The sequence below is a fragment of the Artibeus jamaicensis genome, unplaced genomic scaffold, assembly GCF_021234435.1.
Source record: "Artibeus jamaicensis isolate MK-2021 breed Jamaican fruit bat unplaced genomic scaffold, CSHL_Jam_final scaffold_1964, whole genome shotgun sequence".
NCBI lineage: Eukaryota > Metazoa > Chordata > Mammalia > Chiroptera > Phyllostomidae > Artibeus > Artibeus jamaicensis.
Window position 1 is genome coordinate 20,412,595 of NW_026522030.1, and position 144,179 is coordinate 20,556,773.

The 144,179-nt window shown below is 42.2% G+C and overlaps 1 protein-coding gene and 1 non-coding gene across 6 annotated transcripts; both read right to left on the minus strand.

Annotated features, from left to right (window-relative positions):
* Positions 1-34,674: 34,674 nt before the first annotated feature.
* On the minus strand, positions 34,675-113,259 carry MELK (maternal embryonic leucine zipper kinase). 5 transcript variants are annotated; one of them, XM_037144532.2, is made up of 18 exons: positions 113,116-113,259; positions 106,107-106,205; positions 103,942-104,027; positions 101,845-101,961; positions 96,116-96,259; positions 94,750-94,818; positions 92,809-92,901; positions 88,417-88,515; positions 71,991-72,059; positions 70,430-70,528; positions 62,349-62,435; positions 54,457-54,588; positions 50,813-50,935; positions 46,537-46,768; positions 43,647-43,728; positions 42,601-42,769; positions 39,277-39,380; positions 34,675-35,181 (listed from the first exon to the last, which is right to left on the minus strand). In XM_037144532.2, exons 2-18 carry the CDS (start codon positions 106,162-106,164, stop codon positions 35,004-35,006), a joined length of 1,941 nt encoding a protein of 646 aa, XP_037000427.2. In that variant the 5' UTR covers positions 106,165-106,205; positions 113,116-113,259; the 3' UTR covers positions 34,675-35,003. The 5 variants fall into 5 exon arrangements, with proteins under 5 accessions (XP_037000427.2, XP_037000428.2, XP_037000429.2 ...); XM_037144533.2 differs by having other exon boundaries at positions 113,172-113,250; XM_037144534.2 differs by lacking the exon at positions 113,116-113,259 and adding an exon at positions 112,957-113,087.
* Positions 113,260-136,558: 23,299 nt separating this feature from the next.
* Positions 136,559-136,662, minus strand: LOC119048788 (small nucleolar RNA U13). The gene has a single exon (XR_005082392.2). It is a non-coding gene; the product is annotated as a small nucleolar RNA U13 (small nucleolar RNA).
* Between the last annotated feature and the right edge of the window lie 7,517 nt (positions 136,663-144,179).

The window sequence follows — 144,179 nt, forward strand, 5'->3', positions numbered from 1 at the left end:
AACAGTTAAGACTTCCCCAAGATCCTACAGTAATGGTGGGGCCGGAAACACCACCCAGTCCTGGACAGGCAGGGTCTCTGTGGTAACCACTGAACCATCCAGCCTTCCCCGGAGAAGGCAATTCCCTTGTTCACGGGTAGGGTGACCAGCCATCCTGGTCCGCTCTCGTCTGAGGGGGTCTCTCAGAACATGGGACTGCAGTGAAAAAATCTGGAGAGTTCCCTGACAGACCAGGATGAACAATCACCCTGCCACCAAGTTCAAGAGCCCTCCGTTTTCCCTGCTCCTGTCCCTCCGCTCCCTCCACACAGCCTCCACCTCCTCCAGGCTCTGCCCCTGAACAGCCCCCTAGGCTTGTCAGGGCTCCTGGGGCTGAGTCCCTCTCTGGATCAGGGGCCCCTCCACTCCTCAGTGCCGGGAAGCTGTCTGTGTCCCGCCTTCCCTAAGTGCGGGCCACTGAGGAACACTGGGCCCAGGTTTCACTGGACCTGCTGGGCTGGTGCAGGTCCAGGTTGCCCTTTGGCCAGGTTCTCGAGGCTTCATTGAAATTATGTGCCAGGCTCTGGCTCCATAAATCCCGTTTCGTGCTGCTACGTGGATTTGACAAGGAGTATGATGTTTTCAGGACCCAGGAAGCTGCTAATAGGAGCGGGTTCCGACGCAAACCAGAAGGCTCCTTCCCTGTGAGAAGGCTTCCAGCTCCCCAGACTGAGGTGGCAGGAATCCAGCCAAGGCCCAAGTTTGTTCAGAAGACCAAGTTGCCATTGGGTCGTGCTTCCTGGGGTGGGGTGGGGGACCCCTCCTGAGGCTCTTGTTCCCATGCGTATTCCTGGTCTCTCACCCAAACTTGACTCATCAACCCCCAGGTAAGGAGCCCAGATATCTGAGCCTGAAATAAACTCCTGCGGTTCGTGCTCACACTTGCTGCAGGATATGAAGCACAGCAGGAGACTTTTTCATAAAATCTCGCAGCTCCTGACACATGTCACCTCACTCCAGACCTTCCTGAAGCCGGGCCCTCATTCAGGTGAGTCCAGGCTCCTCATACCCCAGCTACCGGGACTTTTGACTCCTGGGCCTATTGCTGCTGTTTCACAGTTGGACAGGAAGCATTGAATAGAGCTCAGTGCCCACTCCGGGGGGCAATGGCAGCAGCCTCTGGGAACCCACAGTTCAAGAACTCAGGAGCAGAGGGGTCGCTGCTTTACGCACTGCGCATGAGCATCCTTGGTGGCCCCTCCCTCCCGCTTCACCTGGAGCTGGGCTCCCACTCTGTCTGCCCCAGTCACACCCGCCTCAGGCTGCCACCCTCTCCCCTCTCCTCACCTGCTAGGCTCCCAGGGCTCCCTCAAGGGCATCGTGGACCGTCTGGTGGCCCGGGTAAATCTTACATGAGAATGAGCACAGTGATAATGTCGCCCACCCCGACCACCCTCCTTAAATGCAGGGATGAGACCAGGGGGATTTGTTCTCCACTACATCCTCTGTACTCAGTACAGAGCCTGGCACGGTGTAGGAACCTAATAAATAATTGAATAAACGGCTGTGTAAATAAATCCCCACGTGACCCCAGGAAACAAGAGCTATTATTATCCCCTGTTTCACAGCTAAGGAACTGAGGCAGAGATGAAGGAAGTTACACCGCCCAGCTGCTAACTGTCAGAGCAGAACTGGATCTCATTCTGCAGGCCCCAGACGCCCCACGATCTCATCCACCGTGTTGCCCTCAGCTCCAGGAGCAGGCGGGAGCAGGCAGGCCTGTGTACAGTTTGGCAACTGGTTTGCCCTCTGTCCCAAGACCAGCAATCTTTGCATTTGTAAATTCTCTCTCCTGTTCTTGGCCCTGGACTTTCCTTTCCGCTTCTCTTTCTTCTCTCCCCTCTCTCCCTCCTCAGATCTCCCCTGCCTGCTGTCTGCAGACAGATCGTTGCCAGGACCAGTGAGCCCTTAGAGAGAACTTCTCCACGTAAAGGCTGAGTTATGCTGGAGACAGGAAAACCCAGCACCATTGCCTGGAAGACCCACCGGCCCAGGTGGCTCGGGGAAACAGGTAAATAAACACTGAAAAGAATTAGTGCCTTTTTTTTTCTTTGAAAACCTATCTTTAATGTGAAGGGAAAATAAGGACAGTTCCTCAAGACGAAAAAAAGTGTATTTGGAAAATTTGGAGAAACAGACATAATAACAATCATTGGAAACTGGCTTCTACCCTTTATAGCAAATCCTGATGAGATGCGTCCTAAAGTGTAAACAGATTTGAACGATAAACTTATTGAACCATATACAATTATTTCTGGAGAGAAATGGATGAGCGGTTGGTTAGACAAATGGAAGAGGTGTGAATGATTCTTAACACTCTGATCTGGCAAAATGGTCCTTGGAAATTAATGGAACAAAAAATTATACCGAGGAAAAGAAGCATCATCAGGAGAAAGCACTAAACATAGGAACCATGAAATGAAAATGCATTCTTATGAATAAGAGGATTAATGAAATGAATTTAAGAAAAGGTCAAGTTGGGGAGAATATCTGATGGGCTGCAGCTCCACAAATCCCCTAAATTTACTGTAGCATTTAAAGCACAGGACTTTGGAAGTACAAAGTCCCTGAGAATTATCCATTCCACGCTCTTTTTCTATTGATGAGGAACCTCAGGTCCAGAGAGGGTGAGTGACGTGCCCAAAGCCACACAGTAATGTGGGTACCAGTCTTTATATTGCATTAATGTCACATGTAGATCAAGGGAAGTCGTGCTTCAATCTACTCTAAGCTGTGTTTAGTGGCAGATGCTACCCATCAGAGGGTCCTGACAGGTAGGGGACAGTCCCAAGGAGATAGCTCAAGAGTCTCCATGCAGAGAACACACTTTCTAGGGTCAGAGAGGCCTGAACTCAGATCCGCATAGTACCACTTGCCAGCTGTGACCTTGCAAGTGAGCCTCAGTCTCCTCATCAGTAACATGGACCCAATATCGCCTACTTTGCAGAATAAGATGCCATATCCCAGGAAAAGCACCTAGTATGTGGTAGGAACCTAGATAAAAAATGCTAATGTTGTAGACATGACCAGAATTCATTGCCTTAAAATTCTGAAATTATGCCAAAAGAAAAAAATGCATGGCAATAAAAGGAAAAACAAAACATCATGACAGAAGTAGAGGTCTGATGGAAAGAAATCAGGAATGGGTGTGGCCCCAAAGATTGTTATCTTTTCTCACAGAAGTCAGCTGGCCCAGAAACAATACAGGTACCACCTGGGGAAGAGCTGGCACCTGTTTCCCAGCGTGGTTCTCGAATTGCTGTTGAGGACGAGGACTGCCCTTCCCCAGGTGGTGCCCTTGAGGGCCCCTCTACAGAACACTGCCCCCAAAACGAGTCCACTCTGCAGGGGAGTGCAGTTCTTCGTCAGCCCGGCTCTCCCCACCCACCACTTGTCAGGGCGAGTGTGGTTCAGGGAAAAAGGACAAGGAGGGTCCGAGGAGGAGGCTCCACTTCCCACCACAGAGGGGTGCCAGGGAGGCACTCTCCTCCCGGGGCTGTCTCTGGAGCAGTGCTGCAGAAGCCCTCCGCCTATGGATTTTGTGGAAGTCACATCTGAAAACACCCCTGTGATTCCTGAGATCTGCAGAGCCGGGAGGTGATGCTACTCAGCAGGACCCCTGATCCATCCTACGTGTGAGGGAAAAGAGGAGAATGGCCTGGTTAAGGACTGATGCTTCTTCTCTCCCTATGAGAAGCCTAAGTGTGTTTAGCTAGAATTATTTTCACAAAATAATACTAGAGGAGCTTGGCACAGACTTGACCTAGGAAGTCCCCATCAGCAGACAAGACAGGCTCAGGCACTCCAAACTAACACCATACAGCCACAGCGCTCCAAATCCTTCCGATTCAGCTCCCTGTTTTAACTAAATAGCAGTGACATCCAAGTTCAATGTCTGCCATGTTCATAAAGCCTCCCCATTCCCTCTATCGAATCAACTCCCTCCTTCGACTCCATGTTGACCACTGCATTTCTGGAATTTAGACAAGACCGCATGTCATGTGGCGGCCACTGAGGTCAGCCACCACCTTTTCCTTTATTCCCAAAGCCCTTAGCTGTACCTAGCTGGGTGCCTGGCACATGGCCACTGCTCAGAGCATTGTTGGAATTATATTAAATGAAGTAATTATGGGGCTGGGCCAAATGGACTCAGAGGCCAAATCTTCCAACAGTGGTTTTATTGTTTTTATAGCCTGTATTCTTTGAAGGGAAATCCAAGGTAGTTTATACCAAAGAACTTAGAGTAAAGGGTCATAGACTGTGTTCATGGGCTTGGCAGTGGCTGGATAGCGGCATCCCAGCCCTCCCTGGGAGGGCTGCCTACGGGAGATGAAAGAGGCTGTTCTTTGGTGAATGATGGACTCAAGGTCAAACTCAAGCTCTACTACTCACTACCTTGGGCTTCATTTCCTTCCTGTGTAACAAGAAGACAATAGTATTCGCCTTGCAGGATGGTAGTGAGATTTCAATGTAATCATGTGCAAAGCACCTGGCTCATAACAGGCCCAGAAGCACAATAGTTCCATTCTCCTGTCATGACTTAGAGAGAGATGAGGTGGAACAGGGCTCGGGCTTCAGGGTCTGGCTGACTTGGACGAGGTGTGAAAGCTCCCTTCTCCACACGCACTTGTGTGACTTGGAGCAAGTTAGTTAATATATGCAAGGTCTGTTTCCTCATCTGTAGAATGAGAATAATAAATAGCACCTACTTCACTGGGTTTGAGGGAAGATTAAATGAGATTAGTGAAATGCCAAAAATTGCCTAGAATTTACTCAACTCTAAACAAGTAGTCACTATTATTTTGCTCTTCTTTAAGTTGGTATGAGGCATCTGGAAGGCCCAAAGTCAGGGTCAGGCTTTGTGAGGACTCTGTGGATTCAGGAGTCCTGGCTAAGAGGACCTGCCAAGACCACGGGGCAGAGGACATGGCAGAAAGCCTCTGATCTGGTCAGCCCACGGGCACCATTAGTTGGACTCTGCAGATGCCTCAGAGGTTCACAGCCCCAGGGGGTAGAGAGGTTTCCCAGGGGCAGACACCCACGGCAGATAGCTTTAGGGCAATACATTTCCTGGCTCTCCACTTCCATATGAATTCCTTCCTAAATCTGATCTGCCTGTGCTGAAAGCATCATTCCAGTTTGCTAGTCTCATCTTTTCTTCTACTTCTTTCCCCTTCTTCCACTGTACAAACACTTCTGTGTCTCATCACCCCGAATCTTAGTGTGGGACATGTCCTGCTGAGTCAAAACTTCTGGGGCACCCCATAAAGGGGCAGTTCCAACGATGGCATTCTCAGGGTCACCTTAGATCAAGGCACTCTAACCACTGCTCCCCAAATGCAGGGCTACGACATACAGCTGTGCAGGGTGTTCACCACATCATTCCAGGGGTTGCCACTGACCTCACTCACAGCCTGTGAGCCCGGCCTCCCTGGAGTCTCGCAGTGCGTGGCTGTAGGAGGTGGGCCTGGCTCTATCCATCTCATTCAGAGAAACGTCGCCAATCAAATTTAACTATCTAATAATTATTTATCAACATTTTCAGTGTGTGCGTGTTATTTTTATCAAATTTGTATTACTAACAGTTGAAGTGATAACTCAATCCGGAAGAATTTTTTTTAATTCTTAGAGGCTTATGGTCATAGGAAATAAAAAATATTAAATTTATATACATTTTTTGTTGCAGAGAAGTATGATAGGAAAATCAATAAAAGACTTTCAAGCATAAAAATACATTACATTAGAATTAAATTCTGTGGGGGAAATGGATTGGAAATACAATTTCCTACTGTTAAATAAGAGCTCATTCATGTATTTTTTTAAAAGGATGGTGGCGGATATCAAATTGCTGTGATATTTGTATTTTATTGGCACATTTAAAACAGTGATGTGAGAGCCTTATTTTCCAATTCCTATATTTATAACACACCAGACATTACATCTTTTCCAATTCTTTAAAATTGTTTAAGATACTTTAGATGTCAACTTTCAAATGCTCAAGAAAGGACATAGATTTTCAAAATTACTTTAGGAAACATTGAGCAAAAATGGCGAACCCCAGTGAAGCCAGCCACTCGGGAGCAGACAGCCTTCCCCCGTGAGCAGGTGCCTCATCTCCGCTGCAGAATGCGCATCCCCTCGGAGGAGCGCTGGCTCTTTGCTTTTTTTCGGGCTGAGCTCAGACGCAGAGGTAAGGGATGGCGCTCTGTGGGAAGGGAGGCTTTTGGCCACCAGGTGGGGTTTGCTTGCCTGCCCTCTTGTCATTCTTCTCCTTGCCACAGAACTTGGGTTTTCTTCTGGGTGACTCTGGGCAAGTGTTCCCCTCCCTTTGCACCCAGCAACCTGGCTATCAGAAAGGTGCAGGGTCAGTCCGAACTCTTCCCACCCAGGCTCTGGGCACTCGGGTGGTCATTTGGGGCTCTGGTTATTCCTCCCCCAAGGCTGCCTCACTGAGGGAAAAGCCTTTAACTAACTTGCATGAATAAATGTTTAGAAATATAGATGATGAGATAGTCAAAGTCTCCCTATTCAAGATATTTAAACGTTTAAGTTCTCATATATTTAAAATAACTTATATAGCCCTGGTTGGTGTGGCTCAGTGGATTGAGTGCCGACCTTTGAACCATAGGGTTACCGGTTGGATTCCCAGGCAGGGCACATGCCTAGGTTGCGAGCCAGGTCCCCAGTAGGGGGCTCACAAGAGGCAACCACAGATTGATGTTTCTCTCCCTCTCTTCCTTCCCCTCTCTCTAAAAATAAATAAAATCTTTTTCTAAATAAGCAAGTAAATAAATAAATAAATAAATAACTTATAAAACATATTAAAATACCAATGTGGTAATTATAAATTAATATTAATTGAAATTCATGTATCGAATGTTAAATTAATGCATTAATTTTCGATTAACATACTAATATAGTCTTCTATGAATTGCAAGTGTATTTAGAAACACTGTTTTCTTCCCAGGCTCCCATTTAATTCATGAAACAATCATATTCATCCTCTTCCCATACATCGTTGACATTGGCATCTTGGTCACCACTGGAGCCACTGCTTCAAGTCATCTAACACAGCTTCCCAGAGCGCCCTTCTTCACTTTCGTCTAAGTTATTTAGGACACAGAATGCTTTGCATCCATGGACAAGGCTGTCACTGGAAATTATACTCTAGCCCTAAGTACCCATTCTCTATTCATGAGCTCTGCAAAGTAACCACTTAGTGTATTGTTTTTTAAAGGGATCTGTAAAAGGCTTTACAGCATCCAACACTTGCAATAATAAGGAAAAATGACTAAATCTGTACTCCGTGGTTTTGTCTCCATTTTTGCTTCAGTAAGTGACCTTTATAAGCATTTGAAGCGTAGCATTGATTGAAGTTATTGGGAGCTAATATGTCATCCCCAAACAGTGCTTGTGGGTTAAAATGAAGTGATTGGGAGTGAGCCTTATAACATGAGAGACTTAGCAAGGACTTAAATGGAAGGCAAATCTCTCTTTTCTGAGAGATAATGGGTGAGTGGCTGGTCAGGGAACACTTGCATATTGGAGTCTGGCTAGATTCTAGACCCTCCCTCGCAGGATCGGGCTTCGTAGGGTCTGCCCTCCGGGCCCTTCTCTGGGACCTCCCCCAAGACTGGCCAGCAGCATGACAGGTTTCAGTTGGGGCAGAGGCTGGTGGCAGGGCTGTAATCTGGACCCAGCCCTGAGCCAGAGAGAGGAAGCTGTGTGTGCCTTGTGCTGTGTGTGTACAAACAGTGGCTTCTCCTCTGCTGTCTCCCAGCCAGGCTTCGAGGTGGGTGCTTCTCTGTGGGAAAACTGAAGCTCTAGGCATTTTTCAACTTCATTTATAGACATGAAAACCTGGCCAATAATTAATCTCCAAGTAGTTACAAACTTACACCCAGAGGCTCAGAGCTAGCTCTGGAGTTAGACATTGCAGGTTTAAATCCTTGTTCTTTCCCATAGAAGACATAAGTCCAGCAGTGAGTCACTTGATCTTTCTGGGCTTTACTTTTCTTACCTGTAAAGTGGAGGTAATAATGCCTACCCCAGAGGCGACACGAGGATTAAAATAATGGTACCTAGCCCAGAACTGGGTACATCGTACGCTCTGCCTGTAAGAGCGTACCCACCAGACTCAGTCTCTGAGAACATAATATAAAAAAAGAACCAGCCACTCCCTGGGACCACATGGCTTCCCCTGGACGATGTGTGGCCACACTGTTCCTTTTTGCATGTGTGAAATGCAAGAGAGAAGATAGTAAACTGGCCACCTGCCCAGACACAGTACCAGTGATTCAGGCAGGGATGCTGGTGTGGGACAAGCATCTTAAAAATCATTTTTGTGGCTTGTTTCTCTTATTACAATAATGGTACAGTGGTGCACAAGAAAATTACCGTCAACTCTAATTCCCAGGGAAAATATCGGTTATTTTGGTATACATCCTTCTAATTCTTTGCTTGCAATTCCTCTTTTAATCTCAAGCATAGGATCATACACTCCTTTATTTTTCACTTGCTTTTCTCAATTTCCCATGAATATCTTTCCATGGCATCACTATGGTTTCCTTCCCATCATCCCAATGGTTGCCAGTGTTCTGCTCAGTGGTAGTGCCGTTGTTTTTTTTAGACCAACCACTGTTTGGAGGCTTTTGGTTGGTTTCTAATTTCTCCTGTTACAAACAAGGCCTGTTAGAATTTGACAGTGTGTAAAGCGCTTGCTCCCATCCCTTTGGATCTTTTCATTAACTTGGAAACAAAGAAATGTGATCATCATTCTTTCCATTTGACAGATGGGAAAACTGAGGCTCACAAAGAAAAAAAGGGGTTTGCCCAAGGTCAGCAGCTGGTAGAGCAGCTCCCAACCTGAGCCTTCTGGGCCCCCAGGCTGGCCAACTGCCTGACACGATACCCCATTTTCCTTTCCTTTTTTTCCCTTCACAGAGTAATGTGATGAAAGGATATTTGTGCCTCTTCTGCCTCTTTCTCTCCAGGAGCTTCTGGGCTTTGAGGGACCACTTAACCCAAACCAGAAACCCTGACCTCCCAGTCCACTCCTCACACACTGTAGTTTTTATTTTGATCATTGTAGTTATTGGTACTTGTTATTTTCTTGTTTATTTACTCGTCTTTCAGGGATTTTCAGTGAAGCAGAACCAATCCCCAGTGATCAGAGGCAAGGCCTGGGTTGTCTTGAATCCCTACAATACTCGAATTTTAACCAGACATCCAAGTGGGTCAAAAACCATTTATAATGATCTCAATCAAGACTAGAACTTCATCTTACCCACAAGCATAAAAGAGACTATGCTTGGTGTAATTCACACTGACTTTTCCAGAAATGCAACCACCAGGAAAATTGAGAGATTAGTTTACTTTCTTCATTTTAGAGTTTTTGAGTTTCAGAAAATGACGTCATCAGCAACAACACCATTCCTGGGATTCTAGTCGCCATTACTGCTCCTGTATCAATCCGCACCTGCAGCCATCACCATGAAAGCAATTCTCAGTGTATCTACCTATATCTTTTTTTAGCCCTTACTTCAAATACTCAAAGACAAAGAGGAAATGTTATTCAGTTGGCTATTAACTCTTTTTTCTTAAATTCAAATATTCATTATAAATCAGCTTAAGCATCTGAATATTCTATGATGCTTTCTGGCATACTTGTGAGCAAACATTTGAATATTAAAATACATTATTTTTGCCCTGGCTGGTGTAGCTCAGTGGATTGAGCACGGGGCTGTGAAGCAGAGGGTTGCCAGTTCAATTCCCAGTCAGGGCACATGCCTGGGTTGCAGGCCAGGTCCCAGTAGGGGACACATGAGAGGCAACCACACATTGATGTTCCTCTCCCACTCTTTCTCCTTCCCTTCTCCTCTCTCTAAAAATCAATACATATTTTTAAAAATATATTATTTTATAAAAAGTACTTTCCTTTTATTTCTCCATTACATCATGGTGAAAATACTATATTGCTAATTTAAATTCTGTGAACAAGTAGAATGTATTATCTGTGAATTTAATTTCAGAATGATCAAGGGGCCATCAAAAAGATTTGAGTTACCAAGAGGCCTTTGGGTCCCACTGTGTTGAGAACCCCGGGTGTGGTCCGTCTCCCCCACCAGGGGATCTGCTCCCTGGAGGCAGGGCCCAGCCTGCCGAGTCCCCAGTCCGGCCCCAGCACCGGAAGAGCACTCAGTAGAGGTCAGTTGAACGAAGGAGTGAGGGAGGCTTTCCAGGCATTGTGAAGAAATTGGGTGGGGGAGAATCCAGGGGCCGAGTCAGCTTTTGACGAGTGGATTATATAACATTTCTGCATTTCTTTATCTCCAAGTACCAAGTAGGATGGGAAGCCTCATCTGCCCGGATCTTAAGAGGATTCAAGGAGATCACAGATCCGAAGGCCCCCCGGCAGAGTTCCTGGCAGGAGGCAGGACTGAGGGGTGCTGAGTAATTGGTTGCTGCTATGGTTTTTGTTGTGAGATTTCTCAAGCAGTAAACCATGGCTCTGTATTTTCAGCTACCTGGCCCTCCTCTCTACTTAAAATCTTATAGTTGTTATTAATACATTTTCCTAAGAACCTCCCATTCCCATTTATTCATTTCCTCCCCCTCCCCCACCCCAGGCCTGAACTACCTTCAATAATCTCCCTCTAATTAGAAATCGGGGTTGTCAAGCTGACCTTCCTCTCCTCTCCCCAGTTCTCAACTTGACCCTGTCTCTGCCAGATGCAAACGTCCCCACCGTTCCAAGCAGAAGCCACAGGCCAAGAGGGGACCTCAGAGGCCAGACTGCCTGTGGGCACCACGGTGGGGCAGGCCCCCACCCCCACCCCGCAGACTTCAGCTGCCACATGGGGTAAGGACCGGGCACCTCTGCCAGTTCTCCGTGATGAAATGCCACTGCCCCCGGGGAGCCGTCCCCAGCCTTCCACAGTGGCTTGGCGGCAGGTTTATCACACTCGCTGAGAGAAGACATAATCAATTCCCCAGCTGGCACTTTGCGCTGAATACCCACTTTTTCAGCTTGATAGCAGGACTAAATTAGTTATTTAGCAACTAGGCCCTAATTTAGAGCAAGCGAGAGCCTTGACAAGGATCATTGTTCAAGGCCATCCCCCCTTTGCCGTCAGATGGGAGGCCCACAAATCCCCAGAAGGTGATAAATAGACAATTAGAAAATAGATATATTTGGTTAGATCTACAAGGCTCCCCAGCGCTGTCAGGCTCACAATGAAGGGGCCGAGGTAAATTGGTGGCCAATGAACGCCAGCTGCACGGCCATCCGTCCTGCAGACACTCGGCCATATGTGGCCATTTACAGGCCGTCCTGAAGAATAGCTCGGACCAATAAGACCAGAGGGAACTAAAAATACTTGACAAAGTTGGCTGCTCTTCATTTAACAAGAATAAAATATCTAATGGGGTGTAATGGAGGCCATCAATCACCTACTGCCATTCCCAGCCGTAATACCATACTTTTAACTATTAATGCAACTTTTTTTTTTTTTTTTGCTAATAAGTGAGACAGGAACATCCACTTTGTATACAGGGTGGATGTTTGCAGGGTGAAGATGAATGGGAGACGCGGGACAGCTGTGGCAGAGGATGAATTCCAGCTTAAAAATAGAAAGGGATGGCGGGAAGGTAAAATGGCGCAGCTGCTGGGGAGAACAGTATGGGGGTTCCTCCGAAAGCTCAACATAGACTTGCTTTGTGATCCAGCAGTTCCACTCCCAGGTGGACACCCCAGAGAACTGGAAGCAGACACTCAAACAGATACACCTCATTGTTCATAGAGACATTATTCCCAATAGCCAAAAGGTGGAAGCAATCCAAGTGTCCATCAATGGATGAATGGATAAACAAAAATGTGATGTGTACATGCAATAAAATATGATTGGACCTTAAAAAAGAAGGATTTCCTACACCAGGATGAATCTCGAGGATACAAAAGGACAAATGTGGCATGATTCCATTTGTATGAGGTCCTTGGAGTAAGTGAATTCACACGGACAGGAAGTAGAATGGTGACCAGGGGCTGGAGGGAAGGAGCATGGGGAGTTACTGTTTAATGTACAGAGTTTCTATGTGCGATGATGAGAAAGTTCTGAAATTATATAGAGGTGATGGTTGTACAACATTGTGAATGTACTTAAGCCATTGAATTATACACTTAAAAATGGTTAAAATGGTCCTTTTTCTGTTACGTATATTTTACCACTTTTTAAAAATGTTAAATAGGAAAGAGAGCAGTCAACACATTCAGAATCTGCTGAAATGGCAAACACCATGTTCAGCGGGTAGGAGCTGCTTATTTCCTGCAGGATAAGGTTTTCCGGCCTCTCTGCTTCTTTCAATGCCCAGACACAATCATGAGCCCTCCTCCATGCAGAACAAAGTCCTGGGCTCTGTAGCATGCACACGGATCAGTCTGGGCTTGCCCTCAGAGACTCCGTTCCACTGGAGAAAGCAGACAAGGGCACAAAGAACACACAGAACTACAAAGAGCCAGCATTTGAGAACTGGCGTAGGAGAGGGGCAAGGTGACCTCAGCATCCTAAGGAGAGATGTGACCCAAAAAAGGTATGGCACTCACTGTGAAAAGCCCTTGAGCTGGGGCACAGAGGAGAGGCAAGATTTACCCAGAAGGACATACAGGAAAGGTTCTCCAGGCTGAGGAACGATTATAGACAAAGGGACAGACACAGGACACACTTCCCTGTTTAGCTGGAGTTGGGGGTATGTGAAGGGGAGTAAGAGAAGATGAAGGGGAAATAAGGGTGGAGGTGGTCAAGGAAAGCCTCCATTCATTTGTTGTTCGTTCATTCCCCAAATATTTGTTAATTATTGTGATATGCTAGATCCTGGTATCTGTGCATGAGAGATGCAGGTATAGCGAAGGAACAGGAAGAGGGGTCCAAGTTGGCCTACACAATAAGGACATGGATTGGCTCACACAACAAAGTCAGAGGTAGAACAGATTCCTGGATTGGTTGGTTTGAAGGATTGCCAATGCCACCACATATCCAAGACCTTCCCTTTTTCTTTTTTTTTTTTACACTCACTGGAGGACATATTTTCATTTTTTGTTTTGAGAGAGAAACATTGGTGCAAGAGAGAAGCATCAATTTGGTTGCCTCACCTATCCACATACGCACATGGACTGGGGATAAAACCCAAAACCTAGGTAAGTGCCCTGATTGGGAATCAAACCCACAACCTTTCAGTTTGTTATGGCACAACACTCCAACCAACTGAGCCACACAGGCTAGGGCTCCAGGACCTTTCTGTCTGTAGTAGAGACTGGATGCTCACTGACCCATTTTATCTTTTTCCAAAGCCCACGGTGTGCCAGAGCACATCTCCCAACCTCCCTTGCAGTTGAGTGTGGCCATATAAATGACTTTTAGCCAATAGAATGTGGATGCAAGTGTGGGCCACCTCCAAACCCGGAGCGTAGAAGCCTCCCACACACAATCCTCCATTGCGTCTGTCCTCATCTGCCAACCAGAACTGGAGGACCCCAAGGTGCAGAGCATGGCAGAACCACCTGGAGGAAGGAGCATAGTCCCCTGAATTATCATATGCATTAGTTTGCAAGGAATGACAAAACAAGGTACCACAAACTGAGGGGCTTCAACAACCAAAATTTATTTTCTCACAGTCTGGAGGCTGGAAGTCCAAGACCAAACTGTCAGCAAGTCTGGTTTCTCCTGAGGTTCTCTCCTTGTCTTGCAGATGATACGTTCTCCCTGTTCTCACGTGGGCTTGCCCTGAGTGCTCACATCCCTGGTGCCTCTGTGTATCCAAATTTCCTCCTCTTATAAGGCCACCAGTCAAGCTGGATAGGGCCGACCCTAACGGGCTCCTTTTAACTGAATCATCTCTTTAAACACCTTATCTCCAAATAACAGTCATGTACTGAGGTACTGAGGGTTAAGGCTTCACTGAATAAATGGGAGGGGGACACAATTAAGCCCATAAGACCACATGAAAGGCCTTTTCCAGAAACCTGATAGAAATTTACACGATTGAGAAATAAACCTCTGTTGTGTTAAGGTGCTGAGATGTGGGGGGGGTGTTTGTTAAACAGCTAATGATAATCACCCCGATTAATCAACTGTTGGTCTGCTCTGCAGTTAGTAGCAAGCTTCATCCTGAGGCTGGTTGAAAGATGGCTGCCAGGAGAATCAGGGCTGTCTGCTTCCTTTTTTACACCCATTGGGAAAGAGAAGGGCAATCGCAGAAGTTCTCCATGAGCAGCAGGTACTGTCCTTTCCCAGAAGCCCCTGTCAAGCCGCCCCTCATTTTTCATTGGCCAGAGATGGGTCACATGCCCATGACCAGTCACCATGAAGGGGAATGGAGTTAGTCTGATCAACTTATATAAGCAACGTGAGTCAGTTTTCCCCCGAGCACCTGGCTATGTGAGGGAGGAAGGGGTATCAGGAAAATTGGAAGTTTGTTACACAAGAGGAAGAACAGACATGAGGAATGCAACCAACATCTGATCCAACATCTTTAACAAGTTTCTCTTTATTCTACAACTGCCAGGGACCAGAAAACTCTGATAAGCCCAACCCTCTGTGGGTAGTGTTTAAAAGGACGTGTGGAATAAAAGGACTGGAAGAGACTCGTGTTTATCTATTCTAAGCCAACCCCTTTATTGTATGGAAGGTGAGGCCCAAGGCCACCAAGGAGTCGGTGGTGAAACCAAGACTAGAACGCAGGGGTCTGACCCACACACCTTACCTTCCCTCCATCCACCAGTGGGTCCCATTCCTTGCTGCTCATCAGAAATACCTGGTGAGATTTCTAGCAATACAGCTTCCAGAGCCTGCCCCAACCTGATTAGATCAATCTCTGGCCCTGGCTAGGCAGTTCAGTTGGTTACAGCATCCTCCTGATACACCAAGGTTGTGGGTTCAATTCCTGGTCAATGCACATACAAAAATCAACCAATGAATGCATAAATAAGTGGAACAACAGATCTATGCTTCTCTCTCTCTCTCTCTCTGTCTTTCTCCTTTCCTCTCTTTCTAAAATCAATACATTTTAAAAAACTAAAAATGCATCTCTGGAAGTGGAGCCAGAATTCTGTGTTTTAAAAAAATTTCCTTAGTTTATTCCACTTTAAATACAGCTTTGGGGACCAGAATACCATACTTTTTCTAGAGAAATCATTCTGATATTCCAATTTACCTTAAAAACAAAAAGTCCTGTGAATTTGGTTAACCTAGGAGTATTTTGAAGTCGCCCCTAAAACATGGACCTTTTTCTGGACAAGTCATGCTTTCTGTGGTCTCAGTTCCCTTAGCATTAGATGACACATCAGGCCCTGACCCCTCTAACTCTCAGGGCTACTGTGAGGTCCAAATGAGATGACCGGGACGTGAGCATCCTTTGTAAATGGTTCAGCACCGTTCATGGTAATTTGTCAATCCATAGCTGCTTCCAGGTCCACTAAGAAACATTCCAGGGATCTCACTAAAGACAGCTCATCCATATGGCCTGAGCCATCAGTCTGAAAGGCCCCATAGATGGGAAAGTCAAGTCCCCACAGATGGAGACCAGCACCTGTCCTCAACCCACCACCCACTTAAGGAGTTTCCCCCTTGGCCACTGCTGGTTTCATGCATTATTCAGTCACTAGAGTCACCCTACAGTGGCCCTGATGGTGTCCTTCACACCGTCTGAGAATGTCTCCAGGTAGGGCAGACAAGGAACAAGAAGCAGAATGACTTTGAAAACACCTGCAGAGTGCAGATGAGCCAGATGCTGCGGCAGTGTGGGGCTGAGTGCTCTTTGTGGGGGAGGCGGGAGAGGTCTGAGTGGCGGAGGGGACGGTGGTGGCTATAGAAAGTCGGCCATCGAGTTTCATTGTAATCTTCATGGCTTGGGCTTTTTGTATTCTTTTTCCCCACCAGCATGCATATTTGGGGTTTATTGAAAAGGTTCCTTCTATTTCAGTTTTTAGAGCACATTTACGCCTCTTAACTCATTTGATCCTCAAAACCACCTTGTACATAAATAGATTGTTTCCTTCCACTTGAACCTGACATGCTCTGCTTGTGTCCGAGTTCACCAAGTCTGAATTCAGCTCAGTCCCTCCGCTCAGTTTCACACACAAGTATGAGCCCAAATGCCCTATGTTCCCTTTCTTTTTCCATCTGACTCATGCTCAATAATTAATTCACTTAGCAAATTATATTAATTAGGATGCACAAGAGGCAGAAAACCAACTCGAATGACCTTACACAAGAAAGAGAAAGTTAATGTAAGGATGGAAGAGGATCTCATGAAACCCGAGAACAGGAATGTTGTTGTGGCCCAGGTGCAAAACCTAGGCGCTCAGTCTCGATGACCTCCCTCTTCGCTGCCTTCTCCGGCTGGGCTCCAATGATTCTCTCTCTCTTCTTCTCCCTCTCCCCCTCCCTGCCTCTAGGTCAGTCTTCTTCAGTTCTCTGGTTCCTTCTCAGAAGGAAGTGTGGTACAAAATAGTTCCTGGACTTTGCCTCTCAGGTTTTTAACCACTGAGAAAAAAAGATATCTGACCTTCCTTCTATTCTGAACTTTAAATAACTCAGGTGAGGCCCCGGCTGGTGTGGCTCAGTGAATTGAGTGCTGGCCTGCAAACCGAAAGGTCTCTGGTTCGATTCCCAGTCAGGGCACATGCCTGGGTTGAGGGCCAGGTCCCCAGTAGGGGGATTGCGAGAGGCAACTGATCACTGTATCTCTTGCACATCAATATTTCTCTTCCTCTCTTACTTTCTCCCTTCCCCTCTCTCTAAAAATAAATTAATTAATTAAAATAAATAAAAGCCTCAGGAGAGGCTTACTGGCCCAAGTACCCACGCCAGGGCCAGTAAGTATAGAATGGAGTGAAGAAGGCAATCCTAGAAGACCGGGGGACTGGATTAGTGCTGGGAGACTAAACACAAGGTGCCATTACACAAATTCCTCTATACTTCGCCATGTGTGGGGTATTCATTCATTCAAAAAAATGTCCTGAGCACCCACCATGTGCTAGCCACTCTGACAGACCTGGGGAAGAAAGCAGTGAACGAGACAAACCCCTGCTCTCGGGGGGTTTACAGACTATCTGGCGAGACAGACAATACATTCGGATACCCTACAATTTATTGAGATTGGGTGTTATGGAGGAGGGGGGCAGGGTACACGTGCATCCTCTGACCTAGTTTGGATGGCTGAGACGTCTCCCCAGAGGAAGTAAGATTGAAACTGTGACGGAAGGGTGAGTAGCAGTTACCTGGAAACTGTACTGAGGACTCTGGGAAATTTAAAGATGAAGACCCTGTTTTCAAGAAATGTCAACCTAGTGGCTCAGTGTTTCCTGAAGAGTTTGGTAGAACACTGGATGCACCGCATGTTAATAAGTTTCTGGTTTACAAAAATGGTTCTGTGGTCCAACGCGTCTTGGCCATGCCGGGTCAGACAAAGTCCAGCTCTTCTCTGCCTTTCTCTTCTCTTCACTGCAGAACTTTTAATATGCCAAGGAGTCCCAAAAATCTCCAAAGAGATTCTCCCTCACAACTACACAAACCTTTTAAGTAACATCTTCACACGCAAGCACAAGTGCTCTGTCGAAGACCCTCCAGGATGGAGCGTGAGACACCTGCCCAAGTGCACACAGCTCATTAGCGATAGAATCTGGATTCTACTGGCCTTCCTACTGGCCTTTTGCTCCCCTGTTTTCCTTGCATAATTAGGTTGTAGATGCAAGATAACCACTTTTCCAGCCTCCTGTATCTTTATGGATGGCCGTGTAATCCATTTCTGCTAGTAAGACATCAAGAGAATTCCGCTTGAAGGCCATGGGAAAGACTGCTCCTGATAAAGAGACTGAATGGAATGAGCTCTCACTGCACTCCCTTTCTACTTTGGAACTCTTTTGACAGAAGACGTGGTGCTGTGAGCTCTCGCAGCTACTTTATGACCATGAGGGAAGACACTCTCCTCGCCGTGAGTGCGGTAGCGCATAAAGCAGGTGGGAATAGCCAGAGCCCTTGATTACATTGTTAAATTGCTGGGCCAACTGTGGGACCATCCATCTTTGCACTTCTTGCCATGAATACTACTTAAATGAGAGAGTGATATTATTTACAGCCAAAAAAGGAAAAGAAGTCCTTACTAATTCAATTCTCAACTCTGGTGATCCATCTTGGGCTTTTTAAATACAGAATGTCTTTGTGTTTGACATTTCCCTGGTAGGATGCCTCTCCAAATAGGAATACCCAGATTTCACAGAACATTCATATCTTTCAATGTAATATCTCAGTCACTATTCATAAAGAAAAACACTTTTCAATTCATTAGAAAATTATCACACAAACCCATTGTGACATTATTTACAAAACAATGTCTGAGAACGGTTCCAAGTTACAGGCCAGCTATAACTGGCGGACCATCAGAATCACATACAAACTTTGGAGAGCTCCCTGAGAAACCACCAAAGGGAGGCGTGTTTCAGAAGGAGCTGACACCCAAAGAAGCTTTATCACTGTGTATAAACAACTGTTAAAGCCCCTATTTATAATTTAATGACAGGGAGGGAAGTTGTAAGCCTTTTTGCACTCAGTTATGATCATCTGTAACTTAAACAAAGGCATTCAGTTTCAGTTACGCTTTAATAAAATTGGGTTGAGGGTATTGGGCTCACATGTAACAGACTTACTTTTTTCCATCTAAAATACCAAGAAACTGGCTCGCAGTCAGTATTTGTGTGCAAATTCAGGCGTGGATTACCAAAAGTGCAGATGCCTGTAATTTTATGTGCCCAGAAAATGGAATTTGAATTGTCTCACAAACGGCTTCACTGAGCTACAAATCCATACTCCTCTTGTATTAAGAACCAATAAATGGGCTGAATTAAGAATTTTTGCATCTTCTGGAGAACAATGATTACACATTTGTTTCCCATTAGGTTCCATACCACAGGGCCACAGGCCTGGTTGTGTATGAAACCATCTGAGGTTTTTAAAAATATAGATGTATATGTCCTACCCAGATAAATTAAATCAAATCCCTGGCCCTGGCTGGTGTGCTCAGTGGACTGAGTGCTGGCCTGTGACCCAAAGGGTCACTCGCCAGTTCGTTTCCCAGTCAGGGAACATGCCTAGGTTGCGGGCCAGATCCCCAGTTAGGGCCATGTGTAAGACAACCACATACTGATGTTTCTCCCCCTCTCTTTCTCCTCTCTTCCCCTCTATCTAAAAATAAATTTAAAAAAATAAATAAAATCTTAAAAAAATAAACAGAATGTCTGGAGGCAGGGTTCATGCATCAGTATTTTTTAAACTCCTCAGATAATTCTTAATTGTACTCATGTTTGAAACTATTTCTCTGAACAACAAACTCCTCCAGGAACTTAGAAGTAGAAAAAACACTGTTATGTCCAAGAACTGGGAAACCCACTACTAGTTTCCTTTTCTTCTTGGCTACCAGGAAGCTCAACCAAAGTTAGTTTCCTATGCCTGATACTTAATGCAATTAATTCTTTTAATTCTTCAGATGTCCAGATGCTATATTTTTTAAATCTTAATTCACTTGTATTACAATAAAGTTCCAAATGTTTGTGTGCTCTCATCAGGCCCTTTACCCACGCTGACCAACCATTGTAGTGTATGCGTACATGACCACACATGCGCACACACACACACACACCAGGGGTTAGCTTACTCCAAGGAAGTCACACCATCTGTGTTTTTTTTTTAATTTTATTGATTATGCTGTTACAGTTGTTCTATTCCCCCTTTCATTCCCCTCCACCCTACCCCCCTATCCCCACCATTACCCCCCCTTTAGTTTATGACCAAGTGTCTCAAGTCCTTTAGATTCTATATTTCCCATGCTATTCTTGCCCCCCTTCTATTTTCTATCTACTGTCTATGCTACTTATTTTTTGTAACTTCTCCCCCTTTCTCCTCCTCCCACTCCCCTGTTGCTAACCCTCCTTGAGATCTTCATTTCTATGTTTCCACTCCTGATCTAGCTGTCCTTTTAGTTTGCTTTTGTTTTAGGTGTGGTTGTTAATAACTGTGAGTTTGTTGTCCTTTCACTGTTCATGTTTCTTTAACTTCTTTTTCTTAGATAAGTCCCTTTAACATTTCATATAATAAGGGCGTGGTGATGATGAACTCCTTGAATTTGATCTTATCTGAGAAGCACCTTATCTGTCCTTCCATTCTAAATGAAAGTTTTGCTGGATAGAGCAATCTTGGTTGTAGGTCTTTGGATTTCATGACTTGGAATACCTCTTTCCAGCCCCTTCTTGCCTGTAAGGTCTCTTTTGAGAAATCAACTGACAGTCTGATGGGGACTCCTTTGTAGGTGACTGTCCCCTTAGCTCTTGCTGCTTCTAGGATTCTCTCCATTTTAATTTTGGCTAATATAATTATGATGTGCCTTAGTGTGTTCCTTCTTGGGTCGAACTTCTTTGGGACTCTCTGAGCTTCCTGGATTTCCTGGAAGTCTATTTCCTTTGCCAGATTGGGGAAATTCTCCTTTATTATTTGTTCAAATAAGTTTTCCACTGGTGGCTGTGCCTTTCCCCCTTCTGGTACCCCTATAATTTGGATGTTGGAATGTTTAAAGATGTCCTGGAGGTTCCTAAGCCTCTCCTCATTTCTTTGAATTCTTGCTTCTTGACTCTTTTCTGTTTGGCCATTATTTGCTTTCTTCTGGTCCACTCCATTGATTTGAGTCCCAGTTTCCTTTTCATTGCTGTTGGTTTCCTGTGCAATTCCATTCATTTCAATTAGTTTCGCCTTCATATATTTGTCTAATTTGTGGCTATAATCAACCAGTTCTGTGAGGATCCTGATAACCAGTGTTTTAAACTGTGCGTCTGTGAGTTTTGCTATTTCTTCATCGCTTAGATCTATTGGCTCTGGGGCTCTGAGATCCTCCTGCGCCATTCTTGGTCTGTTCTGGCCCTTTAAGTGCGAGAAGCGGGGCCTTGGATTCCCAGGTCGCTGGGTTGTGACGCTGTATGTGGGGGCGCGGCCAGAGCGGGGAAATGGCGACCCCCTCTGCCGCTTCTCACAGCTGGGTGTGGAGGAGCAGTGCCTTAGGTGGTTCCCCTGGGCTGGGCCACTCAGAGTCGCTGGGTTATGACGGTGTATGTGGAGGTGGGGTCAGAGCAGGGAAATGGCGGCGCCCTCCACTGCCGATAGCTGCGGGGACCTGCCGTGCCCGGTCCAACCGCCCACTCCCTCGCCTGTCCACTTGCGCACAAATGCGCGACCACAGTCAACACGCAGCACCGTTCCCCCGCGGTAGCTCGCCTGGTCGCTCGCTCGGTCGCTCACTAGGTCCAACCCTGCGCCTGCACCTGGGATCTGCGTGCCTGAGTGCGTCTGGCTGAGTTTTCCTGTGCAACCCCGCTTCACCAGCCGCTGGTTTCGCCCCTTACCGGTAAGGCTGAAGTATTTGTTGTTAGCGGACTTCCGAAAAGTTCAATTTTACGTGTTCTGGCTGTGTTTTGTGTTGCTAATATTTAGTTGTCTCTAAACTTGGTTGTGTGAGAAGGCACGGCACATCCACCTATGCCTCCATCTTGGCGGAAGTCCACCTTCTGTGTTTTTTTAAAAATATTTTATTTATTTTTAGATAGAGGGGATGGGAAGGAGGAAGAGTGAAAGAGAAACATCAGTATGTGGTTGCCTCTCATGTGTCCTCCACTGGGGACCTGGCCTGCAACCCAGGCATGTGCCCTGACCGGGAATTGTTGTAGACGATCGGCGGGTAAATACACACTCTCGGAGTCCGGAACCGAATTGATAAAAATTTTAATGGCCAAAGATTTTCCTGCGCAGGGGTGAACTTCCCCAACTGTGACCGGAGTCACGTAGCTACTCAGAGCTACAAAATGGAAGTCGCGCCTGGCTTACAGACTACTGGGTATTTATATTTTCTAGCAAGCAAGCAAAGGCATACAGAAGCAGAGGTGGCGGTTAGCTATTGGCTTATTTAAAAACAGCGAGGGTCCCTGATTGGTGGGTGCTGCTGCTGGCGGGCACTTTCTGGCGGGCCCGGGTTAGTTACCTTATTTGGCTAGAATTTTAAACCCAATTGTTCCCTGATGTTTGTTCATTACCCTGTTCCAGGAACTGCAGATTTAGGGTTGGGTAATGCCCTAGCTGTAATTTTCCTAGCTGGGTATAACACACCAGCCGCTGGTTTCGCCCCTTACCGGTAAGGCTGAAGAATTTGTTGTTAGCGGACTTCCGAAAAGTTCAATTTTACGTGTTCTGGCTGTGTTTTGTGTTGCTAATATTTAGTTGTCTCTAAACTTGGTTGTGTGAGAAGGCACGGCACATCCACCTATGCCTCCATCTTGGCGGAAGTCCACCTTCTGTGTTTTTTTTTTAAATATTTTATTTATTTTTAGATAGAGGGGATGGGAAGGAGAAAGAGTGGAAGAGAAACATCAGTGTGTGGTTGCCTCTCATGTGTCCTCCACTGGGGACCTGGCCTGCAACCCAGGCATGTGCCCTGACCGGGAATCAAACCGCTGACCCTTTGCTTCACAGGCCTGTGCTCAATCCACTGAGCTACACCAGCCACGGCCTTCTGCGTTTGACTTAATCTTTATTTCCCCTCCAGAAGTTTGATTGCCTTAAACATGTTCTACAGTGGTTAAATCCTTGACTAATCCAATTTTCTATGAATCAGGGCCGTCAAATTTTAATATCAACCAACTTTCTGTGGCTAAAAAAAAATTTAACTTTGGGAACAAAATATATGGCCTCATCTACGCCTGATTTCATCAACCAGTTAAAATTTTTTGTGTTGTTCTTGTCATCAGCTCTGACAAAGTGAGATGGAATTAGACGCCCTGCGAACTGCTTCTTCACTCTAATATGTGAGCTGCGCTTCACTAGAGGGAATAAAATAATCCACTGTCATTTCTGTTTTTATCACATTCAGTTTTGGCAGAGAATTTATTCACTCCGCACCACATAGTTAGTTATGTGCTACAATCTCGCATTTTTGCCTTCCCCGGAGAACGCACCATTAAAACTCTTAATGTGACACCTCATATTTTTAGTACACTAGAAAATAGTTACAATTTTAATTTAAATTGAAATGACTATGTAATCGCTGGACAAATCAGTTTGAGATCCCCAGAGCTCTTAATTGTAATTCTCCATTGTTTTCTATGCATAAATTTCTTTTCCAAAGTGCTCATTCTGAAATACTCACTCATTGTTTTTCAGCTGCTCCACACTCAATCCGAACTCACTTATTTAATAATTTTCTATGGTGAACAACTTCATGATTAAACTTTAATGTTAAATATAAATGGTTGAACTAATAAGCTTATTAGAGTGTTTAGAAAAGAAGGAGAATTGGACATTTAAGGAATGATGAATTTAAGTATCTAGTATGAGAAGAGAAAAGATATTCAATCCGGCCAGGAACCAAGCAGAGCCATGAACTGTGGTACGTATAGTGGATGCGAATGTCTGTCTGCCCCAAGCAGTGGGCAGATGAGCCTCTAACACGATGGAATTCAGGGCTGGATGGCGTTCTGAGAGGATCTAGTATAACCTACTCATTTTACAAATGAAGAACACAAAATAAGAAAAGGGAATGATTTTTTCAAAATCAACGGTGTATTGGACAAGGCCAAGCCAAGAGAATTGGAAGCAAATGAAAAGAAGAGGGGGAAGGGTCCTTCCTGCTAACGGCAGTCAGGTGGCTTCCTCTCCTGAATCCCCGTGTGGGCCAACACAGGTGTCAGACGGAGCAATAGACGGTGCCACCACCCCCGCAGTGCTGAGGATGTGTTTCACAGCATCTGATTCTCAGGTTAAAAACAAAAACAAAACACCCGAGCTACCATCCAGTCAGGCTCTATTTTAACCTGACGTGGCGATGTTATGAATATGAGACCATCTCCAATAGGAAACTGGTGCAATGCCTCCCAAACCGTCCTCGAATATTGTTGGAAGCAAGAATATCTATCCTTCCAGGTCACGTCATAGCCCAAAACCCCAGGAGGCACACACACGGTAAGGGCCTAATGAAAGCTGACTGCTGAGCTACCCTTCTACTTAATGAAGAAGATTCAAACCACCTAGAAAAGTCTTCAACGGATTCTGGCAAAACCAGGGTCTGGTACTGACCCTGCCACTCAATACCTGTCCTTGTGACTTTGATTGCATCCCTTCACCACACTGGGCCTCAATTTTCCTACTAGAAATTGAGAAAATAGACCTAATGCCCCACCCTTCCAGCCCTAACAGTCTACGACTTCCAATACCATCTCTCAACTCCATCTTCATGTCCTTCACTTGACATTTATTGAGCATCTTGGCTAGGCCGGACTTTGTGGCCAGCACTGGGAATACCGAGTGCGTGAGACACTGTCCCTGCCCTGCAGGGGCCCCGAGTCCACTGGAGTGAGCTGAACAGTGTCGACTGGGAGAGCGGCAAGAGAGGTTTTAGAGTAAATATGAAGTTTCTCCAGTGGGCATTTAAGTGAGTGGTCATGCCATTGTCCAGATCGATAAAATGACCATGTAATGTATCATTCAAACAAGGACTTTCTTTACAGTAAAAAGAGGGATTATTAACTACTATACTTGGACAATAGGCTTACATTGAGACTATTCCTGGCAACGTGGGGTGTAGTGACCATAAAGATGGGGACCACAGGAGAAAAGCAAGTTTAGGGGAATAATAAGATTGGGTCTAGGAACCTTACCCTTCAGGTGCCTCTGGAACATGCAAATGGAACTGTCTAGTGGAAAGGGAGACACAGGGTGGAGCTGAGAGAGATCTGGGCCAGAGATACATGCAGACTTGGGAGCCATAGGGCAGATGAGGACATCTAGAGAAATGTGAAGAGTCAGAAGAAAACACTGAAGGGGCAGAGGTGGAAGAAGCTGAAAGGGAGACTGAGCAGAGTGGTAGAAAAACCAGAAGAGAATAAAATCAAAAGCAGAGAGAATTACAAACAGAGGAAGCAGTGGGCAGTGTCAGGCGCCAGGAAGAGAGAACACGGTCATCAAACGCAGCACAAGCAAGTCAACGGTGCCCATACCTCTGAGTGGTTTCCTCCACGGCCACACTCTGAAATCCCCTTCGGGCCACAAGATTTCTCACCTGCCTCTTAAACATAGTCCTGTCTTCATGGAGTCTATTTGTGAATCTGAAAAATGGAGATGCTCTCTGAAAACTAGAGTACTTTTGAAAGGATCAAACAGCACCGTGGATGTGAAAAGCACTTTGCAAACTATAAATACCATACCGATTTCCTCTCTCGCTCCCCCTACCCAGCATCCTTTCTGCCTCCAACATCAGAAATTTCTTGTCTTCACTCTCCTTCCCTCTGCCTTCAACCTTCATCTTCCTCAGTCTTCCCGGTCTAGCCTCCATTTCTTAGCAATTCTTTTGTCTTCCTGAGATCGAGCTTCTGCCCCAGCATGCTCCTGAAGCTACCCCTGGTCCCCTCGAGACAGGTCTGACACTCCCTTCTCTTTCCTCAGCCTCCCTGGCCTCTCCGCAGCATCAGCACTGCGGTCCGCCCCTTTTTCAAAGGTCCCTTTTGGCTTTAATGCCTTACCGTTTCCCACCTCTCTTCGGCTCCTCGCCTATTCTTCGGAGATGCAGCTGACAATGGCTTGGCCCAGCTGCCGCTCACTCAGGGCTCAGATCTAGGCATGCAACTCGGGGTTATGGGGAAACGTTGGAGCCATTTTCCCCTTTGTAAAGCCAGACCCTGCACTTGATTTTTCTATCAAGAAACCCTCGGGGCTCCCACTCTATAAAGTAAAATTTAGATACTAGATTCCCCTGTCAAGGACCTCATAGAATTACCCCCTCAGTCTTAGAAGGGAACCTCGAGTGATTCCATTCAAACATCACCTAATCTTCATAACCACTCCCCAGTAGTCCCTGTTGAGGGACATTCCTGTTTCTCTCTCTCTTTTTTAAGATTTTGTTTGTTTGTTTGTTTGTTTGTTTTTAGAGAGAGGGGAGGGAGGGAGGGATATTGATGTGAGAGAGACACATCCACAGGCTGCCTCTCGCACGCACCCTGCCCAGGGACCTGGCGCATAGCCCAGGCGTGTGCCCTGACCAGGAATCAAACCAGTGACCTTTCACTCCGAGTGACCATGCCCAACCAACTGAGCCACAGCAGTCAGGGCAGGACTCTGCTGCTGCTGCTGCTGCTGCTGGGACGCTGCAGGCACAGGGAACTGGTCACTCACTCCCTGGGCAAACATCATTCCTTCCCAGACAACTGAGAAGAAAGTCCTACCTCATACAGAGTCCAACCCAGCTCCTTATTATACCCATGCATTTGGTCTTCCTTACACCCAGCGGGCCCTCCGGGAAAGGTCAAATCCTTCCGCACGTCTTCAGGTGTTAAAGATGCCCCTCACACCTCCTCCTCGGCCTCACCTCGGAAAGCCTGACCGCTGCTGCTCCTTCCTCCACTCCTCACCTCACACAGCTTCAGATCCCCTGGTGACCCTGACCTCATTTGAGTGTAACCATTTGCAATAGTGAAGTGTGTGTGCACTGTGAAGTGAACAAAGGGAATTTCTTTTAGTTTTCCTTTAAGGAGTTCATTTTTGCAAACACCAGGGAACACTTTCAGAGCGGCACATGACATATGATGACATAGGAACAAGGTTATCCAGAGCCCAGCGCACCAGACAGTCTGGAGAACCCTTAAGTGAAGAATGCTCGTCTCCATGGAACCTCGATAATTTAAAGGGGACAATGATGATCTGAAGCAGTCAAGGTCTCTGTTAAATCCAGCAAACCTAGGCGACTGGAGGGGTGGGGGTGCTCCTTGAGCCAGGGGACCCTTCGGTCTTTAGCGACATCATTATCTGCAGGTTATTATCATTACTACAAATACTAATACACTTTTATTAAGCACTGGCAATGACCCAGGGCAAGTGAGTTTAAGTTCATATTATATCCATTTTCATTATCGAGAGAAAAGAGGAGCGTGAACAAAGGACTATAATGTGAAATTCTAAAGTAGGAAAAATGAAAAAAGGTTAATTAAAAAAAAACCCACAGAGTAAAGAGAAAGGCTCCAACTGTTTGTAGTCAGGAGCCATGATGGATGGTGGATCTTGTCGCCCTGGACTTGTCCCCTATGATTTCTTTCCATCTCTCTCTCTATAAAAAGATTCTCCTCTCAGCTAAGGACACACAGGGACGGGGTGGGGGGGAGACGGGGAGAAGGACAGGAGACTTTTATCTCCAGGGCCCCTGTGGCTCTGAAGTTCTACAAATCAATGTGTCCTAATTCTAATATTTAGCCCCAAACAAAATCAAATACATTAAAATGTAAAAATAAAATACAAATTTGAAATACTGAGAGACGCTCCCTTCCCCAAAGACTGTTTTTTTTCTTCCTCTGATGCTAAATTACCAACGTACACCGCCCTTGCCTCTGGGTACACCCTGGCCTTCTGTACGGTTTTGGTCTCTTGGGACAAGTGGAAGGCATTCCCCACCAAACCACTTTGACAGTCTCCTGTAGAATGACATCTGTCTGCTCTCTAACTCTGTGCTTGGGCATTTGAAAGATTTTCCTCTGCAAGTTATTTCTCTCCATCACACAAACGCCTGGGGCTTTCCAAGTGTACAAAGAACAGGAAAAATTCAAAACACCAGCAGGTCAGCAGAATGGAGAACTAAATATAGAGTTGATGTGCCGTCCGGGCCAGAGTGCCCTCTGGAAGACCCGCTGTGCTTCGAGTGTACACTTACGTCACGTGGTCGGGTGTTTGTAGCCGCCTTGTTGGAGCTGCTTTCATCCATCAAACCAAATAACACATCAAACCTGGATGCCATTCGCGGTGACAGCTCAGAAAAGGTTTGTATGTATTTGCACGTGTGTCGTGTTTATAGACACAAACCTGGAGGCAGGCAATGACTCACCCAAGGTCGTACAGCAGGACTAGTGCTGGAGTCCAAGGGCCTGGGTCCCAGCATCCAGTTTTCTTCCCACTACAATGCGGTCTCCGGGTGATACACGATGCCCCAGCTGGTCTCAGAATTGCCTCAGAGGAGGACTAAGCGGCCATAACCCAGACCCCTCTCCTCAGACGCTGAGAAACAGATGACTCTTGGAAAGTTGGCTGAGAGTGAGGGTTGGGTGGGAAGGAGACAGCCCTCTCCCCGCCAAAAAGTCCAGGTGTGAACTTCACACATCTTGTTGCTGCCCGGTGTGTTTCTCATGGAGGATCTTAGCACCTCGATGGCAAGATCATACGTGTATTCTTCTCCATATTCCACCTAGCACCAACTACGAAGTTCAAATTCAATAAATGTTGACTGAGTAACTGAACTGAATGAAGTTGATAGTGAGTCAATGAGTAAACATTCAACAAAGCGTTCAGGGGACGTGACGGGTGGCAGTGGAAGGAGTGGGAGTGGGCGTACCTATCGGATTTGCCTGGACAAGAGGACCACGTGGAGACCGGACAGCAGGGCACTGTGGCGCCCGTCCTCTGGGGCCCGCTCCGGGCAGACCCTGGGCTGGGAGCTGCATGCACGTTCCCACGACTCTTATAACAACTTTCTGATGAGGGCTCTATTTTTCCTGTTTCATACCTGACAATCTGAAGCTTTTAGAGGCCCAGCAATTGCTCAAAGTCTCCGTGGTAAAACATAACAGAGCTTTTGCGATAACTGCCATTTCAAACATCTTAAACTTTGAAAAATCTGCTAACAACCTGGAGTTCTCCCCCACTTAATGACATATTCCCACCAGTGTGGTGGTGTTCACACTTCCTTACTTCCCGGCACTATAAGATGTTCCAGACTCGCACATTTCCTGCTCTCGTCCTAGACTCAGCCACTTCTCCCAGGAGCCCTGGTTCTTTTTATGGGAGGGTTGTATTAGAAACCATGATCTAGTCTTAGCTGAGCTTATTGCTAGTGGAGTGTTTTTTAGAGCTTCTCAGCTGATGGAGCAAAGAAATATGTGTGAACACTAACTTGTGTGTGTATGTATATATACATGTTACATATATATACATATATATGTATGTAACCATCTGTCCATAAATGTGAGTCCTTGCTGATGTCTCCTGTGATGACCCAACACATGGATCACTCTAGTTTCCGTTCCAACAGTGAGGAATGTGGCTTCCACCGTTGCCATCTACCTACCTTGACATCAGTGCACGAGTATCAGAACTGCTAACCCGAATTCCCACGGGAAACAGTCTTACACCTGGAGCACAGTAGTTTGTGGTTCCTTTAGTCTTGAATTTCCTAAGTTACTTAGATCAGCACCCTTACTCCCACCCCCTTCAGTGTGATTGTTTCCTACATTTGCACTAGTTAGTCTCTTGTCACAGTGTACATTCCCTCCTGGGATATCCCAAGTTCTGAACATGTTTTAATCACATACAGTAATGCTATAGACTGAATGTTTGTGTCTGCCCCCCTCCCGACCCCCAATTCATTTGCTGAAACCTAATCCCCAATGCGATGATATTCAGAGGTGCTCCTTTGGGAGGTGATTAGGTCAGGAGGATGGAGCCCTCATAAATGGGATTAGTGCCCTAACACGAGGCCCCAGGGAGGTCCCTTGCTCCTTGCACCATGTGAGGTCACAGTGAAATGGCCGTCTCTGAACCAGGAAGCCAGCATCTGCCAGTGCCTTGATCTAAGAATTTCCAGTCTCCAGAACTGTGAGAAATAAATGTTTAAGCTACCCGGCCTGTGGTACTTTGCTATGGTAGCCTAAGCAGATTAAGACAGCTAAGGTCTACTGTTTGTAGACCTTGTGAATTTCTATAGGTTTTGACAATGCATAGTATGTGCCCACCATCATACAGAATGGTTTTATCACCCCAGTACCCCGGGCTTCACTTACTCATCACTCCTGCCCATCCCACTGACAACCACTAATCTTTTTAATATCTTTATGCTTTTGCCTTTCCCGGGTCATATAATTGTAATCATACAGTAGGTTCAGGCTGGCTTTTTTTTCACTCAGCAATATGCATTTAATGTTCCTCCATGTCTTTCCATGGCTCTCAAGCTCATGTTATTTCAGTGCTGAATAATATTCCACTGTTTGGATGTACCAGATTTTGTTTACCTATGTACCTGCTGAATGACAGTTTCGTTGGTTCCAATTTTTAGCGATTATGAACAGAGATGCTACAAACATTCACACACAGGATTTTATGTGCCTATCTTTTCAAGTCAATTGGGTAAAGACCCAGGAGACCAACTGTTGGATTACATAGTGAGATTATGTTTAGCTTTGTAAGAAACTATCAGTCTTCCAAAGTAGATGTGCCATTTTGCATTTCTACCAGCAACTGAATAAGAGTTCTTGTTGCTCCACATCCTTGTCAGTACTTGGGACTGTCAGTTTCTTGGACTTTAGCCATTCTAACAGGTATATAGTGGTATCTCGCTTTAACTTGAAGTTTTCTAATGACAAGGGTTGTTAAGGATCTTTGTGAAAAAAAAAATCAATTGGCCAATATGATGGGCAGAGGAATGTTCCTCTTCTAGAGGGTCATCCTAATTCCTGATATCTAGGAATATATGTTACATGTCAAAGGAAAATTAAGATTGCATACAGAATTAAGGTTGCTAAACAGCTGGCTCTAAGATAGGGAAATAATCCTGCATTATATGGGTGAGCCCCAAGTAATCATTAGGGTCATAAAATGTGACAGAGAGTAGACTGTGGAATAAGTCAGAGTGACATGATGTGAGAAACCCTCAATTCATCCTTGTTTGAAGATGGAGATGGGGGCCGTGAGCTGAACAATGCAGGAGCCTCTATGAGAAAAAAGCGAGGAAATGTATCCTGCCCCAGAGCCAACAGAAAGGCTTTCAAATATGTAATTCTGTAGGCCTATATGTCATCAAAATCATAAAAATAAGCTCTTTAAAATGCATCATGTCACTGTGGAGCCCAGAAGCTGTTTCTTAATTCTTATTTCCTTAGTGAACCATACTCTCCCTATTCAAAGACACTTAGAATTTGATACTTTTACTAAAAAGAATCACATAACACACTCAACTGCAGCGAACTACACTGTAATAAAGTCTGCAGTAGTGAAGTTTTCCTGTACCTTAACCAGTTTGTATAAGATTGTTGCTATTAAAAAATCAATCTTTAAATAAATATCATGCATAATCATGCTTTCCCATATGGCACAATCTCAGGAGAGAGGTATTACCTCTACTTCTAGGACAGCGAAGAACCTGGACTTCGGAGCCTAGTGCATTCTGGTTCAAACCCAGTTCACTTACAAGTCTGATGACTTTGAGAGCTACTACCTTGAACCTTGACTCCTTCTCTGTATAAAAGGATATCACCTATCTTGCAGCTAGTGAAAAAAGTAAATACATATTGTAGTAGTTTGAAAAAAATTTCTCTAAATCAGGAGTCAGCAAACCTCTTCTGTAAATACTTTATGACAGCAAATGCTTTATGCTTTGTAGACCACACAGTCTCTGTCGAAACTACTCCACTCTGCCCCTGCAGCGCAAAAGCAGCCAGGCGACATAAGCAGGGCTGATAAACTCCACCGGAAAGGCTCCGGGATGACCCGCGGGTCAGTGTGCCGGTAGGGGTCCTGGCACACTGTGCCCGACACCTGACAGCTCCTCCGATCGTTACCCGGCTTCTCCCTATCACGGCCAACAAATACAGTCTTCCATTGCTCCTGCAACTCATTCGCCATCCTATCCTTCCCAACTTTCAAATTATTCAAAATCACCTAAAACGCTGCTGCCAAAGCTTCTGGGGTCACTCTACTCCCAATATCCAAATAATTGATCCATTGTCTTCCGCACTGTTATCGGACCACAGGTGTTAAAGTGGACAGGAGCTCTATGACTAATTGCTCGGTTCAATACCTACGTGCAAATTCCCTCTAGGACCTACCCCATGAACGGCCGTCCATCCAACACATCTGAATGCCTCCAACGACAAAAAACCCACCCTATTTCTAAGTGCCTTTTCTGTTGTCAGGTGGCTTGGAGTTTCTCTGAAAGCTCTTTATTGTTAGCTTAAGTTCAAATGGTTGAACTCCTTACTGTGGCTCATGGGTTAAAAGGTTTTGAGAATCACTGTTCCAGACCACACCATCTGTCACAGGGACAGAACACTGACTCTCCTCTTATGCTCTATAAAAATAAATTGTACTTTAGAAAAAAAAAACTTTTGTTCTTCAAAAGACACCATCAAAAAAGTAAAACAAAAATAGAAGAAAAACAGCCCTGACCAGTGTGGCTCAGTCCGCTGGAGCACCATCCGGCAACCAAAAGGCCGTGGGACACCCGGTCAGCGTGCATATGTATAAAGGTAGGTGATTCCTGGCCCAGGGGCGTGAAACCTCCGGTCTGGACACGTGCGATACTGGGCCGGGCACCGATCCCCGGTCCAGGCACGTACGGAGCAAAATGCTTCTCCCTCACTTGTTTCTCTCCCCCCTCCTCTCTCTAAAAGCAATGGAAAAAAAACGTCCTTGGATAAGGGTTAAAAATAAATCAAAAGACAACCCATAGAATGAGAGAAAATATTAGCGCACCATGTATTTGATTTTTTAAAAAAGTATACATTATCAGAACTATAAAATTCTTGCAACTCAATAATAAAAAAAACAAGCAAACCAGCTGAAAAGGGGCAAAGGATCTGCCCCTTCTCTCCAAAAAAAAAGATTGTAAATGGCCAATAAGCACATGCAAAATGCTCAATGCCATTAGTCATTAAGGAAAACCAAGTCAAAACCACAGTGAGATACCACTTCATACCCCCTAGGATGACAAAATTAGAAAAAAGCCCTGGCTGTGTGGCTCAGTGGTTGAGCGCTGGCTGTGAATCAAGAGGTTGCTTGTTCAATTCCCAGTCGGGGCACATGCCTGGGTTGCAGGCCAGGTCCCCAGTAGCGGGCATGGGAGAGGCAACCACACATTGATGTTTCTCTCCCTCTTTCTCCCTCCCTTCCCCTCTGTCTAAAAATATATAAATACAATCTTAAAAAAAAGAAAAGAGAGATGGTAACAAATGTTAAGCAGAATGTAGAAAAAGTAGAACCCTCGTTGCCGGTGGGATCAGAAAACGGGAAGGAGTGCGGCAGATCATCGCTGTTGACGTGACCCAGCAATTCCACTCCTCGGAACTGAAATCCACGCAAAAGCCTGTAAACGAGTGGTCAGAGCAGCAATATTCTCAGTAGCCAAGAGTGGGAACAACCAAATGCCCATCAACTGGTAAATGGATAAATAAAATGTAAAAAAAATCCATACGGTGGAATGTCTGTCAGCTATAAAATGGAGTGGAGGACTGAGGGCACAGGCTACGACACGGTGAACAGTGAAAACATTAGGCTAAATGAAAGAAGTTAGACCCAAAAGGCCACATAGTGTCTGATTGATTCCATTTATACGAAATGCCCCAAGAGTCAAACCCATCGAGACTGAAAGTAGACTCGTGGTAGCCCAGGGCTGGAAGGTGGGAAAGTGGGGAGTAACCACTAATGGGCTCGGGATTTCTCTTTAAGGTAATGAAAATGTTCTAAAATTAGATTGTGGTGATGGTTGCACAACTGTGAATACACTAGACACCACTGAATTTATACACAAAAGGGGTGAATTCTATGATATGTGGATTATATTTTAATAAAACTATTACAGAAAAATTAAAAACCCTTGACGGCCCTCCTTTGCCGAAACAGTTTTGTGGAACATGCAAGGTCCTTCAAATTCCTCATCACTTATTTCCGGCTAAACTTTCAACCCTCCTCCTCTGCTGTTGCCCGCCTTGCACCACTGTCTGCATCCACCCTGCACACACCGTGTAGGCTTCATACACACTGATCTTACTGCCGAAATGTCACAGCAGCTCTTTCGTTTCTACTGAGCTCCTATATCCTTCAGGACCAAATGCTGTTTCCTCCAAAAAATCGGTTCTTCCTCATTCAGGCAAAGCTGATCACCCCTCCGGGCTGTGAACACTGGCTTACGCATCTGCCCCTGCTAATGGACTCCAAGTTCCCTGAGTTTACCAGAGAGTATCATCTTCAGCCCCAGGACCTAACGCTTCTTAGCACTTAGTAAATGTTTATTGAACAAATGAATGACAAACCGCTCCCTGACTACCGGCTAGAAACAGTGCTGTTTCTTCTCCAACTAGTTTAATTGGTAAAATCCATACAAATATAACTTGAGTGCTGGCCTTTGGAGACCAATAAAATGAAATAAAAATACAAACTTGAGGCCAACACTGAGACTTAAGAAAAATTACCATTAAGTAACATTTCATGGAGGTTCATAGTTCAGATACTTATCATTGTTGACTGAACCCACTTACTCAAGTCAATACTCTTTTATTCGACATATTAAATGTGTTGTTTAACTCTGGTAACCACAGCTGCGACTTAGTTAACGATCTCAATAAATCCTACTTAAATCAGAGACAGGAAAAAATTATGCAAATGAATTCTTATCTGTTTTTCTGCCCAAGGCATATTTGATAACAGATAAAATATACTTCAAATAGTCTCTACTTGATAGTCAGAAAGCCATTTGAGGTTTTATTTGAATCAAAATCAAATACAAAGACAAGCTAAGAAGCCTGCTGCAGTCACAAATGGTTTTATTTCAGAAAGAAATTACACATTAAAAGGAGACGTAGTTAAAAGCCTACATCACATGGAAGTGAATCTCGTAAAGTCAACAGTTATTAATATACAGAGCCATATGATTAAAAAAGACAGAACAGATAATGACAGATGGGCTGGCCTTAGATTCGTCTGCAAAATAGTATCTTTTGTTTCAAAACAAAAATACATCGGTCTTTAAGACGGCTCTTCAGAAACGAGCTTGCCGTTCCAGTGGACTCTGAAAATGGAACCAACCACCCAGTCTCTGTGTGACACCCACACCCACCCAGCAGCATGGACACCGCCCACCGGTCACACCTTGCAGCTAGACAGGATGTCTTCCACTAATCTCTTGTAAACCCAGGCATCCCCCTTTAGCCGCTGCCTCCTGATACCCACCACATCGGGTTTTTGAAGTTGGCATACTTCCAGTTCAAACTGCATTGTCACTTTGCCAAAATCTGACTGTGTTTGACACTTCAGTGTATAGCTGTGAAAAAACAAGATAAGAAGCCATTCAGTAGGAGAACCATGAATATTCTGTATCATATAAGGGGTTTCTAAGCCTCTAGGAGGCCCGTGGAGAAAATAAACCATTATTTCCTATTGAGCAATATATTACTGCTTACACTTTCCAAATGACCTAGCTGTGCGTTAGTGATGGAGGAGGACTGGTGTTTTCCCAGAAGCTGAACTAGGATTTTAGGAAAGAATAAAGATGAAAAGGCTTTACCAGAATCCTCCCTTGCTCCAAAGAAAAGCCCTCCTTTCATAGCTATACACGCTATTCACACTCAAGAAGGCTTCTGGCACCTCTCATGCAACTCTCGGCAGTGTAATCCGTGACCATTAGGCCATTTCCACAACGTTCACAACAAAGGAAAGCTCAGGGAAGATTAAGAATATTTTTTTTGTATGCATCTCATCAGAAACTTCTGTCTTTCACATAAATAAAGCTGCAGACACCAACCTGTCAGGAGGACATATGTTTTTCAGGTTTCTCCAATAGTAATAAGAAGTTATGATCATTGCAACGCTTCAAGCCAGAGTTATAAAAGAAAACCCAAGGAGATGGTACACTCACAAGGTTGAAACATGCAGCAATTTAATTAGAACTGTCACGTTAACCACTCTGATAATGAGAAGGCCCAGACTAAGGCCCTGGCTGGTGAGGCTCAGTGAATGGAGTGCCAGCTGCAAACCAAAGTGTTGCTGGTTTGATTCCCAGTCAGGGCACATGCCTGGGTTGCGGGCAAGGTCCCCAGTAGGGGGCACACTAGAGGCAACCACACACACACTGATGTTTCATTGCCCCTCTTTCTCCCTCCCCTCCCCCTCTCTCTAAAAACAAATAAATTAAATCTTAAAAAAAAGAAAGGCCCAGACTCAATGAAGACTTAAACACATCTTAAGAAATAGGTATGTTCCCGAAAGCTGCATAAATTGAATTCATGTAAATCAGTTTTTAAATTAATTTACATTGTATTTTAGTTTTATTGAATTGTCTTACTGATCTTTGATAAATACAAACAATATCCAGCCGGATTAATGTGTAATTTCAGTTCCCTAAATATTTAGGGACACAGGGTTAGGCACTGTTTCACGGAAGTATGATGATATTACTTGTATCTGTTATGCATCATGAGGTTTCACAAAAGATCATTCTTTTTCTTACCAACTTAGTTATGTGTTTTGGTGCCCGGTGTCTTAAAAATAAGCAATCAGTATGAACAGTGCATAAAGGAGTACCCTGTACTGATGGCTCCTGATGGAAAGAGAAAGTACAGAGTGACTTAGTTATATGGAGAAAAGGTAATTCTTCTGCATTAGAAAAGAACAATAATGATCTGCAACTGAGACTGGTAATATCTAATGAAAATTAGATATAGAATAATAGCACTGGAAAACAAAAATAGAGGAGATAAAAAGAAAAGGATCAAGGCAAAGACTTTCCGGGTGATGAAGAAATGAGAACACATTACTGGTTAACAGCCAGTTGGTGAGCTGATAGAGGTCCCATGACAGAGACTTGGCGAGGGGTCTGAACCCCTGGCTAAACCTGAAGAGTGAAGAGAAGGTCAGAAGGAGTTAGATGTGTCCTAATGACGCCTAAGAGAGAAAGACGAGGTTCCCGTAAGGAGTGCCTGCCAGCACGTACAGAGAGTGAAAAGTAAAATCACTTTTGCAAAAGATTGTTTCTTAAAACTGTAACTCTAGTTTGACTATTCTATTTTTTTAATTGATTATGCTGTTACAGTTGTTCTATTCCCCCCTTCATTCCCCTCCACCCTACCCCCCAGCCCCACCATTACTCCCCCTTTAGTTTATGACCATGTGTCTCAAGTCCTTTAGATTTTATATTTCCCATGCTATTCTTGACCCCCCATCTATTTTTCTATCTACTGTCTATGCTACTTATTTTCTGTAACTTCTCCCCCCATCTCCTCCTCCCACTCCCCTGTTGCTAACCCTCCTTCAGATCTTCATTTCTACGTTTCCACTCCTGATCTAGCTGTCCTTTTAGTTTGCTTTCGTTTTAGGTGTGGTTGTTAATAACTGTGAGTTTGTTGTCCTTTCACTGTTCATGTTTCTTTAACTTCTTTTTCTTAGATAAGTCCCTTTAACATTTCATATAATAAGGGCTTGGTGATGATGAACTCCTTGAATTTGATCTTATCCGAGAAGCACCTTATCTGTCCTTCCATTCTAAATGAAAGTTTTGCTGGATAGAGCAATCTTGGTTGTAGGTCTTTGGATTTCATGACTTGGAATACCTCTTTCCAGCCCCTTCTTGCCTGTAAGGTCTCTTTTGAGAAATCTGCTGACAGTCTGATGGGGACTCCTTTGTAGGTGACTGTCCCCTTAGCTCTTGCTGCTTCTAGGATTCTCGCCTTCATTTTAATTTTGGCTAATGTAATTATGATGTGCCTTGGTGTGTTCCTTCTTGGGTCCAACTTCTTTGGGACTCTCTGAGCTTCCTGGATTTCCTGGAAGTCTATTTCCTTTGCCAGATTGGGGAAATTCTCCTTTATTATTTGTGCAAATAAGTTTTCCACTGGTGGCTGTGCCTTTCCCCCTTCTGGTACCCCTATAATTCGGATGTTGGAGCGTTTAAAGATGTCCTGGAGGTTCCTAAGACTCTCCTCATTTCTTTGAATTCTTGCTTCCTGACTCTTTTCTGTTTGGCCATTATTTGCTTTCTTCTGGTCCACTCCATCGATTTGAGTCCCAGTTTCCTTTTCATCGCTATTGGTTTCCTGTGCAATTCCATTCATTTCAATTAGTTTCGCCTTCATATGTTTCTCTAATTTGTGGCTATAATCAACCAGTTCTGTGAGGATCCTGATGACCAGTGTTTTAAACTGTGCGTCTGAGAGTTTTGCTATTCCTTCATCGCTTAGATCTATGGGCTCTGAGGCTTTGAGAACTTGTGGCATTTTTGGTCTGTTCTGGCCCTTTAAGTGTGAGAAGCGGTGCCTTGGACTCCCAGGTCGCTGGGTTATGACGCTGTATGTGGGGGCGTGGTCAGAGCGGGGAAATGGCGGCGCCCTCTACTGCCGCTTGCCGAGGGGACGCCGGCCCGGTCCAACCGCCCACTCCCTCGCCTGTCCGCTCGCACGTGGCACCGCTTCCCTGCTGTCTCCTCCGCAGTCGCTCACCTGGTGGCTTGCTCACTAGGTCCAACCCTGCGCCTGGATTCCATGTCTGGATTCCGCGCCTGAGTCCGTCTGACCGAGTCCTCCTGTGCAACCCCTCACCAGCCGCTGGTTTCGCCCCTTACCGGTCAGGCTGAAGAATTTGTTAACGGACTTCCGAAAAGTTCAATTTTCCGTGTTCTGGCTGTGTTTTCTGTTGCTAATATTTAGTTGTCCCTAAACTTGGTTGTGTGAGAAGGCACGGCACATCCACCTATACCTCCATCTTGGCGGAAGTCCTGACTATTCTATTTTTATTTACATGGTTTTGTTCAATCTATTAGTGGCTTTTAGCTGTGTTAATAATAAAGTTTTAAAGAGACGTAACTGACTGGAAAGGCATGGAAGTAGGAACCTATCAGGTGACCAGAGAGGTCGGGCTGTTCGGACCGCGAGACCACAACCTCGGAGGCTCTGAGGGCAGTTCACTCAACAGTGGGTGGGGGCGGGGCTTCGGGGAGATGACTTCCCACGGTGCTGAAAACACGGTGCGGTAGAAACAGTGAGTCGTAAAGACAGGGAGTCTCTAGGAGAACCTTGATTTGTTTGGGGTGCCACAGAAAGTAGGGCTACAACTTATAAATATTATTGTGAAGTAGAACATCAAAGAAAAATAAGATGTAAAAGGAAACTGGAAGAAGTTCAGATTTTCTCATTTTGAGAAGTCTAACTTTCAGAGTGGTGACAATACGGGCACTTAAAAAATGTACATAACTCATGTAAAACAAAAGAGAATAAGTTATGAACGATGGCACTACCAGAAAAACTTTTTGGAATGATGTGTGAAAAATATATATATTCTTTTAAAGGGGAGAAAAGAATCCTGTGCTTTCTTAAATTTCAAAGAATAGCAAGCGATAAATCCAACAGTCTCTCAGTGTGCTTCTTACCCCTTCTGCACAAAGTCCACGTGCTTCTTTGGAAGAACAGACATTATTTCATTCAAGAGTTGATCTGGATTCACTAATTTGGTTGTAGTCACATTATAGTGAAGCTTAAAAGAGAAAAAGGAGGGGTGAGAAGTAAATCTTTACATCAATACAAATACCACTCTAACTGATTCAGAGACCCCAAACTCCTCATTATAGTACCATTTCAAACAAAAATATTTCAGAAAAAATACTGAAAGAATTCACAAACCACTCTTGGTAAGTTCGATTAAGATGACACTGGGAAGGCTTGGAGAAATCATGTTTATTAGGAACTGAATCCATGTTGAGAACCACCCTGCCTGGTTTCAGGAGCTGTAACCACACACACACACACACACACACACACACACACACACATACACGGCTAAGGCTGAGTGAGCAACCTTCAGAGCATAAGCCACTAAAGAGACAAAGCTTAGCTCCCTGGCAGGAGCACCGCGTCTGCTCCTTTTACTTCATCCATAACTGGCCCCCAACACTTGATCAGTTAGCCAATGACAGGTAAGATTCCCCAAGGGGGGAACAACCTAAGACGGGCACGATCACGGGAGGTCCCTGGGAAGGACTTGGGGGACTACAGCAAAAGGAGGTGATGGACCCTCGCCCTTTGGCTATAACATAGCCTGAGTCCTCATTCTATCCAAAACAAGTCTCCTAATCTCTTGGCTGCCTTACTACCCCTGACTGATTTAAGCCTGAAACAATGACAGAGGGTGGTGTGGCCCTATGCTGAAAAGGGCAGGTTCCCTAGGACAATCAGGCCTGAGAAAAAATATGTAAAATCCTATGAAACCTGTTTTGTTTAGAATGCTCTCAATTAGATAAGGATCCAAGCAAGAAGTGAATTTGTTCCTCAAAGTTTTGTAGCTCTTTAGCTATCTGATCCTGACTCAAAATAGGCCCTCAGAGTCCTTTGTTATCTATTGTTTGATCCTTATTGCCTGACAATGACTAATGAGCTTTACCTGTATTCCTGAGCAAAACAAACCTAATAAAAGACCACTGAGGAAAAGACTCTTGGCCCTTCTCCTTTGAGAGATCGGCCACCTTTCCTCCCCAAGCAGATCATGTCTTGGTAGACTTATTCTCATCTGTGGAGACCGGGGACCGCCCCCCCCCCCCACATATCCATATTATCCTTTCAACATGCTCACCTTCCTTTCCTACCACTCTTTTTACAGAAATAAATATTAAATAATGTCTATTTTTTTGAACTGTACCTGTTGCTCCCTTCCTACCCTATGCCAGAGACATTAACCAACCTGAAATGTACACTAGGGAAAGAAGAAACAAATGCCATAGAAAGTTTCATTTGTATGTAGTTGGATATGTTTCCCTAACTCTTTCTTGATTATTTAAAAAAGTCCCAGGACCTGATTCTATGACAACTCTATGTGAGAATATAACACGTATTCCTTTTTAAAAAGTAATGTCAGGGTTTTTTTTTTCTCATTCACTGAGAGCACAGTTCTCAGATCATTTCATTCCCAACTGGTATCTAGCCTTCCATCCATTCATTCAACAACTATTTACCGAAGGCCTATTATATGCCAGGCACTGTTTTAATAGTTACTAAAAACAGACAGAAACCCTCCTTTCCTAGTAGTACCTTCACTCAAACAAAAACCATACTTTCTATGTCACTTAGATTTGAGTTTTTATAAATAACAAAATGGGGAGCTTGGCAAAGACCCAACTACCTCACCTGTCAATCAAGAACCTGTAGCCCAGGGAAGAAACACACATTTCTTAAGGTGGTTTCCCAAAACGTGATATAAACTGTCACTGGAGATGGTTATACAACATAACTCTCGATGATGCACAGATAAGTATTTTTATTTTAATATTTATGTATTTTTCCAATCTGATTAAACATATGTATAATTAGAAAAAACTAATAAATATGGTTTCTTTTAAAATAAATATGTTTTTAAAAAGTCCTCTTGAGGTGATGATAGTTTCATAGGTGCATATATATAAAGCTAAAGGTATGTTAATTGTACATTATTAATATGTGCAGTTTATTGTATGCCGATTATACCTCTATAAAGCTGTCTTTTAAGAAGAGAGTCAATACAGAAAACACCAGATAAATAACAGCTGATATGCTGAGCTGCTGACATGAAGGTAAGAGCCACGTGACTGGAGTTTGGGAACCCAGCCTAAGGCATAAAAGGAACACGTGGCAGAGCCGTGACGGGACCCTCTGCCTTCTGGGTCTCAGTCCAGGGCCCCTTCGCCACACACCGCACTGGCTCTGCCAAGGTGATAATAAACTGAACGCTTTCAAATCACAATTCAAGTGATTCCTTTAGTAAAACAATTTATCCTACTTTACCCACTAGTATTTGATAACTGTTTAGCTTCTCATAATATATATACTTGGACAAGTTTCCCTAATTTTCTTTATTTAACACTTTCCAGGTAAATGGCACTATGATTTCCTTAATCCCCATGTTAAGGTTTGGAATACAACTGCCTCCAACTAGAGAAATCTCAGAATAAAAAGATAAAATATGCCCAATAAACAGCCATATGTAACATAAAACTTCTCAGTGTATTACACAAGTTCAACAAGGCAACAAATACTGATGGATCAGTCCTCTCTTCTTCCGCTTTAAGACAGGATATATATGGATCTCAGAACACTCTCCCCTGCAGCACCCTCCTGCCCAGCAGCTGAGCATTTTCCTCCCCCCAAACCTACCCAGCTTTGCTCAAAATGAGACCCTCAGGACAAAACCTACACACAGACACAGTCCCCAAACCCCAGAAAACACTGTCTGCTCCCACCTCCCGTAGGCCCACCCTTCTCGAACATGCTTTCCCACAGCACCGAGCTGCGTCAGAGCAGCAAACCCCCACCTGTTCCCGCTGCCGCTCTATGGGCTCCTCAAGGACATGAGCTGTGCCTCACCCACCCCTTACCTCCCCAAACAAAAATGCCACTCATCAGATGTTTGAACGACAGCTCAAGAGAGAATTCAAGAGAAAGGGAATTACTAATTACCTACTAATAACTTCTTTTCTTTCCCACCAGCTAGTGTGTGGGAAAGGGAGCAAATAACTCCTTGGCTGTATCTAATTCACCTCTGTACTCTCAAAGCCCATTGCATAGTAACATGTGTATTTTAGGTGCTCAAAAATATTAACTCAATGCTGAATGAATGAATAAAAATACTTATCAATTCATTCATTCAGTACTTTTCTTTAAAAAATAAAAACTAGCCCAGTTAGCAGTCACCTTCCGAAATCCACAGTAAAGATGTCCAGTCCACGCACCTTTAGCCTTCTCGGCCCTCCTTTGGCGGAGCCCTTCCTTTTGCTCCTGCTAAGCACAGTGATAACCTTATCCAGCCCCCTTTCAAGGCTGCCAAACACCTTGGTCCCTTTTCTTTTTGGAGTATCCTCTACATGCACTTGGTTGATATCCAGTTCCACTGAGCGACACCTTAAAAAAAAGAAGAAACCCACAAGTGGAAGGGGGCCTCCAGCCCCCTGGGCCCTGTCTACAGCTGTGCCTCATTCGGGCGCCCCAGGGCCAGCCCATCTCCTTCCTCGGGGAGCACAGGGGTCTCCTCCCACTGGAATGTGGCCACCACTCCCGCCCCCACCAAATGCCACTCGGCCCCCTATCTTTTCCTTTTTAATGTCAAGTATACAGAAAAGTCAAACAAATAGTACAATGCACAACTGTTAATATTTTGCCACATTTGTTCTTTCTCTATCTATATAATAAATACACAAAATATATGTACATCTTTGCTGAGCCATCTGAAATTAACCCCCCTGAAGATATCATGATACTTCTTCACTCTGAAACACTTCAGCAAACATCGCCAGTAAATACATTTTCCTATATAATCAGAATATCATTATGACATCAAGAAAATAATGTCATAGTATCATCTAATATCTAATTCACATTCTAATTCCCTCCATTGGATCCCGCTTAAAGAAATAACTAGAAAACACCATGCAAGGTCACCTATGCTGTAGTCACTCACATGAGAATGGTTTTCTCTGAAACGCCCTTTGATATCCTCACCATTATGAGCAACTGCTATCTGTTAGCGGGTGTCTGTGCTCTTCCGATGAAAGTACAGAGCAAGACAAGCTTCAGAGGGAGAAAACCGTATGGCTGAGGCAAAGGCTACTATCTCCCTGCTGTATTTTAGGTTAAGGTGCCAGCCATCCTCGCACACGCGGTCCTCGGCTCAGACAGAATCTATGTGACGACTGGCCTTCACTGGGGTTATCATCTATGGAAAAAGGAAATCTGGTTTCGTTCACTAAAGATCAAAGAGTCTAAAAAACAGAACACTTACCGCCTCTCAGGGCTAATGACACCGGTTCCTGCAGAATTTACTGGCATTTTGACTGGGGTTGCCCTCAGGCACTGGTTTTTGACTATTAGAAAAACAACAAACACAAATCATATGCAGTTGACATACTGTGGTTTCAAAATTTCCATCAATAAAGCATGCATCACCTCATTCACTGACTCAGAAATTGGAATCACTTCGCCAGTGATGCTAAGGCTGTAATTCTAAATAAATGTTTCCATGTGATTTATAATAAAAACAAAATCATTCTGCTTTGCATGTGTGGCTCTTTTTCTACACTGCAAAACTGAGGCCATGCTTATGATTTTATTATAAATATCATATGACAGATCTAAGTAGATCACATAAATACAAATGTTGTCATTAATGATTCTCCTTCCTACAAATAAAAGTCAGTATCTATTTATACATGGACCCAATTTATGCCTTTGATTGATATAGTACTGAGAGGTGTTAATTCACGTCATAGCTCTATTCAACCTGTTCGGCAAAGGGAACAGTCCCCTGGGAACACTTGACTAAAGTTACCTAAAACGAGTGAGCTTTGGTTGTTTTTGAGTATTTGGTTATTTTGGTCCCCATTCCAGAATTTTGTGTTCTATTCTAGTGGGAATGTGTATCCCAGATAGTCTATGACAAATTTGCATTCGTAAATCTGGTTATCAGTGATTAGTTAACTTTTGTTTATAATCTAAAAGTTGTATCCCTTTAGAGATAATAACACTCACTTCATAATACGAGATATCAAGCTCTTAAAAAGAGATCAGAGGTTTGGTGTTGTTTATAACTATTCAGCACTACTCTCACTGGTTCTACCAGAACAAGAAAATCAGATCAATCAACACCTATCCAAACAGTTTTCAGCTTTGTGTACTGAGTGTACCCACGGCCACTCCTAGTTACCCTTCCACAAATTGTCACTGGCAGGATTATACAGGTTTCAGGAAAATGGAATGAATGTTTATGTCAGAGCTGACTCGGAGCAAAAGTAGAACACAAAGCGCCAGTGGAAGCTACCCATCAGGGCTTCCGGCACTTGCTCCCACAGGTGCCTCGTATGTTTAAAGAAAAACAGCCAATAACAGACTTTGACCAACATAATCTTCCTCACAGGAACAGGACTTGTACACTGATGGCACTTCAAGATTATAAATTCTCAACTATCCATATTTTAAAACCTTCAGAAACAGGTAAAAAGCAGGAAATATCAATAACAGAAGGGACTTATAAGCATCAAAGACTCTTCTTTGAAGAAGCTCTGCATGAGCCGAAGGCCCATCTTATCTCCCTGCCCAACCCCACTCACAAAGAATGTTGGACCTACATGAAGAGAAAGAGACCCCCCCCACACACACTAGGAAAAGGTGCAAGAGCAAATACTATTGAGGTCCTACTATGTGTAAATATTATCTCACTGAAACCTCGTAACAACCACAGGCAGATACACACACACACACTCACAAAATCACCACCATCATCACACCAAACTAGCCTCAAAATCTGGGGGAAGGTGCTGAGTTGATGAACTAGAAAAGGTGATTAACAGGGCTTCCAGCAAACACCCCGACGAAGTTTCTCACACCTGTACACACAAGAAGCAGACCCTGAGGCCGGCTCTCAGCCCCGCTGGCAAACTGGAGGCACAGTGACAGGGTGGTTGGGCAGCAGTTCACAGGGCAGTGCCTCAGGTTGGGTTCTTTAGGGTCTCAACATGACAAGACTAGGTCTCGATTGCTGGAAAAAGGCTAATAAGTTTAGATGTCATTTTAAAAAGTGACATAAACTGCCCTTGCTGGAGTGGCTAGTGGTCGGAGCACCAGCCTGCAAACCATAAAGGGTCGCGCCAGTCCAATTCCCAGTGTAAGGCACATGCCTGGGCTTCGGGCCAGGTCCCTGGTAGGGCGTGTGCGGACGCTACAACACTGATGTTTCTCTTCCTCTCCCTCCATCCCCGTCTCTAAAAATAAATGGATAAATCTTTTTTTTTTAAAGTGACACAGGTTAGATCATGGTAAATGGAATCCTATCAAGCATCAATGTGTTCATTCCTTCATTCAACAGATATGGTCCCCACTGTATAGCAGGCACTGGATGCCTACTTCGTGCCAGACAACGAATACAGCCCCTACGTACCATGCCAGGCTGCAATACACCCAGCAGACTCGGTCTCTGCTCTCCTGACACTACCTTGCCCCAGTGAGACCCGGTAATAGAAGACTGGGTTCTGTTCTAGGCACTGTTCTAAGAGGCTCATTAACAAAATAGAATAGTTTTAAGTGAGGCCAACAATCAAAACGCTCAGGTGTCATAAAGGAAACAGCTAAATAATTGGTGGTGACCAAGCTGAAGAGAGGAAACCAAGGGGAACGAGAGGTGCAATATCTGGACACAGGCACGAGGAAGGCATCGCAGTACACCTGTCTGCTGTTACGGGAGGCAGCACAGGGCAGAGCGGGATCAGACCCCAGAACTGGAGATCCAGATGGGTAAGCGTTCAGCAGAGACTTCACTTTAGTCATCACAGGTGGGGGCAAAGGGGCAAGCAAAATCTAAACCGGGATGACCTTGGGCAAGGCACTTGCCTCCTCCAAATCTCAGGTTCCTCAGCTGTGGAAAAGGCAGGTTGGTTAAATGAGCTTCAACTTGCCTTTCAGCTTTGATATTCTATGATCCTATGATTCAACTTTATATATATATAAAAGAGAACAGTTTATTATCATTTGAAAAAAATTAGGAGTTGACCAGTATGCTTTCATTTCAGCTAATGAAATAACATGATAAAAAAGCAGGCTGACTTCTCCTGGAAACTCCCGAGAGCCTTTCTGACCTGCACGGTAAAAAGAAGGGACTTTGAGGGTGTTTCAGCAAATACCTTTAGAGGGTGTAGTGTAATGATTTGGTGTAGTGAGTATTTCTCTTTTATGCTGGTTGTTATTAATCGGAGTCTTTGGCTCTGGAAGTACAAAGCACTCTTCATCCTTTACAGAGGACTTAGGAGTATATATATTCTCTTTGTTCTTTAATTTATTGGCAGATGCTCTGCATAAACCTGGAGTTAATGATTTAGATTCCAGACCATTTGATTCTGTCCGATGCTTGGCAAACTAGAAAAAAAAAGAAGTCACTGGATAAAGCACACTGAAGAAGAAGAAAAGTCAATTTCTTTACAACATGCTTTAATCACTTGCAAATTACCTTGTACCATTTTTACTAAAATGAAATACTATCAAGAGGATATTACTGGCAAGACCAAGAAATTTGAAAATGTGCATTACATTCTCTTCAGTACATGGAGATCACTTCAGTCTGTTCTGTTGACAGGTAATTTTCAACATACCTCAGGCCAGGTTTTTACACGAACGTGCCCAGGTCCGTAGACAATATTGAGACTGGCCACACATAAATCCCTAAAAATTGCTCCCCATACCCAGACTGCCATGGTTTGTCTCTTAGTATGTTATATGTAACCGAAAATAAGTTTAGTCAATAATTAGGGCAGAAAGACCATACTAAAATACTCTAACAGAAATGTTGGATAGGAAGTACTTTTTAGTCTTTTGAATTTATGGGTGAGCTGGCAAAATGCTAAAGAAAGTCCTCAGAGGCCAAATTTGAAGCAAGAGCAGGAATCCAGAAATGTCACCAAGGATGAGACTGCCCACCACCCTAAGGGCATCTCCCTACAAGCTGGGACACCCTGCAGCGTAGGTTTTAACACCACAGACGCCTTAGACCAACATAAGGTGGTAAACTGGATCCAAAGCTCCCGTGAAAAACCAGGAGAGGCTATAACTAAAACTGAAAAAGTGAATGAAATATAAATTTGCCCTGCAAGGAGTTGGCAAGAAAATGTGTCTATCTTGGCCTTAGCTCTGGAGAAGGAAAAAAAGTTTCCTTTAATAATTTGTAAGTAATCACAGGACAGTCTTCACATAGCTTGGCACCCAAATTCATACTACGTGCATGGTCCCCAAACTCACAGGCCTAGAATTTAACTTAAAGCTGTCCTGAGTTGGTTGTGTTTCAGGAGCATGGTAGAAGCAAATGCAACTCCTACCTAAAAGCTTCAATCCAACACAACCCAAGCGCTAAACCTCAACGTATTCCCGCAGAGACTTTTTTGTTAATAACTGGGAGGAACACGGAATGTCTGTTCTCCTGCTAGGACCACTAATGGTCATATTGGGTTGGCCAAAAAGTTAATTTAATATTTTTCTTTGAGACGGCTTAGCTGTCTTTAACTTCATTCTAAACAATTTTGTTTGACTGTATTGTGACAGATGTGGTATCAGTGTATATTTTTTAAAAATTTATCAAAATTGGGGGATTTATGTGTAGCCATTTTAATACTGAAGATGGAAGAAAATGCACAACATTTTCAGCATATTACACTTTATTATTTCAAGAGAGGTGAAAATGCAACTGAAACGTAAAGAAAAAAAGATTTGTGCAGAGTATGGAGATGCTGTGGCTGATTGAGCGTGTCAGAAGTGGTTTCAGAAGTTTTATGCTGGAGATTTCTCACCAGATGATGTTCCACGGTTGGGTGGACCAACTGCAGTTGACACTGATCACATTGAGACATTAACTGAGAACAGTCAACCTATCTCCTTGTACCACACAGGAGATAGCCGACATAAAACACCCAAATCAGTAACATTATTGGCAAAAATGAAAAATGTGTCTTTTATTTTACAGAAAAAACTAAATAGACTTTTTGACCAACCCAATAATAAAAAGAAAAAGCTATTAAAGGCATAAGAACTGGAAGAAACGTTAACTGTCATCCATAGATGATATAATTCTCTATATAAAGCACTCAAAAGGATATACAAGTTATAAGAATTAAAAAGAATTTAGGAAAGTTGTTGAATATAAAAGATCAAGACATAAAAATCAATTTCATATATACACACCAGTACCAGAGGGTTAGAAAAATGTGATTTGTAAGAACCTACCATTTCCAATAGTAAGGAAAAAAAAGGTACCTAGAAATAAATATAATAAAAGATACGTAGGACTTTTTTGTAGAAGTTTAGAAAACTTCATTAAACACAATTAACTAAAACCAAATAAATGAAGAGATGTTTAATGGACAGAAGATTTAAGGATCTAGATTGCAATTTTTCCCAATTTGAATCTTAAATTCAATGTAATTTCAACTTTTGAGTATGTGAAATGTGTCGAGATGATTCTAAAATGTATATGGGAATGCAAAGAAGCAAGAATAAGAGGAAACTGGCCTAAGAAGGAGTAAGTGAAAACTGGCCAACCAGATAGAAGAACTATTACAAAATTAAAGTAATTAAGATGTGTGGTATTGGCCTAGCTGGTATAGCTCAGTTGATTGAGCACAGGTCTGTGAACCAAAGGGTCACCGGTTTGATTCCCAGTCAGGGCACATGCCTGGGTTGTGGGCCAGGTCCCCAGTAGTGGGCACGTGAGAGGCAACCACACATTGATGTTTCTCTCCCTCTTTCTCCTTTCCCCTCTCTAAAAATAAATAAATAAATCTTAAAAAAAAAAAAAAAAAAGATGTGTGGTAATAGTACAAATAAACCAATAAAATAAAACACAGACCAGAAAAAGACACACTCACATGACAACTTGATACAGAAGCACAGAAGTACATTTGTAGATCAGCAGGGAAGGAGTGGACTTTTGAATGGTGCTGGTACAACTGATTACATGAGGGAAATATTAAAGCCTCAATCACATCATGCAGGAGAATACTGAATAGATTAGAGACTTAAATGTGGAAAAAGAGCTTTAAAACTTTTAGAAGCAAAGAAGACACAAAAATTATAAACCATAAAGGAAAATAACGACAACTTCAAATTCATCAAAATTAATGACATTAAAGTAAAATGACAAATTTAGACAGTATATCTGCAACACATAACCAAGAAGGAATGAGAATTGAGATTAAATTAAGAACTTTAATACAATAGGAAAAAAGAAACAATCCAATAGAAAAATGGGCAATGCAGGTGAAAAAGCATTTCACACACTAGGAAGCACCATTGGCCAATTAATATATGAGATGGTGTACAAGTCATCAGAAAAGACCAAATTAAAACCACAGTACACTCCCCAGATTAGAAAATACTAAATAGCCAAATATATCAAGCATTGATAAATGTGTGCAGCAATGGGAACACTTCTACTTGTGGCTGAAGTACAATATAATACTTTGGGGAAAAAAACCTGGCATTATCTGATAAGGTTGAAGATACTCATTCCACTCCCAAGTATATATATACACCCTATAGAACCCCCACATTTTCCTACCGGGGGCCTTGCTGTTCACAGGAGTCACCGCAGCAGGTTGTGGCTGCAATTTAGAAACTCAGCTTCTAAAAAATTCCCAACACTAAGTCTGTTTGCAAGGCTGGGCGCTGAACGCTGCTGTACCAGGGTGGACAGACTGCACAAAAGTGAGACATGTGGTGAACTCCTGCTTTCCTTCTGGAAGTCCAGAATTCCTATGATTGTGACGATCACACAGACAAAGGGTGCCTGAGAAACCAGCACCCAGGAGAAACGCTGAGAGCTGAGTCGCCAGCGGACTTCCCTGGGCGGGGACGGGCACACCGGCTCCTGCGCAGCACTGCTGGCGCAGGAGCGGACTCTGCAAGTTCCCGCAGCGCGGAGGAAATATAAACTACACACCCAAGAAGATCGACAAAGTCCAAGTAGGATGAAAAGATTTTCAGAAGAAGAGGAAAGCAGATCAGTTGCTGTTCTGAGCTGGCAGGGGGAGGGAGCTGACTACTAAGGGGCGTGAGGGAATTCAGGGGGCAACAGGACTGCTCTTGACTCTGGCGGTGGTTCCACGACTGTATGTGATTGTCGAAACAGTGAAATAGTGTAGTTAGCTATTTAACTACATGTAAATTACACCCCATTTTTTTTAAAAGAGAAGAGAAGGAAGCAGTAAAGTGCTCCAAAATACAATCTTGGCTTCCTTCAACTTGGAAATAAATGGCATCCCATTCATGAACAGTCCAACAGTCTCTCATTAATGCTTTCAATGGTTTAGGAATTCATTAAGTCTGCAAGCACATACTAGATCACTTGTTAGAGCTGAGATGTTTTTATAATTGATACAATCTATCCTGCTTTAAACGGTAATAAAATTAACCAACCTGTGGAGTTTGCGGAGTAGCCACACCTGTTGTTAAATTGTCTTCACACCATTCATAGTCTATTAATCCAGCCACAAAATTTCCATCACTTGTGGTCACATCTTCTAGACTCAGGTTCTTTGACTATTCAAAAACAGAAGCATCGTGATTCCATTTTTAAAACTGTACATTCCCAGCACAGGGCAAGGCCCTGGAAGCAGATGAGAAAGGATATATCAGGAGCTCACCACTCCATACGGAAAACAGGAAGTCGAAACATTTTAACTCAGATTATTAGAAGAGAGAATCTCTGACTCTCAAACAATATGTCTTGCAACATTCTATGTTTATGGCTTAGTTTATAATGATCAAATAACCACTGATGCCAGAAAACCCCTTTGCAAATCTATAAATAAATAGCTCTGACAAAGTAGAAGATGGAAGGGAAACAACTTTGAAATACAGGTTTCTTAGCTGTAAGAACATACACAGTAGTTAGGAATAAATTGGCCTTATGAAAGGTGTCCTGGGGACAAGATATTTGAAGTCCTATGCTAATAGTACCACCCAAGTCATTTATTTTCCTTCATTCTTCCTCTATAAACTAAGGTTATAGCAAATACACCCTAAATTCTAAGACAATGGAGCATAATTGGATTTTTTTATTTCTCCCTCTTTCCCTTTCCTTCAATACCTAGTTTTAACCTCACCAGGCAATTTTACTTCAATTGCTTACACCTCACCCCTTCTTTTCCAGTCCCACTGTCACTGTTCTAATTCAAGGACAAATCTCAGACCTGAACTATCCAAACAGACCATACAGTCTCTGCCACCAGTTTTTCCACCCTCTCAAACAGGAATGACAGCGTTCTCCAGGACTGCCAATTACCATCAACTAGACCCAGCTACACCAAGTGCTGGGCTGAGAAAAATACTCGAGCTAAGTCTAGGCTCAGAGGGAAAATGCTGTGTGAATGACAGTTGTCATGGGAACTACAGTAGAGAGTAACAGCACACACACTCATCCCCAAATGAACAATTCTATAGACCACTGGACGAATTACTTAAAATTATAGTCATGTCTTGCTCAAAAAGCCATTACCCAGACTATAGAGTCTAACCCCTCTGACACAGGACTTCAAGGTCCTCTATAATCTCTCACCCACCCCTCCAGTTCATGAGCTCCCTCTTCCACTCTCACTTTCCTCCCACTTGAACTCTTCATTTTAGCTAAACAGGTCTAGCCACTGACAACAGAATATATCTGTTTCAACTGACTCAATAACATGAACACTCACATAATTATTAGGGAAATGCTCATTAGATGGAAGTTAAGAATACCTTCCTAGCTCTTTTCCACTCAAAAGCACATGGACTGAGGGCAGGCCCACCAAGACAGAAGAAAATCCAATGGCTTAGGAAAACGTCTCAGACCTCTTAACTGAGGTTATCATGAATTTAAAACTTCAGCTGAAATTCATTCTAGGTATACAGGCATCTAATGCCTTTCTCAGATGACCTTGATCAAAAGCAAAGCTCATCATGTTTTTGAGTCCTGCTGTATCCAAAGGTGTTAGCTCGAGCCTGAGAGTTTAAAGGGTTTGGTGATGTGGGCAGGATGGCTGATGGGCCGACCATTAAGTCCATGGATGAAAGATCTGCCTGAGCATACATGGGGTATTCACTAGCCAACAAAACTCTCCAAGAACAGACTAGAAAACCGTAAGAATAAGATTATCAGCCCTGGCTGGTGTGGTTCAGTGGACTGAATGCTGGCCTGCAAACCAAAGGGTCGGTTCGGTTCCCAGTCAGGGCACATGCCTGGGTTGCAGGCCAGGTTCCCAGTGAGGGACGTGTGAGAGGCAACCACACATTGATGTTTCTGTCCCTCTCTTTATCACTCCCTTCTTCTCTTTCTAAAAATAAACAAGTAAAATCTTTATTAAAAAGATTACCTCACTTCAGAGATTTCTTCACAATAGACAACTAGCACTAACACTTTTCAGTTCTTAGTTTGGTCAAAGACCAACTGGGACAGGAAGACAGGAGACAAGTTGGTCAGGCCCACAACATCTGTGGCACACTGATGACAAGTGACAAAAAGAGCTAAATAAAGTGATAAAGGGAATTCAATCCAAGAGAGGCCTTTAACTTCTTCATAACAGAATTTTGGCATCTAAAGGAAAAAAAATCACTTTACCCACATCACCATTTAGGCTATTCTGGATTCCACAAAGAGGGCCAACCACCTCTCTGAGAATGCAGCTTCCTAGTGCTGTCATTCAAACTACAACCCAAATTAATCTGGGGGATTATATTACCAAGTTCCACACCCACTAGGAGAAGTATTTGGAAGGCAGAATTTTAAGCCATGGGAGATGCTAAGATTCAAACAGAAAACAGAGACTAATGTGAGCCCTGGTGCTTCCAAACACTGGGCTGGCCAAGGGTCTGTGTTGTTTTTTCCAGAAGATGGCTCTAGTAGTGCTTAGTTGTCTTTAACTTCATTCAGAATAATTCTGTTAGACTGTATTGTCGCAACTGTCATATCAGTGTACATTTTTTTAAAAACTTGTCAAAATTGGTGAATTTTTGTGTAGTCATTTTAATATTGAAGATGGAAGATACCACACAACATTTTCAGCATATCGTGTTTTACTATTTCAAGAAAGGTAAAAATGCAACTGAAATGCAAAAAAAAAATTGTGCAGTGTACGGAGAAGATGCTGTGATTGATCAAGCGTGTCAAAAGTGATTGGAGAAGTTTCATGCTGGAGATTTCTCACTGGGCCATGCTCCACAGCTGGGGACACCAGCTGAAGTGGACAGTGATCAAATCGAGTCATTGAGAACAACCAACATTATACTACACAAGAGACAGCCAACATACTCAAAATATCCAAGTCAATAGTTATTGGTGAAAATGAAAAATGTGTCTTTTATTTTATGGAAAAAACTAAACACACTTTTTGGCCAACCCTGCACATAAAACTTCTCTGCCATTCTAAATGTTCATGACAAAGGAAAAGGAGGCAGAGACTACAAAATAGAAAAAAATAATTTGGTTACAACTGACTCATACAAAGAATGAGTTGTCTGAGCTATTGCTACTGCTAAACAAAAACTTAAACCCTTAAAATAAATGAATATTAAAATAGCCATTGAAATATTTCACGTCCTATGAAGTATAATATGTCCTGTACTCACAGGTCCCATTCCCCCAAATTTTTTAAATTACTATAATTCAGTAGAGTACTGTGTTCTTTAAAAACACATGTACATAAATTATATAAATGAGCATATTAAAAATAGACCCTGAGGATAGAGTAAAATATAAACTATATTATCTATAGGCAGTAGGTTCATAGGTAAACTCTATTTTCCTTTAGCTTATCTGTGGCTTAAAATTTTTTCTACAACAATCAGAAATTGCTTTTGCAAAGAATAAGGGGAAGATTTTTTTAAAATGCCCTGCTAACATTTGAAATTTTAGAGTTCAAGTGTAGAATTTCCCATTTTCCCATCAAAAATATTTAGATCATAAAATACCCTGCCTCTGGCTCCTCAACACCAGCAAAGTTAACTTCCCCAGGGGTGCGCCCACGCACGAACGGGGCGGGTGCGTGGCAAAGCAGCAGGTGTTCACAAAAGGTTCTAACATCTACCTTGGCGTCTGTGAGCAGGGCGCCACTGGCCTGTCCGCAGGGAAGAGGAGGAAGCCTTAAACGCACTGGCTTTCCCCGAACCTTCTTGGCTAGAAGCAGAAGATAGGTAGCTGTCAGATGATCGTACTGCCACTGGAGGGAAAGAAAAGCAAGTTGTTTAGAAGATCAAAGTTGTTTTTTGAAATGATGTTCTATTTTAAATTAATGATTTTCTTGATGTAACAGACATTCAGAATTTTAAAAAACTTTTAGCTTTACAAGGCATATAGTGGAAAACAGTGATCCCTCCACCACACTCCCCACACCTCTTTCTACTCTCCCAGAAGAACCACTTTTATATACTTTGAGCTATTTTTCTGTAATTCTAAATTGTTTATACAGCTTTAATTTTTTTCTTCAGCCTCAGATATTACCTACAGATTATCCCACCGTGTAGAATTTAGCTCTACTACAATGCCTTCCTTCCCGCCACACATCTCCTTCCTGCATCCTTCCATTGTAATTTTGTAATTTTAGTAATCAGTATTTGTATTATTATTATTATGTAAATATATAGTATTCACAACTAAGTAAAGGTAATGTTCAAATATTTCATTAGTAAACCAACCAGTCAGAACAGAGGCCAAAAGAGGAGTAGGACCCTGGGGACCCCTGTCATGCTGATTCGATTATTGACCTTTTAATGATGGACTTGAGGTGGGACTGGAGGTAGGTGCCTAGTGCCTAAGGAGTAACAGGGCCACAGGGAGGGTACTCAGGGTAGTAGTTAGTTACCAATCACTATACAAATACTAGTATCTCATCTGGCTGGTGCAGCTCAGTGCATTGAACACGGGCCTGTGAACCAAAGGGTCACTGGTTCTGTTCCCAGTCAGGGTGTATGCCTGGGTTGCGGGCCAGGTCCCCAGTAGGGGGCATGAAAGAGGCAACCACACACTGATGTTTTTCTCCCTCTCTTTCTCCCTCCCTTCCCCTCTCTCTAAAAATAAATAAATAAAATCTTTAAACAAAAAACAAACAAATATTAGTACCTCACAACCAGTATGGCCACACTGGCTGAGTATCAGCCCTGCAGCTAAAAGACACGTGATGCTATCCTAGCATTTCCCCCTTTACAACTCAGTTTTTCCTGAAGTTAGAACTTTTAAAGGCAGTCACTCATCTTAACTCAACTCTGATGTCTGCATTCCACACTGCACTCTGGACTGGCTTCCTTCTCAGCCTGCAGCTCGACTACTAGGCTAGGGATTCCCTTTGCCTCTATCCTACAGCACATCCCCACTCCCTAGACCCTAACTATTCCTCTTTCTTAGTTTACTTTGTGCTAGTGGAACACACCCTCCAGCAACTTCCTGAGGGTGGATGAATGGGAGGCAAATTTTCTGAGAGCTTGCATGTCCGATAAATGACTGCATTCTATTCACACACTTGATTCTACTTTGGCTGAGTATAGAATTCTAGGTTGATAATAATTTTCAGTTTGGAAGGCATGGTTCCACAGTCTTTTCATTTCTAGTATAGCTACAAAAAACCTAAAGTCTTTCTGATGCCCAGGACTTTGTGTATGACCATTTGGTTTTTGTTCCTAAAACCTTTGGGATTTTCTCCTTTTCCCCAGTTGTCTGAAATTTCACTCTAACAGGCCTTTGTGCAGCTCTGTCTTCATCTGTTCTGGTAAGCCCTGGTCAGGCCCCTTTGTTCTTAGAAACTCGGTTCTGGAATATTTCTACAATGGTTTCTTTCCCTCCTCCTTCTGTTTTATCTTCTTGAAACTTACATTATTTGCACGTAGGACCTTTCCTATCCCCTCTATTCTGTTTGTGCATCATTTCGTCTTTAGGTTTTACTTTTGAAAGATTTCACATTAACTCATTTTCAAACATTTCTACTGAGCTTTTCATTTCTGAGGTCATATTTTAAATTTTCAAGAGCTATCTCTTGAAACCGTTCCTTTTTAGTCATCTTATTCCTATTTCAAGATAGGAATAGCTTCTCTTATCTCTGAGAATATTAATTATCATTTCTTAGCCATTTTCCCCCACTTCCTGTTATCTGTTTTTTTCTGAATATTGTTACTTTTTCTTCCTTCTCCCTACCAACCCCATGCCATTTGTTTTGACCTCTGGCTTTCATGTTAGAGGCTTTCCTCAAATATCTGGTGATCTTTGGCTATCTGTCTCTATTTAAAAGTGAAGAATTATAATAACACAGCTAATTAAAGGCTCTATGGGTAGTCTGGGGCTGCTTATCATCTTGGGGACTTTTCTCTAAGGCGGCGATTTTCAACCGGTGTGTGGCAAGAATTTTCAAAACTTGCCATGCCTGATTACTTAGTCAGGGCACTGACCCCTTTTCCCTTAGATTGTCAAATTAAAAAGTGACAACAGCCAACACGACAATAGTTGTCTGGTGAGAATGAATCAAAATTACACTCATTTTCTGTCAGATTGGCAAAAAAATATATTTTTGGTGTGCCACAGAATTTTAGTAATTAGTTTATGTGTGCCATGAGATGGAGAAGGTTGAAAGCCACTACTGTCAGGTAAACAGGCAGGAAGCCTGAACTCTCAACCACTGCTAGGGTAGGTTTTTCCTTCTGGCTTTCCTCTAAAGATGAATCTTCGAATATTTTCCCCGCCCCCACGGCAAGCAGGATAAACTCCTAGTTCCAGCATTCTCACAGCTGAACAGTGAAGGGGGTTAGAGGCAGTGGTTCACTGTTCAACATGAGGACTGTGTGTGCCCCTGTATCCTTTCCACACGCTCACCACCCCACCCGGGCTGGGCCTGGTACACGAGTGCCTCTCGTTCTATGCCTCCAATCTTCTGCCGCAGTCGAGAAGAGGTGGCTGTCCTGATGCCCGAGGTAGAGAAAGGGACCTCGGGGTCTAACTGCCTCTAATACAGACTTTCAACTCATCTTCCCTGTTCCCACCCTGCTCACATCCCTGATTTCAGAGCTTCCCAGCACCGCTGACTGCTGGGCCTTGCTGGAGCTCTAGCGCTCCAATCGGTTTGCTTCTTGGCCTTTCCCACTGCAGGCCCTTGGGCTTTCAGCTTCCTCCAGAACACTACGTCAGCTACCACTCACCCACTTTATAAATTCCAAACTTTTAGTGACATTACTCTTGTCTCCTCTTTTATTCTCTTCATTGTGAATTTTTTGCCCTTTACCCCTCTGTTATTTTAGTGAGGTTTTAGGAAGTGTTGAATGCAAGTGTATCTGTTCAATCCACTGTGTTTAACTGAAAATTTCTAAATAATGTGCTCATAAGACTATGGACTCTCTCTGCCCTACAAAAGTGTTACATTTTAATAATATTGAATGATATTTAAATGCTAAGTGTCTCCTCACTAAGTACATTAACCAAAGAGGTTTACTACCAATTTTGCTTTTGTTTATAAATTTTATCAGTTCATATTTTAGATGGCCACAACCACAGTGTATGCTTTGAAATTTATACCATGGATCCACCCATCTAGTGGGAGAAGTATAAATTGTAATAAATTATCACAGAATGCTTCCTTTAATCCAGACGGGGCCAGGGGGGAAGGCAGAAAAGGTTTCAGGGGAAAGGTACTTGGGAACTGAGTAGAAACTAAGTCATTCAGTTTCCAAAAATCAAAGCAGGCAGATAGAAATGAGGAAGTAGAAATGAGGAAGTTCCAAAGGCATCTGCAGCAGGTGCAAAGTATGCTAAAGAAAGCTCAGCCAGACATCCCAGGCCAGACAGCCTGAGTCCCTGAAATAGTCACTTTACCCCCCACGAGTAGCTGGACTTGAGGCAGAGGCTTGGAGAGAGGGGATAAAACAGAAACGAGGAAGTCCTGGGAGGCTGAGCTGACATTGACATTTACCAACATCCTGACTTCTGGAAACGGTCTTGTAATAGCATAGTAATACTTAAAACCACAGCCGGGCCTGCACACTTTGATCCTAAACAATCTATAGTACACTTTAGCATTATTATAATCTGATTGTAATAAATTAGCACTGTGGTTTCTACCCCTGAAATGAGCAATCAGAAAGAACTATGGGTAATCATGTGCATCATAGCAGAAAAATTATATAACTTCTAACGCATGCACAGTAAAAAGTAGATTAAGAATAGGGAATTAAAAGCCTTATAAAATTACAATCCCTCAGACAACAAGGGGCATTTCTACATTCAAGGGATTGGCTTGCTTCTACATTCTGTGGAGTGTACTGTCCTTAATAAAGCTTGTTTACTTCCCTTGTCCAATTCTTTGTTCATGATCACCAACGACCTGGTTATCTGTGCACACCTGTGACAAAAATACATTAAGGATTTTTTTTTCACCTCCCACATCTACAGTCTCATCTACAATAGCCAGCTTTTTTAAAAAGATGCCATAGCCTTTGCTGGTGCAGCTCAGTGGATTGAGCATGGGCCTTTGAACCAAAGGGTTGCTGGTTCAATTCCCAGTCAGGGCACATGCCTGGGGTGCAGGCCAGGTCCCCAGTAGCAGGTGTGTGAGAAGCAACCACACATTGATGCTTCTCTCCCTCTCTTTCTCCTTCCCTTCCCCTCTCTCTAAAAATAAATAAATAAAATCTAAAAGAAAGTACCATAAAGTAATTACAGTTAATGGCTAAGAAACAAGCTGCCACTTGCTTATCAACAATGGCAGGACCCGGGCACTGCACACAACCCCTGGGCAGTGCTACGGTTTTACGTGCAGTTTCCCAAGCACGCCTAGGAGTCTGACAACAGCCTCTCAGCTCTCTTTCTCCCTGCACTAAAAAACCCCATCATTTTTGTAACTTCTTTGCCCTAGCCGCTGCATACTACTCATTATGATAAGATGTACAGGGGAGTCCTGTGCTGAATAACAGGTATATCAACACATTAGTTACGCTTTCAGGTGATGTCAATCTACAAGTCTAACACAACCAATGTCTCCCTTATCTTTTAGACAGTTCCCTCTTTTGAAAGTCAAATGTCTGAAAGTAAAGCAATAGGTTCACTGTTATAAAAAAGCTACCACTTCTAGGAAACTAAAAACATTTTAAATCCCCTGATTTTTCAGGCAGGCCAAATATTAAAGAACTGCCCAGGCAGCTGGGCTGAGGAGAGGCGGCTATGGGTATGGAGGGTTGGAGAAACCCTTCCCCTGACCGGCTCCCAAGGCCCCCAATCTGTAAACGCCCACTGCCAGAACACATGGGCATTTTCACTGCAGGGATAGGTAAAGGGATGTCTTGGTCTGAAGAGGTTCTCAGTGAAGTGCCCCTACCACATGACTGGCAGCTCCCACAATCCAGAGCCAATCATAGCTGAAAGAACAGGGGAAAGTAAGGAAAACCATGAGGCGGAAGCTCTAGCGCCATGGTTGGGAATCTCAAGAGGGCTGCAAAGAGATAGCTCAAAATGAAACTCTAACTTCTGTGTATAAAAAGCAGTTTAAGAGTGCTCATGTACAATGTAAAAGTGGGCGTTCTATCAGTTGAATGTTTGGGAATAATATTCTTTCTCGCTTCTTGTGCAAAGATCAGCAGCACCGTATCGGAATGGAACACACGAAACTGATCTCTCTCTGTCCTAACTCCCCCACAAGTAAAAGCAAAGCTCCCAGGATGCCAGAAAAATAAGATAAAAAAAATAAGCTGATCTCGAACCTGGCTTTTCTGAGGCTCTAGAACTTAGGACCAATGTGAATTTTCTGTGACTACCTGGACCAGGACTTCTCAACCTCAACCCTATCGACATCTGACCTGGATAAGTCTGTACTGTGAAAGACTAGTCTGTGCATTGAAGGATATCTGGAACATCCCTCGACTCTACCAGGTTTGCCATTAGCACACAGACAAATCCCAAGTGTGAGAACCAAAAATGTTCTGAGGGGCAAAAATCACTCCCAGTTGAGAACCACTGACACAGACCAAGGCTTCTCAAGCTTTAATGTACCGTGAATCACTCAGGGATTTTATTACGATGAAGATTCTGATTTAGTAGATCGGAGGTGGGGCCTGAGATTCTGCTTTTCTAATAAACACTAAGTGATGCTGATGCTGCTGGTCCTACAGCACACTTTAAATAGCAAGAATCTAGAGTCATACTTCTGGCCACGTGTTGCCATCATTTGGGAAGCTTTGAAAAGTTCTGATGCCTAGGCCACACCCCAGACCAATGAGATCATAAGCTCCGAGGGTAGGACCAAGGCATCAGAACTAGTTTCGAGTTCCCAAATTTGAGCCCAATGTTCAGCCAAGGTTAAGGACATGTACCGTATTCATCCCTAGGACTGGAAGATAAGCACAGATGTAGACAGGCATTTAAGAATGAGGGAAGACGAGAAACTACCGCTTTCCTCACAGCATTTTTGATCTTGGTCATGCCTAGTTCTTAGAATAACTGAGAAACTAGAGAGATGTAACACCAGGAAACGGTCTCTATATGCTTCATTATACACTCTGTTTGCCTTATCAGAAGTAAAGAAAACAACTCCTCGTTCCATTTCACTGCTAGTTTTCAAAAGTGTATTTATGGACCAAATAAAGGATACTCATTTAAAGAATTTTTTCAATGATTCTTGAAATTCTGAGTATGTTATTTTCAAGACTCAAATTTTTAAAATGTGTGAATCACAGAATGTGTGACTCTCATGCCAAATTTCAAATGACGTAATGTACGGGATTTGCTTTGAAATACCTAGTTGGAAAGTGCAGATGGAGGAGGGTACTGGGACACAGACAAAACGAGCAAAATGTTAGTGATGTTGGGATGATGAGTACATGAAAGACCATCGTTATCATACTATTCTCTCCACTTTTGAGGTGTTTGAAAATTTCTATAATAACAATTTTAAAACAAATTTTATGTATCTGAAATACAGACTTCTATTAAAGACCACCCTCCCAAAAAAATCATGCAATTTTTTAAAGTTGCTTATATGAAAACTTCCCATTTGCACTGTAAAAAAATTAATGACCTATATATCTTGTAGTAATTCCAAATTCTAGCCATTCCTTCTCATTCTGCAAAAAGAAAATTATCGTTCTGTTTTCCAGACATACTCCAGAGCCTTTGCTTATTATGTCACTCAAAAAAAAAATGCCTTTCTATCTCCACCTCTCTTAAATTAAAAGAACTGTGGTTTAGCAAAGTTTTGCTTAGGGGGGAAAAACGTGCTTAAGGCTTTTTTACCTTACAAGTTAGAAAACGGGAAAAAATACCAATCACTGGTGATGAAAGATACAGAACTGAAGAAGAAAATTTGGGTGCAAACCCAGCCCAGCATTTAGATTACAGTCAGAGACAACTCTGACTGCCTCCATCTCTAGGAAATATGTGATCTAGAGATTAAAGCATCTGAAAGAGCTAAAATGATGCAACACCAGAAATCAGGATAATGATTTCATGGTATTTGGTTCATAAGCTTAGGGGCGATATAATGCTACAGGGTTGCTTTTGGGAAAGAAGGAAAACTGTTCTGTGTTTACCTTATTTCTACAGCAGAATCATAATTCCACGTTAGAGAAGTTAACAAAGTCAAGATCAGAACTCTGTCAATTCCTTGGACTAGTTCTGTTTCTTAATTTTTTCCACTATAATTCTCTTTAATCAATGTCATTTTTAAAAGGCTATCCAGTAGACATTTAAAAAGAGTAGAAATAATACACAAATATAAAATAAGCACAATAGTTATACCCATGATAAAATCACAGGCCTGACAATGCTATGTTTTGTTTTGTTTTTTTTGGCTTGAGCAATGTATGGTGATGCCACTTACTGAGATGAGGAAAACTGAGAGAGGTACAGACTGGGGTAGTGGACTGGTGGGAACTCAAGAGATCAATTTCATACCAATAAAATCAAGAACAATAGAATAAAAGGTGTTACTCTTAAATTCATGCCGTCACTTCTTACCAATGAAATCACATCCTCCATTGTTTGCCTGTTCTTTCTGTGATGCACAGAAAGTTCCGTTACACAATCTTCATCAAGGTGAATAAGCTGCAAAAAAAAAATGGGGAAACTTTATTACAAAATATTTGTTTGGAAATTTTTCAATTATCATAACTACCTTGTAAAAACAAACACCAAGATGTAAAAGCAACATGTGTTTGTCAAACTCCTGGGTAAGAATAAACATTCTCCATAATTTTTAAAGATATAAGCAGATGACGATAATTCAAGAAGATGAGATCTTTCCCAGCCCTTCATAGCCTCACCATCAATTCTTAAAATTCTGTTACGCAGCCACGGGACTGTAACTCCTTCCGACCACAAGACTGCACTGGCATTTTCATCAAAGACCAGTCACCTGCACATCTAAAACCAGTGACTAGACAACAGACTGCTAAAGACTGCAATCAGACTTGCAGCAGATTGTCCCTCAGGTTAACTTGGGGTTCAGCACAATCCCAAGAGCCCTTATGATGGTCCCACACAATCTCCATTATGCTGAAGGTATAGCAGAACACAATTTTTAAAAAGGGAGGCAGCCTCAATTCAAACTTCATTTTGAAATCATCCACGTATTCATATTCCTGCATGACGGGACCTCATCAAAAACGTATTCTCAGAACCAAACAAGGATTACCAAGAATGAGAAGACAGGAAGGGCCTGGCCTGGAGTCGGCCCACAGTTCATAAAATTGCATGAGAAGAGAATCTTAAGAAATGTTAAAGTCGTCTTCCCCATGTAAGAAGTCTCTTCACAACAGCTGCAGTAAGTGATGTTTCACTTTCTGCTTAAACTACTCCTTTACCAGAACAGTCTACACGGTTAGCTTCTCCCTCCTGTCCCCTCAGGTCTGCCTCCCTGGGACTCCTACTCACTGTGAACCAATACTATCTGACACATAACAGGTTTTGGAACTAGACAGACCTTGGTTTTAATTGTGGCATCATTAAACAACTGTGTGACCTTGAGCACATCACACCACCTCTGAGCCTCAGTTTCATCATCTGTGGAAAAAAGAAGGCATCTGCCTTGTCACAGACACAACATGTGGAGTGCCGGGTCCACATATGGAGCGGACCCAGCACTCCACACATACCCAAGTTAAATTAAATACAAAAATATAAACCAAAAGCCAGCCAATTATTTTGGAATATCTGAATAGAAAAGGTGCTTAAAAACTGGTTAACTATTTTTACTATCAGTCATAATTTTACCTCTTCTTTGGTATAAAAGCCTTTTGGAAATTGAATATTCCCATTACAGACAACATTTCCTCTGCAAGTTTTCTCTTCCCTGTCCTTTAAACTACCTTCTAATGATTAACTCCCCTTAACATCCAGGCCCTTTCTTTCTATCACACCATCCAGGTTTGCCATCAAGGTGTTAAAAATAAGTTTTTACCGTGTTGCTTTGACCTGGGCAGGATCCAAAACTTTAAAACCCTCCTTCACGATGGGCTCACCCTCAGCCGCCCAGACACTTTACCACCCAGTTAGGCACCCCCTTGTTAATGCCACCACTGCTGAAACAAAGGAAAGATTTCTGGGGTTCCTTCCGTGACCTTAAGTTACTCTCCTTGAAAGGAAAGAAAAGGAATGAAGAAGGAGGGAAGGAAGGAAGGAAGGAAGGAAGGAAGGAAGGAAGGAAGGAAGGAAGGAAGGAAGGAAGGAAGGAAGGAAGGAAGGAAGGGAGGAAGGGACAAACCCTTCTCTTTCCCATAGCCTTCTGCTCTGCACCTTTACCACAAGGTTTGTGCGAGAAAGGAGGGAAGGATAAGGAATAGGTGCTATCTTCTTTTCTGGGCCCCTAAATTAAAAAGAAGGAAAAGAATGATGTGGACAAGAAACCAGTCTGAAAAGTATGGCTCACTATTTTAAGTACCTGAATTCTCAGCCACATATACCCAAGTTAAATTAAATACAAAAACGCATACCAAAAGCCAGCCAATTATTTTGGATTATCTGGGCCCAGTTCTATGAATAGAACTGAATATAACTTCTATTTGATACAATACCTAGGTACTAGAGTTATATGTGAAAACTGTAGGAGATCATGCATAGAGTTATAGAATAGAATCTATTCCCTAAATCTCCAAGGAAATCTGGAGATTTTTTTCCAGATCTGGAATTATTTTTATAGTTTATTCTTTTTCTAAATTTAATCTTTAGTGTATTTTTTCCATTACCATTTTATATTTTTTTATTTTATTGATTATGCCATTACATTTGTTCTATTTCTAGTTCCCCTCCACCCTGCACACCCCTCCCCCACCATTCCCCCCTTTAGTTCATGAACACGTGTCTCAAGTTCTTTAGATTCTATATTTCCCATACTATTCTTACCCTCCCCCCTATCTATTTTCTATCTACTGTCTATGCTACTTATTTTCTGTATCTGCTCCCCCCTTCTCCTTCTCCCACACTCTCCTGTTGCTAACCCTCCACATGATCTACATTTCTATGGTTCACTCCTGATCTAGCTGTCCTCTTAGTTTGCTTTTGTTTTAGGTGTGGTTGTTGATAACTGTGAGTTTGCTGTCTTTTCACTGTTCATCTTTTTTATCTTCTTTTTCTTAGGTAAGTCCCTTTAACATTTCATATAATAAGGGCTTGGGTGATGATGAACTCCTTGAATTTGATCTTATCTGAGAAGCATTTTATCTGTCCTTCCATTCTAAATGAAAACTTTGCTGGATAGAGCAATTTTGGTTGTAGGTCTTTGGTTTTTATGACTTGGAATACTTCTTCCCAGGCCCTTCTTGCCTGTAAGGTCTCTTTTGAGAAACCGCTGACAGTGTGATGGGAAGTCCTTTGTAGGTGACTGTCCCCTTAGCTCTTGTTGCTTCTAGGATTCTCTCCTTCATTTTAATCTTGGCTAATGTAATGATGATGTGCCTTGGTGTGTTTCTTCTTGGGTCCAACTTCTTTGGGACTCTCTGAGCTTCCTGGATTTCCTGGAAGTCTATTTCCTTTGCCAGATTGAGGAAATTCTCTTTTATTATTTGTTCAAATAAGGTTTCCACTCGTGACTGTTCCTCTTCCCCTTTTGGTACCCCTATAATTCAGATGATGGAGCATTTAAAGATGTCCTAGAGGTTCCTAAGCCTCTCCTCATTTTTTTGAATTCTTGTTTCTTCATCCTTTTCTGTTTGGTCATTTTTTCCCTCTTTCTGGTCCACTCCTTTGATTTGAGTCCCAGTTTCCTTTCCATTACTATTGGTTTCCTGTGCATTACCATTCATTTCAATTAGTTTAGCCTTCATATGTTCCTCTAATTTGTGACTAAAATCAACCAGTTCTGTGAGGATCCTGATCACCAGTGTTTTGAACTGTGCATCTGAAAATTTGGCTATTTCTTCATCACTTAGATTTATTGGCTCTGGGGCTCTGAGTTGTTCTTGAGCCATGTTTTTATCTGTTTGTGCCTGATACATATGAGGAGAGGCGCCTTAGGTGTTCACCAGGGCAGAGCCACCTAGGTCGCTGGTTTGTGACATTGTATGTGGGCGCGGCGTCAGAGAGGGAGCAATGGCGGTCCTCTGCTTGCCCAGTCCGCCTCACCGCTCGCCGCCCTCCACCCCGCCTGTTTATCTGAGCGCAAACGTGCGAGCCCACCGCCCTACGCAGCCGCTCGGTCTCAATACTGTCTCTTCACTGGTTTATCTGCACGCAGATGTGTGACCGACCGCAGACAGCCAGCCGTGCCTCTTCCCTATGTCCGCCCATAGCCAGCCCGCACCTAGAATCCGCGCTCTCGGCTGCCTCGCACCTCCCAGGTCGGGAGATCTTTTTTTTGCCTGACTGGCTCTGCAGCTGGCTTTGCCCCTCTCACCGGTTTAGCTGAGTGGTTCGTTATTTTCGAACTCTGTATCGTCAATTTTCTGTGTGGTTTGGTTGCGTTTATTGTTGTTAGAACTTTGTTGTTTTTAGATTTGGTTGTGCGAGGACGCAAAGTGTTTCCACCTACGCCTCCATCTTGGCAGAAGTCTCTCCATTACCATTTAGTCCCCTTTATAGTTTACTCTTGATGAAACACAGTATTGAGAGAGAAAAGCAAAGACTTTGAAAAGCAAGAACAAACCTCTTCTGTATATAAGTGGTTTGATCCCCGTAACAGCTCTGCAAGGCAGGCAAGACGGATGAATGACATAACATGTAAAGCCACTCTGTGAATGCCAAAACATAACCCGAACATGTGAGACACATCAGCACACCCATATCAGAGATTAGAAAATTATAAATCAGAAAAACTCATGCAATCTGCCCAAGTCTGGCATTTTTCATTCCTAGCCCAGGGCTTTCTCTCCCCCCCCCCCACACTACCACCTCTCCATGACTGCTTCAGTAGCCATTCCAACAGAGACCAGACAAGAAATGCTTATCACAAAGGCTACAGCTACACAGGATACAGGGCCTGAGGCTGAACTAGCTGACCTATCAGATCAACTAGTTCAGCCCTTCTGTCTGGGTCCAAATCTTGGTTCTACACTTACTAGTTGTTTGACCTTGGGAAAGTTACTTCATGATTCTATGTCTCAGTTGCCTCTTCTGCTAAATGGAGACAATAATATCATCTACTTCAAAGGGTTGGTATAAAGATGAAATGAGTTACAGAAGTGAAAAACGTAAAGCCCAGAGAATAGCCCCTGACTCAAAGGTATTATCCTAAAGGCTCTATCTATATTATAGTATGGTACAATATCCAGAAAGTTCTTGGTATAATAGCACACTATTCTATTATCGTAAGTATTCAATAAATACTCGCAATTATTATACTATGGTGTAAGAAAAATGATATACTCTTTTGGAACACTCAAACTATGTATTTCACTTTATATTGCACCTCACATTAAAATAATTTTTGTTGTTGAAATCAGAGACTATCTTCATTTTGGCACCTGCTCTGCTGCAAACAGTAGTGTATCCTATCCTATTAGAATCACGGCAGAGAACACAGGCAAAGCCCTCCCACACATGGAGAAATGATGACCCCCAATGGCTGGAGACAGGCATTCACACCACCTGCTCTCCACCTCACAAGGGACACCTCCCTGCTGCCCCTCTCACGCACCTGCGCACTCTGCTGTCCTCAGCCCTCAGTGTTGAGAGCTGTTAGAATTAAGTTGCAGCTCTAATTGCATTTGCTCAATAGATACTATGTCATGAAGGGCCGAAGGTGACATGGAGAAAAGAAATGTCAGGAGCTGACAGTCACAGGAGAATCAGGAGGAGTGTCAGCTCAGGCTACGTGGCCATTACAGTGGGTGGAGTAATGAGAAGGGGCTAAAAGTACACTCTGTTTTTCTAAGACCAGCTGGCCATAGTGAAGAGTATTTCTATTTATTGGTGTGATTGTGCCCGAAAGCAGACCCCTCGCAGCCCCACCAGGTCTGCACTGCGGCATGTCTGAGACGCACCTCTGAGCTGGTCTGCTGACACGTGCAGGTGTCCCACTTTGCTGCTGAGGTTTTAATGGACCATCAGAGAACATCTCCAATTATCTGAAAAGGCTATTAAAACACTTCTTTAAAGTATTAAAACACTTTTCTTTTTTTTTTACATATTTTATTTATTTATTTTTAGAGAGAAGAAGGGAAAGAGAATGAGAGGGAGAGAAACAACGTGTGGTTGCCTCTCATGTGCCCCCTACTGGGGACCCGGCCTGCAACCCAGGCATGTGTCTTGACTAGGAATCAAACTGGTGACCCTTTGGTTCACAGGCTGGCACTCAATCCACTGAGCTACACCAGCCAGGGCTAAAGTGTCAAAATACTTTTCTAACTACATATCTCTGTGAGGCTACATTTTCTTCATATGCTTCAATGAAAAGAACATTATCAAAACTCACTGAATGCAAAAACAGATGAGTATCCGAGTGTCTTCTATTGAAGCCAGACGTAACAGAAATTCACAAAGATGTAAAGCAATGTTACTTTTCATTTCTCTATTTCCTTATTTATCAATAGGAAATAAGAACTTTACCAACCTTAAAGGGTACACCTTCCCTAGTGCTCTGGCCTTTGGCACGTGGCTTGCTTTGGGGATGGGATACTAGTAAGCAGGATGCAAGCAGAGGCTTGAAAAATGAGTATTAGGGTTTGCCCACTTTCTTGTTTTTGGGGGGAATCCAGCCATCATATCAAGAAGCCCAGGCTAGTCGACTGCACATGATGTGGCCCAACAAATAGCCAGCACAAACAGCTGGTCTTTTGGGTGACATGTGGACCACACAGCCACAGCTCAGGCACCAGGTGACTGCAGTCACACGAGCAGGCCCAGGTTAAGACCCACACAAGAACCGCCCAGCTGAGCCAGCCCGAATTGCTGATCTACAGAATGGTTCATTATTATTGTTTGAAGTCACTAAATCTTGGAGTGATTTTTAAAACAGCAATACTTAACTATTATACAAAATCTACATGTCCTTTAGTCATCTTCACATTTTTACCAAGTTCAAGTGCCATTTGTTAAGAAAAAAAATTTTTGACATTAATGTAGAAATAATTATTTAAACGATTGCTTAAACTTGCATAGCACTTTATATTAAAGTCCTTTCATACACATATTAGACCGGTTCTCAGGTGTGGTTCAAAGACCCCTGAGGATCTCCAAGGACAAAACTATTTTTATAGTGATACAGTTTTTCATTTTTCACCATGTTAACATTTGCACTGATGGGACAAAAGCAGTGATGAGTGAAAGTGCTGGTGCCGAGTAAAAAAATCAGTGCAAAGGCACCAAACTGACAAACACATTGTATTCTTTGCAGTGCATTCAGTTAAAAAAATCCAGTTTCAATGAAGACTATCATTGATGATGCCATAAAAAGTATCAGTTTTATTTAGGCTTGGATGTCTGGTGAAAGGTTTCTCAAAAATGAACAAAGTGAACTTGTCACTTCAAGGAAAACAAATGGCAGCATTTGTTGCCAATAATGTGGAGTTTTAAGAAAAACTTAGAATTTTGGGAAACTTACATTTGCCACCATGAACTTGGTGGTTTTCCAATAATTAAGACCTTTCTGATGAGATCAGTAGTGACTTTAAGAAATGTGGGTTTTTAAAAAATATAGAGGATAAGGAAAGGTGTTAATATTTGGAACGTCTGCACAAGTAAGTGAACAGATATTTTCCAAATGACCAGTGCCTAATGTTACCTGGGGAAAGATCCAATGGACAGACTAGTGGACTTTAACGTAATAAAAAAGTTCATAGATCTAGTGTCAGATTCCACATGCAACTAACCTTTAAGAAACTGCCACTTGTCAAGTTTTAATGGAATATCAAAGACTATCTCCAACTGTTTGAAAAAGCCATTAAAATACTTATCCATTTTCCTACTACATAGCTGTGTGAGGCTGCATTTTCTTCATATACTTTAATCAAAACTGACTGAATGCAGGTCAGATCCCAGTGTCTTCTATTAAGCTAGACTTTAAAGAAATTTACAAAAATGTAAAACAATGCTACTCTTCTTACTAAATTTATTTTTCATAAAAATGTTTATTTGTGATAAAATGTAATAGGTATACTACTGCTACTTTTAAATGAATCAATAAGCAAACTTTAAGAGCATGAAGGAGTCTCCAGACTGGAAAGTTTGGGAACCTAACTATAACCTCGTTACTACTCTGGGAAGTAGACAACTGGTTTAACCTCCTTTTTACAGACGAATGAGCAGCTTTGGCAAAGTTAAGTAACCTGCCCATGGTGACCAGAGCACCGGCCACAAGCCTGATTGCACAGGAGAAACACCTGGGAGCTGTAAAAATGCGCATTAATTGTTCTGGAGTGGAGCACACGCATCTTTTTTAAAGGTCCCAGTGATTCTCATGCGCAGTCCGGGTTAATAACCACTCTCCTAGAGATAAACAGGCAAATATGGTATATAATTAGGTTGCAAGTCTCCCAAACACCAATCTGACATGTAAGTCTCTGAAGTACATTTTATTTAATGTTGTAGACAATATCATTGTAGGTTATGAATCCACACAAAGATCAGGTAAAGTTTTTAAAAATTCTCCTGGATTTCATTTTACTTACAGGATTCTTGCTTTGCCACTCAACAGGACAGTTGTAATCTTGCATGACCCAGGGATGGTTCAATAGGTTTTTCACAGAAATCCGTTTCTTTGGGTCCACCTAGTGGCCATTGAGAAGTAGCTAGAGATTAGCATTCCAAACGAAGAACGCAAAACAACTCTTTTCCTTCTGAGAACTCAAAATTCATCAGAACAGATGTAAACTTTATCATCACAAAAATGCTGTCAAAGACCTTAAAATGGCCTTGGAATAAATTCTTTTAAAAAGGCAATAGAGGCAAGAAAACTATAGCAACCAACATAGGCTTAGAAGATGAATGTTTAACAAACACGAACTTCATTGGTATGGACATTATTCATGAAATTCAGTCAATCTATTGTATGATGTAATAGTCTTTTGCTGGAAAACCTATTCACAGGAAATATTCACCAATTTAATATTCAAACAGCCACAATGCAGGGCATTCATACTGAATATGCAATCTCTACCTCCCGAAGAGCTTACAATCACATAGTACAAGTTGAAAAGCGCACCTTTCTTTTCCATTTGTAATTTTCAAATGTGAAGAGAAGAAAATTAATCAACAAAGATTAAGGTTTTTTTGGCACTGAGAAGAAAGGATGAGGTGTTTTCAATCTCGTTATAGAGATTTGGTGGTCTGGCCCTACTTAATCAAGGTGGGTGAGCCTGAGGTAAATTTTGAATAAAACGTGGAGATGGCATTTAATAGATGGAAAAACTGGGAGATATTCTGAATACATAATAATGAAAAAAATTTGCACTAATAAGGTACTCAGTGTTTTCAAAGTCTTTCCTATTAATCTCACTTTATCCTCATGACAATACAGAGGAGCAGTGAAGCCAGGCCCACAATCGCCCTTTCATAGGTCAGAACTTGGGGAGGTGGCAGGCATGTTGACTGGCAGGGGGGGTGCCAGACCTCAGCATTCCTGATTTTCGTCTTGCACTCTCAGAGGCCATCCCACTGAATCGGTAGTCCTCACAGTGGGTCCCAGCAGCATCGGTGCTATCTGGGAGCTTGTCAGAAGTGCAAATTCTTAGTCTCGCCCCAGATCTATTGAGTCAGACACCCCTGGGTGGCACCCAGAAATCTGGGTTTTAACAGGCCCAGGGGGCAATTGCAACACATGCTAAAGTTTGAGAACCACTACACTAGATCATGAGGCCCACTCAATTGTACACGAGCTCATTCAAGCATCTATTAAGTATCTACAACCTACCTAATGTACAAGAGTTAGAGCAAGGAAACAGAAGATTATGGAGCAAGAGCTGGTTAGAGAAAATAAACAATATCCAAGAAAAGGAAAAAAAACCCATCAGCAAAGACAGGCAATAGAGGGCTAAAAGAAAATGCATTTGCAACGGAATTAAGAAAACACCTAGCAGAGGGTATTTGCACAGCAGACACATGAACGCAATTTTTTGAGCTAACAGATAAATGGTGCTGTCCTTCAAATACAGTACCACCACAGGCTCTTTGATGTCGGGTCGAATAGTTCTAACAGCCTCTTATTCGAAAATACTAAGTAACGAAGTTTACCTGTAGCATCTGTTGAAGAAGCAGAATGCTGCTGGGAGAGAGCCACTTAGGAACCTCGTATTTACCTCTCTAAAGAAAAAGAAAGGAAGAAAACATTTAAAAGAGTTAGGCTCAATCAGCCTTGACACAAATTTCTAAGGTAGCAACATGCTGGAGGTTTACTTCCAAGCTTGAAGACTTTACCCAGCTATAAAATTCAATAAACATTATTAATAACATAAGAAATCCATTTCTTGCCTTAAAGAAAAAAAATCCAGTTGATTAAATTCTATTACCACCTCTCAATGACCTACAGAGCAGAGGACTGGAGTACAGAGGCTGTGGAAAAACACGAAGGTTAAAGGGCTTTGGAATCCACAAGGTGCATTGTAATCGATTTTGTATTGTTGAAGCAAATTTTAGTTTATAATCTTGGAACGATTATCAGTTGACAAATAAGGTAGTAGAAGAGCATATTTGGTGACAGAACATAGGCTGTGAATTAGAAGAGATCACATGTCATCCACAAGGCAGAGTTCATGGTCACTGAGGGAAACCAGTGAAAGCCACCTTCTAAGGCAAGTACCTCTTTCAGGAATGGAACATTCAGTAATTATAATCACCACGTCATCAACTCAAAATAAGACCAGGGACTTGCTAAACACTAACACATGATAAAATACCTCTACACAACCCACCACGCACCCCTGTTTCTGACTCAGAGGAAATGATATAATCGTTAATTTCTCTTAGCGGAGAACAAATTGTTTAATGATGTCAAGATAACAGGTTAATTATTTGAGAAAAATTAAGATTGAATTCTAATTCACAGTGTACACCAAAATTAATTCCACCCAGATTAAAAAGTTAAATGCAAATACAAAACTGTAAGAGTACCTAAAGAAAGCAGAGATGATTATCTTTAGAATCTTTCTAGACATGACAGCAAAACCAAAAACTATGAAGTCTAACAGATTACAAAATAAAAAGCTGGCATTTCTGTACAGCAAAACCCATCACTAACAAGGTTAATGATCAGCAAATTGAGGAGAAAAAAAAATTTCTACCTAAATGATAAAAGATTACTATACTTCATCACATAAAATACTCTCACAAATCATCAAGATTTTACTAGCACCGAACCCGTTCTTCCCACATTTCCTCCCCCATCTCAGCAAATGGTAACTGCATTCATTACCAGTTAGTTGCTCAGACCCAATACCTTGGAGTCATCTTCAGCTCCTCTTTCTCTCACACTTCACACCCAATCCATCGGCAAAATCTATTGGTTCTACATTCAAAATATGTCCAGATTCACCTGTCACTGCCTCCACATCACTGAACTCTCTCATGTGGCACACTGCAAGAAGCTCCTAACTGGTCTTCCTGATTCCACCACTGTTCCCCCAACCGGCTCTCCACTTACCACCACCAATGTTCTTTAAACATGTGGCCTGGGAGCGCCTTTCCAGTTGCTAGATGGGACACTGCCCGATTCATGAATTGCTTAAAGCCAATTAGATCTTTAAAATAAAAAGGAGAGGGAAACCTGATCACGTCACTTTGATACCTGCCACTCTCCAATGGCTCCCCATCTCGCGCCCAATGAACTCTAAATTCCTTACCCTGGCTCTAATGCCTGGTCTGAACCCCCACATCTAGCCTGCTCCTTGCTACCTCTCGAATTCACCTCCAGACTCTCCCATAAGCCCCAGCTCCACCCAGATTAAACCTAAATCACACACAAGTCACAGTCCTGCCGGAGGGCCTCTGCACTCTTTGATCCTTCCACCTACAAAGCTTTCCCCAAATATCACCAGTGCCTTAATCTTAGGATTTGTACTTAAATACCAGTGGCATCAGTGAGGCCTCCCCTGGCCACCTTTATAAACAGCATCTCCTCCACTACCCCATCGTTTCGTGCCTACTTTTCTTTATAGTCCCATCCCCACTTGTCAAATGACATATTTATTTATTTCCTGCCTCACTACATTAGAATATAAGCTTCTTAATCACAGGGATTTTGTCTGTGCTGTTTACCTATACTATGTCTGGCCCTAGCATATAAAAGATGCTCAATTAATATTTGTTTAATAAGTGAAAAAATGAGGTTTTTTGAAAAGCATACATTTCAAAAGAAAATGGGCAAATAATCAAAGGTAATGCCCAAAACAAGAACTTTCAAATAGCCAATAAACATGAAAATGTTAAACTAATCTAGTAATTAAGAAGTAACTAATTTAAACAAAAATATGATACTATCTGTTGCCTATCAAACTGACAAACTTTCAAAATAATCACTATTGCCCTGGCTGCTATGGCTCAGTGGATTGAGTGCCGGCCTGAGAACCAAAGGGTTGCCTGTTCGATTCCCAGGCAGGGCACATGCCTGAGTTGCAGGCCAGGTCCCCAGTGGGGCAACTACACATTGATGTTTCTCTCCCTCTTCCTCCCTTCCCTTCTCTAAAAAGTAAATAAATAAAATCCCTCAAAAAAAATCACTAGAAGTAAGAGTTCAAGGACAAGAGTGCTATATACACAAGTGGAGAGTATAAACTTTTATGAAGAGTAATTTGGAAATGCATATGTATAAAAAGCATTTAAGATTGCATATCTTCCACCCAGCAATTTCACTTCTAGCAATTTATCCTCAGCAAATACTTTGGTATGCAAAACTTTATAAATAGTAACATTCAGCACAGAATGGTCTATGGTAACTTTGGGAACTAAGGAACACAGTCTGATATGGCAACTTCAGAGGGTGCACAAAACTAATGAAAGACAAAATTAACTGATAAAGACTCGGGTTAGAAACATAACTAGGCCCAGGGACACACGGCAAGCACAGACACACACAGGCCAACAGTAATGGAACGAGGCTAGAAGGGTGGAGGCGTGCAGGTGGAGGAGCCATGGACTAGCCCTGGCACTGGGGTTCTCTGCTCTTATGAACTGTCTGAAACATTAAGTCTTACCAGAAATCAGTCCCGCTTAAAGGTGAGGGGTGAGACAGACAGGTATGGATTTTGATTATGTTAAAAAATAATCAGTTTCAAAGAAGCCTTATCAAGCAATAAATTTAAAAACAGAAGGTGCTGATGTCAAAACAGCTCAAACTCTGACTCAACCTCTCTGATGAGAGCAGACAGGCTGACTCACAAAGTGTTTCCTAGGAAGCGCGAGAGCTTTCCTTTTATAAAAGCCATTCATCATTAAAATGTCCCTTCTCTCTTGTCTAAAGCACCCACTGGTACCCAGAAAACCCACCTGTATTTACACCTTGCCAGGGCACCTTAACACCTGCCAGTATCCGAAACTGACGAAGTTTGTTTCTGAATTATAATAATGAAGCCTCTTACTCATTTCTCCTTACTCTCCCCTCATCCATGGCCAACTGAACCCCAAGTTGATAGGCTCCGGGCCTATCCCCAGGAAGGGGGATTTTTAGATGCTAACTCTTTAGGACTCAGCAGTAAGTCACAGCTGCCTGGGTCCTGACCTAATTGGCCCCACTCCGCTATCTGAACTTTTCCTTATTCCTGAGACTAAGGCTTCTCATAATTCAAAACTTGAGTACCTGACTTGCTTTTTTCTTGGCCAACTGACCATCTGTCTGATACCTCAAAGATTTTACCTTGCTCTTGCCAGGGTTCCAGGGAAAGTAGAGACCAGCCTGGGGTGAGGATTCTCCTACCTGCTTACACTGATCTTACGCTGATGACCTACGCTGTGATCTCCAATCACAACCTGCTCCTATAGTGTCCTCTGTCAGAACCCCCACCCACTCCAACAGGTCTTCCTTCATGCTGACTGCACGAAGAGCCATTTGCTGCTTCCTCCAGGTATGACTTACACTGGGTTGAATGGTGTCCTCACCACCCCCACAATTCATGCCCACCCAGAACCCGTGAAGGCACTCTTATTTGGAAATAGGATCTTTTCAGATGCAATCGAGTTAAGATGAAATCACAGTGGGTTAGAGGGTGGACCACAGTGCTGGGCTAAGAACTTGATGTTAGCTTCTACTACTGCTGCTGTATCTACTACTATTACTGCTACTGTACTACCTGTAAAACGAGTAATGTCACTTATAGGTTTACAAAAGAAATAAAAGAATGTATGCAAAAGCACTCAGCACAATGCCTTGCACATAAGAGACAATAAATGTTTGTTCAATCTGAAATAAACAGGACAGTGCAGTAGGGATACTCAAAAAGCCATAGACTAAAGATGGGCATGTTGACCGAAAGCCATGCATGCCAGAGCACAAAATAATCAGTACAGTGGAAAAAAAAAAGCCAGTCATTCTGAGGAATGCCACACGTCCTCCTAATGGAGCTCTGTCTCACTGCAGTTGCCTCAGGACCTCAGGACTGCCTGGCAAGAAACACATAAACTAGTCACGTCCTGCCCCTGTCGCCTCCGGAACTGTGCCCACCCACTTCCTGTTTGGACGGAACCACTCTGGAGAGTGCCTTCCACAAGGCATGAGGCCTGTGACCCAGCGCCATGACCCACCTTCTCAGCTGCATTCTCGGCACCGAAATACTGGCAGAAATAAAGTATAGAGCAGAGTTCTGCTGCCAGGCTTAATCCCACATCTTATTTGTACACAGTACTTAAAATACACAGGGCATATGTATAAATATCTTTATCCTGTGCAGTAGGCAGGGATTATTAACCACATTACACAGATGAGGAAACTAGATCTCAGGGAAATCAAATGCTTGTTCAATATTATAATGCAACAGCTCTCAACTGGGGGTCGTTTTCTCCTCCAGGGGACATGAGGCAGTGTCTGGAGACATTTTTCATTGTCATGACTTGGTGGCTACTATGGGCAGAGGGGGCAGAGGCTAGAAATGCTGCTAACACCCCACTGTGCACAGGACAGCTCCCACCACCAAGAATTATCTAGTCCAAAAATGCCGACGGTGCCAAAGTTGAGAAACAGTGTTACAGAGCAAAATGGGGAGAGACAGGACTAGAGGGGAGAGAGGCCCAGTACTTTTTCTACGGTACTGCGCTGAAAGGTCTAAGGAAGCCGAGAAGTACGCAGAGAGAAAGGCTCCTTATTTAAATATTGAAAGTATATGTCTAGGGTTCAGACAGAAAAAGCCTTGAGAGGAACAAGTCTGCTTGGGAAGAGCAGCTGTACAAATGACCCTGTGACGAACGGAGAGAGAGAAAGAAAGAACAGGCCTGGACACGGACAACAGTGTGGTGACTGTGGGGGTGACGGGGAGGGGGCAGTGGAGGAAGAGGGTTACTGGGGGTAGAAATGGTGATGGAAATTTTTTTAAAGGCCCTGTGACAACGAGAGGTGTGTGCCCCTCAGCCCTGGTGTAAACTCAGTCTCAGGAGGTCTCTCTTTAATTTAAGGGACACTGCCTTGCAAAAGAGGACAAGAAACAGGTAACACAGGGAGATACCAAGTAGGAGAGGAAAAAAATCTGTGGGCTAAGGAAATAATTCTGGGAATCCTGACAGGCTTGAAATTGTTCATTTTTCACAGGGAGCTAAGAAAGGCAGGCAATTGCTCCCACACATAATCACCGCACTGGACTCAGCTCTATAATTGTAAAATATAATCTCGTTAAGAGATAATTTGCTCATTTTCTTTAAAATTATAAATTATACTTGTTAGAAAGCTATTTTACTTTCAAGCTATTCAACTTTCATTTACTAAATTATTTAGACTTCCCTAATTTTTGTGTACCCAGAACTAGAGCACAGTCATGCTTGTCTTTGAATGCAGGGACGGCAAGGGAATGCAGGTGACATTAATAAGATTAACACTCAGTCTATTAGCAATCACACTGGAAACTGCATTTTAGTTAAAATGGTCAACAAATGCAAAGAACACACAAAGTCTGCCTCTTACACGAGAGTCACAACCAGGGCGTCAGATGTCGCTGCATTCTTCAGTCAAACCGAGAACGGACGGAAGTATTATTTCCAAGTGAAAAATCTTAGAACATTCTAGGCAAAAATGCATACTGCATGCAAGTGATACAACCCCCTAATTAGATTCAACCAGCAGACTATTACACCGCGACTCGGAACAATAGTTCTGAGCCAAGATTACAATAAATTTCAAAATCTATAACGTGTGAAATTAAATTCCACAATAATGCATAAAAGTCCTAATTTGAATCAATTTTCAACTTGCAAACACATGAAAAACTAAAAAATGAAACTCGGAGGAGAAACAAAGAACATAAAGTATCAGTACATAATATTAATTAAGAAGGCTAAGTCTCTACTGAACAAGAATTAGACATTTTGTACCTATTCATCCCACTGCAGAAATATTTTTGATTTACCAAAATAATCAAATATCTACTGTTGGGATATGACACTTCCCTATTATCTGGAAGTAGTTCTCCTCCCCCAAAGCATTAGTACAGGATCCACTATTGCACTCGAATAAACAATAAAAGCAGAGAATACTGAAGTTTACAGGTTGTTACATATACCTTGTATTGGTGAAACAACACATTAAACATTAAAAGAGCACAGAATGAAAAGTCACCCTACCCCTGAAGCCTATATAACTTTATTAACTAATGTCACCCCAATAAGTTCAGTTAGAAAAAAAGAAAAGTCGCCCTTCCAGCTCTCCTTCCCAATATTCCTCTCCAGGAAGAAGGGCAACTAATATGAATATAACCCACCTCCATTTTTACAGCACTACGTTTACCGTTCTATATCTTGGTTTTTTCCCTTAGCGTTGTCTCTCAAATATCATTTCATATCAGTATTTAAAGAGCTTCCTCATTCATTTTTATGGCTGTAGAATCGTCTACTACGAAGATGTACTACAATCTAACAACATTTTCCAAAAGAAAAAGAAAGCATTAATAAGACTCACAAGAACACAAAATACTAAGAAGTAAAAAGGTGATCAAACAGTAAACAAAATTGTGTTTCTATGCTGTGAGAATACAGACTTTTTAGATTAGAATTTCATACAACCCAAGAGAACACTTAAGGCCAGCTCTCCAATCCTGCACATTCATTCACTATTATTAACACCATGGATATGTTACCTAACCATCCCTTTCAAAAATGGAATAGACCTTATTCCATCAAATTATGAATCCATTAACTTGTAAACATTCCATTTTACAAATACACCACGGGGAGAAAGTCATGGCAGAATAGCCAGGAAAATTTCAGAGGAAAAATAAAATAAAGAGAGGGTGCTAATTCTACCAGACATTAAATAAATGGTATTCTAATAACACAGTAGTTGAAATAATTACATTTAAGACAAGAGCAGACAAAAAGATAAATGCAATGAAATAAACAGCTCAGAAAAATATGTAAATGCTGGGATTTACTATATAATAAAACTATCATTCCAAATCAATAAGAAAATGATGAATTATTAAAAAGTAGTGAGACAAGCAATTATATTTTAAAATAAATAACCAGGATAAAACAACTTTGGTACATTTATACAATGGAATACTACTCAGCTATAAAAAAGAAAAAATCTACCCTTTGCAGTAGCATGGATGGACCTGGAGAACATTACACTAAGTGAAACAAGCCAGTCATAGAAAGCCAGTCAAATACCCTATGATTTCACTCACATGTGGAATCTAATAAACAAACTAAACTAACAAGCAAAACAGAGAGAGACTCACAGATAGAGACAGATGACAGCTCTGGCAGCAAGGAGAAGGAATCGAGCCAAAAAAGAAAAAGAATTCATGGACACAGACGGCAGTGCAATGACTACGAGGGGATGGGGGGTAGGGAGAGGTGGAAGAGGCTATAAGTGGCATAAATGGTAACAGAAAAATATAGTAAGACAAGATGATAAATAAACAAACAAACTAGCTATTTGCTTAAAATAATACTGGATCCCTAGAACTATCACAGATCAGGCTTCCCTGATATCATCCCTAAGATGATATAACAACTAAATATAATATGGCATCCTGGAAGAATCCTAGAATAGAAAAAGAACATTAAGGGAAAACTAATGAAATCTGAATAAAGTACAGTTTACTCAGTAGCAATGCACCAGTGTCGGTTCCTTAGTTGTGATGAATGTAAGATGTTAATAATAGAGAAAACTAGGTAAGAGATAAATAGGGACTCTATTATCTTTGCAACTTTCCTATAAATCTAAAACTACCGTATTTTTAAATAAAAATTTTATTAGAAAAGAAAAACGTGTGTTTCCATCTTGCACCAATATTAATTCCTGATAAATCACAGAATTAGTATTTAAAAATGTAAAAGTACTGGAAAAAGACATGGGGAATATTTTAAGTATCTGGATTATAACACATAGAACAAGATGTTAATTTCCTTAGGATGCTCTACGGCACAGTAGCTAGGGACACACACTCTGTCCAGACCATCTGAGTTCACATTCCAACTCTGCCAACAATAATTTGGATAACTTTAGGCAAGTTACTTCCCTCTCTCTGCTTCACTCCCCTCATCTTGAAAAAAGGTACGATAACAGTACCTACCTCATCTCGCTATTTATTGTGAGGGTTAAACAAGCTGATCAACATTCAAATAAAAATACCTGGCACATAATCACATGCAATAAATGATAGGAATTATTATTACTCCTTATTGTGGAAAGATTCTTATATTTAATAAGAAAATGATCAACAACCTTAGAGAAAAATGAGCAAATGCCATGAAAATGCAGTTCACAGGGGAAATATACATGCATTTAAAATAAGTTCAAAGTCTCTAATAATCTGGCACATGAATAAAATATCAGATGCCATTTTCACCCATTCAGCTGACCAATATCCAAAATTTTGATAAGTGACAGTATTAGAGAGAGTGGGGAAACTGGCACTCTATGTACTGCTGGTGAAATAATTTGGGGAGAAAATGCTAGAGCACAATTTGACAATATCTGTTCATTTTTCAACTGTCGTACCCTATGATCCAGCAATTCTACTCTGCAGTACATATGTCCAAGGAGGTATGTACAAGGATGATCACTGAGCATCACCAATACTAGTGGGAAAAGGAGAAAGTAACTGAAATGTTCAACAAGAGAAGAGCTAGCTACACTATGTATAGAAAGGAGTTAGTGTCATATGTAACATGGCACGTATTGTTGAGTAAAGAAAGATACTAAATAATATTAGCATGAAACCACTTCGGAGAAAAATACAAAATACTTCAAATACAAATAAAAGATATGGAAGAACCAAGGTGATAACTGTAGTTACCAATGTGAAGGTTGCAGAGTAGAGAACAGACATTGAAGGAGAGGTCAAGAGGAGTTTAGTTATCTGTAATATTTTAATTATTATATAGAGAATTTTTAATGTATTACTTGAATAATTAGAATTTTAAATGACAAATGCAAACAAAGGAAATTTCACTATAAATACCATGCAGACATTAAAAAAATAATGAAAACAACCTGCACACGCTGCTGCGTACGAATATGAAACATTTCAAAGCAAAGCAATCAGTTTTAAAAGGAGGAGGGATCAAAGTCCATTAACTATAGATTATTAAAGTCCAGAGGACACATACACATAAAGGTTTATGTGCGCATAGATAATTCCCACAAATATATATTGTAAATTTCTAAATAGTTACTTCTGTGGAAAAAAACCAGAAGGTTAGATGGGCAGGAAGCTTTTTTTTTAATTGTAAACTCTTTAGTCCTGTTTTAACTTCTTACCATATCCACTGTGTTTTTCATTACAAACACAAATAAGCAAATGTCAGTTTCTTGATAAACTACGAGGCTGGGTGATTCAGGCCGATGTTCTAGGAAGGAAGCAGGCAAGCCCTGGGGATGATCGTTCTACCGTGGATCACTAACTCTACAGCAGAGAGTCCTCGAACATTTTCAGTAAAGGAACAAACAGTGAGCATTTCTGGTTCTGCGGGCATGCCCTCTCTGTCACAACTGCTCAGCTACATCACTGCTCTGCGAAGGCAGCCATAGAAAATACATGAGCGTAAGAGGTGTGGCTGTGTTCCAATAACATTTTATCTAAGCACACAGGTTTGGGGCCTCATTTGGCCTCTGCTCTGTATCCCCTGCCCAAGAAGACTGACTGAGGTTTTACCTAACGTTTCCTTGCCTTCAGCAGTCCAGAAAAGAGTTAAACTGCCTAGCTATTTACACATCTATAGAATTGTGCATTATGCTCCTTACTCAAGAGGCAGGGTTGGTAGGAATAATTTTTTGACAGATCAGCTAGTACTTTCTAATAGGATAAGACAAAAATCTGTGCCCCCTTCACTCCCTGCCCACCTACCTCTTCCCGATTAACTGGTCCCTAATGCCTGGGTATTACTTGAGAGCTGAGTGCATGCCCTCCTGCCGAGTATTCTTCTTACATATGGATTACATCATTTTAACACCACAAATCAAAGATTATGGCCCTATATAATCATTGCTATAAAGAAGAGATATAATTATTCTTAAATCAAAGTTTATAGGCAATGATTTTATACAGTACTTCAGTTGTTTTTTATGAGGCATATATCCACAGGGTATATGAAACTTAGATTGCTGCAAGTCAAACATCTTTACTGAAACTTTTGTGTGGTCAAGGCAAGTATTCAGAACTTCTCCTGGATGTAATTATTAAAGCCATCCTTAATGGAATAAGGTCTTATTGCCATTCCCTACTGCTCATAGCCAACAAATCAAGCACTCTTAGAAGGCTCCATATCACAGAAGGGTATCAATCCTAGCCCCAGTTACACCGACAGTCATTTTTGTCCTTGTTCGGCACAGCCATAACTTCATGAAATTTCCAGAAAAAATAATCCCTAATTTACTGTCACTCAATTACTTGGCTGAGAGCTCTGGCTGGCATAGCTCAGTGGATTGAGCGCGGGCTGCAAACCTAAGGGTCGCAGGTTTGATTCACAGTCAGAGCACATGCCTGGGTTGCGGGCCAGGTCCCCAGGGGGGACCATGCAAGAGGCAACCATACATTAATGTTTCTCTTTCTCTCTTTCTCTGTCCCTTCTCCTCTCTAAAAATAAATAAATAAAATAATTTTTTAATGTAAAATTTTAAAAAATCATAATAACTTGGCTGAGAGAGGTTACATTAACTGAGGGGCTACCTAAAGAACAGGTAGAGTTGATGTTGGCCGTTCATTCTTCCCAACTGGTGGTCTTCTATGGCGGTGCCCATGCACTGCAGCAGGCATGTAAGAAGATATTCTCAGGTGTGGGGAAAAAAGTATTAGGACTTCAATTTATGTTCATTGTCTATCTAAAAAATCAGACAGAAATTAAGCTTTATTAATACTTAGCACATGAATTGGCACTGGAACCCTCACTAGTCCCTACATAACCTGTGATTCTTCTTCGACTGGGGCGGTGATGCACGAGACCACTCTCTGTATAATGTGAAGGACTGTGCTTTACAGAGCCCGGTTAAATGAACTTACAGATATAGTGTCTGATTTATCGGTACGAAATCCTCACAAAATAGCCAAGTGGTTTTAAGGAGATTCTCGCAAAGAAGCCACAGCTTAGAGATAAGAATATAAATACAAGCATAACAAAAAAGAGCTGACATCTCTCCTTTCAGCGTGAGCCCATTAGCCAAAACGCCAGGTTAAAAAAAGACCTAATCAGAGTTGTCTCAGAACTTGAAATTAGCAAGACTATTTGAAATATAGACTTATGAACATTATTAACAATGAACCTCAAGTCTAAGTATACACATATATGGCTGTATGGCCCTCACAATTACGAGATTTTTTAAATCCAGAATCCAAAATATATGAAAACAAATCTCTACAACTTCTTTAGTGACGTTTAGAGTCAAGTAACCACATCAAAGCAAATTCCAGGTGAACTGAATATTTAAACATTTAAAAAAAAAGAAACCATAAAAGTACTAGAAGAAAACAGGGGTGTCCAACCTTTTGGGCCACACTGGAAGAAGAGTTGTCTTAGACCCTACATTAAATACACAAACACTAACAAAAACCAATGAGCAACAACAACAAAAAAAGGTTTTAGGTTAAATGTACAATTTTGTGTTGGACCACATTCATAGTCATCCCAGGCTGCATGCAAGCTGTGAGCTGGATATCCCTGATTCAAAGTAGAAAAGCCTTTCCAAATATGATAATGTGAGATTGATAACTGTGATAAATAAAAATTAAAAATTCCTGCATAGCAAAAAAAAAATCTTACTCATAAAAATCAAAAAAAGTGATACACTGTACTGATGGGGTATAGAAAAATAGGTATTTTCATGCTATTGCTAGTAGTTTTATAAGCTGATGGAACTTCCCTGGAAAGCAATCTGACAATACCAAAATTACCAATTCACGTACCCTTTGACCCAGTAATTCTTCTCTAGGAATTTTCTTACAGATGTATTCACAATGTACAAAATGCCAACCTGAAAATTACTTAAATGTCCAATAACCTCGGATCACTTAAAGTAAAATATGTGTACACACTGCAATTCTATGCAGTCATCAGAAAGAAAGAAGGTTCTACTGTGTACGAAATGGCATGACCTCCAAGACATACTGTTGAGGCGATAAAACAAGATGCAGAACAGTGTTTGTCATATGCTACCATCTCTATGAAAGGACTGGGAAGGGGGTGGCATAAAGCGGTAAAATATACAATCCCTTACATACGTATACATTCACTAATCTGAAAAATACATAAAAATCTGATACACACTTTGTCACCAGGTAGATAAATAACCTCATGCTCACAAATTTGAAAAATTAGATGAAATGGGCACATTCTTTATGTCCAAAACTGAATTCCAGATCGTCCCTGCTCTCCCAGGAGTCTTTTCCATCTCAGTAGGTAGCAGCTCCAAATTTCTAGTTGCTCAGGTTACTCCCCTCATCCCATCCATGAGCAAATCATATTAGTTACATTTGCAAGTATAACACGAAATATGACAACTGGACTAACGACTACCAACTTAGAATTATTTTTTTTAATTTTTTTTATTGATTATGCTGTTACAGTTGTTCTATTCCCCCCCTTCATTCCCCTCCACCCTACCCCCCAGCCCCACCATTACTCCCCCTTTAGTTTATGACCATGTGTCTCAAGTCCTTTAGATTCTATATTTCCCATGCTATTCTTGCCCCCCCCATCTATTTTCTATCTACTGTCTATGCTACTTATTTTCTGTACCTTCTCCCCGCTTCTCCTCCTCCCACTCCCCTGTTGCTAACCCTCCTTCAGATCTTCATTTCTATGTTTCCACTCCTGATCTAGCTGTCCTTTTAGTTTGCTTTTGTTTTAGGTGTGGTTGTTAATAACTGTGAGTTTGTTGTCCTTTCACTGTTCATGTTTCTTTAACTTCTTTTTCTTAGATAAGTCCCTTTAACATTTCATATAATAAGGGCGTGGTGATGATGAACTCCTTGAATTTGATCTTATCCGAGAAGCACTTTATCTGTCCTTCCATTCTAAATGAAAGTTTTGAGCAATCTCAAAGGATAGAGCAATCTTGGTTGTAGGTCTTTAGATTTCATGACTTGGAATACCTCTTTCCAGCCCCTTCTTGCCTAGAAGGTCTCTTTTGAGAAATCTGCTGACAGTCTGATGGGGACTCCTTTGTAGGTGACTGTCCCCTTAGCTCTTGCTGCTTCTAGGATTCTCTCCTTCATTTTAATTTTGGCTAATGTAATGATGATGTGCCTTGGTGTGTTTCTTCTTGGGTCCAACTTCTTTGGGACTCTCTGAGCTTCCTGGATTTCCTGGAAGTCTATTTCCTTTGCCAGATTGGGGAAATTCTCCTTTATTATTTGTTCAAATAAGTTTTCCACTGGTGGCTGTGCCTTTCCCCCTTCTGGTACCCCTATAATTCGGATGTTGGAATGTTTAAAGATGTCCTGGAGATTCCTAAGACTCTCCTCATTTCTTTGAATTCTTGCTTCTTGACTCTTTTCTATTTGGCCATTATTTGCTTTCTTCTGGTCCACTCCATTGATTTGAGTCCCAGTTTCCTTTTCATTGCTGTTGGTGTCCTGTGCAATTCCATTCATTTCAATTAGTTTCGCCTTCATATATTTGTCTAATTTGTGGCTATAATCAACCAGTTCTGTGAGGATCCTGATCACCAGTGTTTTAAACTGTGCGTCTGAGAGTTTTGCTATTTCTTCCTCGCTTAGATTTATAGGCCTCTGGGGCTTTGAGATCTTGCGCCATTTTTGGTCTGTTCTTGCCCTTTAAGTGTGAGGAGTGGCGCCTTGGACTCCCAGGTCGCTGGGTTGTGACGCTGTATGTGGGGGCGTGGTCAGAGCGGGGAAATGGTGGTGCCCTCCCTGCCGCTTGCTGCGGGGGACCCGCTGGGTTCCGGTCCAACCGCCCACTCCCTCGCTTGTCTATCTGCGCACAAATGCGCGACCACAGTCAACCCACAGCCCTGATCCCTCGCTGTTTCCCCTGCGGTCGCTCTCTTGGTAGCTCGCTCGGTGGCTCACTAGGTCCAACCCTGCGCCTGGATTCCGCGTACCTGAGTCCGTCTGACCGAGTTTTCCTGTCCAACCCCGCTCCACCAGCTGCTGGTTTCGCCTCTTACCGGTAAGGCTGAAGAATTTGTTGTTAACAGACTTCCGAAAAGTTCAATTTTCTGTGTTCTGGCTGTGTTTTCTATTGCTAATATATAGTTGTCTCTAAACTTGGTTGTGTGAGAAGGCATGGCATATCCACCTATGCCTCCATCTTGGTGGAAGTCCCCAACTTGGAATTAAAAGCACTGTTTTGAATCAGTGTCACCGTGTTAGCTTATCTGCACCAATAGAAATGCCTTCCTTCTATTGATGCAATACCCCTTCCCTTTCTAAGGAATCCCCCCGCCTTGGTCTCCTAATCCGAACACCATTGGGGTTTCTGCTTGAATCAGTGCTTCCCAAATAGCTATTCTTTTGTGACCTCAAATAATGCTTGTTACCTTTCACTTTAGCCTTTTATTTTTTGGTTAACACTTCTGACTATGATGGTGGTTACATGAATATTAGGCAAAATTTCTCAATGCAATTCCCAAGGTGAGATACAGGAAAAGCTACTAAGCCAAATAAATGTTAAAAACTGAAGATTGAACATAGTGCTCTTAGACTTCTATGAGGCAGGCAATGGGCCACTGGAAACTACCACTTGCAACTCTGTGCAACTTTCCAGAAGTGAGAATTGGTTTAGGTAGTCTCCCTACGTAAAGCGTGTTATAGACCCAATGGTCCAGTCATAGAAAACGTCTTAGCATTTCTCCTCATGCTTCTCCCATCTTACGCCTCTGCTCACACAGTCTACCAGGCATACTCTCTCCCACATCCCTTTCTGAAGCACTTCTACCCTTCTTTTACAGCCTGCTCAAACCTCACTTCCTCCTAAACCCCATGCTGGCTCCTGTAAGAACTTCATTTACACCTCTGTTATAATATGGCATCCTAGCCCTTTGCCCTTTTGAAACAGATAGCCTCAGACCTGTCTTCAACAAGAAAGCAGGCCCTGGTGGACAAAGATCGGTTTTCAGAGATCTTTGTTCATGCCTTTCAGTATCTCACACAAAGAAGACCTTTAGGAGACACTCGCTGAACAGAACTGAATTCAAGCCGCACTCAGAGAAGCTGCCCTGCTGGTCAGAACCCCGTTTGCTGCAGACACAATATGGCGCTCTTGCTTCATCTTTGCCTATCTTCTACTGCTAGCTTGCTTTGAATATTAACTTTTTTAAAAGAATTTTACTCTTTTCCTTGCTCTGTATGACTTTGTGTTTTTTCAATTAATATAATTCACGCAACATAAAGTTCACCCTTTTAACGTACACAAGTCAGTGTTTTTAGTACATTCACAAAACTAGGCAACCGTCATCGCTGTCTCATTCCAGAATGTTTTCATCACCACACACGGAAATCCCGTACCCACAAGCAGTCGCTCCCGCTGCCGCCCACCCCCAGCCCGCAACCACAAATCCACTTTCTGTCACTGTGACATACAGGATTTTAACAAAGCTTATAGCAGTTTTATTATACCTTAAAGCCAAATTTTACCCTCAAAAAGAAAGTTATTATTTTACCTTAGGAAATATTTTACCATAGGAAAATGTGATTTACCACAACTGACTAAAGTATCATTTCAGGATACAAAATGAGAATCACCTTACATGTTTACTTCCCCATTCGTTTGCTTCTCTTAAGCTTTTTATTAGAGAAATATAACATACACATAGACAAGTACTCATCTCCTAAGGGCACAACTTGGTAAGTTTCAAAAACTGAGTACACAAGTGTAGCCAGCACCCAGATCAAGAAACAGAACACATGCCCCTCCACCAGTCCCTCCCCACCTCCAGAGAGTAACCACTATCCTGACTTTTAACAGCATAGATTACTTCTGCCTGTTTTTGTATTTTTATAAACACAAGCATTTAGTGCGCAGTATAGAAAACTTTTATATTGAAATTAATGCTTGGAGTACTCACCGTGATCTTCTTGTACAAAACCATGACATTATCGTCATCAAATGGTAGGAAGCCACACATAAGCACATATAAGAGAATGCCCATGCTCCAAACATCTGCCTGAGAGGGAGAAAAAAATAATAATCCCCCAAACTTTAGGACATATTTGAGAATGGCAGTACACATACTAGACTCACAGAATCTTCACAGATCTAGAAAAGATCTCCGGGGCCATCCAATTAAACCTGCTCATTCTTACAGGCAGGGAACCTGAAGCCCAGAAAGGAAGGCTTCTCCAAAGTCACCTAGGCCACCCAGGCAGGTCACCTGATGTCCAGTTCAGCTCACTCTCCTCTAATGCTGGACTCTAACACTTTATCGAAAATAACTTCCAGTTGGTTGGGCTGGACTGGGCACAATAAGAAAGGAGGTGAGGCCAGGTCTCTGATTCTGAAAGATAATTCTACAGTGCTGCTGAGGTTTATTACCTAGGAGGGTTATGTAAATACCCATGTGGATGTCAAAACAAGTCTTAAAATTTGCTACTGATAATCTGCAAATGTGATAAGCTGCACTGTAAAGTCCTCTCTATGTAGAGAAACCCTAATAAAGTTCAACAACTGACGTTTCAAATACAGAGGCTAGAAACGAGCCTGCCAGCACAAACAGCCCTGCAAATCTCAAAATCCCACAAAGGAGCTTAACCTTTATGGAAGATATCTGTGTGCCCCAGGAGTCCTGCGCGCTAACTACTTAGACAAGCAGTGTCTGGTCTTTGTCAATAATGATGCCACTGTTCGCTGAGAAGTCACAGCTCTCACTCTCTTTTGAGCCTTACCCAAAATTTAAGAGGTAAGAAGGGCATTTTTTTACAAAAGAAAAGGATAGAAAGTGAAACTAAAACAGACAAGAAAACAATTTAAAGATACTACAGGAAAATCTCAGGTGCATTCAAACCAGGAGAGCCTTATCTGGGTCCCTGAGGAACCTTGTGAGTGCTGGGCCTGTGATTCCCGCTCCTTCCAGAAGACAGGGCGGGACACGGGTACGCAGTAGAGCCTCACTCAGGTCCAGACTGACCCAGAGCTGCCAGCTGGGACCCGGTGAACGCATTTTCATTTCTATGTCCCAAGTTCTTCCTTTTCTTTATATGATGAAATGGAGTAACAGTATTCATTCAAAGGATTTGGGGGTGGGGGGCTTAAATAAAATGTAAGAAGCATTGAGCATGTGGAATCCTTGGGCACTGTTGTGGGAACGTAAACTGTTTGCTGCCAGTACGAAAATTAGTGTGGCAGTCCCTCAAACAATTAAACGATCGCTTTAAAATACAACCCAGCCATTCTGCTTTGGGGTATTGATCCAAAGTAAGTGAAAGCAAGGTCTCAAAGAGATTTGTTTCTACCAGCACTATTCACAATAAAAAACCAAACAGTGGAAGCAATCCCAGCTCCATCCGCAGAAGGAATGATAAACAATACGTGACACATGCATACAATGGCATATTATTCAACCTTAAAAAGGAAGGAAACCCTGTCACATGCTACAGCATGGATGAACCTTGAGGATATTCTGCTAAGTGAAATAAGCCAGTCACAAAAAGACAAATATTGTATGACGCTATTATATATGACAGCGAGACTACTCAAATTCACAGAGAAAGAAAGCAGAAGAGTGGATGCTGAGGGTAGGGGAAAGGGAGAAATGAAGATTAACCATTTAATGTATATAGTTTCAGTTCTGCAAGATGAAAACTTTTCTAAGATGAGAGCTCTGGAGATTGGTTGCACAACAACGTGAATGTTCCTAACATTAATGAACTGTAGACTTAAAAATGGTTAAGATTTTATGTTATGGGGAGGATTTCTGGTCAACATGGCAGCACAGGTAAACACCGCTCACCCCCTCGCACAACCACATCAAAATTACAACTAAATTAAAGAACAACCATGACTCAGAACCATAAGAGAAATCAAGATGAATGGAAACTGACAACTACAGAATTAAAGAAACCACATCCATCCAGACTGGCAGGAGAATGAGAAACGCAGAAAAGGCTGGTCCCACATCCACGTGTGGTGGATAAAATTTTGGGAGGGATATTTCAGGAGTGAGGAGTCCCAGCCCCACACCAGGCCCTCCAACCCAGGGTTCCAGTGCCAGGAGGGTAAGTCCTCATAAATTCTGGCTACAAAAACCAGTGGAGATTGAGTCAGTGGAAGAAACTTCTGGAGCTCCAAGCAGTTCCTCTTAAAGAATCCACACACAGACTTACCCAGACTCACTCCCTCTGAGCTCCCTCAAGCTGCAGGGTAGCAGCTTAAAAGGCACCAGTAACACAGAGGGAAGAACTGAATGAAATGTCAGGCACCAAGGCGAGAATTAGGGGAAAGCTTTCTCCCAGGGCGAAGCCATTGTCCCTTTTCTGAACCCACCCACAGAGAGCCACAGAGCCAGCAGGCTGGTGCCTTATCTGAGACTCCATCAATCCTGCCAACACCCTGCCCTGAAAATCCTGAGACCCTGCCCCACCCAGCTGACCAGCCCACCCAAGGTGCTTTTTCATACGAATGACTGGTCTTGGCTCATGCTTCACAACTTCCTAAATCCTCTCAAATATGCAACAGCCAGCCTCAGCGAGCACTGAGGCTCTGTACCTCTCGCTAAGTGGCCCCAGGTCTGGCACTAGCAGCAGCCAGCCTAGATTCACAGCTTCGCTTTGCCTGGAAACCTTGAAGCCCAGCACAAGTAGCAGCCATCTCAAGTTGCTTTATACCTCACGTAGGGTGGAACTGGGGCACAACACAGGTGGGGGCTGACCTTGGCCTGCACCACCTGAAAAACCCCAGAGCCTGCGCACCCAGTGGACAGGTACAGACCATGTCAAAGTACCACCACCCTACCCCGGCACAGCTGATCCTCCACAAAGGGTGGAGGTTGGTGGTCAGTGGTCACAGCCAGTCCTTGCAGCTGACTGGCCTGGGGAAATCCCTCCCATTGATCTGCTAACAGCAACCAAGGCCCAACTACAAGAGGAGGGTGTATTCAGTCCACATGAAGGGCACACCTCAAGTACCCAGCTTGAGTGATACAGGAGGCTGTGCCACTGGACCCTACAGGACACCAACCACATTAGGCCACACTACCAAGACATGGAGTCAATTAATTTTTTTTTATGAAGAAAAAAGGGAAAGCCTAAGAACTCTTCCACATTAAAGAAGATCTAAGAAACAAGACAACTAAATACAATGTATGAGACCAAACTGAATCCAGGACTAGAGGGAAAACATAGCTATAAAAAACATTGTTGGTACAATTGATACCACTGGAATATGAATTGTGGATTAAATAAATTGTATCAAATGTTAAATTCCCTGATGTTGATAGCTAAAGTATCATTATAAAAGAGAAGGTCCTTGCTTATAGGAAAACATATACATAGTATTTAATGATAAAGGGGTATGTCTCCAACTCACTCTCGGTTCAAAAAGCAGCATCCATATGTATAAACATGGAAAGATAATAAGGCAAATAGGGAAAGATGTAAACAATTGTGAAATTGACTAAATATATACAAAAGTTTCTCTTCCATACTGGCAACTATTCTTTAAGTTTGAGTTTATATCCAAACAAAAAGTCACCAAAAACAAGTTAGTTACCATCTTACTGTTACAAATTAAGTAAACTGGCATATCTCAAAGTTTCTCCCACATAACACTAGCTCCAAAAGATACTCTTTATATAAAAAGTGCATTCTGTGGGCAAATAAAATTGAGACCAGCCGCTGTGACGGTCCCCTCCCAAAGGCTCACTGTGTACAAGAACATATCAAAGATGTGGAAATGTCATGAACCTAAGAAAACTGTCCATCCTAGCCAGCATTTACTGAGCTTTTGATGGCCAAACCTTCCTTACGATATTATTGTCCGTAAAATTAGTCTCCAGAAAAATGGAAGGGGCTAGATTACTTGTAGCAGCCAGTGGTAAAGCAGGCAATGACCAGGCCTTCTGAGCCTGGGCCTCCTACACAGGACACCTGGCCTAGAGTAGCTGGCTATGGACAAAGTACAGATTTCTTTCCGTGCTAACCAGCATCTCTGAAAACTGATGGCCTTGTGCTCTACCTGGCTGGACTAAACCGCCTTAAATATGACACTGTTTAACACAAAAGCATCCACAACAAGGATCGCAGAGATATATCCCTGCTTTGCAGGTATATTATGCATTTTTATATTTATTACAGTTGTTCATTTATTACTTTTTATATCTCACTCTCTGAATAGCCTGAACTCTTTAATTAACAAGATTACTTCTTACCACATCATTATATCCCCAATGCACAGTGCCTGCCTTGCTACAGGTAACCAATAAATGTATATTGATTATATACTGAATTAACCAATAAATAATTACCTCTGATCCCAGATATGATTTGCCTTGTATTAATTCGGGCGCTGCATAAGCAAGACTCCCACAGCATGTCTGTAGATGGTAATCCTTGTTACCCTGTCAATAAAATAAAAATGAAACACATTCATTACAGCCCTTAAGAGAATTAAACCTTTCAGCATGAGCAAAGAGAAGCTAGAAGAAGAATTACCCCAAATAATAAAAGACTTCTGGGGCCAACCCAATACTCTCCGCCTCCATGCATGCATGCACATGTGGTTTCTCTCCTCTGGATTTCCAACAGCACTACAACCTGGCTCGGAACAAAATCCTTTTCCCTGGGCTCAGTCAAATGGGGTTCGTACTTCCCTACACATCATTTGCATAATAATCAGCTTAGCATACTTCCAAGCACCTTTGTCTTCCCACTCCCAAGTACTCAAGGAAAAAAAGATGATTTCCTTATGGATCCTATCTGCAATACCAAACTATTCCTGTAAATACAGAAGAGCTTTCTTTTTCCCTACAGGGAAGAAAGCAATAGGCTACTCAGAACAACACCTTGGGAGTCTGATTTCTAGTCTAGGTGAACACCAAACACAACCTGAGCTTCCAGATCCACTAAAATGAGGAATCTGCTCAACCTCCTCTGCTCCCCAGCAGAAATATTAAGACACAGTGAAAATGGTACTACTGCCCAACACCTGTAGTGCAGAGTTCTACAACTGCCAAATGACTTGTGAAATTGTGAGGCTTCATTCACAACTGCAACGACACGCCCAGAAGTGAGCCCCTCTGGCAGAGGGCTGAGGCTCTCCTCTCCCAGCCACGCCCGGTGGCTTTTTAGATGGCGTCTGCGTGTATCAATCTGTGTCAGCCACAAGCAAAAGGTAACGGAGGCTGTCACATTGTCCACTGCTTCCTGTGGAGAATATGGCTTAAACCAGTACATCGGCTCAAAGTACGTTTTATCTTTACAAACCAGCCAATGAAATAAACGCCTTCTACCATGTGGGTACCCAGACACAAAGCTCCACTGACAATATCTGAAGAACCAAGGGAAAGAGAGAAAAATCAAGAAGAATCAGACATTCAGCCAAAAGGGCAAAATCTGATTCCCTGCGTGCCTAGGTAATTCTGATCGGGGCAGGAAATAATTATGGGACTGCAAGGCCTGCAGCCTCAACATTCTTAATGAGTACAAACAGCTCACTTTAGAGACTCTGAGTACTGTCGGTGCAGAGCTCAGGAGGAAGCCTCCAACAGGCAACCATCCAGGGGCTCTACTGCAGACAGCAGAGGTGGAAAGTTCAAAGTCACCTCAAAGAGAAGGTATGCTGGAAAACGCCAGTCTCCACCATGGAAATCAAGGAAATATGTAACAGGATAAATTTAAAAGCACATATGAACTTTTCCCTACTTTTATAAGGAAAGGGGGACATCTCTCAAAATGTAACTAATTGTTAGTTATGTAACCATTTGGATAACAAAGAATGGATTTCCACTAAATCCCCCAAACTCATACGAACAAAGGCATCATCTAGTGGCAGCGCAGTCAAACTGCAAACACATGATCAACTCAGCGTTCACACTGCGACGGCTTCCTGTCAGCCCAGCACTGCAGACTCTCCCACGTCACACCCGCGGGACCTTCGGCAGGACCGGGTCTGGACCTAGAGCAGTGGTGCTCTATTTTGGCTACATATTAGTCATTTAGAGAGCTTATAAAAGGGATGAAATGTAACATTCTTCTCAACAGATGCAACCAGATGCTCAATAAACACTTAGTGAACACTCTGGCTGGGTAGCTCAGTCAGCTGGAGCCTTGTCCCGATACACCAAGGTTGAGGGTTTGATCCCTGCTCAGGGCACATACAAGAAACCCTCAGCGGAAGTCAGGGCAAAATACCACACCCTAGTGTACATTTACAAAGGAAACAGTTACATTTTTATTTCTGCACTTACCTTGGGTTTCCCACAGAGACCAAAGTCAATCAGCTTTACTTTATGATATTCATCAAACAACAAATTTTCCTAAAAAAATGAAGACATTTTCATAACTAAATAGTGACTTCCTTATAACACATTCCACCTGTAGCCATTTCTAAAAACGATTTACGGTTTTTATATTTAGAAACCTGAGTACCACGGAGTGAAAATCACCTTAAAAAATAATGAAAGGACAAGAAGTATATAAAGGGAGAGGGGAGAAACGTTGATAACTACATCCCGCTTTCCCCCCAGACACATTGGCAGGCGATTTTCTTCCTGGTGCTCTGAGGTTCACCCACGAGCAAACAGTGTGTGCTAAAGGCAAACTGAAACGCAAAGATGAGCTCCAACCAAAGGGCTGAGTACAAACAGAAGGAAAATGACAGTGACACTGCCGTAAACTGCTGGACCACTTCTAGGTTCCTGACCCTGGTACTAAGCGACCTTAAAATCCAGGTTCACCAGCATCCACATTAATTGGAGTCTGCAGACTTAAAAGTGTATTCACATTTTTATTCTGTCCTTGAAAAGTATAGTCAGTCACCCTGGCTGGTGTGGCTCAGTGGGTTGAGTGCTGGCCTATGAACTGAAAGGTCACTGATTCGATTCCCAGTCAGGGCACATGCCTGGGTTGCAGGCCAGGTACCCAACTGGGGGCTTGTGAAAGGCAACCGATTGATGTTTCTCTCACATCCACGTTTCTCTCCCACTCTCTCTTCCTTCCCTTTCCCTCTCTCTGAAAATAAATAAATAAAATATTTTTTAAAAAAGAAAGAAAAGTACAGTCTGTCCATGCACTGAACTGTTCCTTTCTGAGGTATAATGGAATTAAAATTAAAGAACAGCACAGTTAGGAAGAGTACTGGATGAAAAATACTTAAAACTCTTTTTTCCTAGAGATAAAATCCTAAGGTTTATACTCCACAGCTGATTACAAAGACATTTATAATGTCACACCCGACTGGCTAGATAAATATAATGTCAATAAGTTCATTGAAAAGAGCTTACTAGAAGTCAAAAGGAGGTGGGGAGTGATATACTATAGCGGAGGAAAAAAATAGCAAAGATAGATTCTAGCCCAGCCAGTGTGGCTCAGTTGCTTGAGAGTCAGCCCACAAACCAAAAGGTCGCAGGTTCGATTCACAATTAGAGCACACACCTGGGTTACAGGTTCGGTTATGAGCACACACAGAAGGCAGCCAAAACATGTGCCTCTCCCTCTCTTTCTCCTTTCTCTAAAATCAAAAATTTAAAAGAAGATGGATTCTAAACAGAAAGAACCTAGGAATAACAAGTAATTGATGTTGAACTCTCAGTTGACTATAACTCGGTCACTTACTGGTTTGAGGTCCCTGTGAGCATAGCCCTGGCTGTGCACATAAGCCACTGCAGAGACGATCTGACGGAAGACGACCCGGGTCTCCTCCTCCGACAGGCGGTCCTGGGAAATTATGTAGTCGAACAGCTCTCCTCCAGGGCAATACTTCAACAGCAACAGAGTCAGACAGATAGTGTTACTACTTGCAAAACTCGCCTCAAAGGAATTTAAAATAAAAAAATCATACAGCACTCAGAGAAATTAATTAAACATATAAGCAAGGGAACTGAGTGCAGCTCATTGAAAAATACACTCTCAAGATCAAACAAATCAAGCGTTATTCCAGGAAAGAACAATAGCCCTTGGTCTCAAGCAGTTTTATTACCAGTAAGTAGAAGTAGAACTAACTACTACTGTGATTTTTAAGTTCTTTCTGAGTTTAATACTTTTATGGCTAACAAGTAAAACCCATTTTCATCTTAAGGCACTCGTATTTAGTGTGGTTACCTGAAACGAAAAACTCAGCAGCAATTATTGCTTCTGCATCCCAAAGACCAGTGACTTTAAGTCTGTATGAGAAGCCCAGTTCCACGGGGGCCCCTCTGAGGTTGCAGAGAACAGATACCAGGGCACAGAGCTTTAGGCTTTCCATCCCTTCTTCTCCAGGGCAGCTTCGTTTTTCTGTAAACTGGGCTTTCCATTCAAGACCTTACTTTATTTTAGCAGTATCAATTAAAATTATAGTACTATGGTATACAGCCTTTGACCTCCTAGTTTCACATTTAGAAATTGCTCCTGAAGATATACTCTCATAACAAAAACAACACACATTCAAGATCACTCACCGAAGTGGCACTGTTTGTAACAACAAAAGACTGGAAACAACCCAAATATGTTGGCACTATATAAATGATGGCACTTGTATAAAATGGAATTCCATGTGGCCATAAATAGGAAGCTCTTCATGAACTGATATAAAACAATCTCCCGTATTAAGAGGAAAAAAGCAAGGTGTAAAAGCAAGGTGTAAAACTTTTTGTTTACACCATATATATTGATGGTGATTTACAAAAAGCATTCTGCTGAACACAAGAAGCCAAACACGTGAGTATGGACTGTGTGATTCTATGTATATCAGGTTCCAGAACAGGTAAAACTAACCTACAAGGACAGAAATCAGATGGGTGGTTGCTGAGAAGGGCAGTAGGCAGGTGGGACAGCAGGGATTAACATCGAAGAGTCAGAATCAAACTTCCTGGGGTGATGAAAATGTTTTCTCCCTTGACTGGGGTGGAAAGAACACGGATGTGTACCTTTTCAAACTGTGCACCTGTGTGCATTTTATCCTATAAAAATTATAGCTCAATAATCAATTGTATTCAACGCTATCCAATGAGATTGACATTAAAAAGCCTACTTTACAAAAGAAATATAAAATAAAGTGAAACAAAAGCATTAAAAATCTCTACAAGTGTACATAAATGGTCTGCAAGCTAAAATGTTAAGTGGGGGAAAAAAAGCACAAGGTACAGAATAATATAGCATGGGACCATTTATGTGACATAAACCAATAAATGACACATATGTATGTTTGTATAAAATATACACAGGGCCCCTGGCTGGTGTAAATCAGTGGGTTGAAAGCTGACCTGCAAACCAAAAAGTCGCTGGTTTAATTCCCAGTCAGGGCACATACCTGGGTTGCAGGCCTATTTCCCAGTTGTGGATATGCAAGAGGCAACCAATTGATCGAGGCATCTCTTGCACATCAGTGTTTCTCTACCTTTCTTTCTCCCTCTCCCCCACTAAACATAAATAAAATCTTTAAAAAAATAAAAAATGAATAACTAAGTAAAATATACATAGGGAAAAAAGGTAGCCTCCAGCCAAAATGTAGGTATAGGTAAATATGCTTCACTTCCTCGCACAACCAAAAGAAGGACAACAACCAATTTAAAGCAAAACACAGCCAGAACTGCCAGAAATTCAAACTGTATGGAAGCCTGACAACCAATGTGTTAAAGAAGAAAAATTCATCCAGACTGGAGGGGCAGAGACAGGCGGTGGAGACAGAGAGCATGTGTGGCAAGGCAGCAGCAGCTGGCAAACCAGGTGGACCAGGCGGCAGCTGGCGAAGCCAGTGGTCCCGCATTCATGTGCAGATAAACTGGGAGGAGCAACTAGAGATCAAGACAAACTGCGTAACCCAGGGTTCCACTGCGGGGAAATAAAGCCTCAAAACCTCTGGCTGTAAACACCTGTGGGGCTTGTAGCAGTGAGAGAAACTGCCAGTCTCACAGGAGAGTCTGTTGAGGGTCCTCCAGGGTCCTAGAATGTACACAACCTCACCCACCCAGGAATCAGCACCCGGGGAGCACCACAAAGAGCTCAATTCACTTGCGGGTAGCAGAGGAAGTGACAGAAAGCAGGGCAAGAGCCCGGAAAGCAGCACTGCTCCTTCTCAGACCCCTCCTCCACATGCAGCACCACAACACAGCAGAATGGGTTGCCCCGCCATGGCAAATACCTAAGGTTTTGCCCCTTACAACATAACAGGTGCACGCAGACAAAGAAATATCACCCAAATTAAACAGATCAAAACTCCAGAAAAAGGACTAAGCAATAAGGAGACAGCTGACCTATGAGATACAGAATTCAAAACACAGGTAATCAGGATGCTCAAAGAAATTACTGAATATGGCTGCAAAATAAAGGAAAAAGTGAAGGCCATACAAAGTGAAATAAAGAAAAATACACAGGGCCTGGCTGGTATAGCTCAGTGGATTGAGCATGGGCCTGTGAAGCAAAGTGTCACCAGTTTGATTCCCCGTCACGGCACATGCCTGGGCTGCAGGCCAGGTCCCCAGTAGGGGACACATGAGAGGCAACCACATATTGATGTTTCTCTCCCACTCTTTCTCCTTCTTGTCCCCTCTCTCTAAAAAATAAATAAATAGAATTTTTTTTTAAAGAAAAATACACAGGGAAGGAAATAGAAACTCAAATCAACAATTCGGAACAAAAGGAAGAAATAAACATTCAACGAGAACAGAATGAAGAAACAATTCAAAAAAAACGAGGAGAGACTTAAGAACCTCTGGGACAACTTTAAACGTTTCAATATCCAAATCAAAGGGGTACAGGAGGAAAAGAAGAAGAGCAAGAAATAGAAAACTTATTTGAAAAAATGATGAAAGAAAACTTCCCCAATCTGGTGAAGGAAATAGACATATAAGTCCAGGAAGCTCACAGAGTCCAAAACAAGTTGGACCCAAAGAAGACCACACCAAGACACACCGTAATTACATTAGCCAAGAATAAAGAAGAGAATTTTAAAAGCAGCAAGAGAAAAGAAGACAGTTTCCTACAAAGGAGTTCCTATAAGACTGTCAGATGATTTCTCAAAAGAAAGTCTATAGGCCAGAGGGGCTGGAAATAAGTATTCAAAGTCATAAAAAGCAAGGGCCTACATCCAAGATTACTCTATCAAGCAAAGCTATCATTTAAAATTGAAGGGCAGATAAAGTGCTTCCCAGATAAGGTCAAGTTAAAGGAGTTCATCATCATCAAGCCCTTATTACCGGAAATGTAAAAGGGGCTTATCTAAGAAAAAAAAAGATTAAAACTATGAATAATAAAATGACAACAAACTCATAATTATCAACAACTGAACCTAAAAAAATAAAAACAAAACAAAACTAAGCAAACAACTAGACCAGGAACAGAATCATAGAAATGAAGATCGCATGGAGGGTTATCAGTGGGAAGGAGGAGGTACAAGAATAGGGAAAAAGGTACAGGGAATAAGAAGCATAAATGGTAGTTCCAAAACAGACAGAGGGAGGTTAAGAATGGCATGGGAAATGTAGAAGCCAAAGAACTTATATGCACAACCCATGGACATGAACTAAGGGGAGAAGGAATGCTGGTGGGAACAGGGGCACTGGGCAGAGGGGGATAAAGAGGAGAAAAAAGAATGGGACGACTGTAATAGCATAATCAATCAAATATACTTTAAAAAGAAAAAATAAACTTGTGCTGTGTAAGTCTGCACCGCAGTAAAACACACACACACACACACACACACACACACAGGTATTTATAAGTGCATGGAAAAGCACAAGATAACTGGATGACTGGGATACAGGACAGAGCATTTTATTTATTTTTAATATATACTCTTACACCTTCTCTATTTTGTCCTAAGTTCATGAAAGGTTTTTTGTTGCTTTTGTTTTGCTTTTTAAGTATTTTATTTGGACAAAGGGAATAGCTTTTTAAAGAGTCTGTAAAATCACCACTATTGACCATGTGCGTGGATATATAGTGTAATAAGAGGAAAATAGTTCTAGGTCCAAAACTTTCGGCATTATGAATTTTAAAATGTGCTTTTAAAGCAGAGCTAATCTGTGAAAATGATGTGAAGTTACAAATTACCTGGCTGAGACTAAGGAAAATAAAACAAGAGATGAATGATACAAGTTCTAAAGACTTTATGCTTCAAGCCAAAAAGGGCAGGTTAAAACTCAAAAGAATTTGATTCACATAACACATGCACTGAAGGCTGTGGGCTGAACTGTGTCCCCCAAAGATATGTTTAAAGTTCAAGTCCTAACACCCAGTACTAGTAATTGTGACCTTATTTGTAAATAAGATCTTCGTAGATGTAATCAAATCAGATGAGGTCCTACTGGATTAGGGCAGACCGTTTGAAGACAGGAAATAGAGAGATACATCTATAAGCCAAGGATTACCAGTAACCATCAGAAACCAGAAAAGAGGCAAAAAACAGATTCTCCAGAAAGAATCTTGCCCACACTCTGATTTTAGACTTTACCCTTCAGAATTGTAAGACGATAAATTTCTGTTTTAAACCACCAAGTTTGTGGTCATTTGTTACAGCAGCCCTAGATTAATACACCATTAAACTGAAATGAATCCTTCCCCCTAGGGACAAACTCTCACACATCCTGTCCATTAAACCACACCTCCCCACGAGGAGTGTGTTAGAAAGGGTATGTTTACAATGACTTGCCAATTTATTATATATGTCTACGTGATCTAACTTGTTATAGACAGAACTCAAACAGGTAACCCACTTAATATTTATTCTAATCTTTCAGGTGAAACATACTTTTCTCTTAATTACTGATAAAGTGAATGGAAATGGTATGAACGTTTGTTCCCACCCAAAATTCCAATGTTGAAACCCTAAGCCACAAAGATGACATGAGGAGGCAGCCTCTGGGAGCTGATTCGCACGTGAGGGAGATGCCCTCCCGAATGAAATCAGTGCTCTTATGAGAGACTCTTGAGAGTGGAGGGAGGTAAAAGAGGGTGAAGAGAGGAATAAATGGTGATGGAAGGAGACTTGACTTGGCTGGTGAGCACACAATACAATATGCAGATGATATAGTATACAATTGTACCCCTGAAACCTATATAATATCATTAGTCAATGTCACCCCAATGAATTCGATCAAAAAAAATTTTTTTTTTAAAGAGGCTCCAAAGAGATCCCTCGCCCCTTCTACATGTAAGGATGCAGCAACAAGGCCCCAGTTCTGAATCAGGAAGAAAGCCTTCACCCAACCATACCGGTGCCTTGATCTTGGAATTCCCAGTTTCCAGAACTGTGAAAAATAAATTTATTTTGTTCATAACCTTCCCGGGATGTGATATTAGTTATAGCAGCTCAAACGGACTAAGACAGTGAACAAACACCTTTAGTCTCTAACCATACTACAAACCTCAAGAACTATGAATATTTTGTTGGCGGTCTCTAACACATGGTAGAGCTGACATATGTGCTGATGTCTCAGGTTCTTCAGGGCATCAATCTCTGTTTTGATCCGGGGCAAATCACTCTGTGACAAAACATTATGTTAAATATTCAGTAAACCAGTGTGGGAAGGTTTGCAAGCATCAGTATCAACAGCTTTAACACTGAGTAGCAAAAGCAATCAACGCCCTCAAAACAAACTGTTCAACAATACAGAAAAAATATAAGAAAACTTATTTGTATGTACATTAGAAAAGGCCTTGAGGGTTTTATGAAAGACAAGTTCATCGTGGGTCAATAGTACTAAGTGCAGAAAAAAATTTTTAAATCTCGAACTCCGTGAGAAGGTTAGCATTCCAAAAAAAGAAAATGACAGAAACACTGCTTAGTGTGCGAGCCTGAGCCACCACTTTGTTCTTCGCGATGTTCCATAAGAGGCATGCTGACCTGAAAAGCAGTGCACGTGGGTAAAAGGTATGAGGGTGTTCACTACCTCGGCCTTCCAATTTTTATAGGGACTTAAAATTTTTCAAAATAAAAAGCTGGTTGGGAAGGAGGAGGATGAGCCACGCTGAAAGAATTTCAAAATCCATATTAAAGACAGAAATCTAGAAATCCATGAAGTAACATGTAAAACTTTATGATAAAAATGGATTCCATCTAATCATCAGTGGCTTAAGATCCAATTATCTAGGACCATGCAACCAGATGTCAGGTCCTGGCCAAGAATCAGTGGTAACTTTCACTATTCTAATATGATAATCTCACTTTTTTCTTTTTGGGGAGAGTGGGAGTCTGATAACTTGGGCCCTTGCAGTAATCAAAATATCATTCAAGTCCTAAGAAGTAGCTAAAATAGGCATAACAACAGAAAATATAAAAAGTTTGGAAATAGATTAATGAATTTTTAATTGAGAGAGAAACATTAGTTGGTTGTTCCTCTTATTTATGCATTCATTGGTTGATTCTTGTATCTGCCCTGACTGGAGACTGAACCCACAACCTTGGCAGATCAGGACAATGTTCTAACCAACTAAGCTACCCAGCCAGGGCTTAGAGTAAGTTTTGAGTATCAGTGTGGTAACACATTTTGTAATAACAATACACATTTTGTTTGCTATTGTACTACTTACAGTGTTTAAGTGACTAAGTCATACTAAAGTTGAAATTAAATTTTAAATTGCTTAAGGAAATTAATCAGATTTGCAATGTTTAAATGCTCAAGAAAAATGGTTTATAATGCCCTTTTATTCACTTAGTAAATACTGAGCACAGATAAACAAAAATATTGAAGAGCCTGAATTATTGGTCAAAACTAAACCATATGAGGAATGATAAATTAAAAGAAAAAAAATCACTCAGGGTGAGTACAAACACTGAAAGGGTATAAAAGACCCATAAAGATCATCAAAAGAGACAGATTTTTTTCCCTTAATAAAAAGCAAAAAACTTCATAACCAAAACCACAAATCAATCGGGCTGCACTGGGAAGTAATGAGCAGCTCACACCCAGAAGCATTCATGCAGAGGAAAAAGAGGACGATCAAGGAAAGGAGGATTTCATCAGATAACTTCTAAGTTCACTCTGAATAAAATTATGGGATATAAGACCTACGTACCCTATAACATAGGTGACACTGAGTAAGAGTATCATGAGAAGATAAAGAAGGGCAATACTGATACCCAGAAACACCTCCAAGACCACCGAACAACAGCAGGAAAATAGATCCTACAGGCTTCAAACAGGCACCACTGCCCTGCATTAAAATTAAGGATAAAATAACCCCTTCCCCTCACATTATTTTTTAAAACCTAACAGTTATACATAATTAGCCATTTAAAAAGCTACAGAAATATTCGTACAACCAATGGACATGAACTAAGTGGTAGAGGGCAATGCTGGAGGGTAGTAGGGTGCAGGGAGGAGGGGATAACAAAATTGGGAAGAAAAAAGAAAAAAAGAAATATTATTCTAATAAAAGTAGTAACTAGAACATTGGAGCAAATTTACATTTTAATTCAAAAAACTGGTCTATAAATATTTTAAAAATAATTTTAAACTTACCCCTAGTGCATTTTTATCCATGATTTTTATAGCTACCATTTCTCCAGTGAGGATATGGCGGGCAAGTTTGACCTTTGCAAAGCCACCTACATGTAGGAAAATTATGAAGAGATAAGCAAGACAGACCCAAATATCAACATTGGAGCAAAGTGAGGGCTCAGGAACAAATACTGTTCTGTTTGCTTTTAAAAGGCTCTATCGATCCATACTTCTCCCTAAGTTTACGGCTCTTTCTTTCTGCTTCTTCCAAAGTGTTAGCCATTACCCTAACCTCTCCTCATCCAATGTCTAGCTGAACTTTTTTTTTTATCATGATAGTATGTCTTTAATTTTTAATTTTTTATTGTTTATTCTATTAGTTGTCCCAATTGCTTTCCCTTTTGCCCCCCTCCATCCAGCCCACCTCCACTCCCACGGCCAATCCCTCTCCGTTGTCCATGTCCATGAGTCATTCATACATGTTCTTTGACTGGTCCCTTCCCCTTCCTTCCACCACCCCCACCCCCACCCACAGCTATCAGTCTGTTCCATGTTTCCATGTCTCTGGTTCTGTTTCCCTCATTTGTTTATTTTGTTCATTAGATTCCAGTTATAAGTGAGATTCTATAGTATTTGTCTTTCACCAACTGGCTTATTTTGCTTAGCATAATATTCTCCAGTTCCATCCATGCTGTTGCAAAAGGCAGGACATCTTTCTGCTGAGTAGTATTCCTTTGTGTAAATGTACCAGTTTTTTAATCTACTCATCTACTGATGGGCTCTAGGGCTGTTTCCGGCACTTGACTATTGTAAATAGTGCTGCTATCAACAAAGAGGTGCATATGTGTATATTACCAGTAGTGGAATTACTAGGTCATAAGGCAGTTCCATTTTTAATTTTTTCCCTTTTCACCACATCCTCACCAGCTTGTTTGTTGATTTATCAATGATGGCCATTCTGACCAGTGTGAGGTGGTATCTCACTGTGGCTTTCATTTGCATCTCTGATGGCTAGTGAAGTTGAGTAGCATTTCATATATCTATGGGCCATCTGTATGTCCTCCTTAGAGAACTGTCTATTCAGGACCTTTGCACATTTTTTAATTGAGCTGCTTGTCTTCTCAATGTTGAGTTCTTTCCATATTTTGAAGATTAAACCCTTGTGCAATGTATCATTGGCAAATATGTTCTCCAGTAAATCTTCAATTTTTTAATGAGCAAGTAGGAAAACAGAGTTCACTCTTTAGAAATTTGGTTTATAATTAATATTGCTAGAACACACAAAAAAGTTACTAAGACAAAATATGAAACTTCCAATCAGTTTTAAAACTGGGGAAATAAGAAAGTGTTTCAAAACTGAATCAAAAGCAGGAAAAAGTCTACACTTCAGGTATTTAAAAGTAAGTGCCAACTTAACATTTCTAAAAAGAAGCTCCCAGTAGTCCCTCCCATGGTCTTCCGCATCTCAGAAATTAACAATTCCATTTTCCCAGGTGCTCAGGCCAAAACCCAGGGGCCATCCTTAGCCTTTTTCTTTTATCTCATACCCCATATCCAGCCCATCAACAAATCCTACTGCCTCTGTCCTCAAAATGTATCAATGGTAGGTTACTTTGGAGAAAAAAGAAAGGTACTGACTGGAAATATTCTTGATATTGATATGAGCAGGACACACAGGGGGTTATATGTACGTAAAACTCCATGGAGCTTAGTGCACTTTGCATCTTCATTACACCTCAATAAATCTGAAAGTACACACATGTATATGTATACGTATGTGTCTCTATACAGAATCCCAGCCTTTCACTACCTTCACTACTACCACACTCATCCAAGTCATCATCATCTCTAGCATCATTCACCTGAATTACTACAATAACGTCCTAACATCTCTGCTTCTGCCTTTGCCCTCCTCTACCCAATCTTTTCACAGCCAGAGAGAGTGACCCTTAAAAACAAAGGTCAGATCACTCCTTCGCTCAAAACTGTCCAATGACTTTCACTCTAAATTAAATGACTGACAAGATCTCTCCTAACTACTCGCCTCTCTCTTGCTCCACCTTTTTCTAATTGAACAGATTGAAGAATTTTAAAACTATGTAGTTTAGACCAGAAAGCTCATGACTGCCCAAATGCACTATACTGTCAAATAGTTCCTCTAACCCCAAGAATAAAATAACAATTACCTGTCCCAATAGTTTCATATAATTCATAGTACTGGAGAAGTTCATCATAATCTTTCATAGTTCTTCGGGAATTTTACCCAAAATTACAAAAAAATAAACCTGTCAAACACAAATAGTACAAGATCAAGAAAGGAACTATTATGACATTATGTCCTCCACTCTCGTAACTGTAAATATAAATAAGTCTTGGGCATGTACAAATATGATACTGGAAAAACTGATTAGCTACATGAAAAAAACCCCACTGGATTCCTATCTCACAGCATACATAAAAATCAATTCCAGCTCAAGTAGAGATTTAAATATGAAAGGTAAACCTTTAAAACTTTTAATAGAATACTGTCATGATTTCAAGATAGAAGAGGATCTTTTAAAGTGCTAAGTATTAAAAAAAATACATTAAAACAATGCTTAAATTAAGGACTTCTGCACATCCAAAGACAGCATTTAAAAAAAATCGAATGTGAGAAAATATCTGCAACACATATAACAATTGATTTTTATGCAGAATAGACTCCAAGTCAAAAATATAGAGAAAGGCAACACAACAGAAAATAAGCAGATGAAATACAAAGCTAGAGGCAGGGAGGCATAAGGGGACTAAATGGTATTTGAAAAAGATATAATAAAGATTATATTTTTTTTAAAAAATACAAAAGCATTTCACAAAGAAACACAAATGACCAATAAAAACATGAAAAAAATACTCAACTTCATTATTCATCAGGGAAATGCAAATTAAGACCCCAATAATATATAATTTTAAGATACATTTGATACATATTTTATTATATTTCACATGTGTTACATATACTCTGAAGTACATATCATATATTCAAGTACATATCAAATAATATATTAAAATGTGTTATAAAAGTTTTAGGTAGATCTTATTCTGTTCTGTCTTCTTGAGTTTTAAAATTAAGTAGAACGACACAAAACCATAGGCTTGAGAAGGGCCCTGTTACGTGTGTTAACACATAAGGTCACACTCACACCAGCTTTGTTTCACTTGCAGAGGATTTGCTTTTAGCTGACTTTAGCTACAGACGAGCGGACCTGACAGAACTAGTCATACTATTAACCTGGCTTCTTTTATTCACTCAGTTATTCACACATATGTGTTTCCCGAGCACCTATGATGTTCTGGACCCACCACGCCTGGCACTAAAGCCATAATGGGGAAGAAGGGAAATGTGGTTCCTGCCCTCGCGGATCTTGCATTCTAGTAGAGAAGACAAAAGGCAAATCGTCAGACAATAAAATTAAGTAATTACTGGGAAAGAAATAAGCAACAGTGGTTAAAATGAGTCATCGAGAAGGTAATATTTAAGCCAAGAACTTATTCAAAGGATAAGAAGTGAGGAAAGGTGATATTATCAGCCTGGCTGATAATCAGACTGGCTACTCCTACCAAAACTTGAACAGTATTTCCAACAGGACCTGGACAAGACCCTGAAAACAATGTTTCTACCCAAAGCTGTTAAAATGAGAACGATCCTTTATATGACTTACTGCTTCTTTCCCACCAATAATATCCCAACCCTATGTCATTCTAAGATGCCCAGATGCTGAAATGGCCCAGCTCTTTGATAGCAGTCATTCCAAAACTGGTTCCTGCTTCCCTAATTCCTTTTCAAAACCACCCACCATGGGCCCAAATCCTATGAGCACCTTTCAGCTCACTTTTCCTTACTGAGACACCCCGAGGTCCTAGGGAGGATGGTTTTTCTTGCAGCAGCAAACTAAAAACGCCTTTTTTTTTTTTTTTAACTACAGATAGTGTTCTTAGTGGTCTTTGGATGGTGAACCTTAACAGGAGTTGTTGGCCCAAAATGAATAAAAGGAAGAGCAGTTTAGAAAGAAGAAATCTAGGTGGGAAGATCCAGGAGGAAGAAAAGTTGACATATACTGAACTAAAACTGCTCTTAGAGGTACCAATAAAGGGAAGTGTAGATTTAGAACAGGGGCAATTGCTTAGCCATATGGGAGAAAAAGAAAAAACATTTGGATCTTCATCTCACACCATACACAAAGTCAATTACAGTTAGTATAAAAAGACTTAAGAAACACAAAACTGTAAATGTAGACAGCTGAGGCCTCACCCATACCAGCTAGGAGGCGGAAGAGGAAGAGAAAGAAGTTAGAAAAGAATTAGAAGAATACAGTTTCATGGAAGCTAAGGAAGAAAAAAGTAAAACTGGTAAAAGAAAATTTCTGGGAGGTATCTTTCTAAATACATTTTCTAAAAGGACCCAGGACCCAGGTCAAGTCCCAGGACTTGAGTAGGTGCTACAAATTGGAGCTTTCTTTATAGTTAGACATGGATTCAAAGGTGAACCTACACAGAAATGGTTTCTCTAAGGAGCTCTTCTTCCTAAAGGCTAATATAGGACAAAACTCAATATTTCAACCTTGGGAAGAGATGCCCCCACACCCCTTAAATAGCTAAGCAGGAATCAGAGGGGCCCAGGGAAATGGAGGTCACTGAGTCAGGCACAAAGAATCTCCTATGCAGTCCAGCGCAGCACACTAGGGCTCTTGAGTTCACATAGGGGTTTAAGGCCAAGACCCAGCCAGTGATGAAATCCTCCTTTGCCTGGCCTGTCTCCTGTGTACCAATCTCCCTTGGTGACCTAGCCATAGACTAGTTATGGCAGCACAGGGTTCAGGATGCTGGGACCCCCTTCTCCCTAATAATTTGAAAGGCTGAGTTACAGGTATGGCCAACTGGCACCTGGGAAGCAAAGAAAGGGCAAAGAAAACCATCTTGATCACTGCTTCTCAGTAGTTAAGACCTGGTGCTGGTGCTGGTGCTCATTTCTAGAACCAGACAGTCTCCCTTCTAGAGGCCTGGCAAGCCCGCTGAGGGCTCTGGGATTGATGGATGGCCAGCACATGTTCACTGCCCTCAGGTTCTCTGTTCTTCATCCTGTCTCATCCAGAGCTGAGTGACCAGCACATTCCTAAGCCTTACAAACAGTCCTGACGTTGGAAGACCTAGAGTGTGAGTTCTACCTCAGGGGTTAGTGAGTTTATAAAGGAAAAGAAAGAGTAGTCAGCGAGGTCTATGAGTGAGGATGGGCATCTTCTTAATTGAAGTAGAGAAAAAAAAGAAATCAAAAGCTCAAAGGCCACAAAAGGTTTTTTTTTCTTTTTCCTTGACCAGGAATTGAACCCTCCAACCTTTTGATGTACAGGATAAAACTTCAACAAACAGCCACACCGATCAGGGCCACAAGAGATATTTTTAAAATATCCTTTTAGGTGCTCACTTCCACAAGACATATACTAAAATGTCCTCTTAGGGAGGTAGGGGGAAGTAAAAGCGGGTAAAGGGAGGGATAAATGGTGATGGAAGGAGACCTGACTTGGGGTGGTAAACACATACTACAATATACAGATAATGTGTTACAGAACTGTACACTTGAAACCTATACAATTTTATGAATCAATATTATCCCAACAAATTCAACTAAAAAATTTTTTTGTTTTTTTAGAAAAGATTTTATTCATTTATCTTTAGAGGGGAAGGGAAGGAGAGAGGGAAAGAAATATCAATGTATGGTTGCCTCTCACGTATCCCCCACTGGGAACTGGCCTGCAACCCAGGTATGTGCCCTGACTGGGAATTGAACTGCGATCCCTTAGTTCGCAGGCCCATGCTCAATCCACTGAGCTACACCAGCCAAGGCTAAATTTTTTTTTAATATTTTATTTATTTATCTTTAGAGGGGGAGGGGAGGAGAGAGGGAGAGAAACATCAATGTGTGGTTGCCTTCTCATGAGTCCCCTGCTGGGAACTGGCCTGCAACCCGGGCATGTGCCCTGACTGGGAATTGAACCATGATCCTGTGTTTTGCAAGCCCGCGCTCAATTCAGTGAGCTACACCAGCCAGGGCAAAATCTTTTAAATAAATAAAATAATCTATTAAAATGCCTAAAGCACTCTGATTCCACATATCATTTTACTCCGAGCAAGGAGACACCACCAAGATCATATCTATCCTCAATGTGCACATAAGGGACAGGATCAGAAATCTCCTCAGCAGCAGTACTAATTCAGAAATCTCTGAAAGGGCATTTGTCAGTGCAGCAAATATAGGAATGAAGTAGAACCATGACCTGCCCACCTCCCCCCCAAAAACAGGAATCAGAGGACCAAGACATTTCAAAAATGGCAATAACAGCAGTAAAGGTATAAAGGTCAACACGAGACTAAGAAACGTTTGGAATCCTCATGGAGAGAGAAAGAGCAGGAGGTGGGAAACAGGGGGGTGTCAGGCTATAAATCTGTTTGGAAAGTTGTTTGCTATAAAAGTGCAGGGCTGGCACTGCCTGGTGTGGTTCAGTTGACTGAGTACTGAGCTGCAAACTAGAAGGCCACTGGTTCAATTCCCAGTCAGGACACATGCCTGGATTGCAGGCCAAGTCCCCATCTGGGAGTGTGCAAGAGGCAACTGATCAATATTTCTTGTGCATATCAATGTTTCTCTCCCTCTCTTTTGCCCTCCCTTCCCCTCTCTCTAAAAATAAATAAATACATACATATTTTAAAAATACTTATTTTATTTACTTTTGGAGAGAGGGGAAGGCAGGGAGAGAGGGTGAGAAACATCAATGTGTGAGAGGTTCGGTTGCCTCTCACATGCCCCCCCAAATGGGGACCTGGCCCACAACCCAGGCATGTTCCCTGACTGGGAATTGAACCAGCGACCTCTCGGTTCACAGGTCAGCACTCAATCCACTGAGCCACACCAGCCAGGGCTAAACTTTTTTTTTTTTTAAGTGGACTATCAGGTTCATTAAAGAGCAAAGCCTCACAAATGCAGCATTGGCCTATTCAGATCACAGGAGCTAAAGAGGGAACACAAAGAGACATTTCAAAGTTTAAAAACCAAGAGATGGCAATGGTCGAAGCAGGCCTTAGGAAATCCAAGAATCCTAACTGCCACCACTGCACATGTCTAAATTCCATACAAGGACTGTGTTATTTCAACTTGCCACACAGAGAGAAAGCAATTCGTATGATGTTGGAATTCACTTCTGAGGAGTGTCATAATTAACTTCTTGACAGATTTCTCCAAAATGACTTTTAAACTTCCAGGTCATGGTCAACTAACAAAGATCAACTTGCATCAATGTGAGATTGAACTTGTGTACCTTCTTTTCTTTCTTCCACTTTATTTATGCTGGTTGTAAGGGGGATTTTAATATTTTATTTATTTATTTTTAGAGAGAGGGGAAGGGAGGGAGGGAGAGAGTAAGAGAAATGTCTATCGACCAGTTGCCTCTTACACCCTCCAATCGGGGAACCTGGGCCCTGACCAGAAGTCGAACTGGTAACCTTTTGCTTTGAGGGCCAACACTTAACCCTCTAAGCCACACCTGTCAGGGCTATTTCTAAATATTTTTAAGTGCCCTGTTTATCCTCTAGAGTTTGGAAATCTTGAACACAGGAAAGACTTGTGATTGGACTTGCTAAAGGAGGTATATGATCAGTCAATATGGAAGGCAGCCCCTCAACTGTAGATAATGAAGTTAGAAACTATACCCTAATCAGACACCTAAAAGTCCTTCTGAGTATGACTAAATAGAAAAATTGGGGGCATATATAATGGGGGTCTTGAATTTCTCTGAGGAAATAAGGAATTGCTTAGATAATGGGAGGAGGTTTAGCATTAAATTTTTTAGGATAGCAACAAATTTTCTTCTTTTTTTTTTTTTAGGTTTTATTTATTTACTTTTAGACAGACAGGAAGGGAGGAAAAAAGAGAGGGAGAGAAACATCAATGTGTGGTTGCCTCTGTCGCATCCCCTACTGGGGACCTGACCCACAACCCAGGCATGTGCTCTAGACTGGGAATCCAACCAGCAACCCTTTGGTCCACAGGTCAGCGCTCAATCCACTGAGCCACATGGACCAGGGCAAATTTTTCTTATTAACATGGCATTATTTAGGCTATGCTATTCATTGCTGCATAACGCATTTACCTTATCTAGTGAGCTTGGTAAGACACTAATGCTGAGGATATTTCAAACAAGTAGAATACAAAATGGCTTATTATGTGCCTTGTAATACATTTAATTAACAGTCTGTCTTGCACCTTTGTAGAGGTTTCTGGGAGCACCAGCAAAGAGGCATTCATTCCTAAAGGTTTTAAGGGGTTGATTTGCTCATCTCATTGATCCACAGTAGATACACAGGAAGGGCAGATTCACTGGTGAAACAAACCCATGAAGGTACATTAAGGGCATTTCTGATTTCTCCCACAGAACATGGTTAAGAGAAACCAAAATATGAACAAAAAATTTAGGAACACTGGCCTCTGAGCAAAGCTCCAGGTACCTCTGATGCACCCCTCCTTCACCTTTCCCCATTCCACTACCAAAGTAAAACACCAAAGGTGAAGCTCAAGAACAATTACTCATCCTAGATGCTAGAGGCCTGATCACTCTCTTGGGATGCCCTCCTCTGGGAGTGTCTCTTCTTCCCAGATATTTTGGAGGGAGCTGCTCTTTTTACTGCTAGAGCACTCCCGTGCATATTCCCCTTTCAGCTTGAGCTTCTCAAGCCACTATTTGGAGAAAAGGAGAGGATGGAGTTTGACTCTGAAAAGGTGATGATAACATCTAACACATTTCCTTTTTTACTGGACTGTCCCAGTAAACTGAGTTGCATGAACAGAAATAACTTCGAGCCCTTCTTTGAATTTCTTTGGCGGAGACAGCGTCATGGCAACGCGAAATGGGAATTCACATCTGTCGAGCTGCTGGGTGGCAAACGTTTTGCCTGCACACCTACCTTACTGATAACCCTGCGGTAAGTTCGATCGTTACCCCCACTTACAGGAGAAAACCAAGGGCCTCAGAAAAGCGAAATATGCCATCCAGTGAACTTGATCGGTAAGGTGTGGCTCCAGTAAAAGTCTCAGCCGGGAGCAAGCAGGGCTCGCGGCGCCGTTCCCCCGCGCCGCAATCTGGCGGGAAACCGGCTAGAGACACTGACCTGAGGAGCGGAGAGCGGGACAGAGCACGGCCAGGCACCGGGACAAAAATGCCCACCTAAGGTCGCTGGCGAAGCGGCGAGTGGGGAGGGTCCCTCTGAGCCTTTTGGATCCTGCGGGTTTAGCTGCTTCCGCCCGCCAAGAGAATCAAACCTCCCGGGCCGGAAGGGGCGGGGCGCGGCGGAGTGAGTGAGGCGGGGCTTGCGTTCTTTCTCGGACCGGAAGCGGGAAGTGCTGGCCGAGAGGTGGATGGTCAAGTGACTCTTGGGACATGTGAGAGGTGATTTAAATCCTCGATTTTCAAACTGGGGTATGTCTGTCCCTGAGGGCATGATGACATTCTCTAGGTGGCGGGGACACAGTTTCCACATAATTCAACTTTCTTACGTCGTTTCCTAAAACTGACCTGCAGTAAAGGAGCTAGTAGTCATGGTTCTCATTTTAGTTCCCCTCCCAAATCTTCCTAGAATGTGATGCCATGAGGACAAAAAAAAAAAAAAAACAGAGCAAATTATCCATTAGATAATTCAAGGTACTAGAAACGCCAATCTAGCATCGTAATTGAAATCTTTTTAATACACTTTACTGTTAGGCCATTATGTGATTTTCATTGCTGTATAAATAACGATCATGATGATAACTTGGTCCGGGAGAAAAAAAATAAAAAGCATAACCACAGGAAAGAAAAACATTAAGTATAAATTTACATATAAATAGACTTTTTCTGAGAACAGTTTTAGGTTCAGGGCAAATTTGAGAGGAAGGTACAGAGCGTTCTAACCACTTCTCCCACACACATGCAAAGCCACTCCCAAAATTAATATCGCCCACCAGAATGCTACATATGTTACAACTAATGAACCTGCATTGACATGTCACCCAAATATCATGTACATTTGAGGGTTTTACACAAATGTATGATGACATATAACTATCATGTAGCTGAGGTGGCTAAAAAATGGACCCGGAGCCAGAAAAGTCCAATTAAGGGCTTTTATTCCAGGCGAGACACTGCGATCAGGATCAGGCAGGCTGGGTCCGAACAGACAACCCCAAGGGAAAGGGCTGTTAAGGTGTCTAGCAGCCCCCCTAAAAAGAGTGAGTCACCCTGCTGATTTGCTTAAGGTGTCCTGGGTACCAGATCAGGTAGGGCTGATTCTGTGGACAGCTGGAGGGAGAGAGGAGAGGGCAGTGAGGATTGCACCGGTTTCCAGCAGGATGCCGGCAGCTACGCCTAAATTACTTCTGACTTGGGGAATTTCGTGCTCAGGTATTTAGCCGGTGACGTGTCCATTCTTTGTTTCAGCGTAGGCTGTGGCTTAGGTCCATGTCCCAGTATAGTCTTAACGATAACCACCATTATAGTATCGTGTAGTTTTACTGCCTACCTGTGAAGCTATGTAGTGTATATATGTATTTTTATCGCAGTGAACTACAATAGAGTGCTGGATAAAAGATTTTCAAGCCAAAAAATTACATTAAGATAATATTCTGTGGAGTGGAAATATGAGTAAGGAGGAAAAAGAAAGAAAATAAGCTAAAAACAGTTTGTGTATTTTTGTTTATGAATTTTTTTTTAATGAGTGATGGTAGGTACCAAATCACTTCACTATTTCCCATCCACTGAATATCTTTAAAGGAGTGATGTTACAGTTTTACTGTGAGATGGTTACAATAATACAACTTTTAAAAAATATACAGGGGTGGGCAAAAGTAGGTTTACAGTTGTGAATACACAAAATATTTTTATTACTTATTGCATTATTTATTTGTATTATAATTGTAAATCTACTTTTATCCACCCGTGTATTTACAATAATCCATAAATTACATCCATTCTGACCATTCAAAATTACGATGAAAAAATGTAGATGTCTATTTAAAGTTTTTCAAAATTATTTTGAATGTACACATTCGGTGAAAGGAGGCAGGGCTCTGTGGGCCTGTTTCCTCATATGGACGATAAAGAAGTTGGATTATAATGTTGCTGCTCCCTGTTTCATGAGTCACTAACTGGGAGGGTCCGGCCATTTGGGATGTAACATCTCCACCAATAATAACGCCATTAGCAACAATAATAAGACCCATTACAAATTTCTGAACTATTAATGTGCACTTACATGCATCATCTCTGTAACTTAATTTCTGCCCCTCTCACTCAGGGTCGTTTGTGCTGTTCATCCTTTCATCAGTCACCAGTATCTACCCTATGCCAGACCCTCAGGGTAATGCCAGAGAAAGGGAGAAAAGAGATGCAGCTTCTGCCCAAGGTAACTCAAAGGCAGAAGAGGCAGATCCATAAACAACTATCTCTTAATAAAGCACCAAACGAGTAGTACTAAAAAATGAATGCAGCCATGCTGGTTAGAGCTCCAAGAGAGAAGCAATTATTTCTGACCAGGGCATTGAAGTATTTTGTAATGATGTTAGCCCTCCTCCCTTCCCTCCTCCCCCCCTCCCCCTGCCCCACCGCTGCCAAAAAAAAACCCCCACAAAAAACAAGAAAATTCCCTAGACAGTGAAAGCTATGCAGGGAGCAGCGCAGAGGCAAGAAAACACAAGTCTCCTGGGAGAAAAGCATTTTGGGGTGGAGCACAGAAGACTTGATAAAAAAGTAAGGAGGGGACCCATTGTGAAGGGCTTTGTATGCCCGGCCGGAGCTGAGAGGGGTGCTGACCAGGAAAAGGAGATGAACAGATACACTTCAGAGAAAGCCCAAAAAGCCACTCTGTTCAGCACAAGAATGTCCCAGGCCTGGCCAGGGACTTGGTGTCTTTATAGCTGATCCCAGCCTGGTACCCAGTAGGAGCTCAAAAACTTCCTTTTTGAAATGTAATGTGTGTGTGTGTGTGTGTGTGTGTGTGTGTGTGTGTGTGCGCGCGTGCGCGCGTGTCCTTACTTACTTGCGAGTTTGAATTCCCATTCTTCCAAAGGAACAGAAATTTAATGCCTTTTGGAGTCCACCCCACAATTCTCCCCCAGCCCATTAAGATGATGGGAGCCGGCGTCTGGCCTTTGGTCATCAGCCCATGCCAGTTGCCACCCCTGTTTCTCTTATTCCTGCCGGCCAGGGCCCTTCTGGCCTGGAAGCACCCTCCTCCTCTGTGCCGCATCTAAGAGCGTGGGAATCGGGCTGCTCCTTCCTTGGAGTAAAGAAATCCCCAAGCTTCAGCTTGGCCTCGGGGGCTCTGTGTAGAAGGCAGGGGTGTCCCTCCACACACCACCAAGGTCCCTGTTCCCATTATTTTCCCCTTTGTTTTTTCTTTCTCCCAGCCCCAGGGAAACCTCTTCTCTGTTTGAGGGTGGGGTTTGGGGTGCCCCTCCCTCTCTCATAGAGATTTTATATATTCCTGGAGTCTTCTTTAATTATGGAAGGGTACACATTTTGGATACCTAAGCAAGAAAGCCTCTTTGATTTTTCTTACGTCTCTATTACACCCCTTCCCTAGGGACACAGACCAAAAAAAAAAAAAAAAAATCAGCACCTTGAATGAAGGAGGGAGTGAAGGGGTGAGTTAAGGGGAGAGTGTTAAACTACATGGACAAAGGAATATTGTGAAACATCTCAAAAAACTGTATTCCAGCACACATAACAACTCAGTACATTTTTTAATGACATGTGAATGAATAAGCATCCACATTTGCCAGGAAAACAGTGATTCTACATTGTCTCCCAGCTTCAACTTAGCGGCAATACAGTGTGTGCCAGAGAACCATGACCATCAGAAGAAAAGGTCATCAGGAGGGCCATCTTCTGCAGTAACTGGAGCCCACAGACCACCCTCCTTGAATATAAACATATCTTGAAACAGCTTTAACTCTCAGTTGAGAAGCTATCCACACCTACCAGGATTCCCAGAATCCCTGAAGCTGGGTTGGAACATGGAAGGCCCAGTCTGTTCATTCGGAGGAATATTTCTAGATTAAGGCAAGGTAGCAAGCCCCAGGTCAGAAAAGTTCAAGCCAGTACACTGGGACCAGATGGACTGCTGATCAGGCAACTCTGGACCTGGCTGCCTGGCCTCTCTTTTGCACTCAGTCCTCTTACCTCCTGTGATAACTATTGTGGACCCCCTCCTTGCCATGAGTTCATCACAGAAAAGCTTCCTTGGCTCTGCCTCCCCCATTGCAGGGCTGGCAGAGGACTCCGGAATGTGCGTAGAACTGAACTGGAGGACAGACAGGAGAGCTCGGCTGAGGAAATGGCCATGGCAGCAGCAAGAAGGCTTATGGACAGTCCTCTGAGACCTCCAACCCCGCAGCTGGGTCATCACTATGCCCTGGGCAAAGCATGCAGAGCCCTCCAGGAATCCCAGTGAGTTCACGCACCTTCTCCCCCCAAGGCCCTGAGGGGCCTGCGCCAGGCCTGGGATTTTCAAAATCAGGGCCAGGATTCTATGGCTCTCCACTGAGCAAACTTGTGCCAAGTGCTTGCTGTGTGTAGAGACGGAGATGAAAGTGATACCACTCACTCATTAACTGACTCAACAAATATTTACTGACACCAACAAGTCCCTGCTCCCACAAAGCTTACCTTCTAGTGGGCAAGGCGGAGAACAAACACATAAACAAAAGTGATTTCATTTTATACCTTGACACTTACTAAGAAAACTAAGTATGGCCCTGGCTGGTGTGGCTCAGTGGATTGAGCACCAGCCTGCAAACCAAAGGATCACTGGTTTGATTCCCAGTCAGGGCACATGCCTGGGTTGCAGGCCAGGTCCCCAGTAGGAGAGGCAACCACACATTGATGTTTCTCTCCTTCTCTTTCTCATTCCATTCCCCTCTCTCTAAAAATAAATAAATAAACTACATATTTTTTAAAATAAAGAAAACTAAGTATGGACGGGGGTAGGTAGAAAGTGATGTGGGGAGGGAGTTAACAAGGTAAGATAAGGTGGTCTGGAAAGGCCCCTCTGAGGAGGTAATGAGAGCAGAGGTGTGAGGGTGAAAAATAGAGTCTGGGAAAAGAACATTCCACACAGAGGGAACGGAGGCAGCTCAGCCTGTTTAAAGTGGGTCTGTGTGGCTGGAAAGAAGGGAGCAAGAGCAGAAGAGCCGGCAGGCAGAGAGGTGGGGGCCACGGGGCTGGACAGGGTCCTGCAGCTCATGGAAGCGCTCACCGCAGTTTCACTCCGAGTGTGATGTCAAGTCACACTTGGGGATGACATGGCCTGATTCACATTTTTAAAAGACCAGAAGGCAGCTATGTGGAGAACTGACCGGAAAAGGAGGGGTTTAAGCTGTAAGACCAGTCAAGAAAGTTATTGCTGTTGAAGTGGCTGATGGTGGCTTAGATCTGGGTAACAGTAGTGAGGGGTGAAAAGTTGTTGGGATGCTGGACATATTTTAAAGGAAGAACCCACAAAACTTGCTGATGGATTGGATCTTGGGGGTGAGGAAAAGAGCAAAGTCAAGGATAATGCCGGAGTTTCTGAGCTGAGCAACTGGATGAATGGTGATGCCATCAACTCGGAGAGTTGTGTATAGGAGTGGAGGAGGGAGGAAGTCTGGAATCAAGGACTCTCTCTGTCTGAGCCCTGGCCAGGTAGCTCAGTTGGTTAGAGTGTCTTCTCAATATGCCAAGGTTGTGGGTCCAATTCCCAGTCAGGGCACACACAAGAATCAACTAATGAATGCATAAGTAAGTGGAACAACAAATTGATGTTTCTCTCTCTCAAACAATTAATAAAAAAATTAAAGAATTCTATTTGAGGATTATTAATTTTATACTGGCAAGTGAGCAGCTAGATACGTGATTCTGGAATTCTGGAGATAGGTTGAGACCAGATACAGCCCTGGAGTCATGTGTGCAGAAGTGGTATTTAATCTCCCAGGAAGAGACATTAGTAGAAATTAATAGGAAAAGAGTAGAGATGAAGAGGTTTGTGAATTGAACACTGGGACATGCCACCATGATGTGGTCAGGAAGAGAAAGAATGGCTAAGAAGGGACATGGACAACCACATGGAGACTGGGAAGCCTGGGGAGGAAGTACTTCAAGAAATGCATCAAAAGCCACTGGTAGCCCTGGCTGGTGTGGTTCAGTGGATTGAGTGCAGGCCTGCAAACTAAAGGATCCTGGTTTGATTCCCAGTCAGGGCACAGGCCTGGGTTGCAGGCCAGTTCCCAGCAGGGGACACACGAGAGGCAACCATACATTAATGTTTCTCTCTCTCTCTCTCTCTCCTTCCCTTCCCCTCTAAATAATTTTTTTTAAAAATTTAAAGCTCCTGTTAAATTAAACATAAGGTGAGAAATGGGAATTAACCACTGGCCAAGAAAGGTGGAACTGAGGGAACCTCTCAGTGAAGTGCTGGGGTGCTTGCCTCACTGGAGTGGACAGAAAAGAACATGAAAGCTGAGGAAGTGAGAAGCATCTGAGAAAATCCCAGCAGGAAACCCTCAGCTCACATTTTTCAGGAGACATCTTAATGAAGATACTATTCAGCGAGGTAGGTGAAGGAGAAAACTAAAGAGGAAGTCGAGACTTCTAGGAAATAGAATAGTGGGAAGTTGTTAAAATCCTGAGTTCCAAGGAGCAAGAGGAGAAATTGTATTAACTGAAGCTGGGTGAAGAGACACAGAAAGGGCCACTTGGAGCAGAAGGTGTGGTTGAGGGAAGTAGCAGTCAAACACAGCAAAGTAGGGGAGAAGCAAGAAGAATAAATTGGGCTAAATTCAGTTGGAAGCCACTGGAAACCAGCATGTAAGGCAACCCAGAGACAGAATCCACAGAAGCCAGTTTCCCTGGGGTGGGATGGGGGAGAATGGACCAGAGAATGGAAGAGAGCTGGAGAAAAAAAAAATCACAGCTGTAAGCTGGGGGAGGGAGAGGACAGCAAGTACAGGTGACTCTTACGGACCAAAGCAGAAGGTAGTGAGGCACAGAATGGTTGAGAGGAGTGTAGACATTATACCCCAGCTTCACCACTGTTTTACCAGGGACACCATGATTGTTTTGGAAATTAAACGAGATGATGGATATAAGGTTCTTGGGCTCCAAAAATTACAGCTATATTTACATGCTACAAACATAGTACAAAGATATAGCTACTTATTTTCAAAGTAGCTTTGATATTTAAGAATTATGGTGATTTAATGTAAGTGCAATGAGGAAAACCAGTCCCCCTTGCCGAGATCTCACGGGTTTCTCTTGGAACCTGTGGCCATGTGCACTGTCACCACCTGGTGGCAGCACGTGGCAGTTATGGGCTCCATTGTTTGGGACGGCGTGCCTTTCAGGGGTTTTTTGGACAGAAAGCCAACCAGACCTGCTGTGCCTCCTGCTAAAGTGCACAGCACCACCTTTGAAGGTGCCAAAAAAATCAAACCTGAATCTAATTAAGGTTCTGGATCCAACTACCCATTTGCAGGAAATACAGAAAAGAAAGAAACATGTTAAACAACCTCATGAGGAGCAGCAAAGCCAGAGGATGGAGATATGGAAATCTCTCCAGGACAAACACCTTAATTTCTTTAAAAAATAAAAAGTAAAAGAAAAAGGAAAGGCTGAAAGAGTAACATATCACAATAAAAAGCATTCAGGGAAATGTGAATGCTGACTAAATATTAAATATTGAATGATTTTAAGGAATCACTGTTACATTGTGGTATGGTGGTATTGGTCTTGTAATTATAGTCTTTCAGAGGAATTATTTAATTATCTTTTAAAGGAGATACATATTGATCACTTCTTGGCCTTTGGCTAAGATTAAGTGTAAAAGAGACACTATTGAAATATAGGTGTCATGATAGGATATCCGAAATTTGCTTCAAAATAATCTGGCAGGGAGGGTGAGGAAAGAGGCAGATGAAGGTGGAAATGAAATTGGTCATGAGTTAGTAATTGGTGAAGTGGAGTACTAGAACTTGGAAATTAATTATGCACTTGTGTTAGGGACTGTATGTTTGAGTATCCCCAACATTTCTTATGTTAAAGCCCTAACCTCCAACTGACAGGTATTAAGAGGTAGGACCTGGGGTGGTAATTAAGTTTAGATGAGATCATACAGGGGAGCCCCCATGATGGGGTTAGTGACCTTATTAGAGTAGGGAGAGACACCAGAGTTTCTCTCCGCCATATGAGAATACAGAAATAAGACAGCCATCTGCCAAGCAGGAAGAGGCTCTTCAACAAAACTTGGTCATGCTGGGACCCTGATCTCAGACTTCCCAGCTTCCAGAACTGCGAAAAATAAATGAAATATTTTGTTGCTTAAGCCACCCAATCTATAGTATCTGTTATAACAACACAAATACAGGGGTGGCCAAAAGTAGTTTCAAAGTTGTTCATATCGATACAAAACAACACAATATCAGTATAATACAATACCATACAATAGTACAAGAATAAACTCTTGTGTTTCACATACTCACAATTGTAAGCCTACCTCTGCCTGTTCCTGTGCTTGGTATTTGGTCAGCAGACCGGCGGCATGAGCGTCATAGGAGAACTTTTTTAGAAAGCCAGAGCCTCGGGCCCCACCCAGACCCACTGAGTCAGAGTCTGCAGTTTAGCAAGCTCCCGGTGAATCACATGAATGCTGGAGCTTGTGGAGTATCGAATTACGATGTTCTCTCTGCTGCAGTGTATGCTTAAAACTTCCACCATAAAGATCTAAAGAGTAAGAAACTATAAAAATAAAATTGATAATGTATTATAAATATTACATAAAATCTCATTAAATATTGGTTGGGGTGAGCTAGATGCCACTCAGAGCAAATATTTCTATCTTTTTAGCAATAATAATTAAATCTTAGTTACAGTGTGTCATGAATAAAATACAGCTCACATCAACATAATCTCTGCAAAAAGCCTCCAACGTACCACTGTCACAGATTTCAGGAATGAGTAAACTAAAGTTTAGAGAGGCCAAATGACTCATCCAAGATCCCATAACTTTCAAGTGGAAAAACCAGAACTCTAAACCAAGACTTCTGACTCCAGAGCCCAATCTGTTTCTACCACTACACCATAATTCTAGGAATCAAAATGTGCCCCGGCATCTGTGGTTTGCTTTCATATCATTTGGATTGGGTTTTAGTCTTTTACATGTCTATTTAAAAAGTTTCTCAAAACACGGCTGTTGTTCCATGGTTACTTTTACTTCCTCCTTTGAGCGCTGCTGACATTCTGCTGGGAAAATAATGCAGCTCTGGCTTTTAAGTCTTACATTACTCCAGGGAAAATCATCTCAACCCTTGACTTTATCTCATTCGCAGAATCTTGAAACTTTAGGACTAAAATGATGGAGTTATGAGAATGGCATCAGTGTTTCATGAATTTGTCTGTAGGTTGAAAGCACTGGGGGAATGATAAAAATTCCTGATGGTCGGGTCACACCCCAGGCCAATTAAACTAGAATCCATGCAGGAAAAACCCAGGCCCGGGTTCCCCTGGCAATTCCAGTGTTCAGTCCAGTTTGAGAAGCTATTCGCAATGGATACAGTGCCACCACCTGGGGAACATTTGGGAAATTTGTGGAGGAATTTAGATTGTCAGAATACTAAGAAGGGCTAAAAAAAAAAAAGCTGTAAATACCTGCTGCTGGTGAGGATGCAGAGAAACTGGATTACTCACACATGGCTGGTGAGAATGAAACATAGTAGAGCTGCTCTGAAAAATGGTCGGCAGTGTCTTTTAAAACCAAAAGAGGACCTGACATGTGACCCAACAGTCATTCCTGAGCTTTTTTTTTTTTAAGATTTTATTTATTTATCTTTAGAGGGGAAGGGAAGGAGAGAGGGAGAGAAATATCAATGTGTGAGTGCCTCTTGTGTGTCCCCTGCCGGGAACTGGCCTGCAACCCAGTCACGTGCCCTGACTGGGAATCCAACCGAGATCCTCTGGTTCACAGGCCTGCGCTCAGTCCACTGAGCTACACACCAGCCAGGGCTAATCCTGAGCTTTTATGTCAGAGAAATGACAACGTATTTTTTGCACAGAAACACATTCATAATGTTCATAGCAGCTTTAGTCACAATAGCCAAAAGCTGGAAACTACCACATCTTTTTCTTTACTAATTCCTTGAGTTTATTTTATTTTTTCTTATTTCAATTGCAGTTGACATACAATATTATATTAGTTTTAGGTATACCTATCACTTTTTTAAAAAGAGATGAATGGTTTAAAAACTATGGTACATCTATATCATGTGTGATGATTAATTTTAGTGTCAACTTGACTAGCCACAGGGTGTGAAAATTAAATGTTACTTCTGGGTGTGTCTGAGTGAAGTTAGCATTTGACCGAGGACTCAGAGGAGATTACCCTCCCAGCATGGGTGGGCCTCGTGCAATCCATGGAGACCTGAACAGAGCAAAAAAGACCACGGAGGAAGGATTTACTCCCTTTGCCCTGCTTCACTGCTTGAGCTGCCAGGACATCTTCTTTCCTCTTCTGCCCCTGGACGAGGTTTACATACACCGTGGTTCTCAGGCCTGGGGACTCTGAATTACATACCCCCGGCTTTCTGGGTCCCCAGTTTGCAGAGGGCAGGTTTTGGGACTTCTCAGTCACCATAATTGTATGAGCCAATTCCTTATAGTAAATCTCTTTCCGTGTCTCCATTTGCCTCTCTCTCTCTTTCCTTCTCTCTTTATAAATACACACACACACACATATTTCTCTAAATGTAAGTATACACATATAGATATATATATACATTTGAAGGGGAACTAGAGACATGTGCACAGCTGGATTTTCGGATCATCATGAATCAGTGACTGATGGGTGCTGTTATTCCCCGGCTCTGTAAAGGATAGTGTCTAATGTAGTTATCTCATTCCTGCCTCCACCCTGTGTGTTAAATGTGTGGAAGAAAGATGACTGGTTCTTGTTCAAAGCCCTCTGCATCTGAACACTATACCTGAGGAGCCTCCTTCACAGCTGGAACTGATTTAGATGATAAGATCTTAGATAAGATGATAAGACCAAACCAATGCTTTAATGGGATGAGACTTTTGGGTGAGGGCGTGAGCATATTTCACATGTGGGAGAGATGTGAATTGTTGTGGCCAGAAGAGTGACTGTGGTAGATGGTCCCCAAACATGGCTTTCATCTATTCCTTCTCTCCCTGTGCATGCACGCCATTCCACTATCAAGAGATAAAATCTACTTCTTCACTCCTTAATTTGGCTTGGCCTTGGGATTTGTTTCAGGCAAAAGAATATGGCAGAAGTGTCCCTGGATCAGTATTAGACCTAGCCTGTAACAGAACTGGTTTGATGCCCTCTCATAAGCCAGCCACTACATAACAATGAGACCATCCTGAGCCCACCACCTTGTGGGGAAGCCTAAGACAGCCCTGTGGAGAAAAAGACCATGTGGAGGGGCACCGAGGCGCCTGCAGCTGCCCTGCTGTCTGCCTGAAGGACCCAGACATTCTCGTGTGGAACAAAAACACCACCCAGTGGAGCCTGAACTTAATTCCTGACCCACAGATTCATGAGAATAAAATACTTTTTTTTCTCTTTTTTTAGAGAGAAGGGAAGGGAGCAAGGAAAGAGAGGGAATCATCAATGCGTGGTTGCCCCTCACGTGCCCCCAACTGGGGACACAGCCCACAACCCAGACAAGTTCCCTGACTGAGAATCAAACCGGCAACCCTTTGGTTTGCAGGCTGGTGCTCGATCTACTTAGCCACACCAGCCAGGGCAAGATACTGTTTTTTTTAAGCCACGAGTTTTCAGGTAGTTTTTTAGGCAGCAAGAAATAACTATTCTCTGGATGGCTCAAGACATTCCCCTGCAGGAAAGCAAATACTATTACCCTGGGAAATTTCTCTTAATATAGATTCAGAGCAAGGTTCTCATTTTACAGAACAAGTTTGTTTTCCAACATGTATATAACAACTTAAACATCAGCCCTGGCTAGTGTGGCTCAGTGGATTGAGTGCCAGCCTGCAAAGCAAAGGGTTGCTGGTTCAATTCCCAGTCAGGGCCAGTTCCCCAGTGGGCGTGCAAGAGGTAACCACACATTGATGTTTCTTTTTCCCTCCCTTCCCATCTAAAAATAAATAAAATCTTTTTTAAAAACCTTAAACGTCAAATTTCAACCACATAACTGTATCACCCCAAAATTTCTGAAAAATAGACTACAAAGCGAAGGACTGAGTAAACTTTGCAACAAGACAGCCTTAAATAGCTGAGCCACTTTCAATTATCATGATGCACATGCAAACTGCAATTTAAAAGACCATGAGCCTCAGCAGGTTCCCAGGCCAAGACTGGATTCTATATCAACACACCCATTCCAGCTGGGGGAAATGGGTACAAAAAAAGGAATTCAGGAGAAAGTCCAGCCAAGCCTATTTTTTCAGCTTTATGAAATTCCTTCGGCCACTCCCATGGATGTACTTTGTACCGGACCACCCATGTGGGTACAAACAACTCATTGCAAGCCTGCCTGGAGACTGAGGACAAGCCACAGCCACATCAAAAGCATTAAAAAACTAAATATCCCTGAGTCCTTTGCAAATTACCAGTACCATTTAGGACCACGATGGTCCAAAAGGGAACCCCTGTTTCCCCTGTTCTGCAGTGGCTTTTTCCTGCAGAGAGAAATGGCTGGTATCGCCTACCAGGAGTAGCTCCCTCCCCTCCCCACTCACCTTCTCTGTCATAAAGTGATGATGATGATTATCTCTAGAAAGGCATATTCACAACCCAGTGTACACGTAGGTATGAATATGTGTGTTTGTCTGTTCCAAGAGGGGAGAATTAAATGAGGAAAGCAGCCCCTCCATAGTAGAACACTGGAAAATATCATGCCAGCAAAACCTCAATCATCAAAAATATCCTTAATGTTTTCCTCACCCACACAAATACTGTCACGCTTTTATAAGGATTCTAAATATTTTATTGGACAAATAACTGTGACTACTTTCAAATACATGTTATTGTTATTCTTTTTAAAAGTCTTTTTAAAAAACAAAATGAGGCTTTTTATATTGGATGCCTGAAACATACAACAGTGGACAAATAGTGCAATAAACCACACACTCATCACCAACCTACCGCACTTACCAACTCATGGTCAGTCTCGTTTCATCTATACCCCTACCCCCCTGCCTACAGTATTTGAAAGCAAACCCCAGATATTGTATTCTTTCATATAAATACTTTAGGACACATGTCTAAAAAATAAGAATTATTTTTAAACATAACCATAATGTAAAAAAAAAATCAATAAAATTTCTTTAAATGTAATCAACTAACCAAAGTGCACATTTCCTCAATTGTCTCATTTTTTTTTTCAGTTTGTTCAAATCAGGATTCAAATAAGATCTGTATTTTGCAATGTTCCTTAAGACTCTTAATTTATAGAATTTTCAGCTTTGTGGGCTATACAGGGTTTTTTTTTTTAAGATTTTATTTATTTACTTTTTTTAGAGAGAGGGGTAAGGAGGGAGAAACAGAGAGAAACATCAATGTGTGGCTGCCTCTCACATACCACTACCAGGGACCTGGCCCACAACGCAGGCATGTGCCCTGACCAGGAATCGAACCAATGATCCTTTGGATTGCAGGTCGGCACTCAACCCACTGAGCAACACCATCCAGGGCCTATACAGTTTCTGTTGTCAGTACTCAATTCTGCCACTGGAGTGCAGAAGCAGCCATAAACAATATGTAAGTTAATGGTTGTGTTTCAATAAAACTTTATGGACCCTCCTGGCTGGTGTAGCTCAGTGGATTGAGCTCAGGCCTGCGAACCACACGTTCACGGTTTGATTCCCAGTCAGGGCACATGCCTAGGTTGCAGGCTGGTTCCCTGCAGGCCAGTTCCCAGCAGGGGACGCACAAAAGGCAACCATACATTGATGTTTCTCTCCCTCTCTCCTTCCCTTCCCCTCTAAAGACAAATGAATAATAATAATAATAAAATCTTTAAAAAAAACTTTATGGACCCTGAATTTTGATTTTCATATAAGTCTTATTATTATTCTCATTTTGACTTTTTTCAACCATTTAAAAATGTGAACTCCATTCTTAGCTCGCAGGCTTTGCAAAATCAGGCCATGGACTGGATTTGGTCCATGGGAAGGATTTGGCCTATTGGCCAAAGTTTGCTGACCCTTGCCCTAGATCATAACTTCTGCATGACTTTTTCCAGATTTGAAATTTGGCTTTTGTGGGGATGGCAATAAGTTAGAAATACATGGGATGACCCCCTACCAGCTTAAGACAAGAAATAAAAATGAATCTCACATCTGCTGGGTTAAAATGTGAGATGTGAGGTTAGACGGTCAAGAACTTTGAGGGCTAAAGCCTCACTTTATTTCAAACATGTTTTCTAACACGCTTTTCATTGGTGAAATCAGGGCTTGAGAGAATCAGGAAGCCAGGAAAGAAAAGTAACTGACCATGACCCACATCCTGCAATTTGACACTTGGTAAATAAATAAATATTAATAAGTAAAAATCTCCAGCTTCTTTAAACAAGCACCTATGTGAAAAAGACACCTGATATCCTGTTAAAATTTCCTTGATGTTTTAGCAAAATAGCATCGCGGATGCTCAATAATGAGTGAAGGTTTTCTTTTTTGAAAAGTATACTCAACCTTGGCAGTACTGGAATCACTTGGAAAACTTTACACCTCCAAATGCCTAGGCCGAACCTCCACCACCAGTTAGCACAGTCTCTGGGGAAGAGAACTCTCCAGATGATTCTAATTTGTATCCAAGGTAGAAAACCACTGCTATAGTATAATATTCAGAACTTCTGCTTCTAATTTCTGCAGGTGCAGCAGGTCCTGTCCAATGTCAAAAGACACAAGTTTCAACACCTGCATAATCCTGTGTAGCCTAACTCCTAAGTAGATTCAGATCCTTTCATTATAGACACCTGGTCTTTCTTTGCACCTTGAACCTGTGTGACAGGGCCAGGTGAATTCCAGGTGGACTCTTGAATTCCATGTCTGTAATCCTGGCAACAACAACAAAAAATGCTGCAAGTACAAATCAGTTTTAAAAATAGCAAAACACTTAAACAGACACTTCACAGAAGATACGTAAATAAGCATATGAAAAGGTTCTCAACATCTTTAGTCATCAGGGAAATGTATATTACAGCCATAATGAGATGCAAATTCACACCCACTGACAATACCAAGAGATTAACGATACCAAATACTGGCAAAGAGAGAGCTCCTGGAACCCATACAGTGCAGATGAGAGCATAAAATGGCACAACTACTTAGATAGACTGTCTAGCAGTTTTTATAAAGTTAAACACTCACTTATCCAAAAAACCAGCAATCTCACTCCTAGGAAATAAATATCCACTAGTAATGTTCAAGAGTGTTCACTGCTTTATTCATAATAATTCAAAACTCCAAACAACTCCAGTGTCCATCAACAGGGAAATGGAGAAACAAATTGTATTATAGTCAGACAATGGACTACTACTCAGCAATAAGAAGGGAGGAACAATCAATGTACACAAAAAACACAGGTGAATTTCAAAAACTTTATGTTGAGTGAAAGAAGCAGGACACAGAATACACAGTATGTTACTCCTTTTACATGAGGTTCAAAGAGACGCTAAAGTAATCTGTAGTACAGCAATCAGAGCGGTTTTCTTTTTTATATTTATTTATTTTTAGAGAGTGGGGAGGGAAGGAAAAAGAGAAAGAGAGAAACATTGATGTGTGAGAGAGACCTCTATTGATTGGTTGCCTCTCACACACCCACAAGTGGGGAACTGGCCTGTAACCCGGGCATGTGCCCTGACTGGGAATTGAACCAGTGACCCTTTGGTTTGGAGACTGGTGCTCAATCCACTGAGCCACACCAGCCAGGGCCAGAGAGGTTTTCTGAGGGCTGGGGAGGAGAGGTGCACAAAGATTAACCAGAAAGGGGGAGGGGAATGATGAAACAAATATTCTTGTTGCCCACGCAAATACAATCATCAAAATTCATAGAACTATACAATTAAGATCTATGCATTTTATTGTATGCAACTTAGACCTTAGTTTTAAAAACCATATGAGAAGAAGGCTGGAGGCTCTAAGACCACACATCACTGACCCCTCTCTCCAGGAGGGTACAGGCTCTGAGAATCACTCTGATCATAGCTGGTGGCCCAGAGCTTCCTCCCCCAAAGCAGCTAAGTATAGTTTGAAAAACATCAGATAGCGCCACTTTTCAGCTCTGCAGTTCTGCTAGAGTATGGAGCATATAAAGGGTAGATTGGGAAACAGAAATGCTGAGGAGACCCTTAAATGCCAGGCCAAAGGACTTGATCCCTTACTGAAGGCAGTGAAATCTGCTGGAGGTTATGAGCAGAGACTGCTTCTCAAATAAATGCCTTCTTCCTGCGGGTTTCACTGATTCACCATTGATTCCTTCTTAATGCCTTTTAGAATTCAGAGGAATTCACTAAAAGTACCAGCTGAAGCTCCTCCTCCTCCTGGAGTCCGTCAAACTCATAATCTAGTCCTTTAAGGATTAGCAGAAACATGGAGGCTATTGTTTGCTTTCGATTCAAACTTGTTTTACCTTTTCCTAATCCCAGGGAGATGCTTCGATGGAAATTTTCCTGAGAAGCTTACTTGCTTTCTTCATTTTCCTCATCTCCAATTCACTCCTCACACTCTGCAATATTTCCCATTCTACTATACTCTTTAAGCCACTATCACATAGAACTCCAGTTCTACTTATTAGTTTGTCTATTGCTGCAGGACAAGTTACCTCAAAACTTAGTTGCATTCAAACAATAATAATCATTTATTATCTTTCACATATTTTTGTGGGTCGGGGTGTCAGATGGAGCACTACCAGAATGGCTTGTTTCTTCCCCTAGATGTCTTGGATGTCAACTGGAAGACTTGAAGACTGGAGGCTGGAATCATGTGAAGGCTCATTCATTCACATCTAGTAACTGATTCCGGCTGTCAGCCGAGACCTTAGCTGGGGTTGCCGGCTAGAATACCTACATGTGGTTCTCCAGTTGGCTTCTGTTTCCTCACAATGTAGTGGTAGGCTACAAAAGCAAGGAGGGAGAGAGAGGGAAAGAGGGAGAGAAAAATCTCTTTTTACCTTAGCCTCAGATTTCACATAGCATCGGCATAGCATACTCCAGAGTCACGAGGCCCACCCAGACTCGCAGGGTGGTGGGAACACAGGCCCCTCCTCGCAGTCAGAAGACTATTAGTCACATTGCAAAAAAGCAGGTGCAGTGGGATAAATATATTGATCCAAAGGCATCTTTGGAAAAGACAATCTGCTACAGACTCTTTTGGTTTCACATTACAAAAATCCCAAGACTAACTGGCTTGAAGAAGAAATATATTGACTCACATATGTGAAAACTCCAGGGGGAGAGCTGACTTCAGATAAGGCTTGAATAAATCTTAAGCTGTGTCACCAGATCTCAGTTTCTCTCTCTCTGTCTCTGAGTTCAGCTTCTTCTGTGATGTGAGTCCCAGATTCTCCCCTTCTGGTGCCAAGATGCTGCCACAGCTTCATCTGCGTAGCTTCTCTTGCTCAATAACTTCAGGAAAAGAGAAGTCTGTTTCTTTATTTCACACAAACATACTGGAAGTTGAGTTTCTTGGGCTCTAATGATCCTAACTTGGCTCTCATGCCCATTCCTGAACAATTCGCTGTCAACAGGGAAATGTTCTGAGTGAATTGGCCTTAGACTCGAGTCACATATCCAGCTTTGAAGCCGAGGCAAGGTCAGCGTCACCATAAGCCTGGAGTCCTCTGCAGCAGATTAACTCAGCCCTACCCCTGGAGTTTGCACATACGTGAGTCAGTGAATTTCCTCTTTGTTTAAGCCAGTTAGTGTTGGGTTTTCTGTAACATGAAACCAAAAGAGTCTGTAATGATGGTATTTTCCAGAGATGCCTTTGGATCAATATATTAGTCCCATTGCACCTGCTCTTTTCTAATGTGACCGATAGTCTTCCCACCGAAGAGTAAGTTCTCTATTTCTTACCTGGCAAAAAGTCTGGAGTTGCATACCTATTTGTGTCCATCCAGTTGTTCAATGATTCGGGGCTGGTAGAGCTTTAATTCTCTCGATCTTTTTTTTTCCTCACAAAATGTTTGCCCCAGTTCCTGTCATTATTTCTGTCCAGACATTATGTGCCATGCATTGGCACATGTGTATGTGCCAAGGCATCTCCCTTGTGCCATGCATCACGTTGCCACTACTCACTGTAAAGTGATTAGGAAAGTGGACACAGGTGAGGCAGGCAAGGGAGGACTTGGAACGGTGTTAGGTTATCCAGCCCCCAGTCTGTCACATCAAGCCCTGGGTATGGAAGTGGGTCCGCTTCACCTGAACCACACATGGCTGAAAGTTACAAGGGATGTCTCTTTCATAGCAAAACTAGAGTGCGCTTATCACAAGAAGACTAAGGAGATGCTGGACAACAAACAGAAGGAATAACCACCACCTCAATGACCTTTTAATTCAGCAATCGTCTTTTCTTTCTGTGGAAACCGCCAAATAACCTCTAGTGGCCTCTTATTTGGCAATTTGGTAATTGCCAAATTTTGTAGAAATTTAAGTAATTTTTGCATTAGATCTCACTTTCGTATTTGGTGCTGTTTATTATGTCCTCCTTTCTACAACTCATTGCTTCTCCATTGAGACTTTATTTCCCTTGCTTCTGTGACGGAGCTGTTTTGGTTGTCTTTGGACCTTGATGGGCATATGATTCATGCATTCGAGAGACCCCTTTCCTCCCCTTGTCCCACACCCATGGGTCTGACTGCCGCCAAACACCTTTTGTATTTTGTCTGCTTCCTCCTCTTTGTCATGTTTCTTAATTTGACTGCTCAGTTCTGGCGTTTTCACTCTTAGTTCTAGAATAAAGAAATGTAGCGTTCGTAATCTTCTTGTAAGTAGAGACTTGGCCCATTCCCATACATTTTGTTATGTAGTGCTCTCCTTTTGGTAAATATCTAAATAGATTTTACTTTCCTTGAATTTGTTGTATAATATGAATAATACATATTCTGCTTTCTTTGTGTCTGCACTTGCCTGTTGTCTTCTCCTAAAGGTTGTGTTTAATGTTTCTGCTCATTCATATGTTGCACACACTTGATTTAAAAACATACACTTGACTTCCATGCAGTACACACATGGACCCTTTTTACTCCTCACATCTGTCAGTTTAAATGCCAGTCGCTGCACACCCAGGTGAGTTTCTGGACTGTAGAATTCTGCTGAAGGTCGTTCGGACCCCTCTCTCTTCTCAGAAGCCAGGCAAGGGATGACAGCTTCAAGTCTGAAATTTCCACTCATTCTTGCTGAGCTCCTCGCCAGTGTTGGAGAGTGATGCACTGGGGAAGCAGAGTGGTGGGAAGCAGAAGGGCATTGTCATGATTTCACCAATTTACATCCATTTGTGCCCCAAACTCTATGTCCCTGGTGTCCTTAATAGAGGCCTCCCTGTATTATGGATCTTAACCCACCCCAGTCCAAATTATATGAACTCCTTTCTTGGATGTTTGAAAATCTATAGATAACTTTTTAAAAATATATATTTTATTGATTATGCCATTACAGTTGTTCTATTCCCCCCTTCATTCCCCTCCACCCTGCACACCCCTCCCCCACCATTTCCCCCTTTAGTTTATGACCACATGTCTCAAGTTCTTTAGATTCTATATTTCCCATACTATTCTTGCCCTCCCCCCTATCCATTTTCTACCTACCATCTATGCTACTTATTTTCTGTACCTTCTCCCCCCTTTTCCTTCTCCCACACCCCTGTTGCTAACCCTCCATGTGATCTTCATTTCTATGGTTCTGCTCCTAATCTAGCTGTCCACTTAGTTTGCTTTTGTTTTAGGTGTGGTTCTTAATAACTGTGAGTTTGCTGTCCTTTCACTGTTCATCTTTTTTATCTTCTTTTTCTTAGGTAAGTCCCTTTAACATTTCATAACATAAGGGCTTGGTGATGATGAACTTTTTGAATTTGATCTTATCTGAGAAGCACTTTATCTGCCCTTCCATTCTAAATGAAAGCTTTGCTGGATAGAACAATCTTGATTGTAGGTCTTTGGATTTCATGACTTGGAATACTTCTTTCCAGCCCCTTCTTGCCTGGAAGGTCTCTTTTGAGAAATCTGCTGACAGTCTGATGGGAAGTCCTTTGTAGGTGACTGTCCCCTTATCTTTTGCTGCTTCTAGGATTCTCTCCTTCATTATAATCTTGGCTAATATAATTATGATGTGCCTTGGTGTGTTCCTTCTTGAGTCCAACTTTTTTGGGACTCTCTGAGCTTCCTGGATTTCCTGGAAGTCTATTGCCTTTGCCAGACTGGGAAAGTTCTCTTTCATTATTTGTTCAAATAAGTTTTTCACTTGCTCTTTTTCTTCCCCTTCTGGCACCCCTATAATTCGATGTTGGGGTGTTTAAAGATGTCCTGGACGTTCCTAAGCCTCTCCTCATTTTTTTGAATTCTTGTTTCTTCATTCTTTTCAGTTTGGTCATTTTTTTCTTTCTTCTGGTCCACTCCTTTGATTTGAGTCCCAGTTTCCTTTCCATCACTATTAGTTTCCTGTGCATTTCCCTTCATTTCAATTAGTTTAGCCTTCATTTGTTCTTCTAATTTGTGACTAAAATCAACTAGTTCTGTGAGCATCCTGATCACCAGTGTTTTGAACTGTGCATCTGATAGGTTGGCAATTTCTTGGTTGCTTAGAATTATCGGCTCCGGGGATTTGAAATCTTCTTGAGCCATGTTTTGGTCTGTTTGAGCCTATTACATATGAAGAGGGAAGTCTTAGTTGTTCACCAGGGTGGGGCCACCCAGGTCGCTGGTTTGTGACACTGTATGTGGGGGCAGGGTCAGAGAGGGAGCAATAGTGGTCCCCTCTGCTGCTTCCTGCCGCTGGGGCCTGTGCAGTCTGTCTCACTGCTCACTCCTTCTCTGATTTATCTGCGCACAAATGTGTGACCGCGGTCAGCAGCCACCTTGAGCCCTCACTGGGTCTTCCTGTCACAACCCCACACCTGGAATCCTCCAAAGGCTGCCTGCGCACCTGGGTCAGCGGGATCTTTTTTGCCCTACCCGCTCCACTGCTGGCTCTGCCCCTCTTACTGGTCTGGCTGAATGGTTTGTTGTTGTCGGACTTTCATATAGTTCAATTTTCTGTGGTTTGACTGCGTTTTTTGTTGCTAAAACTTTGTTGTTTTTAAACTTGGTTGTGCGAGAAGGCACAATGTTTCCACCTATGCCTTCATCTTGGCAGAAGTCTGACAATGTATAGATAACTTCTGTAGTTTCTCAGGAATCACCAAATATTAATTGACACAAGGATAGAAGAAGAAAGCATAAATATAAGTTTTACAAATAATGCTGCCTGCCCTTTTTACCCTCTCATCAAGAGACTAACAGAAGCTGAGAGTATCCAGATGACTTTCCAGGAGAAAGAATGGGGGCAGGAAGGCAGAGGAAGCTGGAAATGAGAAGAAAGGCAGGCAATCAAAGGTGCTGTCATCTGAAGAGGAGAACTCTAGGCACAGAGCTTGGTAATGAGGGTTTTCATAAAATAAGTGTGTTTATTTTATGAAATATGTTTCATAAAAACATATCACAAACATATGATGTTTGTGATATTTTCCTCTGTGCTCAAGGGTATTCAGTAAAGATTTATACTACTTTTCAATGTTTTTTAGAGTCCCATTTGTGTTCTCTTAAATGCATCATTGACCTAATTTTGTCCTCAAAGTGACATGCTACATTCCAGTTAAGTAATCATTTTTAATAGTAGTACTACAAATATCAGCTACTCTTTATTGAGTGCCTATGATATGCCAGGTCCATACTATATTGCCAGGTCCATGCAATCTCATTCATTGCATTTAAAAATGTTCTAATGGACTGCAAAAAAATTCACACCATTGTTAATTCATAGATGATTGCATTTAAAATCTATTCCTGAACTCATAAACTCATTTGACTACAGGGATCAGGCTCTAGTGAAGTGTGATGTAATTAACAGTGTAAAATTGATACTGACCTTGGGGTTCAGTATCAGGGAGGCCTCAAGGGAGGCGTAGAAACCGGTCATCTGACGAGTCCATGCCCCAAGGAGGTAGCGCCTACTTAATCTGAGCCAATTTTTGCCTTGAGGAAATGTGATCTCATTGTTACTGGACCTTCTGTAATTTTTCCAGAGAAGTCAGAAATGCCTTTCCACATATTTCTTTTTTTTTAAGACTTTTAAAATTTATTTTTAGAGAGAGGGGAAGGGAGGGAGAAAAAGGGAGAGAAACATCAATGTGTGATTGCCTCTCACATGCCCCCTGCTGAAGACCTGGCCTGCAACCCAGGCATGTGCCCTGACTGGGAATCAAACCTGCCACCCTTTGGTTCTCAGGCCAGCACTCAGTCCACTGAGTCACACCAGCCAGGGACCACTCCATATATTTCTAATTTTAAATTTTATGTTCTCTTTGAAAATTGTTGAATATAAATCTTTTGGGTAACCAGCTTGTGGCATCTCTGTATTAAAATGGGCCAAAGAAAAAACATGAAATTAAAATTAATGTCATTCAGTCAGAAAAGCTTAAGTTATTTGGTTCTTAAGAGAGAGAAAGAGAGAGAGAGACCAGAATGAGGCCAGGGTTTGTTGCAGAAATTTTTATGAACTTCGTTTCTTTATTAGTTTGCACACTTTGAGGTCTGTATTTCTCTAACTCAGCTGCTGGATTTCCCTAAAGGAAAGTCGGTTCTGGGTGGGAATACACGGTGAAATCATAAAGAAAAGTGCTCAAATGTAAAAGATGGGCTGTGCTCCAGCCACGTGAGGCAACCAGATCTGGTCTGGGCTTCTCTCCGCATTTCCAGCTACAGCGGTTTCTGGAGCTGGTCCCTACTGGGGATCCAGAGAAGCCCGTGTCTTCTAGTCCTCGCAGCCGCATCACACACTCCTGCCGTGTTCTGTTTTCTAAGTCAGAGACAAGGTAGGGATGAAGGGGGAGAGAATGGCAGTGGGGGAAGGAGGAAGTTTCTTTCCTCCTTCAGGCTCAAACAGTTTAAGAGCAGTCAGGGACCTTAAGCATTCTTGTCCGTTTTGTTTTTTTTTAAATCCTGTATTTCTTTACATTACAAAATTAAGATATACTTGCAATAACGGATGGCTATAAATAGAAAGTAGACATCCCTTCCTCTCCTGCCTTCATTTACAGATGGAGAAACATGCTCGCAGAGGGAAGTGACTATGCAGTGTCGCCCAGTTAGAACGCAGGGGGGGCGTCCATGGAGACAGGCATTGGGATCGAGCAGGGTTATTTCCCATTGAAAGAAAAGAGGCTGGAATGTTGAGAAGGGTTATTCAATTATCTCTTTTTATATCTCGGAGGAGACTGGGAAGAAGAACAAAAAGACTAGGGCTGTTTTTAAATAATATATATTAAGAGCTCATTGTGGTACTGTTCTTAGACTTTTATATGGGTTTTTTTTTTCGTGTCAGATGGATAATGTGCTGATGTCATGACAAGGTTTGTGGAAGGCACATATCACAGAAGAGCATGAACACCCAATCATCACACTTATGAGCTACAGAAGAATTGCTGGGTTTTTTTGTTTGTTTGTTTTTTAATTAATGTAAGTCTTACTACCCACCCTAGGAGGTAGGTATGGTTATTCTATTTTTATAAATGAGGAAACTGAGGATCAGAGAGCTAACTGACTTGCTCAGTGTGACGCTGCTAGAAAAACAGAGCACCTAGAACCCAGGTGTCTCTGATCTGCACATTTCAATCCCAAGCATCACCTGTGTAAATTAAAAACAGGTGTCTCTGCTTCTGGGCACGTGGAGCTCTGCATCAAGGCTCACAAACATGGGGGTACATTCTGCTGTTCTTTGGCTATGCATTCTGCTCCAAGCTCATGGCCCTAAACCACTGTGCAATATGGTTTATCAAAAATATGGTGTTCTTTTTGCCCTGGCTGGTATGGCTTGGTGGACTGAGTGCCAGCCTGTGATGTAAAGGGTCGCTGGTTTGATTCTCACTCAGGGCACATGCCTGGGTTGCAGGCCAGGTCCCCAGTAGGGGGCGCGTGAGAGGCAATCACACATTGATGCTTCTCTCCCTCTTTCTCCTTCCCTTCCTCTCTCTCTGAAAATAAATAAATAAATAAAATCGTAAACAAATATAATGTTATTTTTATTATGTTGAGTGTGTAGCAATTCTGCAAATTCTTTTTCAATTTTTATTCTGAAGTGAGGGTGGAGAATAAAGATACAGTACCTGCTGAGGTACTGTAAGACTCAAAAACAAGAAAAGCCATACTGGTCAGACACCACATCTTGGTCAGCAATGAAAAGAACCCTGGAAATCTGGGTTCTAGGGCAATCTCCCACCATAATCTAGCTACATGACTTGGGTTTCAGTTTTCTTATCTATAGAGTGGTACAAAGAAAAGATGAGACCAAATGAATTCTAAGGTTCCTTTCAGCTCTGAGGTCCATGGTTCTAAGAATGGATAGAGGTGTCCAGTGGGGAGATGTTTTAAATTCAGGCAGAAACTGCCCTGGCTGGTGTGGCTGAGCTGGTTCATCCCACACAGCACAGGGTTGGGGGTTGCAGGTTCAATTCCTGGTAGGGGCGCATGTGGGAGGCAGCTGGTCAGTGTTTCTCTCTTACATTAATGTTTCTCTCTCTCACCCTTCCTTTCTCTCTAAAATCAATGAACATATTTTTAAAATATAAATAAATAAATAAATAAATAAAATTGGCCAGAAACCTCACAAACAAATGAGAAGAGACTCACAAGAAGAATAGGAGACAGGCAGGTTAGAGAGATCATTTAACACAGTACATGAAACACTGAAAAGTGGTATCTGGTCTCTGCTGAGATGAGCCCTTGCTCCCCCCGAAACATTGTTGGCCAGTTCTGGTGGTTAGGACTTTTTACAGTGGCTCAGGACTTGCTCTGTTAGTCCTAGACATGCCAGGGGGACCATAAAGCCCATTTCAAATATCCTCCCTCAAGATCACTCTTCAGATATTAGAAATAGTGAGTATATCCCCCAGAGTTATCTCTTCTCCAGGCTACATGTCCTCTGGACTGCCATTCATCCCTCAAATGACATGGCTTCTAGACTTGAATGAATAAGCCTTGACTTGAGCTTATTCATTCAACAAACAGTAACCAAGCATATCACGTGCCAGGTGCTGTGGGACTCACTGGGAATACAGGAGTGTTGAGTCCCAACACTCAAAGGTTTATTATCGAATGGGAATGACAGACAAACAAAAGCTCCCAAATCACTGCACCAACTGTAGTAGAAGGTGTGTAAGTACAGGAAGAGTCAAAGATAGTCCATATCACTTGGGAGGTCAGGAAGGCTTCTTGGAGGAGGTGAGACTTTTTCCATAAATCACTTTATCTTCCTCTTCTTCCAAGGACTTTACCTCCTCTTCTGTCTTCTTTTCTTGGCATTTCTCTAACACATCCCATTGGAGTGTTATGTTTCAGGAAAACTTTTAAAAATATATTCATCTGCCACCTTAGAAATGTTTTTTATAAGAAGAAAATCTAGCAGCTTGTGACAAGAATGACTATTTCAGCACATGAAGTCTGAGATCATTTCACCAGTTCCCATTCTTCTTATAGCCCCTCCAACCTGGCTTCTTCTTTCTCATCATTCTTCTCTTTTTCTTCTTCTTTCAGTCTTTCTCTCACTCCCCCTCTCAAGGCATTTTTACTTATTCCTCAAAACCAAGCCTTTTAAATATATAAATTCAAATGGGCTTATGAACTTGGCAGAGGGAACAAGCTGGGAAGTGGCAGGAGCAGGATTTGAACCTAGTTCTTCTCATAAATGTTCACATTCAATTACAGGAAAAGAGGTTACAGAGTTTCCGCCTGACCCTTTGCTAATTCCAGAGTGTGTGTTTGAAAACAAAATCATTTTCATGACCACCAGGCGTAACTCTCCCATCTAGTTGCCTCTCTCCCTCTGGAATAAAACGAGCTCTCCTAATGGCTTTTAACCTGTTCCTGCTGAATGTGTGTATATCCACCCATTCGTCAGCACTTTCACATAGAATGTCGTCTTCTCGTGTGTCTTGAGCAGCTGAATTTGTCAGTCCATTATCTTGGAGGGATGCAGCAAGATATAATAAACACAATATTTCTTAAACTTCAGTTATTTGCATACCGCTTTTATGATAGTTTGCTACATTTCTGTACCAGTCACACTACTTTAAAAAAATATTTTAATTTTTATTCACTCACCTTTTTAACTTAAATTTTAAAGGGAACTTTAGATCACTATGAAATGTCCTTATCCATAAAATTAAAGTGCAGTGTACTTTTTATATGTTTCCTAAGGACCAAAATACATGCCTAGTTACTAGTGTCTTTAAACAATTGTCTTGAACTGCGTAAAATAATCTCAGGAGAACAACAGTGAACCCAGGGCTGCTCTGTGCTAAACTCTGAGGGTGCCGTTTGCATTGTGCTCATGTGAGAGGTGCTGAGAGCACAGCCTGCGGTTGCACACATTAGCCCTGAGTAAACACTGGGAACTCTCAGAAACAGTGGGAGATGGAAAGAGTACTCAGTGGGGACCTGTACACCTGTGCTCTAGCCCAGGACCTGCCACTGATTTGCTTGTGACCCCAGGCAAATCATCCACCTAGCTGGGCCTCAACATTCAAATCTGAAAAATGACTTGTTATAACCCCCTTCTGTCGTTATAGTCCTTCTTTTGAACAGCTCTAGTCACGTGAGATATATTTCTGAGGCTTCCCCTAGCTTTTACCCTGGGGGAAATCCTTATTTTTACTGTGGTTCAGCCAGCTATAATGGGTACTTACAGACTGAGAAAAAGTTTTCTTTGCTCCTATGCTCAGGAGAGAAGATCAGGCATGTTTTCCAAAATGGGGTTTGTTTTGGGGAAAAGGGCAGCTCTAGGAAAAATCATGGGATTGATGTTACTGTATAAAGTCAGATGTTATCACTATAGTTAAAGATACTGATGTTTGTGAAGTTCCCACCCGTTTGGACCAGAGAGTAAATTCTGTGAAGGCAGGGGCTGAAAAAAACTCATAGTGTATTAATGCACTAGTTAATGTACTATCAATTAATGTTTGAAATGGGAACAAGAAGGAAAAGAGAAGAAGCAGAAGGGAGAAAAGGAAGGGAAGGGGGAAAGATGGGACTCAAGGGCTTACCCTTCTATTCCTTAGAATAAGCTAAATCACTTTGATTTATCACAGGAGTGAAACCTAGATGTGAAAGGGGATTATTTCACTATTTCTGTTCCCTGTCTTAATTATTTCACATAGTAGAAATGGCATGTAGGATGGTTTTCTAATCCTTTCACCACAGTTAAGACTATTTTGAACTTCTGGTCAAGATGGCAGTACAGGCAGATATGACTTGCCTCTTCACACAACCATATCAAAATTACAACTAAACTGTAGAACAGCCATCACTCAGAAATGTCAGAAATCTAGTTGAATGGAAGTCTGACAACTATGGAGTTGAAGAAACCACATCCATCCAGACTCGTAGGGAGGGGCACAAATGTGGAACGGGCTGGTTCCACATCCACGTATGGTGAATAAAATTCAGAAGAGGTATCTTGGAAGTCCCATCCCTGCACCAAGATCCCCAACCCAAGGTTCCAACACCAGGAAGATAAATCCCCATAACTTCTGGCTGCAAAAACAGGTGGTGATTGATTCAGTGGAAGAAATTTCTGGACCCCCAAGCAGTTCCTCTTAAAGAACCTACACATGGACTTACCTACTCAGACTCACTCTGTCTGAGCTCCAGTGCTGCAGTGGCAGCTTGGAAAGCACCAGTAGCATGCTGGGAGAGACCGAATGCCTGGCATCCAAGCAAGCAGAGGCCATTGTCCCTTTTCTGAGACCTCCCCACACAGAGCCAGAGAGCCAGCAGGCTGGTGCCATATCTGAGACTCCATCAACCTAATTAACACTGTTTGACCCACCTTGAAGATCACCAGAGACTCTGCCCCACCCAACTTAGGGGCCACCCATCTTCTTTTCCATATGAATGGCTTCTCTTGGCTCCTGATTCACAACTTCCTAAATCCTCTCAAACACTGGAAGGCTGCCCTCAGTGAGCCTGGCTTTGCCTGGGAACCTCAAAGCCCAGCACAAGTAGCAGCCATCTCAAGTTGCTTTATACCTCACGTAGGGTGGAACTGGGGCACAACACCGGTGGGGGCTGACCTTGGCCTGCACCACCTAAGAACCCCCAGAGCCTGCACACCCAGTGGACAGGTACAGACCATGTCAAAGTACCACCACCCTACCCCTGCACAGCTGATCCTCCACAAAGGGTGGAGGTTGGTGGTCAGTGGTCACAGCCAGTCCTTGCACCTGACTGGCCTGGGGAAATCCCTCCCATTGACCTGCTAACAGCAATGAAGGCTCAACAACAAGAGGAGGATGTACAGCCCACACAAAGGGCGCACTTTGAGTACCAGCTTGGATGATAGGGGAAGCTATGTCACTGGGCCCTACAGAACCACACTACCAAGGCCACACTCCCAAGACTTGAAGTCAAAGCAGCTCTACCTAATATGTAGAAACAAATACAGGGAGGCTGCCAAAATGAGGGGACAAAGAAACATGACCCAAATGAAAGAACAGATCAAAACTCTAGAAAAAGAACTAAACAAAATGGAGAGAAGCAATCTATCAGATGCAGAGTTCAAAACACAGGTTATAAGTATGCTCAAGAAACTTAGTGAGGACCTCAGCCGTATAAAAAAGATCCAATCAGAAATGAAGGATACACTAAGTGAAATAAAGAAAAATTTATAGTGAAACAACAGTAGAGTGGATGAAGCCAAGAATCATATCAATGGTTTGGAACATAAAAAGAAAAAAACAACTAAGCATAATGACAAAAATGAAAAAGAATTTAAAAAAATGGGGATAGTAAAAGCAGCCTCTGGGACAATTTCTGGAGGTCTGACATTCATATCATAGGGGTGCCTGAAGAAGAGAAAAAGCAAAAACCTGGATATCTGTGTGAAAAAATAATGAAAAAAACCTTCCCTAGTTTGGTGAAGGAAATAGATGTGCAACCTCATGAAGCACAGAGAGTACGAAACAAGATGGACTCAAAGAGGCCCTCTCCAAGACACATCATAATTAAAATGCTGAAGGTTAAAGATAAAGAGAGAATCTTAAAAGCAGCAAGAGAAAAGCAGATAATTACCTAAAAAAAGGGACTGTCAGCTGATTTCTCAAAAGGAACTTTGCAGACAAGAAGGGATTGGCAAGAAGTATTCAAGGTGATGAAAAGCAAGGACCTACAACCTCTATTACTCTATCCAGCAAAGCTATCATTTAGAATGAAAGGGCAGATAAAGTGCTTCTCAGACAAGGTAAAACTAAACGAGCTCATCATCACCAAACCATTATTATATGAAAGGTTAAGAAAAAGAAGTGGATTTATTTAAGAAAAAGAAGATCAAAACTATGAACAATAAAGTGGCAATTAAAACATATCTATTGACAGCTAAATCTTAAAAACAAATTAAGCAAACAAGGACAGTGACAGAATCATGGATATGGAGAGGGTTTTGATGGTTGCCAAATAGGAAGTTGGTGTGGGGGAATGGGTGAAGAGGTGAAGGGATTAGGAAATACAAATAGGTACTTACAGCATAGCCATGAGGATGTAAAGTACAGTACATAAGAAGTGGAGTAGCTGAAGAACTTACATGCAAGACTCATGGACATGAACCATGGTGTGGGGATTGCCTGAAGAAGTGGGAGGTGCTGGGTTGAGGGGGACTCAGGGGAGAAAATCAGGACAACTGTAAAAGCACAATCAATAAAATATAATTAAAAAATAAAAGCTTATTTCAAAATTTAGAAAAGACTTTCAAAATTTCCCTTAGGTATCTTTGATTTATTATTCATAAATGCATCCAATTTAAATAATTTGTATGAGGTGCTAATTGTTATATATTTCCATTAATTAATTTATTTATTCCAAGAATACTTTTGAGGTCCCCTACTATGTGTCAGGAACCATGCTAGATATTGTTGAAACTATAATGATGAATGGATATGGTTGATGACTTTGAAGTTTTCACAGGCTATTTGGGGAGACTGACAGGTAAATTAGTATAGACCTTTGGCATTTGGGAATTACTTTTTCATTGTTTCAGCTATTCAATTTACAAACTGCCTCAAAGATCCATGGCATGAATTTAATTGTAATGAGAATAATTATACTGACATTGTGGGCTGTTGAGGGTATTAACTGGGACGATGCATTTTTAAACATCTAGCATGAATTTGAATCAAGAACACAAGAGGGACTCACTTGGCTAGTCAAGTGAACAACTGGGATGAGTTGCAAGGAGGAGGGAAATATGAGCAGAATATCCTATTTTCCCCAAATTTGGGGGAGGAAAACCATTTCCTATAACCAATAAAAATAGGCAGACCATGGAAAAATACATGCAATTTGCTGTATGAGCTATAAAACATAAGTCACAGTCCAAGTTCTTATGTGGCACTACTTTTTCAAAACCACAAAATAGTTAAGAAAATGTTGGAAAGAAGCAGCACAAGCACACTGGTGTAAATTCAGTGATGATCACTCCTGCCTGCACAAACGTGCTTGTTCGTACCAACACCTGTGCAGCTTTGCATCACTTAGAACCAAATTCGTGCCTTGTTTTTAGCTGTGAATCTTTGTTAAGTCTGATGACATTATTTGAAATTGTGAAAAAAAAAAACAAAACACTTTTTTTTTCTTTTTTCATTTTTACTCCCTGATCTCCTTTTAGGGGTGATGTTCTAAGCAGCCTTTTTCTTTGTTCATTTGTTTCTCTCTTTCAACTCTTACTTCCTTGTCTAAACAAAATTACTTGGTGAGGTTGGTCAGGTGAAATCAGTGTTTCAGAGACTGGAGAAAACAACTGTGTCTTAGTTTGTTTGAAGATTCAGAACCTTGGACAGCAAACAAGGGCCCTCCCCTTTAAATACTCCTTTTTTTTTTTAAATATTTTATTTATTTTTCAATAGAGGGGAAGGGAAGGAGAAAGAGTGGGAGAGAAATATCAATGTATGGTT

Excerpts from the sequence above, each read along its gene's own strand:
- MELK (XM_037144532.2), bottom strand. The coding sequence starts at position 106,164 with ATGAAAGATTATGATGAACTTCTCCAGTACTATGAATTATATGAAACT. Across the intron at positions 72,060-88,416 it reads TTTTGTACAAGAAGATCACG|AGAGGTAAATACGAGGTTCC; the intron begins GTGAGTACTCCA and ends CTTTTTCTTTAG. Across the intron at positions 42,770-43,646 it reads GTCATTAGCCCTGAGAGGCG|GTGTCGCTCAGTGGAACTGG; the intron begins GTAAGTGTTCTG and ends CTTTTTTTTAAG.